General features: G+C 37.8%; 4 protein-coding genes and 1 pseudogene across 10 annotated transcripts in view; 1 reads left to right on the top strand and 4 right to left on the bottom strand.

Moving 5' to 3' along the window:
• Positions 1-24,632: 24,632 nt before the first annotated feature.
• On the bottom strand, positions 24,633-64,148 carry Ttc30 (tetratricopeptide repeat domain 30). Of its 4 annotated transcripts, none has more exons than XR_012966056.1 (16): positions 63,963-64,148; positions 47,813-47,878; positions 41,778-41,921; positions 41,045-41,236; positions 39,779-39,914; positions 38,542-38,706; positions 36,315-36,394; positions 31,404-31,592; positions 30,542-30,738; positions 29,717-29,777; positions 29,385-29,534; positions 29,060-29,235; positions 27,549-27,644; positions 26,731-26,843; positions 26,357-26,537; positions 24,633-25,955 (listed from the first exon to the last, which is right to left on the bottom strand). XR_012966056.1 is itself a non-coding variant. In XM_076180671.1 (15 exons), exons 1-15 carry the CDS (start codon positions 64,020-64,022, stop codon positions 26,407-26,409), a joined length of 1,956 nt encoding a protein of 651 aa, XP_076036786.1. In that variant the 5' UTR covers positions 64,023-64,148; the 3' UTR covers positions 26,356-26,406. The 4 variants fall into 4 exon arrangements, 1 of the variants encoding a protein (XP_076036786.1); XR_012966057.1 differs by lacking the exon at positions 63,963-64,148 and adding an exon at positions 53,615-53,868; XR_012966058.1 differs by lacking the exons at positions 47,813-47,878; positions 63,963-64,148 and adding an exon at positions 44,443-44,637.
• LOC143022147 (uncharacterized) lies at positions 48,969-51,018 on the bottom strand (annotated as a pseudogene).
• Positions 64,149-64,351: 203 nt separating the features above from the next.
• On the top strand, positions 64,352-93,564 carry LOC143022444 (methyltransferase-like protein 22). 4 transcript variants are annotated; one of them, XM_076180672.1, is made up of 8 exons: positions 64,352-64,566; positions 73,057-73,179; positions 79,686-79,850; positions 81,353-81,376; positions 83,514-83,699; positions 85,372-85,539; positions 87,611-87,710; positions 88,903-93,564. In XM_076180672.1, exons 1-8 carry the CDS (start codon positions 64,467-64,469, stop codon positions 89,123-89,125), a joined length of 1,089 nt encoding a protein of 362 aa, XP_076036787.1. In that variant the 5' UTR covers positions 64,352-64,466; the 3' UTR covers positions 89,126-93,564. The 4 variants fall into 4 exon arrangements, with proteins under 4 accessions (XP_076036787.1, XP_076036789.1, XP_076036788.1 ...); XM_076180674.1 differs by lacking the exon at positions 73,057-73,179; XM_076180673.1 differs by lacking the exon at positions 81,353-81,376.
• Positions 93,565-94,527: 963 nt separating this feature from the next.
• On the bottom strand, positions 94,528-108,645 carry LOC143022445 (C-signal-like). The gene is made up of 5 exons (XM_076180676.1): positions 108,277-108,645; positions 101,588-101,639; positions 99,681-99,889; positions 98,277-98,429; positions 94,528-96,589 (listed from the first exon to the last, which is right to left on the bottom strand). Exons 1-5 carry the CDS (start codon positions 108,406-108,408, stop codon positions 96,365-96,367), a joined length of 771 nt encoding a protein of 256 aa, XP_076036791.1. The 5' UTR covers positions 108,409-108,645; the 3' UTR covers positions 94,528-96,364.
• A 14,122-nt stretch (positions 108,646-122,767) lies between these two features.
• The window catches only part of LOC143022229 (C-signal-like), a 13,721-nt gene continuing 8,307 nt past the window's right edge, over positions 122,768-128,181 (bottom strand). Inside the window, exons 4-5 of the mRNA XM_076180346.1 lie at positions 126,857-127,009; positions 122,768-125,485 (exon numbers count right to left, since the gene is read on the bottom strand). Of these exons, the coding sequence (XP_076036461.1) occupies positions 125,261-125,485; positions 126,857-127,009 (378 nt within the window). The 3' untranslated portion in view covers positions 122,768-125,260. The remainder of the gene's footprint in view (positions 125,486-126,856; positions 127,010-128,181) is intronic.

Below are 128,181 nucleotides of genomic sequence, written 5' to 3'. Positions count from 1 at the left end.
CATCTCTTCCTCCTCCTTCCCCTTCCACTTCCTCTTCCTCCTCTTTCTTCTCCTTCCCCTCCTCCTTCTGCTCCTCCCCTTTCATCTCTTCCTCCTCCTTCCCCTTCCACTTCCTCTTCCTCCTCTTTCTTCTTCCCCTCCTCCTTCTGCTCCTCCCCTCCTCCCCTTCATCTCTTCCTCCTCCTTCCCTTTCCACTTCCTCTTCCTCCTCTTTCTTCTCCTTCCCCTCCTCCTTCTGCTCCTCTCCCTCCTCCCCTTTCATCTCTTCCTCCTCCCTCCCTTTCCACTTCTTCCTCCTCCTCCTTCTTCTCATCTCCCTCCTCCTCCTCTCCCTCCTCCTCCTCTTTCTTCTCCTCTCCCTCCTCCTCCTCTTTCTTCTCCTCTCCCTCCTCCTTCCCCTCCCCCTCCTCCCCTTCATCTCTTCCTCCTACTTCCCTTTACACTTCCTCCTCCTCCGCTTTCTTCTCCTCTCCCTCCTCCTTCCCTTTCCACTTCTTCCTCCTCCTTTCCCTTCCACTTCTTCCTCCTCCTCTTTCTTCTCCCCCCTCCTCCCCTTCATCTCTTCCTTCTCCTTTCCTTTCTACCTCCTCCTCCTCCTCCTCTTTCTTCTCCTCCCCTCCTCCCCCTTCATATTTTCCTCCTCCTCCTCTTTCTTCTCCTCCCCTCCTCCTCCTGCTCCTCCTCCTCCTTATTCTCCACCTCTTCCCCCACCCTCCTCCCTTCTTTCCATCCCCTCCTTTCCTTTCCTCACCACTTCCTCCTCCTCTTTCTTCTCCTCCTCCTCCTGCTCCTCCTCCTCCTTATTCTCCACCTTTTCTCCACCCCTCTCCCCTCTTTCCATCCCCTCCTACGCCCTAAAAATCCACAATTTTTTTCCTTCGGTCGACATCGCCTACTTTAATGAGCAGTTTGGGTTTCCAGTTGATTCACGATTCCTCACCAGGAGGAGTGCTAGGCGCCTCCTCCTCCTCTTCCTCCTCCTCCTCTTCCTCCTCCTCCTCTTGCTCCTCCTCCTCTTCCTCCTCCTCCTCCTCCTCCTCCTCTTCCTCCTCCTCGCCTAGTTGCCCTGTTTCCTTAACTGTAGTGTAGTTTAGTTAACACAAACAGCCTCGTTAGGGCCAGTAGGCCTGCTGTTGTTTGTTCTTCCTTTGTGTTCCTTTGTGTTCCTCCTCCTCCTCCTCCTCCTCCTCCTCCTCCTCCTCCTCCTCCTCCTCCTACTCCTCCTCCTCCTCTCTATCGCCTAGTTGCCCTGTTTCCTTAACTGTAGTGTAGTTTAGTTAACACAAACAGCCTCGTTAGGGCCAGTAGGCCTGCTGTTGTTTGTTCTTCCTTTGTGTTCCTCCTACTCCTCCTATTCCTACTCCTCCTCCTCCTACTCCTCCTCCTCCTCCTCCTCCTCCTCTCCCTCCTACTCCTTCTCCTCCTCTCCGGAGAAATTTGTTTCTTATGGGGATATCTCCTATATCCGTTCCGGGAACATTCTTCTGTTCCGGAAACTTTCCGGCAGCCGTTCTAGGAACCTCCATCGACCATTATCAGAACCACAGTCATCTGGACCTGCAATCTCTCATCCATTTCACGGAGCTACGCTACCATTTTATATTTCTTTAATTTCATTTTGTTTTATTTTTATTCTATGTTATTCTATTTTATTCTATTCTATTTTATTTTGTTTTATTTTTATTTCATTTTTTTCATCTTTATCTAATTGTATTTAAATTGTGTTTTATTGTGTTTTATTGTGTTTTATTGTGTTTTAGTGTTTTATTTCAATTTATTTCATTCTATTTCATCCTATTTCGTTTCATTTCTTTTTATTTCATCTTATTTTTATTTTATCTTATTTTTATTTTATTTTTTATTTTATCTTATTTTAATTTATTTTATTATAATTTTTTTTTTTTTTTTTTTTTTTTTATCTTATCTTATTTTAATTTTATTTTGTTTTATTCTATTTTCTTTCATTTTGCTTTATTTCTATTTGATTTTATTTATTTATTTTTTTATGTATTTATTTATTCTTTTATTTTATTTTATTTTATTTTATTCATTTATTTATTATTATTATTATTATTATTATTTTTTTTTTTTTTTTTTTTTTTTTACAAGAGTTTCAAGAACTTTGCTATCCTTTTCGAGAACCTTGAGTCACCCACTACGAGAGTCTTTTCGCTCCATGAGACCCTGTCTCCCTTTAATAAAGAAAAAAAAATGGCGCTTTTGAAAGCATGCAGGACTCGTACCTTTCTCCAAGTCACGGGTTCGAGTCCCGCACTCCACTTCGATTCCCAGCAATGACTTCGTTATCTGTCACCAACAGTCCTAGTACACAGGGCAAAGGTGGGAGCAATTACGCTTTTGATAATTAATATATTACTATCACAGATGCAATCGTTTGGTTTTAATTTCAATTCTGATAATTATTGGAAATTATAGATTCTAAAACCTTAAGGGTACTAAACCAACACGGCTAGATAGAATAATTTGTTATTAATAGGAATAGAATAACAAGGACCCATCGAAAGGAGGCGAGGTGTTTTATACTGGAAAAGATTGATCCATTCTGTCCCCAAAACAGTGAAAAATTGTCTCCAAGTAAGAGTTCAAAGGGTTTCATCGCTGTTATCATGGTAATCTTCACAGCCACTTCTATGTGATTCACCTAGGTCTATGGATCACGTGTTGTACTCGTGATCGACAGCTATATCCCTCCCGGAAGAGAGCCCAGAGCTCGTATGACCGATCTATGGGTAATGCTATGACCTTACACGCACACACACACCCAACTCCCCGCCCACGAGAGTTGGAGTAACGACTCGAAGCGCAGCGATACTGAAATAATTTCAGCCCTGGGCAGGATTCGAATCAGGTACCGCCGGCACCGCCGTACTGACAGTCTGGGACTCTACCAACCGCGCCACCGAGTGTCATCTTTGGTAATTGATATCGATCCACTTACGTCAACAAACTCCTCCCTCATAATTATGATGAATGCCACGGCCCCTTTCTGAAGTCGTATCACACTTCATACCATTTTCGTAATTAATTTCCTGAAGTGCAGCTCATGAAATATACAAAAAATATTAAGTAAATCATATACGAGATCGTTTTCTGTTTTCGATCTGTTTCCGCAAACGTATGTGCACTCTGTTCACAGACGCCATGTTGATTCGATGTCTGTGACTAAAACAAGTGCTAGTCGATAGTTTCTTGTTGAGGTATTTCATCTCGTTCAGTTTTAGACAAATTGCACTAATGATGTCCGTGATGACACTTGTGTCTATTAGGAAGCTGAAATATCATGTAAATTGCACCAAGTTTATACACCAATTCACTCCCAGGATCATTTCCAGTCACAATCCCCAGACACGCAGAATGTCCTTCCAGTTACAAAAACTGGAAACTGGAAACGTGACGGGAAATCCCAATTGTGTTCATTCCACAGCCACTGAATGAAAACTCTTGCCAAACGTGATTTAACGACCAAAGATCAAAACAGAATTTTGCTGAAAGAATGGACATGGTTTAATATACAGATAGGATTACAAATTATTTTTGATATATATTGAATCATGCGCTCCGCATATTATACAGGCCTGCTAAACGTGGTAAGTAATTCCAATTCGAATTAAATATTTTGGTATGACTTCCGCAAATTGGTTTTGCATTTAGGTTAAATCCTATTTGTGGTTTAAATGAAAATATGAGGTTTATAACATATATGACATCAACGATTTAAAAAAAATATGTATAATAATGTTCTCGGAAAAAAGATGACTTTTTGTTATATAAATGTTTATATCATGACAAAAGTCATGACTAAAGTCAATAGTTGTTTTTGTTTTTCAATATTCGTACGAATTCTGTTTATTCATTCATCTTTTTACGATAGTGTCATTCAATTTTAAACAACTACGACACCGTTTCATTTTTTATGACTTCACCCTACTCTCCGTGCTCCAGTCAGTGGATGACAGAATTGAACTGAAACCTTTTTAGTCACTGTAATGTTAATCTGGCAAAGAGCCGAGGGTTGCTGCATCTCTTCAACGACGACAACGTAGGTTACTTCCCTTGAGAGAGACAGAACTTCAGTTCGCTGCTTATAATAACTTAAATGGCACAATGTGCATTTTAAGATAATTGCTGCCGTGATGGGCGAGACGGGACGTGTCTTCATAAGCTCACGTTTTGAAGCCTGAGGCATGAAAGAAAGGTGGAACAAGGCATGCATTGCATAATTATTTATTTTTTCAGATTAAGTTCTAGCTAACAACAGAATATTTTGTCCAGCTCATCCAAACACCTCAGCCTTAACAGGTTAGACTATCTCATTTGAAATAGCAGGTGTAGTTCTGAATGTAATCGTAACCAAATTCTGACAACCACATAAACTCGTTTGCATTTATGTGTATTTATTCCACTGATCCAAGTATATATGTAGGAGGAAGAACATAGATGTACAAAAGCATCTATACTACTCAGGGTGAAAAAGACTGTCCAAAAGCTGCTAAACCGAATTAACAAGTGGTACAGAGAAATGAATGATTTAGTATTAATTTCCGTGCAAACAAGCACACACACGGACACATATACACACACGCATACACATACGCACATACATACATATATACATACACACACACACACACACGCACATACACACACACACACACACACACACTAACTTGTTTACTTGTTAGATCATAGATGCCCTCCGTATTCGACTAAGATGCTATTCCAATGAGAAAGGTCACATGAGAGTAAGACGCTCCCAGACATACTAAGGCCCGGTGAGTTCTGAGACGACTGCAGACTCCGGCTTATGACTTGCAGACTCTACTGCAGACACTACGGGCAAACTTCTTTCCTCTTGCAGACTCTACTGCAGACACTACGGGCAAACTTCTTTCCTCTTCCAGACTCTATTGCAGACACTACGAGCAAACTTCTTTCCTCTTGCAGACTCTACTGCAGACACTACGGGCAAAGTTCTTTCCTCTTGCAGACTCTACTGCAGACACTACGGGCAAACTTCTTTCCTCTTGCAGACTCTACTGCAGACACTACGGGCAAACTTCTTTCCTCTTGCAGACGACGATTTGTGCCGCTCGGCTCGTTGTCCTTCCACTCACGTTAATGATGTTGTGTCTGAGGTGGTCTTCGTGTCTTCGCGACAGGTGCTCCGCCAAAGTGTAGCGGGGGAGCTTCAAGGGTTTGAGGCTTTATTTTACATTTGGTATAGTCCTTGAATTGTTAGCTGTTCTCCTACTGTGAACCTATGGCCGACGAATGAAGAGTCTCTCTCTCTCTCTCTCTCTTCTTCTTCTTCTTCTTCTTCTTCTTCTTCTTCTTCTTCGCCTTCTTCTTCTTCTTCGCCTTCTTCTTCTTCGCCTTCTTCTTCTTCGCCTTCTTCTTCTTCTTCGCCTTCTTCTTCTTCTTCGCCTTCTTCTTCTTCTTCGCCTTCTTCTTCTTCTTCGCCTTCTTCTTCTTCTTCGCCTTCTTCTTCTTCTTCGCCTTCTTCTTCTTCTTCGCCTTCTTCTTCTTCTTCGCCTTCTTCTTCTTCTTCTCCTTCTTCTTCTTCTTCTTCTTCTCCTTCTCCTCCTTCTCCTCCTTCTCCTTCTCCTCCTCCTTCTCCTTCTTCTTCTTTGCTTCTTCTTTTTCTTCTTCTTCTTCCTCTTTATTCTTCTTCTTTTGTTTCTTCTTCTTTTGTTTCTTCTTCTTCTTCTTCCTCTTCTTCTTCATTCTTCTTCTTCTTCTTCCTCTTCTTTCTTCTTCTTATTTTGCTTCTTCTTCCTCTTCTTCATTCTTCTTCTTCTTCCTCTTCTTTCTTCTTCTTCTTTTGCTTCTGACCCTTTTTTTCTTTAATCCTCCATTCTGCCTTTCTCTCTCTCTCTCTCTCTCCTCCGCCTGGTCCCAGGTAATCCTCTCTCTCTCGTTCTCCAGCTGCATCCATTCCCTCGCTTCCTGTCCACCTCGCGACCCTTTCTCTAGCCTCCATGTTCCCTCTCCCAGTACTTCCTCTTCTTCCTCTTTTCATCTCCCTCCCCTCTACTCTCTTTCACATCCTCCCTCCTCTTCTCTCTTCCCCTCACTCGTTTTCTCTTTTTCTCTTTTTTCTTTCTCCCGGCTTACCTCTCCCTCTATCTCTTCCTCTAATTCCGTGTTTGGGATTTCAAATATTTAACCTAAATGATCGGTATCCGCTACGCTACCGATAGTGTGTCAGACAGAATAGTATCATTTGATGTATTCATGTACCCTTGTTGCACTTCTCTCTCTCTCTCTCTCTCTCTCTACACTTAATTCCCCGTCGCCTTTCAAGGGTAAGGGGTTATTACTGCGTCTGTTCATCTCTCTCTCTCTCTCTCTCTCTCTCTCTTTCTCTCTCTCTCTCTCTCTCTCTCTCTCTCTCTCTCTCTCTTTCTCTCTCTAGCGAGAAGGGGACCTGAGGATGTGATGATGTTACTAGACCAATCACAACCTGAATCATTTCGTATAATCACATATATGAGTCATGACTGGACCAAGGCAAGACACTTCGTCTTGGCTTCATTGAACGGAGGTCAGCCAGTATAAGAAGGAATCATAATGTGGGACATGAGGAGATGAGGAAGCCGGCGCATGAATTTGTCAGCACGCGGATATGTTATCCCAGAAGTAATCATCTTCAGCTATACATTCGGAGAGTGTAAGCTTGTGTACGGAAGGCGTTAGCTTACTGGCCTGCCTCATTTCCCTGGGAAAGTAGATTGAATCTTATAGTAATGTTTACTCGCAAGATGGCTCATGCGGAAAAAAAGAAAACTGAGAGAAATCCCTTCGGGCTGCGCCAAAATATCATTCACACATAACCACTCCCTAAGCCCCCATCCCCCACCCACTCCCTCCCATGCATCAGAGCATCATCCATACACAACTATTTTCCATTCACTCCTATCTTATGTCTTCTCCCTTCCCTCCTCGACAGATATTCCCCTCTTTATCAACGACCCTTTTACGTCATTCTCGGTCGTCCCCGCCTCTTCCCTCTATTCACCTCTGACTTCGACACTTTTTTTTACTAATTTTTTTTTTTTTACTCATTCTTCCCATGTGTCCAAAACCATCCCAATACTCTTTCATTAACCCTATCTTCCAACGCCCCTTCCATCCCTGTTCTCATCCTCACCTTGTTTCTCACTCTATCTAGCCTAGTAACCCTTACCATAATTCTCAGACATTTCATCTCAAACACGGTTAAACTCTTCCTCTCTTGAGTTCCATATAGTCCTGTCGGCATAATCAATCCTTCATATAATCTTCTCTTAACATTCATTCCCAAATGTCTATTTCTCATTACACTTTTTAATCCCCCAAGATATTTACTTGCTTCACTCAATCTACATTCTACTTCCACCTCCACTCCCTTTCCCGCCACATGCGCTACCAAGAATCTAAAGCTATCCACTTCCTCCAGTCTCTCTCCCTTAATATTCACTTCCAGTTTGCTGCCATCCCTTATACATCTCATCACCTTACTTTTACTCCCATTTATCTTCAACTTCCTTCTTCCGCACACCTTCCCAAACTCTGTCACGAACTTCCTTAATCCCTCCTCTGATCCTGCTACAAGCGCAATGTCGTCAGCAAACAAGAACTGGCTTATCTCCCACTTTCTCCATTTTCTTTAACCATACCCAATCCTCGACCTATTACCTTATCGTCTACCTCTCGCACCACCTCATTCATGTATAAATTGAATAGCCAGGGTGACATAACACATCCCTGGTGATGTTCCACCTTAAACTCAAACCACTCACTCTCTCCATTTCTAATTCTAACACAGGCTCTACTACTTTCGTAAATATATATATATATATATATATATATATATATACTATATATATATATATATATGTGTGTGTGTGTGTGTGTGTGTGTGTGTGTGTGTGTGTGTGTGTGTGTGTGTGTGTGTGTGTGTGTGTGTGGTTGTGTGTGTATACGATATATATATATATATATATATATATATATATATAATATATATAATTATATATATATATATTATATATATATCATATATATACATACATACAGTATATATACATACATACATACAGTATATATACATATATACATACAGTATATATACATACAAACATACAGTATATATCCATATATACATACAGTAAATATACATACATACATACAGTATATATACATACATGTATACATACAGTATATATATATATATATACATACAGTATATATATATACATATATACATACAGTATACATATACATATTTACATACAGTATACATATACATATATATATATACAGTATACATATAAATACAGTATACATATACATATATACATACAGTATACATATACATATATACATACAGTATACATATATACATACAGTATACATGTATACATACAGTATACATGTATACATACAGTATACATACAGTATACATGTATACATGTATACATACAGTATACATGTATACATACAGTATACATACAGTATGTATATGTATACATATACATACATACAGTATATATATATATATACATATATACATACAGTATATATATATATACATATATACATACAGTATATATATATATACATATATACATACAGTATATATATATATACATATATACATACAGTATATATATATATACATATATACATACAGTATATATATATACATATATACATACAGTATATATATATACATATATACATACAGTATATATTATATGTACATATATACATATATATACATACATATATACATACAGTATATATACACATACATATATACATACAGTATATATATACACATACATATATACATACAGTATATATATACGCATACATATATACATACAGTATATATATACGCATACATATATGCATACAGTATATATATACACATATACATACAGTGTATATATATACATATATACATACAGTATATGTATATACATATATACATACAGTATATGTATATACATATATACATACAGTATATGTATATACATATATATATATATATATATATATACATATATACTGTATATATATACATATATACATACAGTATACATATATACATACAGTATACATATATATACATATATACATACAGTATATATATATATACATATATACATACAGTATATATATATATACATATATACATACAGTATATATATATATACATATATACATACAGTGTATATATATACATATACATACAGTGTATATATATATACATATACATACAGTATATATATATACATATACATACAGTATATATATATAAATATACATACAGTATATATATATATACATATACATACAGTATATATATATATATACATATACATACAGTATATATATATATATACATATACATACAGTATATATATATATATACATATACATACAGTATATATATATATATATATATACATACAGTATATATATATATATATATATACATACAGTATATATATATATATACATATACATACAGTGTATATATATATACATATACATACAGTATATATATATACATATACATACAGTATATATATATACATATACATACAGTATATATATATATACATATACATACAGTATATATATATACATATATACATACAGTATATATATACATATATACATACAGTATATATATATACATATATACATACAGTATATATATATACATATACATACAGTATATATATATATATACATACATACTGTATATATATATACATATATACATACAGTATATATATATACATATATACATACAGTATATATATATACATATACATACAGTATATATATATACATATACATACAGTATATATATATATACATATACATACAGTATATATATATACATATATACATACAGTATATATACGCATACATATATACATACAGTATATATATACGCATACATATATGCATACAGTATATATATACACATACATATATGCATACATAGTATATATATATACACATACAGTATATATACACATATACATACATACTGTATATATATATATATATATATATATATATATATATTATATATATGGGTATACAGATAGAGATATAATTATAGATGTATAGATTTTTATATAGATACATATACAGATATAGATATAGTTATAGCTATAGATATAGATTCTTTGCCTGAAACGAGTAACAAACAAAACACAATCCTTCCACTTCATCCGGTTTTGGGACCGTCTGTGAGGAGAATGTCGCTAGACGTGAAGAGAGATCCTTTATGGCACTGATGTCGCCCTGGAAAGCGTCCATAGGGCGACCTCGAAGAGAGAGAGAGAGAGAGAGAGAGAGAGAGAGAGAGAGAGAGAGAGAGAGAGAGAGAGAGAGAGAGAGAGAGAGAGAGAGAGAGAGAGAGAGAGAGAGAGAGAGAGAGAGAGAGAGAGAGAGAGAGAGAGAGAGAAAGAGACGCAGTAGCAGCTCCATGCCTTTGGCAGGCGATGGGAAATTAAGTGTAGAGAGAGAGAGAGAGAGAAAGAGAGAGAGAGAGAGATATGAAGAGACATAGTAGCAACCCCTTACTCTTGGAAGGCGACGGGGAATTAAGTGTAGAGAGAAGAGAGAGAGAAGAGAGAGAGAGAAGAGAGAGAGAGAGAGAGAGAGAGAGAGAGAGAGAGAGAGAGAGAGAGAGAGAGAGGGGGGGGAGAGAGGGAGGGAGAGAGAGAGAGAGAGAGAGAGAGAGAGAGAGAGAGAGAGAGAGAGAGAGAGAGAGAGAGAGAGAGAGAGAGAGAGAGAGAGAGAGAGAGATGAACAGACGCAGTAATAACCCCTTACCCTTGAAAGGCGACGGGGAATTAAGTGTAGAGAGAAGAGAGAGAGAGAGAGATAGAGAGAGAGAGAGAGAGAGAGAGAGAGAGAGAGAGAGAGAGAGAGAGAGAGAGAGAGAGAGAGAGCGAGAGAGAGAGAGATGAACAGACGCAGTAGCAGACCCTTACCCTTGGGAATTAAGTGAAAAAATGCAAAAACGTAACGCCCTTAGGGATAAAGTCTTATAGAAACTCGCACATATTAATAAACACACACACGTGCACGCGCATTCTCACGCAAGGAGAAATAGATGGAATTGCTCAACTTATGAAGTGTCTGGGGGTGGGGGGGGAGAAAATACCTGAGGAATTTTTTCATTAAATTGTTATGACTGAAGAAGACAATTAGTTCTTCCAATGCAGGAGGGCCATTCTGGAAAGATCGATGGGAAGAGGTTACGAAGGAAGAAGAAGCTGGGTCAAATGGTTCTGACCGTTCTCCTACGCGAAGTCTTTCCGATGGACACCAACAATGAGATCGACAAACACGGGTAGCAATACAGTCCGTCCCATGCAGGCAACAAGACACAATCCCACAAGAAGACATAATCCCACAAGAAGACATAATCCCACAAGAAGACATAATCCCACAAGAAGACATAATCCCACAAGAAGACATAATCCCACAAGAAGACATAATCCCACAAGAAGACATAATCCCACAAGAAGACATAATCCCACAAGAAGACATAATCCCACAAGAAGACATAATCCCACAAGAAGACATAATCCCACAAGAAGACATAATCCCACAATGGGCAATAATCCCCCATGGCAACCAGGGAGACAGAATCCCCGGAGGAGTTGTATATCAGGCGAGATGTATATACGATTGTCGTTCTCTCTGAGGAAAGCATACAGCCGAAACGTATGGGAATAAAATACCCCCGCCGTCATTCTGAGTTTTCCTACGCCAAATTTACGAAATCTTTCCGCTACAACTTGAATGAATAAATTTGTCTAGCGTAATCTAATTTATTCACTATAATGAGTAAAAATAGGTTATTTGTATAGAATAGGTGTGAGTGTACTCATTACAAAGAATTACAAAGGCAGAGCATGCCGACAGGAGACCTTTTGGTCCATAACTAGGTCGGATGAGAATATATAATAATGATAGATAAATAAATAAACAAATAAATAAATGATATGATAGTATAAATAATAGTAAATAGAATGAATAAATAAATACATTGGTATAGTTAAATAATAAGCAAATAGGTAAATAGTAAATAATAATAAATTGACATAACTAATAATAAATGAGAATTAAGGAAATAACAATAAACAGACAAATGAAAACAAAAATAATATAAAATAAGTAAACAAATAATATAAAGGAAAATAAACAAATAATATAGAATAAAATCAACAAATAATATAAAAAATAAAATAAACAAATAATATCAAATAGAAACGTGTGTTGTAGTCTGAATGTGGTGGCACCGGTGGGATCCAAACTCGTGCCATTGAAGACACTGGTGTTTCATTCTACATAATTGTTGTAATCTCACATTCAAACTACGACACGTGTTAATATTGGGGTTGTTATAGGTGTTGGTGTTAGTATTAGTATGCTAACATTGGTGAATGTCTGTGCAAATATGTGTCTGTCTGTCTATTCTCTCTGTGAGTAATAGTCAGGAAGAACAAGGCGAATGAATCAACACAAGGAGAGGGTAAAGTTCGCAAATGTCGTAAATTTCGTTGCAAAAGTTAACTGATGTATTAGAGATAAATGGACATACACTTTGATAATCAAATTACAACTATTCATATATCTACACACACACACACACAGATACACACACAAACACACACACACACACGCACACATTCACGCACGCGCATACATGCACGCACAGACACACATACACACGATGACGCAGTTGGTAGAGTTCCCGGCGGTCCAGGTTCGAATCCCGCCCAGGGCTGAAATAATTTCAGTATCACTGCGCTGCGAGTCGTTATTCCAACTCTCGTGGGCAAGAATTTGGGAGTGTATATGAGTGTAAGGTCAGAGTATTACCCACATATCGGTCACATACGGTCTGAGTTCTCTTGCGGGAGGGAAAAAGCTGTGGATCACGAGTCCAACACGTGATCCAAGACCATGGGGAATCACACGACAGGACCCAATGAAGTGTAGCCCTTATTTTGTATATTAACCAAGTAGATAAAAATAAATAAACACACACACGCGCGCGCACACGCATGCACACACACACACAAACAAACAGTACCCCATAAGAGTAGCTCCTTTCCTGTATACTACGATCAAGTAAACACAATTAGATAGATAAACATAGTCATCTCTGCATTTCTTGCACGGGGCAATAATTCACATAATACACCGACTTCTACTTCAACACAAACTTCCACCTCGCCCTTCATAGTCGAGTTCGAACCGATTCCTCGAAGTAACTCAGTCCCACTTCGAGTTCGCACTTAGCTTCCTCCTCGTACAGCTTCCGAACTCAACTTTGTGAAGCAAACAAGGTCATCATATTAAAACAACAGGGCAGGACTCGCAGTAATGGATTTAAACTGGACAAATTTAGATTTAATAAGGAAATAGGCAAGAATTGGTTTACTAATAGGGTGGTCAACGAATGGAATAGACTTAGTAACCATGTAGTGAGCGCTGAAACTATCAGTTGTTTTAAGAAACGGTTAGATAACTTTATGGATGGGGATGACAGGTGGTGATGGATATGGAGCTGCCTTGTGTAGGCCTTATGGTCTCTTGCAGTCTCCTTCATTCTTATGTTCTTATGTTTCGCAATTAATCCATTATAAAGTCGCTCACCAGATCCACTGGAACGCGACCAAAGCCGCTCATTTCTGACTTGACCTGACCTCATGAATTGTTGACCCCGGGTCACAAGCCTCCCACGCGTGGAGTGGGAGGGTTTTTGGGAGTGTGTGGCTCCTTCACACTCCCTCAAATTCCCACATAGTCCTTCTTTCCCTCTGCGTTCGGGGGAGAATATGAAAGAGGGATAAAGGATCAGTTTGCATTCCAGAGTGAGTGTGTGTGTGTGTGTGTGTGTGTGTGTGTGTGTGTGTGTGTGAGTTAGTTATGTTTTATTCAACAATATAAAATACATTTTAGACTTTCATATATTCAAAATTTTTACATATTTAGTTGTTGAAAAGGGAAAGCGAGAAGCAAAGCTTATGGGGAGTTGCTCTCCCTTTAAGGAATTGTGTGTGTGTGTGTGTGTGTGTGTGTGTGTGTGTGTGTGTGTGTGTGCGTGTGTGTGTGTGTGTGTGTGCGCGAGTGCGCGCGCATGGGCATGTGTGTGCGTGCGTGCTTACGCGTGAAAGAACGCCCTTATAAAAAAGAAAAAACACTCGTCACATTAATTCCTCCCCAATCTATTCCCTAAACCAGTAGTCCTGCTCCCTCGTTCTTTCCTCTGTGGACTGAGGCCTTCCACCCTGGCTCCCCAGCGTTTCTGTTATCCTTCCTCAATGGGAATAGATGAGGAAGGACACCCGACCTATCCCACTCCATCGTCGCACGCAGCTAGATCTTCTCCCCCTTTGTCCAACGACTATGCTACTCGACACACACTCCAAGGAACATCGTCGCCTTTACTCATAGTTCCCGTTTTCCTTCCCCGTTTTCTTCTTAGTCGCCGTTTGGCCCAACCGTTGTGGGTGGGGGTGGGGTGATATCAGGATGTACTAGTGAACTAGTACCTCGTACCGCAAAGTCCTCTACCACTAGAACAGCGTTTTCCAACCTTTTTTCCGACCACAGCACCCCCTGTTGCCATGCCTAAGCAGTCCAGCACCCCTATCTTGTTAATAGAAGGATAAAAGAAAGTGAAGTGTACTGCTTGATGATTTATTTTCTTGATTCCTTAGAACTGAAACAAATTGATAATATTGTTTGTAGAAGAAATGAGAACACTAGAAAAATAAAATAGAAAGGAAAAATTCAAATATGCACAACTAGGTAATCAATGATACATAACATCAATGTGATTTTTGTGTGCATCACTTCCCAGCAACCCCTATAATTTATTTCAGCACCCCCAGGTTGGGAAACGCTGCACTAGAAGCATACTAGAATATACTAGTGCACCCTGAAGATATTTTGGCTCGTCTTACTTAGGGAGCAAAGGGCTTTATGAGAGATCCATGAAAAGTCCTTAGAAATCAAAATCGACACCATTGCCATTTCTGCTCAAACCTTCAGGGGATTAAGTAGAAGTCGTCGGATGCCGCATTTGAGGTTCGAAGATGGGTCCGCTTGGCTCAAAGAATCACGACCTTGAAACGTTCTGCAGAGAGCCTCTAGTTAGCCAAAACACCGAGTTCGATACAGCGAAGTACTACGAATTTTCAAAAAGCCTCGAGTTAGCCAAAACATCGAGTTCGATACAGCGAAGTGCTACGAATTTTCAGAAAGCCTCTAGTTAGCCAAAACATCGAGTTCGATACAGCGAAGTGCTACAAAGTTTCGGAAAGCCACTAGTTAGCCAAAACACTGAGTTCGATACAGCGAAGTGCTACAAATTTTCGGAAAGCCACTAGTTAGCCAAAACACTGAGTTGGATACAGCGAAGTACTGCGAATATTCAGAAAGCCATTAGTTAGCCAAAACGCTGAGTTCGATACTGCGAAGTACTGCGAATTTTCAGCAAGCCACTAGTTAGCCAAAATACCGAGTTCGATACAGCGAAGTACTACGAATTTTCAAATGCTTTAAAAGTGCAGCTCAAAGCGACCTTTTCTTTCTTGTAATTCGATCATATCAATGCAAACCAAGTAGGTGACTTGGGGAGACTTGGAAAAACTGATTATGCATTTAGCTAATTGTGTTTACTTAATCTGATATACAGGGAAGGAGCTACGCTCGTTCGTTGTCGTCGATCAAACTAAAATTAAATTTGTTTGTGGTTTTAGGCTGGACTATCCTTCCTTTCAGGCTATTCGATGATTCCACGCATATGTACGGAAAAATGTTTCATAATATCCTTTATATATCTTATGCATACACATACACTCATGCATTCTTACACGCACATACACACACATGTATATAATATATATATATATATATATATATATATATATATATATATATATATATATATATATATATATATATACACACATGTATATTAGTGCATGATGGTGGCCCAAAAGTTGACAGTTAAGGGTGATTTCCGCGTCTTCATGATAATCATTCCTTGTGAATTTATGCTGTATACATCTTTAAATACTTGTGTAGTGAAGAAACAAAGCAGTAGTAAAACACACACTCAACCATTCCATGGGGGAGGGGGGGGGGTAAACTTGCTTCACTGATGGATTTTAGAAAGACGAAGACACTTCAGACCCTCTGACCAAACCTCTTTTCCTAAACTTTGATATTCGGAGTCCCTCTTTGCGTTCGTTCTTGTCCTTACTCGCCTCCACTTCCCATTCTCCCTCCTGCCAACCAGTCAAGCTTCCGTTACGCGTCGCTTCCTTTGGCCACACGTGGATTCGTTTTATTGCAATTCTTCGTCCATGTCTTCGTCGGCGAGAGGAACTTGGACATTGGCTCCTGTACACCCTCCCTCCTCCTTCCACCCACCCCCTCCCCGTCTTTCAGCTCGCCTGCCAACACGGCCGCTTTTCCTCGAATTCTACGACAATCTCTTCCCTTCCTCCCCATCTGTGACCCAAGCCCCATCCCACCTCCTCTCCTTCTCCTCATCCTCCTCGTTAATCTCGTTGACTTGATCCTGATCAGCCGCTCTCCCTTACGCTAAAACTAGCCTCGCTCCGGCCCCCTTGTCTCCCTTCGAAGGCCTCATCCCGGAACAGATCTGCCAAGTCACTTTCCTATCACACGACCCTCGACAGTGAGATCTTGACTTCCTCATTCAAGCAATGGTCTTTATCAATAAAGGTTATCTCTCTGGTACCCTGAAGAGGACCACAGTCAGTGGTCGAAATATACAGATAATTAGTATTTCTGATTTCAATTCTCCGACAGTGGGTTAACAAGTTTCACATATATATATATGTATATATATATATATATATATATGTACATATATATATATGAATATATACATATATATATATATATATATAAATATATATATATATGTATATTATATATCATATATATATATGTATATTATATATCATATATATATATATAGATATATATATGTATATTATATATATATATAGATATATATATGTATATTATATATATATATATATATCTATATTATATATGTATATACATATATATATATATGTATATTATATATGTATATATATATATATATATATATATATATATATATATATATATATTATCAACCACAATGCACTTTAATTGTAAGCCATCAATATGGGGTGTCCCGTGGAGGCAACATGCAGAAATTGAAACGTGATACGACCAAGGACTCGAACCTGGTTAACGCGTAACAAATGCTGTAGTGACTTAATCCATTGCTCCATCAAGAGAGCAATGTATTGAGTCACTACAGCACTTGTTATGCGCTAACCAGGTTCGAGTCCTTGGTCGTACCACGTTTCAATTTCTGCATGTTGCCTCCACAGGACACCCGATGTTGATGGCTTAGAATTAAATTGCATTGTGGTTTATAAAAATGTGTCGCTATTCACTGGGTCCCATTCAGTGTTGTACACACACACACACACATATATATACATATATCATTCTATTCGTCAGAAAATAATGTCATTGAATATAAACACTTTTCTGGGATACCACTAACTTCATGAGAAAATTGCGTTATGCCAACGTCACACACTGTTACTATCCCCCAATTAATCATCGGAGCCTTAAGACGCCCTGAAAGTGACCTTAGAGCCTCGCCGTGTGCGGCCGTAGGACCACACGACAAAAGGTCCTAAAGAGGTGGGGGAGGAGCCATAAAACCCGAGCCAACAACCTCACCATATGGTCTTCCTCACTTGGCTCGTCCCCTCCAACCAGCCGACCCGTCTCGGTCTCTGACCTCTCCTGTCATCCACTCTTCACTTCTCTCTTCGTCTGTCTATCTGACTTCCTGCCTGTCACTCACTATTTGGCAACGTGTCTATCGTTGTCTTGTTTTCCTTACCCTTCTCGGACTCGTTGTGCCTGTCTCGTTCTTTCTGCCCGTTTCACCCCCTCCGTTTTTCACTCTCTACCCTGCAGTTAGAATGATGCGCTTCTGCCTTTTACAGATTACTTTCACACTCATTATCCTCATCTCCCGTCCTCTTCTCGGTTTGATACCTCTTCCACTAAATGACCAACACACTTGTGTGATTATTTGGCCCACTTTCTTTAAAGTCCTGAAATTTGATCTTAATTCTCAATACTCTTCCCTTCTTTCTGCCTTTTAAAGATTACTTTCACACTCATTACTATCATCTCCCGTCCTCTTCTCGGTTTGATACCTCTTCCACTAAATGACCAACACACACTCTTCAAAGTCCTGAAATTTACTTTTGCGTTTTCATACTCTTTCCTTCTTTCCCAACCGCCATCTGTCAACCATCTACATTCATCCCAGTTTCATTTAATCCTCGACCTAAACATTTCCCATAAGTGATAATGTCTCACACACTGTGATTCACCATGGTCACCTTGGTCGTTGGACCACGTGTTGGACTCGTGATCGACAGCTGTTTCCTTCCCGGAAGAGAGCTCGGAGCTCGTATGACCGATCTATGGATAATGCTGTAACCTTACACGCGCACACACCCCAACTCCCCGCCCACGAGAGTTGGAGTAACGACCCAAAGCGCAGCGATACTGAAATTATTTCAGTCCTGGGCAGGATTCGAACCCGGACCGCCGTAGTGATAGTCGGGGACTCTACCAACCGCACCACCGAATCGTGTATTTTTTCTGCTTAGTCTCACTCGTACATAGCCCCGTCTTACTCATTTGCGTATCCCCGTGAAACTGATAGACCACATTCCCCACACACAGATAAACCTCATAATCTAACCCCTCTCCCTTCCCCTCCCCCAACCTCTTCACCTTCTCTTGAACAGATCCCACCCAGATCCAACTTGGCTGATGGCAACTTGATTACCAACTCATCCCATGAATTCTAAGTGGTCGTCCCGAGTACTCTCCAGAACACAAACCGGGGATCAGCCAGGCTGGTTGATGGTGATGCTAGTGTTGGTGTTGGTGTTTTGGGTGTTGTTGGTGATGTTGTGGGTGGTGGTGTATGTAGGGGACTTGTTTTTTAGATCTCAAACAAGCACCTGGCTGCGCCAGCCACGGCTACGCCGTGGGTGCTTGGCCTGCGGCGCCCACGAGCAGAAAGGCCTTCCGAGATATTTTATTACTTGTCCCATTTATACAATTCCAATTATTTTGGTCATACATGTTTACACTGTGTGTAAAACATTTCACATGAATATCTATGTGGTATATATTCTTCTTACATTTTTTTATAAGTCTTCGCGGTATTCTAAAGCTTACTATAATTGTCCTATCATGATAAGCATAATGGATACACCAAAGAATAATTATGCCCTCATATATAAATATATAATCCTCAATGGATGAGGTACAATGTCAGTTTAGTGTTTACATTTCATTCAGTTTTTCAGGGCACAGTTACCTACGCGGTATAGCATTAGAAAATTAGATATTAAATTTCTAAATTATAATACACATCAATGTAATACATATTATTCTTGGCGGAATTCAATATCAGAAAAAGTTGTTAAAACCTATACAGAAACGAATGAAGTCGCTTCGACTCCTTTAGACGCCATCTTTGTTTTGATAAATTCGAAGGTCGGAGACGACGACGACAACGACCCTGATGACCTCTAGAATTACAATGCAGGTTAGGTTAGAATAGACGAATTTATCCTCTTTTTAATTTCTTCAGCCTTCGCCTCTATCAAAACAAAGGTAGCGTCTCAAGCAACCGAAACGGCTACGTTTATTTGTTTATATCTTTTAGCAACCTTTTCCATTATTAATTTCCGCCAAAAATAACGTATATTACATTGGTGTATTATAATTTACAAGATTAAAAAAATTGTTATATCGCGTAGGTGTGCAGTTCTAAAAATTTACCCTAGTATTTCTTTAGCAATAATCAACACTTCTTTTTCCTTGGGAACAATTCAGTACTGAAGAGGTAGTCATTGAGATGTGAAATACTTTGAAAAATTTTAATATCTATTTATAGCTAGATATTTTTTCAGCTCTACTTTGGAAAGTTTTTGAGGAGGGTCACCAAAAACGTGAACATTTCTTGGTTTTAATTAATCGTTGCCTTAAGTTTGGAAAGATGTCTGTGTTGTATTGCTGATGGACTTTGAATATCACCAACTCAGTGGTCAGAGGAGGGGAGTAGTGGCCAGTTATTAGCTCTCCATGTGTGAGAAAGTGTTTAGAAATAGAACTGAAGTTTATAGATCTTGAGCCTACGCCAGAGACCGAGTATCAATGCTTGTGTTGCATCCCTTGATCATCTGATGGAGGTGAGGTGGTTGGGTTTTGAAAATGGTGCAGCTTTGGGAAACTATAATGTTATAACACATTTGTAAATATACTCTTAAAACCCTACCAATCACCTCAAATGTACATTATGCAAACATTTATATCATTTCATGTGTGCAAATATACCCGTAAATACTGCCAAAAATAACCCCAATATTTTCAAAAACTGGTTCTGCCCAGACTGCTCTAAAACATTTCCCTATCATGACATCTCAAACACAGAAATTAATTTTTTGTTTTCCGCGCCAAATCTCGCATCAAAAAACCCAGATGTATATACCGCCATTAAGAAGTATAAAGAAATAGACAAAATATCAGAAAAGGAATTTTCGATATTTAATCACAATAATACCCAAATTGACCCCGAATTAAATTTCTACTCAAAACTAACAAAAGACAGCGATTACTATAGTGATACACAATTTGACACAGTATTTCGTGATATTGATGGTTTCACACTAATTCACATTAATGCAAGGAGCCTAAACGCTAATTATCAGAAAATTGACTTATCTCAAGTTACTTAATAAAAGCTTTGACGTTATAGTGATAAGCGAAACATGGATTGACCCAGGATGTCTAGTAAACTTCCTACAAGACTATACTCCCTACAGTGTTAATACAGATCCAAAAAGGCGGCGGAGTCTCTATCTTCATAAAAAAAATCAATTTCATGCAAACTAATAAATCAATCCACTAATTCGCACGAAAACCTATTTGATTGCGTAGCTGTTGAGATTTTCAGTATAACAAAAAAGTACCGTTATAACAAGTATTTACAGAAAGCCAGGCACAAACATCGAGTTCACAAATATGCTTGAAGAAATCATAACTCCATTTAGAAATAAAAATCTATATCTCTGTGGTGACTTTAACATAGATTTACTTAGGTATGAGACTCATGAAACAAACAAGACACTTTACAGATATGATTTTCTCTATAGGTATATATCCTTTGATAAATAAACCAACCCGAATAACAAATACAAGTGAAACATTGATAGATAACATTTTCACCAATATTGTAAACTCCGAGATTCATAGTGGTATCTTAAGTGATATAAGTGACCATCTACCGGTATTCACTATCAATCCAAAAGAAATGCACTGCATAACAAAACCCAGAATTGTACCAAAACGTAAAATAGATGAAAAAAGTATTGCAAAATTAAATCAATGCTTAAAAGAAGAAAATTGGGATCAGGTTTACGAGTCAGAAAATGCCAATCTATCATATAACGAATTTGTAAGCATTATCATGAGTAATGTAAACAAATGCTGCCCAGAGAGAGAAGTAGAAATAAAACCATGTAACGTAAACTCAAAACCATGGTTTACAAACGGTCTTAAGAATGCGTGTCGAAAGAAAAACAACTTTTACAAGAAATCTATTAAAAGCAAGTCCTTGACAGATGAAAACAAATACAAAGTGTACAAAAATTTTACGCAACTGTGAAAAAAAATACTATGACACACTGCTTGAAAATTATAAAGGTAATATAAAAAAGACATGGGAAGTAATAAACAACTTAACTAGGCCCAAAATTAATAACACCGATGAATTCATAGACATTATTAAAAAAGGAAAAACTAAAAAAGAAGTGGCAAACGAATTTAATTAATTTTTCTCACATGTAGGACCTAACCTCGCGCAACAAATAAAGACTACACATCAAACTTATGAGACGTTTTTGAAACACCGAATAAATAACACTGTTTTTAAAACCCGTCACGGAAAACGAACTTATGAACACAGTAAAATCAATGCAGAACAAGAAATCACTTGATTGCACAGGAATCAATATGAACCTCGTAAAACAAATTATGCCTTTCATCAAAAATCATTTTCTGACAATATGCAATAAATCATTTGAACAAGGAATATTTCCAGATGCAATGAAAATAGCAAAAGTAATACCGATATTGAAATCAGCCGACAAATCTAGTTATAATAATTATAGACCAATTTCACTATTACCACAGTTTTCCAAAATTCTTGAAAAGTTATTCACAATTCGCCTAGACTCATTTCTAAAAAAAATATGACGTCATTTACCATAGTCAATATGGATTTCAACGAAATCTTTCAACGTCAACAGCAGTAATGGAATTAATTGAAGAGATAAATAACAATTTAGAACAAAAGAAAAAGACAGCCGGCATATTTATTGATCTAAAAAAGGCATTTGACACAGTAAATCATGCAATCCTAATTCGAAAAGCCGAATACTATGGGCTAAGAGGTAAAGTTAATGACTGGTTAAAAAGTTATCTAAAAAACAGGAAACAATATGTAACCATTGAGGAAGAAAGATCACATATTCTACCAGTTACATGCGGAGTACCTTAAGGTTCAGTTCTAGGACCCAAACTATTCTTACTATACATTAATGACATTACAAATGTATCCAACCTTATGAAATTTATACTGTTCGCCGACGATACCACCATTCTATGCTCCGATATAAATTCCGACAAACTAATCAAGACAATTAATGAAGGATTATGTCAACTATCCAACTGGTTTTCAGCCAATAAACTATCCTTAAACGTATCAAAAACTAACTACCTGCTTTTCTACAAAAATAATGAAAGCACTAAGCTGATCAAAATAAACAACGAAATTATTGAAAAAGCATCCGTCAGTAAATTCCTAGGTGTGTATTTAGACGATCAACTTAATTGGAAACATCATTTAAATCACGTGATAAATAAGATATCCAAAACTTTAGGAATTATGCATAAAATGAGAAATATCCTCAATGAAAATACCCTACGTACCATTTACTGAAGTCTACTACTACCATACCTTAACTATTGTTCAGAAATTTGGGGTAATACTTATCAAACTAATCTTCAATGCATAATTACCTCTCAAAAAAAGGCACTGCGTATAATCTGTAATGTAGGTCGTTTAGAACATACAAATCATTTATTTAAAAAAAAATGATCTACTGAAATTCAAGAACTTAATAAAGTACACAACTGCCATTGTTATGCACCAAATCTACAATAAACAAATGAATCAAAACATATTAAAATTTTACTCAACTTACTCAACTCGCTATGCGACTAGGCATACAAACGACTTCTTTTAAAACTCAATACAGAACAACCAAAAAAGGCCAATGCTTATCTATTATAGGTGTTAACACAGGTAATTCCTTTTCCAGTTTATTCCATAAGACAAAATGTTTATCAACATTCAAACGATACTTAAAAAAAGTCTTTAATCTATAAGTATTAGTATATCGAACATTTCAGGTCCATTTCATGATTGTATTCATGGAGAAACTGTCATGTACCACCCAAGTCTGCCGCTCTTTTTTTTCTTGTTCCAGCAGGTCATGGTGACCCGGACCTGCGCATTAAGTAATTATCGTCCCGTCAAGAATCGACCTGACCTCTCACCTCTCACCTGACCCCCACAAGATGACCCCAATTCCTACGCGAGGTCGGAGTTAGCGGACGTCGTGTCGCATCTCATTGTGTGTTTGTAGATGTGTATGCATCATACTGACATGTAACAAAAATTAATCTTTTTTTTTTTTTTTTTTTTCAAAGGGAGAGCAACTCCCCATAAGCTTTGCTTCTCGCTCTCCCTTTTCAACAACTAATTTTGTAAATATTTTGTATATGTCTAAATTATATTTTATATTGTTGAATAAACCTCAACTAAATAATATCAAAAGCACAGGAGATCCATATATTTCGACTACTATCTGTAGTCATCAGCAGAAGAGGATTACAGATAATAGTCGAATTATACAGAGCTCCTGTACTTCTGATATTATTTCTCTGAGAGTGGGTTTTAAGTGTATATACTATAGGCAGCTTTGTTGTCCATCTTGCAGGGCCATCACACGCAATTACCCATCATTGGTCCCTTTCTTGGCTCAAACTTCCCCAAACACTGTCCAATTTACTTCAAACTAAGACCAAAATTAACTTTGCTCTATTGCTCAGCTATAACCCTATTCACAGTAGTGAAAAATGCAGTTTGACCTTCAACCTGATTTTAAAAGGTCAACCCCAAAGTCACAGATCTTTAGAGGGGTTTAGCACAAAATTTGTTGCAGCAAGAGATGTTTACTATCATATGCATATAGGAGGCCACATATGGTCTTTCACTTGATTTAAGGACCTTTGAACTTGAGAGACCTTGAAAGGTTGAACTCAAGGCAACAGATTCCTAGAGGGCTAGAACTCAAAAACGGTTGCAGGTAGATATTTATTATTATCGACATATAAGAAGTTACATATGGCACCGTATGACCTTTATCTTGGTAACAATTCATTATTTATTTCTCTACTTCATTCAAGTAGGTGTTGGTGTTCTTTGTTGATATTTTGTACTTACTGTGCTAGGTTATTATTGTCAGGTCATCTACATACAAGAGAACATTGATCTTTAGTTCTGGTTCTGGAGTTGGGAGAGATCTCAAGAGGAGATTGAACAGTTTTGCACCCCAAGAGACTCCATTGTATAGTCCTTTTGTTCCTGAAATTTGGTTGTTTTGGGTTACTCTGCACTGTCTTCCAGCTATGATATTGGTTAACCACTTTTTGTCATTGTTATGGACGTATGTACCATGATTATTTTATTTAGTGGGGCTTTTTTATTGAATCCTTGCGGCACTTGCGTGATAACAAATTCAAGTAAAGGTGAAAAGACATATGCTGGCACACAAGGGTCAATGAATCCACTGCCTCGGGTCACTCTTGCAGGAGAACTACATCTCCCATGGATCACACATAGATCATCTAATAAATCTTTAAATATAAATTTCTGTCTGGTATGTAAAGACACTGATTTACTGAAGGCTACTATGGTGACTTATCTGGACGGATTCAAGCAATGTTATCAATAGCACCTTTCATTATATCAGCCATCTCCCACAATCAGGAGATGATTCATGACAAGAAAAGTAGTCCACTAATAATAGTATTCTAACTGTGAGTGCTAAAGTTAAGTCTCTCAATCAGACATCCTTAATAGCTCTCTCCATTACTAGTTTACTATGTTATTTCCAATCACTAGTGAAAGTGAAAAGTTGGAATAAAGGCAATGATGATGTGTGACAAACATTATCTAAAAGACTTTGCATATCTTACAATATGTAATATTTAGCTTTCATAAATAATATTTTTGTATGATTTAAATTCTATTTTCTTTTAACACATTTGTTGAGTATGTTTTTCAATATAATGACATGTTGTCAAGCACACTTTCTATTGAGGTTCTAGAATATATTCATGTGCATCTTACATTACTTGTATTTATAATAATGAATTTTCTAATATATATTTTCATGTGCTTGGTTCATATGACATAGAAGAATGCTGGGCCACTTTTTAATTTCTGCTTTCTCTCATTAGTCTGTTTTTTTTTTTTATATCTCTCCTGTACCATTCCTAGAACATAAGCTCTTTTTATGTTCCTGTGGCATTGGGATAAGAATACTGCCACCATGTTCCCATATATGTCATAAGAGGCAACTAAATGGGGCAGTGACAGGAGTGAGTATCCCCTTTGTATTTTTCTCCTGAAAAGTTAAGGCAAGCTTTAATTTGGCTACCTCCTTATATTGAGGAAAAGAACATTGGTATATACACAAATATTAGGAAGGTATAAATGTAGTGGCATATTTGTAAAATGAGACTTATTAACCCACTGTCAGAGAATGAGATAAGATGGACAGAAAATCTATATATTTTGACCACTATCTGTGGTCCTCTTCAGCTGAAGAGGACCATAGATAGTGGTCGAAATATACATATTTTCTGTCCATCTTATCTCATTCTCTGACAGTGGGTTAATAAGTCTCATACACAAATATATGATCTGAAAAATAGGGAGAGATAGATATCATTAATTAATCTCATTTCTGTAGACATGTAAACATGGTAAGATACACAGAGATAAATATAATCACAAATTCTATACCTTTTTAAATTGTGATTACTCTCAAGTAAAGACATAATATTTCACTGCTTTTACATCATCTGAATTTGCAGCAGCAATGCTTTGAGAAGCCTTGATTCATAAGTAACGGTATTCTTCCCAGGATGAATGGCCATCTCTTCCAGGGGTTGTTCAATCATTGTCTTAACATTACGTCCATATACTGCATCACAGGAAAAAGAAAAAATATGTAGTCATTATATTAAGTATTATAGGTAAATACAATAGTAACTGGGTTGTCAGACCACATAGTTAATCTAAAATGTACAAGGTCATGAACAACATAAAAAATTATGCATATAAGACATTTATCATATCCAACTACTATTTAACAAGAATTTCTTCATGTACAGTACCTTCACAGTGTTCAAGAAATTGTATACATTCCTGGATCACTGAATCTTTCACAGTTATCATATGCTTGCATAAATTCTCGATCAGAGATAAGAAACATCTCTTAGCATAGTACCTGTAGATTTTGTACGAGTAAATGATTGAATAAACAAATTCAGACAAATATTGTGGAAGCAGGTTCAAAATCAATTCAAATTTTATGATGAAAAATAATGCATTATACACAGATAAGGTACAAGTTTGATAATAGCCAGTTGTCAGGTTAAATGAAGGCGTGATTGTGCCAACTGTACTGAATGGAGTGGAGACTTGAAAATGGAAGGAGGCAGAAAGGAAGAACATAAACATACATACATACATATATCAAGGCTTTTTCCCCCTTACAAGGGAGGTAGCCAAAAAGGGAAAGGCATAAAAGAACATAAACATGATTGGGATAAAGGCATAAAAGAACATAAACATGATTGGGATAAAGGCATAAAGAACATAAACATGATTGGGAAATATAGTAAGTGTTGTGAGGAAGGATAGACTCAGGAATGTATAGGTAAAGAATGAGTATAAAAAAAAAACTGTCTGAGCAGATACAGGAGTGCTGAAATAAACACCTTAGCACTATCAGTGTAATTCATTGAGATGGTTTGGGTATATGGAAAGAATGAGTGAAGATGTTGATGAGTTTTGAAGATGGGCAGAATTTTTCAATTCAACTGAAGGACAAGCTTATTGATTATTGATTAGCAAATTCAACACTTAATTAAATAATTAAAAAAAAAAAGTATATCTACACTACTCTGATACAAAATCCTGAGTTTCTTACCATGTATCTGTTCCCAGTTTTTTGTTGTATGGCTCTAAACTTTTGATGACTCGGGAAATGCCAAACTCATAGTTTCCTTTGGCACAGTACAAGGTCCTATGCAGAAACATAATAAATGCTAAATGTGTACACCAACAAACATAAACACACTGGATTATGCATTACAATGGTCTCCACACAGAGTAAAGGACATATTCAAGATTGAGAGAATACAAGGGGTAGCAACAAGACTGATTCCTAGCTTGGCAGATAAACCATATCAACAAAGACTAAATGCACTGGATTTGTCAACTTTGAAATATCAAAGAGAGAGAGGTGATACGATTACAGTATTCAGGTCACTGAAGGGGATAGACTACATTGACAGAAGAGATCTCTTGATTAAAGATACGAGGGCTTTAAATAAATACTTGGAATAGTTTAGGCAATATCGCCCATGTTAGAACAATAAATGAATTCAAATTGAAATAATATCACAGTCAGAAATCAAGAATAGAGACTAAGTTGGAACTGTAGGGTAATGTCTGACGAGTCATACTATTACTGAAAAATATTTTTTTAAATTAAGTTTTTGAGGTGAGATGTGGCACATCCAAAATTCACCTGTATGGGTTCCCCTCATATGCATGGCCCCCAGCAACAAACATTTCTTCCTTCACACTTCAAGGGGCCATTTTTGCTTGTTTGGCTCCTGTTTTCACTCAGAACCATGTAAAAATGGTTGTTCTCACTATTCAAATATACACCATGAATCACAACATACGATCATGGAACACTATATCAGTAACCCAAAAAATTACACTGGACCTTTGATAAAACAATAATCTTATTAGGTAATCATAACGAGAGAGCAGGCACCAAATCAAAATGTTGGTGTTGTGGGGCATCTTGATCTTCTTCCTCAGAGTGTGATCTCACCACACAGGTGATAGTTTTTTCTCAGGAGCAACTTTTCGTGTTGCCCCTATATACAACTTGCCCCCTCATCACCCAACATGAATTTGAGGCTAGATATGAAAAAATGGAGAACAGGAGATATGACCCAACAAGCATTATGCCTTTCCTGAATCCCACAATTAGGTAAATACACACACACACAAGTGCATATATGTATGTACATACATACATATATACATCTTTTCCATTACATTAATACACTTTAATTCCATGCCATCACAGTTGAGGCTGATGAGGAGCTCGAAGGAAGCATATATACAGAAATTGATACATGGCCAAGCTAAGGACTCAAACCCAGCTCAGATGTAACAAGTGACAGTGACTTAGCCCATTGTACATGCCAGGGCATGTATGTCTATGTGTATATGTTGAATCTTGATCGAAAAATATGCTTAAGATTTTGTTGTGTATAACATTGTTTTATTTAACTACAAGATGGTTCCCAAGTTGTGACTTTGCTAATCAAGGTCATGTACTCAATAGTAAAATAGCAACACATTCACACTATATAAATGATAATTAAAAGCTCTACACCAAAGTATAGAGGTACTCACCCTATCACAAGATTTACAATACAAAGATGATATATCTTCTTGTCAGGATCTTCATATGCAAGCTGTTCCTCTTCCTTTTCTATCTTTCTCATAAGCTCCTCAGCTTCTTCATTTTGGCTGGTCATGATATATGACACACACAGGTTGGCTAGTACTATTGCACTGACATTCAAAATCTGAATAAAACAACAGAAGAACAAACTCTTAAAGAATGTGTCTAATGTGCTATAACTACACAAGACAGTGTATAAAAACACATACCCTCAATATACAAATATATACACAATACACATCTTATGGCAGACAAAAATCAGGGAAGTCTTACATTGTCATAATTTTTCTTAACGATCGGTTCATAAAATCCAGTTGCTTCCTTAAATTTATTTTCTTGCATAAACAAAACATGAGCAACATTTAGCTTCCATACATCAGACTCATTGCAAAACTCAACTGATTTACGGAATATCTTCTCCACCTGAAATGTAAATACTGATCAAATTGCATATCATAAAGAATAATCAGTTGAATGTAAAAATGAAAAAGAAGGAAAACATGTAACATAATCAACTGGACATGTGTAAGGTCTTTTAGTTGTTTCTATAGAATACAAAATAATCTTGAAGTAACTCGTGCATATCTAAACACACCCACACCTACCTGTGCATAATTTTCTAAATCCCAGTATATCTTTGCTTGGCCCATCAGAACTGGAATATATCTAAAGTGAAGAAATGGGGATTATCAATACTTCAACCTTTCTGAATGTACAACATCCTTATAAGAATAGATTTTTTTAAATCAAAGATACAATCACCCTCACAAGGGAGTGATTGAGTCAGAGTACACACCTACACATAAGGACTCACTAACTCACCCCTCCCATCTTAGTACTTTGAGGATGAAGAATCATCCAGTCCTCCATTATACTATGTGGGTCACAGTGCAGCAAGGCATAGCTCACCCACCACAGACCCTGACAGCCAAGGCTGTTTTTACCCCACTGCTTCATCATCTTCCTCCAAATCCACTCCTCTATAAAGCAGATGCAGGGAACATGCCTTTGGGAAGCATCTTCCATTCATCCATTCACACACTCTTTCCATACATTCCTATCTCTTGCACTTTATCTTCCCTGATCTACTGGAATCACATTTGCATCCAGAGGCCTTTTCACCTTGATCTTATTCTTAGTTTTCATTTTATTCTGTTTTCCACACTCCTTTTGCTTGTCCTTCCTCATACATTCAGTTTGTCACAAAACTAAAATTATTCAGCCATGAGGACATTCTCAGATCACAAAAGTGTTAGTATTTATCAATTAGACATTTCCCAATCTGACATAATCACCTCCCAAAATGTACTTCACTATAAGAAAGGCATGAGGACATTTTCTTCTATTCATTTGTATGGCTCCACTGGAAACTCAAACAATGAATTCAATGACTACTTGCCAACTTGCACATACCCAATCTTTTCACTCACCTTTCCAGTACTTCTTCATATTCATTAACAGCTGATTTGACCTGTTCATCATCCTGGTTTTGCCTAGCTTCCTGCACCATCTTTGTCAACTTACGCAGTAACTCAATGTGGCGAGACCCAAGTTCATCAAATTTCCGATATGCCTCAGCCGCTGAGGTCTGCTGCGTTATCAGAGCATCCAGAAAGTCAAAGAGGTACTGTAGATAAAAAATAAAAGAATTCAAATACAATATGTAATTAAATCAATTAAACAGAAAAAAAAGATCTATAGCAAATGATTAAACTGAATACACGAACATTATCTAGTCACTACCCACCCTTTGAGATGGCTAGGCATAAATACCTTTTAAAGAACATATGCCGTTATTAATACATACATACATATACCAAGGCTTTTTCCCCCTTACAAGGGGGGTAGCCAAAAAGAAAAAGGCATAAAATCATTCCCACCCATTCCATCCCTGAATACACTCCACACCCCTCCACCCTCCCTCTTATCTTAGCACCTCCTGAATGACGGGTCATCCCCGCACCTTGTCCACTGCCCTGGGTCAGAAGCAGTGCCGCAAGAAACAGTACATCCACAGCAAGGCATTAACTTAATAATAATAATAATAAGTTTATTTGGCAATGAATCAATATACATGAAGTGCAGATAATGAAAAGAACACATAGTTCAAGATAACAATTACAATTGCCAAGGATAACACAAAAAAGCATGTACACTTATTTCCACTGTAGTCCTCTAACAGGATTCTAATTGTCATCCATCTACCTTCTCACTTACAGACAATGGTACTCTAGTCTTTTCAGCCATGCTCTCCAAAATGCAAAAGTGTAAAGATCTTTATTCAATACTCACAGAGGTCAGATATTTGTAGGTAAGATGTGCATTTTCTGCAAGAACATCAGCGGCAAGGTGGTAGTACTCGTACTTGCAGTATAAAAGAAGAAGATTTCCAAAAGTCTCAGGAGGAAATGGATTCTGACCCAGCAGAAACTGCAGCTTCTCAAAGCCTTCTGTAGGCTTGGCTTCCATGTTCATCAGTGCCTTGAATAAATAATATAAAGGTTAACAATAACAAGTAATGACCCTAAAATGGATCAAAAAGAAAAAAAAAAAAAAGATAACTGCAATAAATAAATAAGTAAAGTTTCTGAATGGCAAAATGGGGAAAAAAAAAAAATTCTACCTCAGGCAATCTTAGGGTCGGCACATGCCTTGGTTGGCTACTTCCCTTGTAAAGGAGAAGACTTTTTGTATATAAAAAGATATTTATATATTTCTTTTTACAATCTATTTCAACAAATATTTCAATATCTTGGGGGGGAATGAAAAATGCTATGAGATATCTGGGGATGAATGCAATGAGACAGTAGGTACCCACAGTACATACATACATATACCAAGGCTTCTTCCCCCTTACAAGGGAGGTAGCCAAAAAGGAAAAGGCATAAAATCATTCCCACCCATTCCATCCCTGAATACACCCCACACCCCTCCACCCTCCCTCTTATCTTAGCACCTCCTGGATGACGGGTCATCCCTGCACCTTGTCCACTGCCCTGGGTCAGAAGCAGTGTCGCAAGACACAGCACATCCACAGCAAGGCCACTTCATTAAATCGGCGACCCCCCCTCTCCGTCCCCCCCTGCATAAAAGGAGAAGACGGGGAGAAATCCCTTTGGGCTGCGTCAAATTTTGCTCACACATACTACCTCACCCCCCATCCCCCCACCCATTCCACCTCATGCATCACAACATCATCCATACACAACCATTCTCCATTCACCCCTGTCTTCTGTCCTCTCCCGTCCTTCCTCAACAGACATTCCCCTCTTCCCACAGTACCCACAGTACTGTATGGAATAGACTTAGAGTTTTGGGAATGTAGAGAGAAAAAGCATGAATATGTTTGAGACGTGTTTGAGAAGTATGGTTGGTATTACAGGGATAAAGTGAGAAATCAGGAGACGAGTCAAAGAATGATAGCTGAAAGATGGCTGAGGTGGTTTGGTCATATTGAAAGTGAAGAAAGACTTGCAAAAAAGAATGTTGGAAAGCATAAGTGAATGGAGGGAACTTAAAGAGGAAAACCAAGAATGAGGTGGATGGATTGGGTAAAGGGAACACGTGATGCATGAGGATTGTCTATCAAGCAAAGAAGAGAGAGTACAAGAGACAAGAGTGAATGGAGAGATGTTGTGAATGAATGGAGAAATGGCAAAGTCACAAGGAATGCATTTTTTAGTCTCTAATTTTTTTAACCACTTCAGTACAAGTCAAAGTCTCATCCGCAGCATTGGCTGCCAAATGAATATAAAGCCACTGCTGTATTACTTATTCTTTTTTACTCTGACTAATAATAAACAGAAAATGTGATCAAACCAGTTCACAGAATCCAGGGGGTAACTCATGTACAACTACAAAAAATATATATCAAGACGCTGACACTGGCATCCTTAAGGGGGTACACGACACCTAGGGGGGTGAATTTGGTCAAGATATGGCATTTTTCAAAACTGTGTTCAAAATGTTCGTATAGCACTTAGAAATAAATCCCGACAAATAATTTTCCAGCCGCGCGCAATTTAAAGGTCCTGGGTGAGGATTAATGGGACAGATTTAAAGGCGCAACCCACACTAGAAGGAGGCGTGCCACTTAGGACCTTCAGGCACAGCGAATAACGTTGAAATTTGATTGAATTTACACTCGCCCAGTGTATCAACGGCCAATACGATTGTGGAGGGGAAGGGAGGAAGGTGGAGGGAGAATATTTCGCCAACTTTGTGCGAAACTAAGTGTTAGTTACCGGCTAGCTCTGAAAAGGGAAGTACGCATGTCTCATGAGCTCTCATTGCAATCTATTACTTTAGCTAGTACATATTACTCTTTAGTACAGTCATCATGGGTAGCAAAAAGAACAAAAGAACATCACAATGACAAAAAACAGCAGTTAAAGATGGCAAGCAGTCAAAGACGACTAAAGATCTCACCACCTATCACTCCACCACCGCCCTCACCTGCACCTCTGTGACGGTGACAGAGGTAAAGGACAACATTAGACTAAACAATTCAAAGAGGAAGATTAAATCCAAAGAAGAAAGCAAGAGGAAAAAGATCAAGGCTATACAGGAAGAAGAAAGAAGAAGGGACATCATATGATGCTGGAGGGGGTGCCCTACCAACATAGATTGGCGAGGGGAATCTGATGAGGAAAGAGAAGGCGCCCACTACTGGAAAATAAACCTCTTTCAATGATTTAGATACCCTGAAGAACCCCAGCAGAGAGAAGAAACCGCCAAAGGTGCAAAAAAGCAAATTATATGATGTTGTCGTCTGTGCGTCGTCACTACTGTGACATACTTATACTTTAGTTTTTCAGTATTTAAAGTACTTATAATTAAAATATGTTGATAATTTTTACTGTACTTACTTATTATATAATAAGAATTAAGCCATGAAAAAATCAGTCAAATTGGTGAAACTATAAGCAAGTTACAGATATATTCATATTTCAAGTTGCCATATCTCCGTTCGATATTTTTCTACTTTTTTTTAATCATAAAAAATCTAATATACATTAGATTTAGATGAAACTTACAGGGAATATTACTTTCAGTAACTACTAGGGCCGGTCATTCGAATATTTTGAATAGGATGAAAGAGTTCGGAGTAATAATGGAAACGAGCAAAAAAATGGTATTTTTCACGATTTTTGCCAGCCATTAAAATTGAAATGCCTGTATGCAAAAGTATAAAGGAAATTGTTCAATTACTCAATGACCGGCCCTAGGTGTGCCTACTGACTAATCATAGCCAAAATATAAAACAAATTGGTCCACGTATTATGGTGCTGTGCACTTTTAAATGTCGCTACTGGTATACGTACATGTGTACATGTGTACATACATCATTCTGCTTCACCTAAAAAGTAGGCAATATGGATACCTATTTACCTGAGAAGTTTTAGCTCTTTACTCTAAATATTTTAGAAAATAACCTCCAGGTGTCGCGTACCCCCGCGACACCTGGGGGTCATTTTCTAAACTATTTAGAGTAAAGAGCTGAAACTTCTCAGGTAAATAGTTATCCATATTGAATACATTTTAAGTGATGCAGAATGATGTATGTACTGATGTACATATGTACACATGTTCAGATTTTCGTTTACCAGTATAGAAATTTAAAAGTGTTCAGCACCATAATACGTGGTCCAATTTGTTTTATATTTTGGCTATGATTAGTCAGTAGGCACACCTAGGGCCGGTCATTGAGTAATTGAACAATTTCCTTTATACTTTTGCATACAGGCATTTCAATTTTAATGGCTGGCAAAAATCGTGAAAAATACAATTTTTTTGCTCGTTTCCATTATTACTCCGAACTCTTTCATCCTATTCAAAATATTCGAACGATCGGCCCTAGCAGTTACTAAAAGTAATATTCCCTGTAAGTTTCATTTAAATCTAATGTATATTAGATTTTTTATGATTAAAAAAAAGTAGAAAAATATCGAACGGAGATATGGCAACTTGAAATATGAATATATTTGTAACTTGCTTATAGTTTCACCAATTTGACTGATTTTTTCATGGCTTAATTCTTATTATATAATAAGTACAGTAAAAATTATCAACATATTTTAATTATAAGTACTTTAAATACTGAAAAACTAAAGTATAAGTGTGTCACAGTAGTGACGACGCACAGACGACAACATCATATAATTTGCTTTTTTGCACCTTTGGCGGTTTCTTCATATGAAACCTCTCTGCTGGGGGTCTTCAGGGTATCTAAATCATTGGAAAGAGGTTTATTTTCCAGTAGTGGGCACCTTCTCTTTCCTCATCAGATTCCCCTCGCCAATCTATGTTGGTAGGGCACCCCCTCCAGCATCATATGATGTCCCTTCTTCTTTCTTCTTCCTGTATAGCCTTGATCTTTTTCCTCTTGCTTTCTTCTTTGGATTTAATCTTCCTCTTTGAATTGTTTAGTCTAATGTTGTCCTTTACCTCTGTCACCGTCACAGAGGTGCAGGTGAGGGCGGTGGTGGAGTGAGAGGTGGTGAGATCTTTAGTCGTCTTTGACTGCTTGCCATCTTTAACTGCTGTTTTTTGTCATTGTGATGTTCTTTTGTTCTTTTTGCTACCCATGATGACTGTACTAAAGAGTAATATGTACTAGCTAAAGTAATAGATTGCAATGAGAGCTCATGAGACATGCGTACTTCCCTTTTCAGAGTTAGCCGGTAACTAACGCTTAGTTTCGCACAAAGTTGGCGAAATATTCTCCCTCCACCTTCCTCCCTTCCCCTCCACAATCGTATTGGCCGTTGATACACTGGACGAGTGTAAATTCAATCAAATTTCAACGTTATTCACTGCGCCTGAAGGTCCCAAGTGGCACGCCTCCTTCTAGTGTGGGTTGCGCCTTTAAATCTGTCCCTTTAATCCTCACCCAGGACCTTTAAATTGCGCGCGGCTGGAAAATTATTTGTCGGGATTTATTTCTAAGTGGTATACGAACATTTTGAACACAGTTTTGAAAAATGACATATCTTGACCAAATTCACCCCCCCAGGTGTCGCGTACCCCCTTAAGTACCTACTCACGCCTTATGACGCCTATGTAGGTGGGAGACGGGCATTCCTTCATCCATGAGATACTGAGATGGGTTATGATGAGTGTATGCAATGACACAGCCTCCCTCTTTCAAGGAAGAAGAATGCCCTTTGGTATGTATAAAACACTTAATCTTGCAAGTCCTACCTGGTTGTGCAGTGTCACTGCATCCAGCTCCTCTTCAGATCTAGGAGGCATGTCAGTCAGAGCTTCTCTGGCTGCCTCATCTGAAAGCATTAATAGCAGAATCATAAGGACAATAGTATTCAAACTTTCAATTTGTAATTCTATTCCAGTTATGTATGACTATAAAGTCGGTGCAAGCCACAACTTTGAGAGCATATGCATACATATGTGAGTGCAAAAACTACACAAGAATTTTAGATCAAACTGGATGCTGAAAGATACAAAAGCGGGTCACCATGAGCATAGCTCTCCTCCTGCAAAATACAACCAGGTAAATACCAATGATTCTTTCCCCCTTGTAAGAGGGGTGGCCAAATCAAAGTACACACCCATTTGATACATATCAAAACCCATTTAATATCCTTCTCATCTCAGGACCTCATTGATGAGGGGTCATACCAGTTCCCTGCTACAGTCCTTGGGTCAAAGATAACACTGAGCTTTGCTGTATTACCTTGAACAAAAGCAATGTGCTGGGTTATAGGGCTGACCCTTCATCCAAGAGGTGCTGCAATACTAGGGGTCTCAAATAGGTTATATTATGTATGAAGTGGATGTGTGCTTTGACTTGCCCCCGCCCCCCTTGAAGGCTACTGAATTTTTGGTATATATAACTTGCTTCACATCTTACTCTACCTAATAACTAAATTGAAAAAATAAAAAAATAAAAAAATCCACATAGCACTTTATAATCATAATTTTTCATTTCAGTTTCACTGGAAACCTGCAGCTCCACAGTAGTCAGCAACAATCCTCAGGCTCTCCTACAGATCTCTCCATAGAGAAATAATGAATTGTTGTTTGTATTGTATTAGTGTGGGTCTGTCACTGGCCAACAGGTGGAGGAGGAGGAGAGAAGTCATCAGTTATCACCTCTGTTGCATAAACACGGCAAAGGAAACATGGACTGGAAGTGAAGCATTTATTCCTGACGTTTTGTCATACATACATACATATACCAAGGCTTTTTCCCCCTTCCAAGGGAGGTAGCCAAAAAGGGAAAGGCATAAAAACACTCCCACTCATTTCATCCCCAAATACACTCCACACCCCTCCCACCCTTCCTCTCATCTGAGCACCTCCTGGATGACGGGTCATCCCTGCACCCCGCCCACCGCCCTGGGTCAGAAGCAGTGTCGCAAGACACAGTACATCCACAGCAAGGCCGCTTCATTGACGTTTTGTCAATAGACGAAAAGTCAATGGACAAAACGTCAGGAATAAACACTTCACTTCCAGTCCATGTTTCCTTTGCCATGTTAATGCAACTTGTTCACATGGATTTCCAGTTATCAGCTCTCTTTATATGAAAAAAGAAGGAACGAAAGAGCTAATAAAGATCTTGAACTTAGTCCAAAGACCAAGATCCCACCAGAGAAAGGTGAGGGTGTTGATGGGATCTGAAGATGACAGGTGAAGAAAGGAATCTCTCCAACATCCTTTCTGCAGATCCACCACATCCTGGTTCCCATTATTGGTCCCAGCACCTTATAACAAAGCATGTAACCAAAGATAATGACGCACTTAGAGATTTTTTTTTTTTGTGGTCAATACAATACAATCTTCATTCCTTAAAGACAAGGCACTATCCTCAAATGATCACAACAATCTCATTCAATCTCTCAGCTATAATGAAGCATTCTACAAATTTTGTTCAGACTCGTGATGGGCAATTTTATTCAGGTGATGGTCAGACTCCATGGTAAATTAGTTAATGCCTTATGGTGCTCCCCTTCTATGTTAGAGACTTGCCCAGACAGTTCCCTTTCATAGTAATATATTTATGAAAAGGGTATATATAAGATGGGATCCAGCGAATTTACTGACAACAATTCATCGACATGCTCAATTTATCAATATACACAATTCATCGAAAAAGGTTAGGTTAGGGTTAGGTTTGGTTAGGTTAGGTTTGGTTAGGTTAGGTTGGTTAGGTTAGGTTAGGTTATTTGGTTTTGTTGGGTTAGGTTAGTTAAGTTAGGTTTTGGTTAGGTTAGGCTAAGTTTTAGGTTAGGTTGGTTTGGGTAAGTTAGGTTAGTTGTATATTTCAAATTAGATTTTTTCTCGATGAATTGTGTATATCAATAAATTGAGCATGTCGATGAATTGTTGTCAGTGAAATGTCGGTAAATTCATCTAGACCCATATAAGATCACATTTACAAAGGAGTTGTAAACCAAATACTTACAGTTCTTTAAGTTGTGCTCAATAGCAGCCTTGAGGTTGAATGCTTCAATGAGAGCAGTTTCGTGAAGGGTCAGGGTGTTACCAACACTTCGAACCTCTATGCCTTCCGTTGTCATGCCAACACTTAATTCAGGGTGTTCACGAATACCCTTTTCTATAATATCAGCTGCAAAGGTTTAAAGGATATAGTACAAAATGTATTCAAGATGCATATCTAGAAGAGAATATAATGAAATGAAATAGAGAAGCAAGTATGTAGGAAACATTTTCATATATGGAAATAAACTTTTCTTCATTATCAAGGGCATACTTCACAAATCATTTAAACCTGACTTTGAAATTAGTTTATTTCTTCAGATGTGATGATGAAAAAAAAATAGTAGTATCAAGGCTAAATATTCCTCTGACCATTTGACCTCGAGTTGTGCAACATTAAATAAAAATAATTATATCAACCAATCAATAAATAGACTGCTCCAGACCTCTTTTGAATAATTTTACAGCGGATTACAAAGTAGGAGCATGCCAACAGGAGACCTTTTGGTTCATAACTAGGTTGGATGCAAAAAAAATTATAATAATGTTAAGTAAACAAATAGATAAAAATTATTATAAATAATAATAAATGAAATTAATATATTAAGTTCAATAATAAACAAGTAAATAGTGAATAATAATAAACTGACATAATAATAAATGATAATCAATCAAATAATATTATACAGACAAATAATAAACAAATAATATAAAGCAAATGGCAGCCATTACAGCCTTGAGTAATCTGGTCACAGCCTCCAGGCTGGTTCATAGATCACTTAGAGAAGAGGTTTTGTGGAGTTGTCTGGGTTATAAGAAGGTAGAGCAGTGCAAGACATCATATCTTTGTGTCCTTTGTGTAATGGCCATATTTTGGATATGTGTTTGTTCCAAGGCTAAATCTGTACTGGTAAATTTATGGCTGGGTGATGACTTGAACATTTGCAATTCAGTGTTCTTGTGTATCTTGAGAGAGTTTTCTCTTCTGGATCAATGTTTGAGGATATATTTGTGTCTCATCACCAATAACCAGCATGTCTATCCAAACATTATTGCCCATCTAGCACCCATTTGTTGTCTCTTACATCTTATCTCCATGTGGATGAAAGATCATCCCCGTCTCCCATCAACTGTTTAGGTGAGAAGCAATGCAACACAACAAAACACGGGTTATCTTAAATCAAATAAATTAAATAGATTACCAATATGTTTCAGGGCAGGAGCAAACTGCTTGAGACGGTAATAACAGAGGGCAATGTTGTATGAGAGGTGTGGTTGGTATCCAGCCACTTGGAGGGCATTGCTGAACTTTGCACATGCTTCGTCATAACGTCCTTCCTGTAAACAAAGAAAGCCTCAAAACGTTAGCAAGTAAAAAGTTAAAGAAAACGATGATACAAGAAATAATCATGCCAGGAAATGGTGCAGTACATAGTCTATCTATATAATAAAAAGTTTCTTCACCCTAACAAGAAAGGTAGCCAGCCAAGGAATACATTCATCCTCCACTCATCACATTCCCATCTGACAGTTTTTTGTTTCCTTTTTAAAAAATCTCTTTGATCCTAGTATGAAAGGCCCCTGTCCCCCACCCACTACCTGGGTCAGAAGCAATACAGCATGACACAGTACCTCCACAGCAATACATAATATCTAAATACAAAAAGGCTTCTTCCCCAAGTCAGAGACATGCAATCACTCCCACTCATTCCACTCCCATTCACCACCCTTATTACACTCTCAATTTAGCTCCACATGGATGAAGGGTCATCCCTGTCTCCTTCCCACTCCCTAGGTCAGAAGCAATGCAGCAAGACACAGTATATCTACAGCAAGGCTGCTTCACTTAATTGGCAGCCCCACTCTCCGTCCCATCATGAAGAAAATAGGGAAGATGGAGAGAAATCCCTCCGGGCTGCATCATACACAACCATTCCCTACTCACCCCTATCCCCTGCCTTCTCCCTTCCTTGCTTAACAGACAACCCGTCTTGCTCAAAGCTCCTTTCACCCCATCCATCCATCTCATCCTCAGTCATCCCCTCAAGTTCATTCCATCCACCTCAGACTTCCATACCTCTTTTGTTAATCTTTCTTCACTTATTCTTCCATCTGTCCAAACCATCCCAGAAACATCACATTGCATAATAATTGTGCATACAATTACAGGTGTAAAAAATATACCAACTCTAATTTTACACAAGGGCTTTCATGACTCAAATAAGTTCATACACAACCTTCAACACAAAATTTTGTAAAAGAGCAAAACCCTTAAATGGAAGTTCCTAAAACATTAATTACTATTTTCCCTTATATGAAAAATATATACAAGTTTATCCATCACACTCCACATCTTAGTGTACCATACCTAAGAACTTCCCAAAGGATGTCAACCTAAAATAAAAATTTCCTTTCCACACTAAATCCCAATGACACAAGAACTATTATCTAAATAGATAGCATGTCACCTTATACAGAAGACATCCATGATTAACTTCAGTATCAGGGTCATCAGTAGGACACTGATCAACGAGACTCTTTGCTGCTGGTAAATCTTCCTCACCGTACTTGATGGCAGCTTGCAACTTTGTTACATGCCCTGAATATTCAGGATTTTCTATCTGACATGTAACTTTCATAGATTCCTCATACAAACAAGCCTGAAAGACATGCAAAATCAGTGAACAGATACAGAAACAAGGATTATATTCTACTGAGAACCCATGACACTTACCGAGAGGAAAATTAATGAAAATAATGCTAAATTCCTGTCAGACTGTTTCTTTATTGATATGTATCATAATCATTTATTCAAAAACCTATACATAAGTATAGCTCAGAGGACTAATCAAAAGTTGTTTCTATGTATATTTATGATATGTTACAAAGGAATTAAACTCTTCTGCTGGGATTCGAACCCTTGTCTGAGCGGCTTGTGTCTTTACAAGACGACGACCGTACCACTACGCCATCCTGACCCTACAAAACGAAACGACTTTTTAGGGTCAGGATGACGTAGTGGTACGGTCCTTGTCTTGTAAAGACGCAAGCCACTCAGGCAAGGGTTCGAATCCCAGCAGCAGAGTTTAATTCCAAATGTCAATTGACACAAATATGTTACAAAGCCATTACCTGGGCCCACGGACTTCAACATGGGATACAGTTCTTTTATTTATGAAAATTAAAATTAATCAAACTCACTTGGTACAAAGACTGAGCATAATACATCTGGTAGTCTTCATGATCCGGGAATATGATGGTCAAATGTTCATAGCAATTTGCTGCATTGACAAAGTCTTGCATGTAGAAGTAGCAATAGGCTAACAAGGACAAGGCAGCTCTTGACTGGCAATATAAGAACAATTGTAGAATGTTAGTTTTCATGGATGGCAATCGTTTACTGTTAAAAATGAGCTTTCAAGCTACCTTTGACCTAACTTAAGTTAAAGTACATGACAATCATGCTCATTCATGGCAAAGTGAAATGAAATTTTGTACAAATGCCTGGATACTAGCTAAATGCTGTAAACTACGCTATTTCCATGTCTTCAAACACACTTATTGTTTCTCCATTTAAAACCACTATGAATACACAGATTAGGTTAGTTATGTTTATTGAGTGATGTCACACACCAAAGAAAAGAGTTGTGAGTTGGAAGACAATTGTAAGGAAACAGACAATACTTTAAGAATATAAAGAAAGGATTGACATTTGATTTAAATATTCTAAACATCCCCTTCATAGGATGAAAACTTCAATTCTTAAACATAATTTTTATCGGATAACATCAACATTTGTTGATGTACATTTACCAGCAATATATTCAGACTAATGGTTCCACATAACCAGTTTGTCAATACTCTTCCACAACTATCAATAATATTGAATATATCACCCTCAGTGTACACCATCACCTAACTTAATGGTGACCTTATCATTATTGAAAAATATAATTTTTAAAAATTATATGCTATTCTGTAACATCATAATCCCCCAACACAAGGTCCCTGTAATTTGCAGGAAGTTAATGAGTGGTATCAATCTGACCCATAGATCTCTATCAGTCAATCAATCCATTACCCTAGATCTCTCTTGTAGACTGATGGCTCCCCAGTAACCAGTAACAGCCACCAGATTAACCCATAAGTCACTCGAGGAAGAAATATTGTGTTGCTGTCTGGGTATGACTAGGATGAAGTATTTGGTGTCTTCTGTGTAATGGTCAAATCTAAGGCAGTTGTTTCTATAGCCAGGCCTATTCTGTGTTGTCTATGTGCTGGTTGGTGCCCTGATTGTAGATCTGCTAGTGTGGTCCTTGCTTCTCTTGGAAGGAATTCTTCTGTGGAACTAATGTCTGAAGAGGTTTAATGGAGTTGGGTGTTTGGTGGTCAGCCTTATAGTGTTTGTTTTGTGATCTGAATGTGAACGTTTTGGTATGGATGTGCTATTGGTTGTGCTTGTGTGATGTAATGAGATGGGTTAGTAGTCAAAGGCTCTTGCATAGAATTGCCTATCATTTTCATCTGATGTTCTATGAGGAGCATTTTGATCTTTATATGCAAATGTTCTATTGAGGTGCATTTGGTCCATTTCATCACTATTCTCAATCTTATATTTTGTAGTGTTTGTAGAGAATTCATGTTTTCTTGATTGTTGGGAACCATTCTGTGAAAATGTAGTTAAGTGTGGTTCTCAGGAACCGTTTGTAGATTGTGATTAGATCTTCCTTCTACTGTCTAAAGCCCATTGTGCAACTCTTCTTGGTATCTCATTTGGCTGTTGATTTTCACCATCAGGTCTTTGAGGTGTGGGCTGAAGGTTATGTATCAAAAGAGAGGCCCAGAATTTCGGGGTTCTTTATCAATGGAAGAGTTTGACCATTCAGATTTACAATCAGATATTTCTTTGGTCCATAGCTGTCTAGAGTATTGTTACTGAAGACTTCTGAGGAGAGCCCTCTATTCTATTCTTTCTGATCCACTGTTCTAGTTTGCCAAAGTTAGCTTGGGTATTCTTAGCAGATATTCTATTGTTGTTATGTTGGATGACTATCATCAGGTGATCTACTGTATATATGTGATTGTTTGGAGGTCAATTGTGAAGATAAAGAACATATATGAGAATGATGTCAGTGCTAGATGTAAGAAGAGTAGTGGTGAATGTGTTCCAAACAGAAAGCATTCACAGGATGAACATGAATCACACTAGGCCAGGGGTGGGGAACCTTTTTGTGCATGAAGGCCACCTTACAATTCATCGTCCCACATAGAGGCCGCACTGAACAAATTATTATTATTATTTTCAATTATTTTAACCCTTTTTAGGAGACGGTGTAAGTTTTCCACCCCCCTCCCTAAAAATTCAGTTTAAAAATATTTTTTTATTTTAAAAATATACATATGTATAAAAATCGTTCCAATTTCTGGGAGTGACATCACTGAACACGGTAAACTTTGCTTTCGTCTATGTGTGTGGTGTATATTATAAGTTTCAGGTGTATAATGATTTCAGACTTAAAAAATATTCAAGGTCTTTTAAAAAAAATAATATGTATATCAAAGGCCGCAGAAGGCCGCACTTGATGGCCCGGAAGGCCGCAGGTTCCCCACCTCTGCACTAGGCCATAACCAAGTAGGCCACTACCCAGCACTGATACAGTATTAACAAAGCATCTTACTATCTTGGTAACACAATTATGTAAAAATACCAAAGTAAATAGTCATTCTTTTCCTGTTGACATTTCCCATTTTCATATATGAAAATCATGAAATTATACCATTACCACTGCAGGTATATAACCATTGCAAACATCATCATGTAGAACCATTTAGTCAACATTTATTTTGGGAGATGTATACTGCTTACAATTAGCACATTTCTATGAAAAATTAATACAGTAAGGCCAATTAGCAATTTTCCAAATGCCAAGGATCCTTTATTCACTTTAACGTGACTAGGGTTTACGAGTCATCATCCCTCCTCATGCATCTTCAGGCAGCTGGAGAGAAACGGTTGTTTTTTAGGGAGTTTTAATTCAATGTCTTCCTGGCTTGGTTAGGCTACACTGTAGCAGGTCTGAAGAAAATTAAAATCTTTAATGAAAGTGTGGTAGTTTGGGTACAAAAGGGGAGCTGGGTGGAGACTGGGCATGAAAGATATGATAAGATGTTGTTAGGGACATTGGATTAGGAAGAGACTTGGAGGGTTGTATAGCACGAGATAAAAAAAAAAGTCACACACAGAAATTAACATATGAATGAAATGTGGGTCAAAAATAAGAAAGAGAATAAGGTACATATATGATTTTAAGTCACACTCTGATATGTTCTCATATGCATGTGTGGTAAGATGGTCCAGTAATCTTGAGTACCTAAAAATTTTGCCTAACAAAAGTAACATTAATTATGCATTCAACTTGTCCGACATCCAGATGAGCTGTGCAAGGTACAGCTAGATAAAAGACAGCAAAGCATCATTTCTAATTAAAATTGAAATAGGTCAAAGGAACTACACTGATTTAAATACCAGAACAGGGTAGAGAGAACCGCTTTTACTAGTGACACCAAATGATCATGCTCATCACAACAAGTGATTTCCATACAGAATAATTATATCTCATAAGGTCACTCTTCCATCAATAAGCAAGATACTGAATTTACAAAAATTGAGTATCAAATTTATGAAAATTATATGAAACAGCAATTAAAGTAATTTTAGTATTCAATCATTTCTGTTTTCTTTATAACAAATGACCTTCAAAAGATATTTTCTATCAAGGAATCATATTCAGTGAACAGAAATGCCATGAAGTCTAGAAAGATTACAGAAAATGGGTGCAGCCTCTATCAACATGCAAAGTGAGCAGTGATAATAACAACTTATCTAACGAATCCGTTTGCATGATGCCATTACTTACATGGAGCTTTATCAAGGAAAAAAGTACACATTAGCATGACTTGTGGCCAACTAGTTTCATTTCCATCACACACTTTTACAAACAGCATCAGGAGGAATTAAACAAACCTCTCATACTCTTCCACACACAAAGTTCAGCTGTTATTTAACCCCTTCCATACGGTGCCGCACACGTAGGCGTCATGGACTTAGATCTCGGTGGCAGCAACCAATGCCAGCCGTACGACGTGTCGTAATAATACTCGCATCATAAAATATAGTCACCGCTTATATCGATCGTTCTCTCTTCACCCGTGAATTTTGATAACCATAGAAAATGCGATTACAAAAGAATTAGAAAGAATGTCATTATGGAGGGACGACTACAATAAATATAATCAAGACGCCGATATGGCAGCCTCGCGAATACACTCGCTCCCCATGACGCCTACGTGTGCGGCACCGTATGGAAGGGGTTAAGACCTACTAGAAGACCCAAATCTATCACTGCATCCCACATCAAAAAGGAAATATTACAAAGACATATATTGAGATGAACTCCAAATCTTAATGATTTGATACATTCAGAAAGACTTAGGGCTGGGATTTATAATACTTAAAGAAAAAAAGGGGAAGGAGACACCAAATCATATTACATAAAAATTTGGTATTAAGAAAAAAACATTATTGAGAAAAAACAACGAGTTAAATTTCTAGGGATGTGACGAGAGAATATACATGAAAAATGTAAATGAATACGAGTGGACAGAAAATTAACTACTATAGTTCATATTTAAATAAAAAACTATCCGGTATGTTTATTTGTTTTATTTTCATCTAAAAAGGATAGGTCAGTGGATTTTAGTGTTTTGCTGCACTGATTCTAACACAGGGCGATGGGCGAGATGCAGGAGATGACCCATTATCCAGGTCGAGACAAGAAGATAAAGAGGGAGGGGTGATGAATGGGAACAGAATGAGTGAGAATGAAATGGGCGGGAGTAGAATTATGCCTCTTGATTTTGGCTACCTCCCTGGTAAGAAGGAAAAAGCCCTTGGTATATGTATATGGATTTTAGCGAAAGGTGAAAATATTTTCACACAACTTTGGAAAGAGTTATTTACAAACTTTACAAAGCTCATCTCTAGAATGAACCCATCATATATATGGATACCCCACAGTTCTTTTGCATAACCTTAGTGCATACCATGAAAGCCCCATTCACACTAAGCAATTTGTCTGCAACTAATGATGACTTATATGACCAAGGGAAATTTGAATTATATTTTAATTTTAAAATAATCCAATTAAGGTCTTCATTATATACTGAAATATAAACCAATGAATAAATGAGTGTGACAGACACCATTTTGGAGACATTGTTAAGAAAAATGTGACAAAATAGAAACATTTTCTTCAAAATACCTATTATTCAAACTTCCAAAAGCTTGTTGCAAAAATATGCTTTGTGTGATATGGGCATTGGATAGGCAAATAACTAACAGTTAGGAAAGTAAAACATATATAAAATTATGACAGCCAGAATTTGTACACATTTCATAAAAAAGTCATTTCTAATAATAAGTGCAGTACAAAATAAAGCTAGATTCTATAATATACATTTTAGTTGAACTTGTTCAATCTCGTTACTGATTTACAAGAGACCAATAATTGATACATGCTTGTGGTAGTTCTGCAAGATGACAGAGAAAATCATCTCACTTTTGCACATTTTCAAAACCTGTCAACCCCTTCACCTTCCTTTGGAGTTGTATCCTCAAGAACCTGGCACTAATGGTGTTATTCTTAAAAAAATTCTTTCTTTATATAAATCTTATATAAATCCTTGGAAAGGAAAGATTTATACGAGGAAAGAATTTTTTTTTAAGAATCCCACCATAAGATTCTTACAGTGGTATTCTTAAAAAATTCTTTCCTTATATAAATCTTTCCCTTCCAAGGATTTATATAAGATTTATATAATTACAGATTTTTTTTAAGAATACCACCATAAGTCTCCAGACCAGGCCCAAGAATTCTATCAACTTAACTGTATTTCTTCCATCTTCTTCACATAAAGAGTATGACAAAGGGTGAATATTCCCCTCCTCTCCTACTACTTTTAGCCAGTGAAAGAGAAACAGTCCCACATTAATCCAACAGTCCAAAGTTTCTTCACAGAGGTATTTATGGGAAGGCCCAAGGATTTCTGCCTGCCATTGTGGGGCTACAGGTTTTTAGTCAGTGAAATCTGAGGCAATAATTACAGACTTTGAAGAAAGAAATAAAACAAGCAAATAACTGCTTACTGATAACATATAATAACTAGGCAATACTTACACTTGGATATGCCTCAAGAATGTGATTCAATATCTGCACAGCTTCACTGTATCTTTGCTCCTTAATCTGAAAGCAATAAAAATTACAATTCATTTTACACAGTTGTACATATACAAGAATTTAAGAATAAATTAGATGCTGAGAGATACAAAGACAGGTTACTACAAGCATAGCTCCCCCTTCCCGTACAATACAACTAGATAAATACACACACACTGTACAAGTGCAATTACAGTGAGACCTCTCATTAACGGACGTTAATTACTGAAGTACATGAGACTTACCATAGGTTAGTTGACATGTGCTTCTGGTTTTATGAAGCAAATCAATTCTGCTGAAGTGTAAGCATTCATATATAAAATTACAATTTACTTTACACAGTTGTATATATACAAGAATTTAAGAATAAACTAGATCCTGAGAGATAAAAAGACAGGTCACTACAAGCATAGCTCCCCCTTCCCGTACAATACAACTAGATAAATACACTCATACTGTATAAGTACAATTATATTTCTTTTATATTTCACCCGTTATTTCTTCTGCAAGGTGGCTAGGCACACAATGGCTAATGTAGATACACAGTAATCCATTTCGTATCAAATTACACCATATCCAATCTTGCCCATATCTGGAGATGAATCAAACTGATAAAAAAGGTCAAATTCATCTGCAGCATTTTTCTACTGCACTTTTACAATATGTCTATTGCATGTTCAAGTACTATACAACATATCTAATATTTTCTTTCATATTTTATACTTGATATTCTTACTCCCATATATTTCCAAGAACATAAGTTGAAAGGAGCAGAGGGACCAATGATGAGTAACTGAATGTGGTGGTCCTGTAAGATGAACAGTAAAGTCACCCATTTTGAATAAACCCACCAACCCTCTCATCTCTATCAGGAAGTGCAGCCCAAAGGGGCTGACACTTTGCATGGTCTGGACAGAATTGCAAATTGGATTCTAAAATAATGCAAAGAAGAATTAATGGACAAAATATATAACATAATAAGTTGCTCACTTTAAGAAGGAAAAATACCAAAAGACTGGAAAAATGCTAACATTGTACCAATATATAAAGAAGGAAACAAGGATGCACCAACTAACTATAGAAGACATGTGGGTGTCGTGCTTCAATAGATCTTAGGCAGGTGAAGTTGGGGCCGTTCCCCAATTCTTCCATTTCAAATTTAGTGTGCCCAAGCTAATCCAGTACTGCATCTTGGAATGGGTCTCCCTCCTGTACAATTTCCTTGTTGTAGTGTTTGGCAAAGGTCGATTCTCTTGACCATCCAGCTTTGGACATGATGTGGTGTATAGGTACGGACATGGATCTAGCTTGAGAGGCAGCAGCCGAGCGGACACTGCTCGTTGTGTATTTGGTAGAGTCAATTCCAGAGATAGTAAGTACATGCTTGATCCATCTTGCAATTGTGTCTCTTGATACCGGCTTGTGCGGTTTGATGAAGCTTATGAGGAGTCTTCCATCCTTCTTCCCTGTCTCGTCTTGGAGGTGTTTCGTTTTTTCCAGATATGTGCGCAAAGTCCTGCACACACACAAACTTTCATCCTTAGTGTAGGGAAAGAACTTCACAGACTGAATGTTAAATCCAGGGCGACATTGTTTAATGTTGTCACCTAACCAGACTGAAATAGCTTCTTCCTTTATGCTTATATTCTTGAGTACTAGTAAGTGTAGGGTCTGAACTCTGGCAGCTTGTGTAAGTGCCATCAGCATTACTAGTTTGAGTGTAAGTTCTTTCAGTGGGAGAGACTGTAAGGGTTCCAACTGTTTCAGTTTTGTTAATACAGGTTTGACTGTTAATACAGGTTTGACATCCCAGGTGTCCTAATATCTTGGCATTGAAGGCCTCAGGTTGAAAACTCCCCTCATTAACCTGATGAATAGGGGATGGGTGCCTGCCCTGCATCCATCCACAACTATCCCCAGCGAGGATAGGGCCCCCCTTGCCGTGTTAATACTGTTGTAACCCACACCTCTGTGGAAAGTTTCTGTTAAGAAGTTTATGATGTCAGTTACAATGGGAGTAGTGGGATTGATGTCCCGTCTATGACAAAATTGTGCCCACCTGTTGATATGTGATCTGTATTGTTTGCTAGTTCCGGGTTTCCATGATGCCAAGATAAGGTCCGTACCTTTTTCAGATATGCCTCGTTCTCGCAGGCTTTCCCGGAAAGTAGACAGGCCATCAATCTGGTATGGGACATGATGGGATGTTCTTCCATCGACAGGGGCCACACCAGCACTTTCTTTCTCCTCATTATGATTCTTGGATCTTCTACAAGCAGCCTGAGTAGTGCTCCCATCCAGGGCTGTGATGTCCAAAATGGAACGATCATCCAACCTCTGGCCCCTTCTGCTCTTAACTTCTGCAGGCATCTAGCAATCAGGGAGAAAGGGGGGAAAATGTAGATGAAACCTAATGTTGCCCAATTAAGGTTGAATGCATCACAATGATTTGATTCTGGGTCTGGCCTCCAGGAGCAAAACTGGGGCTCTTGTTTGTTCAACCTAGATGCAAATAGATCAATGTTGGGTGTGCCAAAAATGATGCTTAATTTCTTAAAAAATTTCTCATCCAACTTCCATTCATGTCTGTCATTGAAGTTCCTGGATGCTGTATCAGCTAAAGTATTATCACTCCCAGGGATGTAGGAACATGTGATCCAGGCATCATTGTTTAGACACCAGTTCCAAATATCAGAGGAGACATTGTTACATGCTACCGACTTAGTGCCTCCCATTTCACTGATGTAGTTAACTGCTGTAGTGTTGTCACAGAAAACTTTGATGTGCTTTCCTCTGACCTCATTTGCAAAAGATTTTAATGTAAGGAGCACAGCTATGAGTTCCCGGGTATTAATGTGAAGCTTCTTTTCCTCTGACGTCCATCTTCCATTGACTGACTGATGATTTATGCAGCCACCCCAACCTAAGTCTGAAGCATCTGAGTATAAGACAATTTCAGGAGTTGGGTGAATTATTCGCCTATGTTGGGTCTCAACATGTTTGATCCATCAAGTCAGGTCCGTTTTCATTTCGTCGGTGATCAACATTTTATCCTCAAAGTTCCCATAACTCCTTCGCAATGCTGTAATCTTTGCCGATTCAAGGTGACGATAGTGTAACTTTTCAAGTTCCACAGCTGGGAAGGCAGCAACTAGAAGCCCGATCACCCTGGCTACTTCTCTGATTTTGTCACTAGTCTAGCTATTAGTGTAGCTAGGTCAACATGAAAATGAAATTCCTGATATTTGAGCTGAAGTAGTTCTCATGGGATGGAAAAAGTCGCTATGAGTATAATGCAATTTGAATTATCCATCTAGCTGTCCTAGTTCTCGAGATATTGCATTTTGAATGGAATTAAATCGGGCCTATTTTTTCCCAGAAAATCGGGCCGAAACGTGCGGTCTGACTATCGCCAATCAAACGTAAACAATGACGGTTTTTACACTGACAGGCACAATTTTATATAAAAATTTAATATATGGTTGCATTATTTGACCTATTTTCTATAAGATGTGTGATTTCCATGTAATTTGATCATAGAATTACGTTTCTATCCTTTGCAAAATTACCCACCACAGCTACGAATACCGTCAAATTACATTAAAATCACACATTTTAAAGAAAATAGTTTGAATAATTCAACTATATGCAAGCTATTACACTAATAGCACAATAGTTACAAACTTAATACTGTAGTTTGATCCATACCACCGGTGATCATAGCGGGCAGGACGAATCGTAGCTGTGGTCCGTAATATTACGGAGGATAAAAACGTAACTTCTCTTTGATCAAATTACATGAAAATCACACATTTTAAAGAAAATAGCTCAAATAATTCAACTATAAGTCTATTACACTAATAACATAACAGTAAGAAACTTAATAGAGTGAAGTTTGATAAGATGGCGGGATGGATGTTGATGTTGTTATCCGATAATCCGACCCGATAGAATAAAAAACTAATTAGTACCACCGATTTCTCAGCTCTACCGTATCACGCTGCCTTTATTTTGGTATAAGAATAATTCGCGAGACTAGTAGTTTTCGTTATTTTTGGTTAGTTGCCCGCACTCTGAATTTATTTAGCTCATTTTTTACGCTGAAACATAAACCAATTTTCGATTTACTGCTGAATGCAAGCCGCCATGTTTATCTTATGTTTTTATGTACCGACATGTAACTGATGATGTAATTGTTTGGAATTTACTACGATCGTAGTAAATACACTCGTATAACATTTGTATGAATGAAATATCCGGCGGTATGTAAATTTGGCCGTTTGCTTGGCGTGCGCATAAAATGACGCGCTATTGGGCTCCTCATCGACGGTGGCGCCTCTGGTGGTGTTTGACCTACCTAATTAGTGGTTTACATCCAAGTAGAATTCTTTCTTTCCTACGTATTGGTAAGGTAACAATCTTTTTGTCCGAGTCAATGACATTGCCAAGGTATTCGATACTTTTAGTGGGTTCTTGTCTTCCCACTTCCAAACTTCCATGCGCCTGGCTTCCAGGATGGAAAGGGGGATTTGGCTGTGATTTTGCTTTTGAGTTTTTCCCCCTCTTTAATTTGTCTTGCGGATTGCAAGAGGTCATCCCCAAACAGAAAGTGTGACATGGGCACTTTGTCAGAGCATAGGTGTGAGTACTTCTGATTTATTTCCCGTTTGATTTTAAAACGGTGAACCAAGTTGTTACGGTAGTTGGCATGACCTAACAGTGCCAGAGCACCATCGATCATGCCCACCTCATGGGCCACCACAGCATTACCTTCATCCTGGGCCACTTTGTCAAGCACCGAAAGTGATTTGATGATGATGGAAGCTGTCTTAGTTATATCTTTATTGACTTCCTTCATGCGTAAGTCTGCTTTTTTAGTGCCCTGTTTTAGCGCCTCCAAATTTTGCATATTGCACTCAACTGGGGATAAAGCAGGGCAATTACCGGGCCTCTTGGTACTCTCGTCCTCCACAATTTCTTTATAGGTGTCCTCCCTCATGCCGTGGTCAAATATTTGATTGACCATGTCTGCTACATGTTTGGCAACATGTCCGGAGACTTCTTCAACTGGGCCGAAAGCCTTAGAGGACTGCATCAAAATACTGCCAATAGGGAAATCTTCATGCAACTCACCTTCTTCACTGCTGCTTCTGTCGGAGATAAAACCCGAAAAGTTACCTGGAGAGGGCGTAACAGGCCCTGCTTCCTTTTTGGTTGTCTAGCACAGCTTTCGCAACGTTAAAACAGAAGCCCATTTTCGTGAGTAATTCAGAAAGAGAAGCACTACTCATGAGAGCGTCATCAATAAAGCTGGTGATGGTGAAGCCTTTTTCTCTTAAAGTAGCAAAGACAGGTTTCAGGAGTTTGGTAGAAAGTCTGGGTCCTTCTGAGATTCCATTTGGGAGACAGGTGAACTGATAGACTTTGCCATACCATTGAAAGCAAAGGAATTTTTGCTGTTCTTCCGCTATTCTAATAGAGTAGTAGGCATGTTTAAGATCCACAGATGCCATATAGTCCCCTTCATTTATCAGTCTGATAGCTTGTTCAAAGTTCTCCATTTTGATATGGATATAGGGAATGTGGTTGGTTTAATTTTTTGTTCCGCCAGGCTAAAGTTATATTCCACATTCTCAAAACACAGGTAACCGATATCATTGACAAGTGACAATGTTTGACTATGTCTAGAATATATGTACCACTAGTGATTTTTTCCCACTCATGTACAAATCTGTGAAGGGAACCTGCCACAAAGTTGGTTGCCTGGTTTATTGTCGGGGAGTGCTGCGTCCCCTGCCTTTGGAGTTTTTTTAATCCAAGGCCTGCCGAGCGTAGTAAGGCCTCTGGTCTCCCCTATGTCCTAGCCTCCGCTGTCCATAGGGTTGAACGCTTTTAGTTGATCCATATCACTCCTCAGTTCAGCGATGGCTTGCAGTACTGTGTGCCAAGGGGCTGAGGAGTCGTCATGTACTTGGAAAGCAGTACGTGACGTGGAGCCGTCGGGGGGCGGGGGAGGGGGGGCTGCCATGTCTTCTAGACTTCGATGCGTAGCGCCAACGCGAGTATTTCTATCCCGATGGGAAGTACTGTTGCTTGACCTGCTTGATTTATGCTTGTATTTGCGAGTATGTTGGTTTGTTTCTCCTCCGTGAGAGGAGGCGCCCGACTTCCTGCTTGTATGGGTATGCGTTTCGTCGGAAGACGACATAGCGGTTGTGACCGACGGAGTCGTATGCACGTTGTCGTATTTACCTGATAATTTAGTGAGTTTCGTTAAAACTCAAAATGAGAGCGTCGTAAACGCTTATTAGATGATTAAATGAGCGTCGTAAACGCTTAATAATGATAAAATGAGCGTCGGAAACGCTTATTAGATGATGAAATGAGCGTCGTAAGCGCTTATATTATATTGCAAATTGAGCGTCGTTAACGCTTATAATAGATTGCAAATTGAGCGTCGTAAACGCTTATATTAAATTGCAAATTGAGCGTCGTAAACGCTTATATTATATTGCAAATTGAGCGTCGTAAATGCTTATATTATATGGCAAATTGAGCGTCGTAAACGCTTATATTATATTGCAAATGGAGCGTCGTAAACGCTTATATTATATTGCAAATTGAGCGTCGCAAACACTTATATTATATTGCAAATTGAGCGTCTTAAACACTCGAATGCCAGGTCAAGCACTAGTAAGCAGGGAACGGTTGAAATCTACGTGCGACAGAGTAAACAATCTTGAAGTCCGTTCGGAACGGCAGCGCGCAAGCAACTGTTAGACCGGCTAGGTCTAAGCGTATATCGTTTGCGAACCCTCAGCAGAATTGTGATTTGGTGATATAAAATTACAATTTACTTTACACAGTTGTACATATACAAGAATTTAAGAATAAACTAGATCCTGAGAGATACAAAGACGGGTCACTACAAGCATAGCTCCCCCTTCCCGTACAATACAACTAGATAAATACACTCATACTGTATAAGTACAATTATATTTCTTTTATATTTCACCCGTTATTTGTTCTGCAAGGTGGGCTAGGCACACAATGTCTAATATAGATGCACAGTAATCCATTTCGTATCAAATTACACCATATCCAATCTTGCCCATATCTGGAGATGAATCAAACTGATAAAAAAGGTCAAATTCATCTGCTGCATTTTTACAATATGTTTATTGCATGTTCAAGTACTATACAACATATTAAATATTTTCTTTCATATTTTATACTTGATATTTTTACTCCCATATATTTCCAAGAACATAAGTTGAAAGGAGCAGAGGGACCAATGACGAGTAACTGAATGTGGTGGTCCTGTAAGATGAACAATAAAGTTGCCCATTTTTAATAAACCCACCAACCCTCTCATCTCTATCAGGAGGTGTAGAATATATAAAGTGCTGGTACAGCAAAAGTTGTAGAGTTAAAAGACAAAAGAGATAAAGCTTGGACCAAATTGAAGAAATACAAAAGGCCTGAAAAATGGAAAATATATACTTGTTATAGAAATGAATATGTACAAGTGTGCAGAGAGGAAAAGAGAAAATATGAAAAAGATGTCATAGAAAAATGTAAAGATCAACCAAAACTATTTTAAAGATTTGTAAACAACAAACTGAAAAACAAACAAGACTTGGAGAAATTAAGACAAGGAGTTGAATACACTGAGGAAATAGAAATGGCGGAAATTATGAACAAGCATTTTAAATCAGTGTTTACAAGGGAGAACATACAACCTGAAGAGATCGAATGGAAAGAGAAAGTCCCCCTATGAAAGAAATAGAAGTAACAAAGAATGAAATAATGAAACACTTGAGTAATCTTGATGTCAGAAAATTGCATGGACCAGATGAAATAGCAAACTGGATTTTGAAAGAATGCAGGAATGAACTGGCAGACAAAATACATAGCATAATAAACAGTTCCTTGAAAGAAGGAAAAGTTCCAGAAGATTGGAAAAAAGCAAATATAGTACCTATATATAAAGGGGGAAATAAAGAAGACCCTACCAACTATAGACCAGTCTCTCTAACAAGTACAATAGCAAAAATTTGTGAAAGAATTGTCAAAAGTAGATGGGTAAAATATTTATAAAAAAAAAAACGTGCTAAATCCAAGGCAATTTGGATTCAGACAAGGACGATCATGCGTCACCAATTTAATATGTTTCTATTCAAGGCTAATAGATATAATACAAGAAAGAGATGGATGGGCTGATTGTGCATTTCTAGACCTAAAAAAAGCTTTTGACAAAGTACCACATAAGAAGTTGCTTAAGAAATTAGAAACCGAAGGAGGAATACAGGGCAAACTGCTTAAATGGATGGAAGACTTTTTGCAAGAAAGAAAAATGAGAGTAGTGATAAGAGACAAACACTCTAACTGGGATGAAGTAATAAGCGGTGTTCCCCAAGGAACAGTTTTGGCCCCAATAATGTTTGCTATATAAATTAATGATATGGATGAAGAAATTGAAAGTTATATGAGTTTCTTTGCAGATGATGCAAAACTGTTAAAAAAAAGTGAACACGGAAGAAGATTGTGAATTACTACAGAGTGATCTAAATAAAGTCTGGGAATGGAGTAAGAAGTGAGAGATGGAGTTCAATACTAAAAAGTGTAGTATAATGTAATTTGGAAAAAGCAAAAACAGAATAACAGGATCATATAAATTGGGAGAAGAAAGAATAAAAAAAGTTGAAAATGAGAAGGACCTGGGAGTCATTGTTATGAATAATATGTCACCTGAGAAACAAATAAATAAGATTTTTGGTGAAACTTATAATTTAATAAGAACAATCAAAATGGCATTTACATACCTGGATGAAGAAATGGTGAAGAAAATACTAATCACTCTGATAAGACCAAGATTGGAATATGCAGCAACGATGTGGTCACCAAGTACAAAAAAATGTATAAAAAAAACTTGAAAGAATACAAAGAGCAATTACAAAATTGGCACCAACACTCTCAAAACTATCATATGAAGAGAGACTAGCAAAACTTGAGCTACAGACACTAGAGCAAAGAAGAGAGAGAGGAGATTTGATAGCTATTTACAGAATCATGAAAGGCATAGAAATTATTGATAGAGAGGATCTAATAAAATGGGATGATAGAAATACAAGAGGATACGGAAAGAAAATCAAGAAAGACAGCTATACAAGAGATCTGAAAAAGAACAGCTTTCCTCACAGAGTAATAGACAGTTGGAACAAGTTAGATGAGAAAGTAGTGTGTGCAAAAACAATACATGAATTTAAAAATAGTTTAGATAAAATGAGATATGAAGACGGGACACCACGAGCATAGCTCCCCTTTCCGTAAAATACAACTAGGTAAATACACACATGCACACAAATACATACATATATACACATGCACATACATACACAGGGCTCAAATAATTTCAGTATCGCTGCGCTGTGGGTTGTTACTTCAACTCTTGTGGGTGGAGAGTTGGGGATGTGTGTGCATGTAGGGCCACAGCATTACCCATAGATCGGTCATATATGAGCTCTGAGCTCTCATCCGGGAGGTTAATAACTGTCAATCACGAGTCCAACATGTGGTCCAAGACCATGGTGAATCACACACTCGAAACTATGGAGGGACTCACTTAGACTGAATGAAATCGCTTGGCGCCAACCAAAAATACATAAAGATATATACTTGAATATACAAAAAATACATGAAAAATACATATAGATAATACATGAAAAAATTAATACACAAACACAGCCTCCATCATCTAAGGGTAAATGGAGAGGGCTTTGTTCTCAGAAACACCCGCGAGGTTCGACTCAAGCTGAATAAAATCGTCTGGCGACAGGAGGCAAAAAGAGAACGCAAGATGGACCTCTTCCGTCTTCGGGTGAGAGTCGATGCCTCATCTCGGGTGTCGTCCTCGGTGAGCCGAGGCATCGTTCGCGCCGCTCCGGCTCCTCGACGGCTGGGGGAAGCGTTCGTGACCAGAAAGGACTGGAGGCCGACCGGCGATGGCAAGGAGCCGAAACGACAAGACCCGCCGGTCGGCTTGGAAAGCTGGAATGGAACGAAGGACTGGAAATGAATAAGGAGGTCGGTCGGCCTGGAAAATCGAAGAAGAAAAGAGGCCGACCGACCTGGAAGATGGTAAGGATATAGCCGATTGGAATGGAAGCCGGCTGGCTAATAAAGCAATGGAAAGATAGCCAGCCGGCTGGGGAGGTCGAAAAGCTACGCTGAAAAGGACAGGAGGACGGTCGGCCAAGGAACGGTGATAAAGAAACGAGGCCGACCGTCCAGGAAAGCTGGAATGAAATGTTGATGGGAAACCTAAGGAGGTCGGCTGGCCTGGAAAGCGATAAAGAGTGAGGCCAGCCGACCGGGTCATGGAAAAGGTATAGCAGTTTGGAATGGAGGTCGGCCGACTGGCATGGAATGCGAAAATAGGAATGGAAGCCAGTCGGCCGACCGGGTAGCGCGGCTCTTCCCTCAGCTGAATAAAGTCTCCTGGTGCTGACCAGAATGAAATATATACAGAGCGTCAACTGGACGCAGAGGTGTTGTAATCCGTCGATTCAATATGTACGTGAAGAAATTCTGTTCCTCGGGTTCCATCGATCGATCAGGACAAAAAAAATTATAGAAATAAGAAATAAATAAATGAAATATAAATCTGCAGAGAGATTACGCCCAAAGCCGCCAAGCTCCATCCAAAACAACCTCTTCTTCTTTTCCACGTGGTTACAAAGCGAGTTGGAAGTTCACAGCAAAACAACGGCGAGCACGCGCGCACACATACACAACTATCTTAACTAGCAGGACCCGTGGAAATTCAACGATTATTCAACTTTGATGGCTTCTAAAGCAGTCTTTGAAGTCTCCCGAAGGAGTCCTCGAGGTCTCCCGGAGGAGCCTTTCGAGGTCTCCCGGAGGAGCCTTTCGAGGTCTCCCGGAGGAGCCTTTCGAAGTCTCCCGAAGAAGCCGTTCGAGGTCTCCCGAAGGAGCCTTTCGAAGTCTCCCGAAGGAGGCTTTCGAGGTCTCCCTAAGGAGGCTATCGAGGTCTCCCGAAGGAGCCTATCGAGGTCTCCCGAAGAAGCCTATCGAGGTCTCCCGAAGGAGCCTTTCGAAGTCTCCCGAAGGAGTCTTCGAAGTCTCCCGAAGAAGCCTTCGAAGTCTCCCGAAGGAGCCTTCGATGGCATGATTCCTTAGATGTTTATGCCAATGTGTTCATGACTTTGATGGAATGAATGTTAGACTTTGTGGCAAATTGCATAATTACTATTTCCAAACTTTCATGTGATTTATTACCAGTGACCTGATATATTTAACATAATGATGCGCATTCCCGTGTGGAATCAAGTTGAAATGGCTATTTCTGTCCTTGTTTGCAATATGGAGGTATTCTATTTTGTATACAAGTTTCTATGCCAACTTGAATAATCTTTTCCATTAATTATTTGTGCAGTGCAACTTTGTTCCAGTACAGCAATACTGTCTGGCGTAAATAACATACTGGGCATGAGATCACAATGTATAAGTACACACAGTACTGTTTATAGATGTAAGTATACAGTATGTAAAGTTGATGTACATCTGGATGCATCTAGATGTATGCACATAAATGCTTGTACATGAATTTATGAAAAAGTATATGAACTGCAGTGCAAATGGTGAATACAGAGAACTGTTACAGAAATTGCAATGCAAACTTAGTTCATAAGAAGCACACAAACACAAAACTGACACCAATTTATTGAAAAGCCAATTATATATTTCACTAAATGGGTCCCAAGTCCTGAACTATTCAAAGATTGCGTTGAAATTTGAAGGTTATGAATTATGGGTTAAGGTTACCTTAAATTAAATCATAGTTCACTATACCATTATAAAATCTAATGCATATTAAACTTTCCTCATTATTCTCATTATGGCCGATGGTATATTTGATTTTATGTAGATGATGTCCACTGAAGCCTATCATACACATTACAACAATGCAGGTCAAGCAGTTCAACCCACCTGTCCCTCTGCTATTTCCAACCTACTTTTACACACACACATTCACATACGTACTACTCCACACAGGCAGAATGTTGTTAATGTGTTTACAATCAAAAAGAATTCAAACTTATTCCATATGTAGTGGTAGAGGTTGCAGGAGGCTGTGTGCACTGGTTACACTTCGGGAGACCTCGAAGGCTCCTTCGGGAGACTTCGAAGGCTCCTTCGGGAGACCTCGAACGGCTCCTTCGGGAGACCTCGAACGGCTCCTTCGGGAGACCTCGAACGGCTCCTTCGGGAGACCTCGAACGGCTCCTTCGGGAGACCTCGAACGGCTCCTTCGGGAGACCTCGAACGGCTCCTTCGGGAGACCTCGAACGGCTCCTTCGGGAGACCTCGAAGGCTCCTTCGGGAGACCTCGAAGACTCCTTCGGGAGACCTCGAAGACTCCTTCGGGAGACCTCGAAGACTCCTTCGGGAGACCTCGAAGACTCCTTCGGGAGACCTCGAAGACTCCTTCGGGAGACCTCGAAGACTCCTTCGGGAGACCTCGAAGACTCCTTCGGGAGACCTCGGAAGCTCCTTCAGGAGACCTCGAAGGCTCCTTCGGGAGATTTCGAAGACTCCTTTAGAAGTCATCAAAGTTGAATAACCGTTGAATTTCTATGGGTCCTGCTAGTTAAGGTAGTTGTGTGTGTGTGCGGGCGCGCGTGCTCGCCGTTGTTTTGCTGTGAGCTTCCAACTCGCTTTGTAACCACGTGGAAAAAAAGAAGAAGATGTTGTTTTGGATGGAGCTCGGCGGCTTTTGGCGTAATCTCTCTGCAGATTTATATTTTATTTATTTATTTATTCATCTATTTATTTATTGTCCTGATCGATCGACGGAACCAGACGAACAGAAGTTCTTCACGCACATATTGAATCGACGGATTACAACACGACCCCGCGTCCAGTTGACGCTCTTTATGTATATCATTCTGGTCAGCACCAGAAGACTTTATTCAGCTGAGGGAAGAGCCGCACTACCCGGTCAGTCGACTGGCTTCCATTCACTTTTTCGCATTCCATGTCGTTCGGCCGACCTCCATTCCAAACTGCTATGTCTTTTCCTTGACCCGGTCGGCTGGCCTCACTCTTTATCGCTTTCCAAACCAGCCGACCTCCTTAGGTTTCCCATCAACATTTCATTCCAGCTTTCCTGGACGGTCGGCCTCGTTTCTTTATCACCGTTCCTTGGCCGACCGTCCTCCTGTCCTTTTCAGCGTAGCTTTTCGACCTCCCCAGCCGGCTGGCTATCTTTCCATTGCTTTATTAGCCAGCCGGCTTCCATTCCAATCGGCTATATCCTTACCATCTTCCAGGTCGGTCGGCCTCGTTTCTTCTTCGATTTTCCAGGCCGACCGACCTCCTTATTCATTTCCAGTCCTTCGTTCCATTCCAGCTTTCCAAGCCGACCGGCGGGTCTTAGTCGTTTCGGCTCCTTGCCATCGCCGGTCGGCCTCCAGTCCTTTCTGGTCACGAACGCTTCCCCCAGCCGTCGAGGAGCCGGAGCGGCGCGAACGATGCCTCGACTCACCGAGGACGACACCCGAGATGAGGCAACGACTCTCACCCGAAGACGGAAGAGGTCCATCTTGCGTACTCTTTTTGCTTCCTGTCGCCAGACGATTTTATTCAGCTTGAGTCGAACCTCGCGGGTGTTTCTGAGAACAAAGCCCTCTCCATTTACCCCTAGATGACGGAGGCTGTATTTATTTTTTATGTATTTATGTATTATCTATATGTATTTTTCATGTATTTTTTGTATATTCAAGTATATATTTTTATGTATTTTTGGTTGGCGCCAAGCGATTTCATTCAGTTTGAGTCCCTCCGTAGTTTCGAGTGTGTGTGCTTGTGTGCATGTGTATACTTGTGTGTACATATGTGTGCGTGTGTATGTGCATTTATGTGTGTATGTATTTGTGTGTTCATGTGTGTATTTACCTAGGTGTATTTTACGGGACGAGAGCTATGCTCGTAGAGACCCGTTTTCGTATCTCTCCACATCCAGTTTACTCTTAAAACCGTGTATAGTTTTGGCATTCACCGTTTCTCCATTTAGTTTGTTCCAGACATCAATCACTCTATGTGGGAAGGTATTTTTTTCAGGTCTCTTCTGTAGCTGTCTTTATTTAGTTTCTTTTCATGCCTTCTTGTTTCTCTTTTGTCCCACTTTGATAAGTCGTCTCTATCGAGAATTTCCAACCCTTTCATAATTCTGTAAATGGTCAACAAATCACCTCTTTCTCTTCTCTGTTCCAGTGTTGACAGATGTAATTTCTCCAATCTTTGTTCGTATGTCAAATTTGACAGTGTAAGTGCCATTTTTTGTCGCTGCTCTTTGGATTCTTTCTAATTTTCTTATGTTCTTCTTTGTGCTAGGTGCTCACAGTGTTGCAGCATACTCTAGTTTAGGTCTTATTAGTGTAACCACTATTTTCTTTACCATTTCTTCATCCATGTAGTCGAAGGCCACTTTCATTGATCTTAATAAGTTATAAGTTTCTCCAAATAATTTACTGGCATGTCTATCAGGTGTCAAGTCACTTGAGATGATTACTCGCAGGTCCCTTTCTGAATCAACTTTTTTGACTTCTCTGTTTCCAATTTTATATTGACTCAATACTCTGTTTTTGCTTTTTCCAAATTCCATTATGCTACATTTTTTAATGTTGAAGTTCATCTCACATCTCTGACTCCATTCCCATATTTTGTTTAGGTCTTCTTGCAGCAATCTGCAGTTTTCTTCTCTTTATACTTTCTTTAGTAATTTGGCATCATCAGAAAAGAAGTTCATGTAACAATTTACTCTCTCATCCATATCATTTATATATATGGCAAACATTAAAGGAGCCAATACAGAGCCTTGCGGGATGCCACTTTTCACATCTTCCCAGTTTGAATTTTTGTCCCAAGTACCACTCTCATTTTTCTCCCACTTAAGAAATCCTTTATCCATTCCAACAGCTTACCTTGTATTCCTCCTATTATTTCAATTTTTATGTAGTACTTTGTCGAATGCCTTCTGCAAATCCAAGAAGGCGCAGTCTGCCCAGCCATCTCTTTCTTGTGTTATCTCAATTAATCTCGAGTAAAAGCAGATTAGGTTTGTGGTGCACGATCTTCCACTTCTAAAGCCAAATTGTTTAGGGTTTACTATTTCATTTTCTTCCAAGTGTTTGGTCCATTTCTTTCTGATGACTTTTTCGCATATTTTTGCTACTGTGCTTGTAAGGGATACCAGTCTGAAGTTTGTAGGATCTTCCCTATTTCCTCCTTTATATATTGGTACTATGTTTGCATCTTTCCAATCTTGCAGTACCTTTCCTTCTTTGAGTGAGAAGTCTATTATCTTGTATAGTTTATCTGTCAGTTCGTCTATACACCCTTTCAGTATCCTGCCATTTACTAATTGAAATAACATAAATCTAAATTACCATAGAGTCACAAAATAATGAAACTATGTGCTTGGGGGCATGACACACTCAGAAGACATATAATATAGAAAATTGGCACCTTTCTAATCTAATGTTCAAACAAGTGTGAGCTTTTCACCCTCCATTCAAATACTTTCTGGGCATCTCTATTCTACTCTTAATATCAAATGTTACACATTTTGCCATGCACTGTGGTGATGTCATTGGTTTGTGTCTGTTATTGTTTTTGTTTTTATGATTTCCATAAAATCTAAACTCTAAAGAGCAGAAAAAGAAGGCACTAAAAATGTTCGGATGTGGAACTGTAAAACAATATTGTATGACTGTACCAGTATGTTCCCCATAAAAATAATAGTAAGTAAATGAATGAATAAATTATAAGAATAAGGTAAATACATAAAGATTAAGAAAATAAACAAATAAAAATAAATACATAAATATTTGATATTATAATATATGAACAAATAAATACAACGGTTGTTGAACTGTAAAGATGTGCTCCAAAATTCTATCAAACTTAATTTTCATTACAGATCACCCTGAAAACTTTAGTATTCACCTCAGTCTGTTAAAAGCACAATATCAGGTATATTGATTATATTTAACTAAATTAATATATAGGAATGTTTGAAACTTACCAAAGTGTATATTGTTTTAGTGTATTCTCCATCTCTTATTTGAATATTTTGAATCATCATGATGCAGTAAAGAATATATCTACACGTAACTTGTGAATAAATTGTAGTTTTCAATTAGGCTTCAAAAATGGTAATGCCATTCTAGCACTCTCGCATTAAAAGAAAACAATGTGCAAGATGTAAACATTGTTGTCATAGCAACTGTCAAGAATTCGAATCTAAATAAAAAGAGTATATAAATAAGTGTATATTTTCATGTCTTCGTGTAATGATTAGAAAAAATATTATTTGTTATGAAGAATCACTAATAGATTAATTCAAGGTCTGTAACCATGGAAAATTTTATGAACATTTGATATTATCACAAAAAAATAGATAAACTGATGACCTTGAAGGCAGGTGGCCGTGAAGGTATTTTTGTTTGATGGGAAGCGGCCAAAGCTCTAGACAGTTGTAGACTAGTAGGTAGTGTACAGCGGGTCGGGTTTGCAACAGGAGAGTGCAATGGACAACATGTGTGACGTTGAGGAGGAAATTCTTGACAAGGTATCCTCTGAGGTACACAGTTTCTCAAAAGAGGAGATCCTTGACGACTCACCAGGAGGTAGATTACATCGTTTTATGTTTGCGGTAAATTTAAATGACTCATGCTGTTAACGTTCGAAATCTGTGTTACATAATCTTATAATAGCTGTATCCAAGGTATAAATGGGGCTGTTTTGAGACGGGTGATCGGATAGGTTATCAGGTCGTGTCAGGTCATTAGACTTGTATTATTTTGATGGTTGTAATAATTATAATAATATGAATGCACGAACTCTGACAGGTGTGGGATGTATTGCTGATGATCATTATATTAAAACGAGATGATAATACAGGTGATGACAGAATTTATTGCATATATTACTCTATATTCAACAAAAGGAACAAGACCAGTTATTCAGCATATCATAATTATGATAATATTAACATATCAGAAATCAGGTCATTCCTCAAAATTTGGCCTCAGAGTCAATGTCTATCAAAATAGTGCTCAAAGTTATGATTCAGAGGTTTGTGGCCTAGTGGTAATAGTTCAAGCTTTGTATTTTACAGGACAAAGGTCAGATTAACATAGCCATGGGATAGCTTTTGCCAAATATACTAGGTAGAGATTTTAGCTGTAGTGGAAAATCCCTATTAGCAATATCAGCCGTAACTTACCATAAGTTTCTATGAAAGTAAACCAAAGCCCAAGGGTAGGAGCTGTTCTCCCATAGAACTCCTTACTGTAAGAGTATAGGAAGTGTACTTGTTAAAACATAAGCTCATACTTAGACTTGGGGTCACAAGAAGAATTGTCACCACAGAATGCCCACATGAAGAATCCTCACCCCATGAGATCCTACCTAAAGAAGTGTCACCTCAGTATGCTGAATATCAACAGTGGAATAAAGATTAGATTAGGTTAGGTTGAATGAAGGTTATTCTTATTGTCATCAACTTATACAACCCAAGAATCATAAACCCAGAATGGCCCATATGAAGAATTGTCACCCTAGGATAGCCCACATGAAGAATTGTCACCCTGTTGGAGTCTGGGGTGACTATTCTTCATGAGATCCAACTTATGTAACTTCTGCTATCAAATTTCTAACATGCAAGCAAGTGAGTGACTGACACCATAATCATTTCCCATGATACCCTTTCCTGTGTGGATGCCTATTGGGTCCACAGGATAGCATAAGCTCATTGTGTTTATATTTTATGCTGTGGAATGTTTTTGCCTTTGCAGCAGTTTCTGATCAGATTTTTTCACTATTTATATCAAGTAGTTAACATCATTACCCCATAGGTATCAGCTGTGTAAAAATCAGCACTTTGGGGACTTCTGGCAACTTAGTGGACCAGTCAGGCATCATTCTTTTATGAATAGAGACTTCTTTTGCAATCAGATTAATGCCAATCATTATTATCCTTTTTTTTTTTTTTTTTTGGTACCTTCCTTAAATTTCTTTTTTGCCAATCCTGAGTTTTGCATCTTTTCAATTCTCCTTGTCCCTCTGTGACAGGGAACAACAATACCACTCCTGTCTTCCTGTGCATGTTGTGAAAGGTGTCTAGATTGAGTGAAATGAGGAAACTAGGTACCCCATCTTGTGATTTTCTCCCATGTAGAGTCAGGACAAAAAAAAAATAATAATAATGATAATAACTTAGCCACCTCTATTATAAGGAGTATTAAGGCTTTTCTATTTACCTAATTGTAGTGCACAAGGGAAGTATGTTGAATGTAGTAAAAAAAAAATACATAAGACATACATGAGGGTCAGACGTGGGGAAAGGAGGTTTGTAATGAATGTGTGGCTGTATCAGGATCATATGATGTCACTATTGTTGTCCAATGTATATATGGATAGTGTAACAAGAGAGTTAGGCAGAGGTTTTGCTATGGTAGAAGGATGTGGAAGGTGAGCCAGTTGTGGTTTGCAGATAACATTGAAAATACGACTTATGAGAGATTGAAACAGTTGACTAATTTTAGAATGGTATGTGAGAAGAGAAAGTTATAAATAAGGGCAAATTTAATGTGACAAGATATAAAGGAATAATGTCACAGAAAACAACACAATATCGCTTCCTTGAGTGACATGTGGGCCAGTCCAGTGGTTGTTGCTGGTTCTCGAAAAGAGACTTGGGAGAGCAGATTTGTTGATGTTTTATGCTATCTTGGCTTAAACCTCTTGATTTTGGATGTTTTCGTGTTGGTATTGCAGTTTTGTAAATTTTTTATATAGATGGCTCCAACCAGTATTAGCGAGGAGGAGGAAGCTATTATATTAGCCTGGAAGGTTGAATTGTTTTTTGACAAATTATATAGCATGCAGGAACTAATGACAAATGCTTGCATAAAGTGGTCCTGCAAGAAGAATGTAAATCATCTCTTGGTGTCCATCTTCAGACCTTTGAATTTCCTCCACCTTAAAATGTAAGGAGAGCTGGCAATAAGCAACTGCTCCCATCATACAACTTTTAGCCAGTGACCAAAAAAATCCCACTTTAATACAATGGAAACATCAGTCCAAAGTTTTTTCCCAGAGAGATGTATGAAAGGACCTGAGGACCATTGCCAACTACTATGGGTTTCCAGTCAACAAAACTCAAGACAAAAATTTAATAGAAATAGCACAGTGAGAGTGTGGGTGGAGGAAGAACAAATAAAGGTGGGCTGGAACTCCTTTATTGCTCCCTCCTCCAGCCCATGTTCGCTTGTTCTTCCTCCACCCACACTCTTGTCTGTCAAATCCATTCATCAAATAGCACAGTGCACAGAATGCAGTGAAAGCACTACTCATCACTTTGTTGCTACTGTTTTACCACCAGAGAAACTTGCCCTTGATAGGCCAAGGAAGGTTTAGGCCACTGACAACCTCCTGAGCCATGAAATATCAAAGGATTTTAAGACTTCTATGTATCTATATATCAAGGGATTCCTCCCCTTGTATGGGAGGTAGCCAGTCAAGGTACACACCCACTTCCACCCATTCCACTCCCATCCACCAGTCTTGTTTTCCTCTCATCTTAGCTCTTTGTGGATGGAGGGTCATCCCTGTTCCATGCCTACTGCCCAGGTCAGGAGTAATGTAACAAGACGTAGTACATCTACAGCCAGTCCATTCCACTTACATGGCAACCCTTCCTCCTCCTCCTCCCCTCATGCAAAAATAGAGAAGACAGGAGAAGTCCCTTTGGGTTATATTGATCATCTATACATAACCATTCTCCACTCACCCTTATCCCCTGCCTTCTCCCTTCCCTGCTCAATAGACATTGCCTTTCTCTCAAAATCCCCTTCACCCCATCCATCAATCTTGTCTTTAGTCGTCCTTTCAAGTTCACTCCATCCACCTCTGCTCTCCATACTCTTTGCTTATCTTTATTCACTCATTCTTTACATGTGCCCAAACCATCCCAATAATCTTACATCAGCCTTATATGCCAGCTCCCTGTCCATCCCTGCTCTCCACTTCACCTCATTTCTCACTCTATCAAACCTTGTAACTCCTACCATACTTCTCAGATACTGTATCCAAACATGTTTAAACTTCTTTTCTGCCTCTCTTAGATTCTAAGTCTGCACCCCATACAGTGTTGTAGGCACAATTACCCCTTCATATGATCTTTTTTCTTCATTTTCCAAATACCTATTTCTCATGACACTTTTTAATCCCTCTAGACATTTACTTGCTTCTCTCAGTCTATAGTTTACCTCCACCCCTACTCCATACTAGGGTATAGGCTGCATGCTATTGGGCAGTATCAATTGCACAGTAGCATGCAGCCACTGATTTAAGGACTGTTTTGCGGGGTGCAAGTATCTACCGAAGCCACACATCATTTTGCCTGTGTCAAAGTAAAATCTCTACTCATAGAGGAGTGATACTACTTTTGTATCATGACTATCCCTCTGTTATGCAGTTCCCTTGAAACTTTTTCTTTTCCCATCTCCCCTATGGTAGGGGAAGGATAGAATCCTACCACTGTTTCCCATGGTAATTGTGAAAGGTAACAAAATGGGATAGAGTGATGAGACTAAGTATCCTGCTCTCTGTAAAGTTATCCTATGAGAAGTCGAGATTACTATAGGAGAATGATATATATATACATATATATATATATCCCAAGTTATTGCAGGGTATGTTGGGATGTCCCACATAGCATTAGCCATAGAAGAAACTGGTGAAATGTGGTAGCAACAAGGTGACAAATGGTGCTCTAGCGGCACTCTACAAAATGCTATTTCTTTTGTCAAAAAATGTTCATCCTTCCTAGCTAAAATACAGACCTTCTCAGTGCTAAGACTGGGTGGATCATTGAAATACAGAATTGACCCCCATATAGAGCACTAACTGTTTTATGCAGTGAGTATATTAGGTACTAAGTGACATATCTACCAACCAGAGTCACTGCATTCTTATATAACTAGAGACTAATCGCCACTTAAGGGGAAAAAATGCTGATCACTTTTATCTCTTATTCTTATGTACTGTTACCCTCCTTAAATTTCTCCTTAATCACCTTTATCCATTTCTTTGAAGTGATATTGTCCCCAAGGATAGAAGCAGTGGTTAGTTCTAACAAAAATCTAGTTCTGTCAGATTTACATAAGCGCAGCATCAGCAAAAAAGAACATCCAAAATTAGAAGGTGGTATCACGAAGGCATGTGACGTAAACCTACTTAATGTGGCAGCTCTGAGAGCAATAAGCAAGTAAAGGCATGTGAGTGTGGTAGATGAATGCCAGTGCTGCCAGATGTGTGATGTCTTTGTATACCACTTGACTGGGTCACCAGATCTTTTATTTATCGTTTTCAATAGGAAACATATTCTATATTTTTGTACACACTAGATATCAGAAAATACTGTGTAAGTGTGGATGTATACATGTGAATGAGATAATAGTAGTACAATATGTGTTACTTAAAGATTCACGGAATGAAAAACCTGTACCCCCACAGAGACTGTCAACAGTCCTTGGGCTCTACTGCATATCTCTAGGAAGAAACTTTTGGAATGTTATCTTTGTTGTATTAGTGTGGTACTGTTTCTGTCACTTGCTGAAAGTATAATAGTAGGAGCATGGGAGCAGTTACCAGTTGTCAGCTCTCTGTGTAAAGAAAGGTGTAAGAAATACAGTTGAAATTGATGGAGGGAGATCCTTGATCCTATCTGGAGACTATGTGTCATCTAGAGATGTGGGGGTTGATGGGTTTTGAAAATGGACAGCTCCTTTTGTCCATCTTCCAGGACTACCACAAGCAGGTAGTCCTACTTGTCATTGGTACCTGTAACTGAGGTGGTTTGGTATATGGTACAAGTATGTTGTGTAGATCATGTGTATGTGCAAGATTTCTTCTTCTTCCTTAATCTTCCGTCTTCTACCTTCCTTTTCCTTCTCCTTCCCTCCTCCTTCATCCTCTTCCTTCTTCTTTCTTCTTCCCTCTTCTTCCTTCTTCTTCCCTCTTCCTCCTCCTTCTTCCTTCATCTTCTCTTTATCTCATCCTTCTTCCTCCTCCTTCTTCTTTTTCTTCCTTCATCTTCTTTCATTTCCTTCTTCTTCTTCATTCTGCTATTCCAGATCAAGATGTCTTTTTCAGTTTCATCTATTCCTTTTAATGACCTGAACACAACTATCAAGTCACCTCTCTCTCAATAATGGCAAATACAGTACTTTTATTTGATTTACCTTTTTATTATATATATATATATATATGTATATATATATATATATATATATATATATATATATATATATATATATATATATATATATATATATAATATATTATTATTTTATTTTATTTATTTATATATCTATTTGTTTATTTTCATCCTTCACTTTATGCAAAGACCTTACCACAGCTATACATATCTAGGGCATATCAACCATTCTTTGATTTTTTTATCACGTTACCAGTGGTCAATTTTGCAATGAGCTTTTATGATGGTATATTTTAACATTCTCATTGTTTGAAGGCAGTTAGTGTGTTACAGTGCATATTTGTTTAGACAAGCAACCTTGGCATTGGGTGTCTTGGTCATTGGCAAAGACCTCAAGAGGCATTCTCTAAGCACAAGGCTATTCAGTGAGTACTTCTTTCATATTTAGAATGTCACTAGGTGGTTGAAATTTTATTTGTATACAGTACTTTTCCCCCAGGTTAGTATGTTGACAGTAGTTTTTGTTTTGAATCATTTTAACCCATGAATCAAAAACTTGAAGAATTTTTTTTATAAATAAAGCAGTGTAGAGGATGAAAATGATGTACACATGTAGGAGTAGGCCTACAGGTACCTAAATTAGTTTAGGGATGATATTGAGTAAACTTTTTACAGATAAGTTAAGTGAAGAAGGAAGGTGGTGGATCAGATATGTTGACCCACTTAGCAGTGTGTTGCACTTGCCTTGTTTGGGCTGTGTTCCAACTATCACCTGCCTCATTGGTGGAGATTGAGGAAGTTGATTCAGTTCAGTTCTTTTTTGTTTTTTTAGCTTGTATATTGGTATATATAACATAGATATATCTTCTTGTAGTTTGTTCCAAGTCTACATGATTTTATCTGAGATGCATCATCCACAGAATGTGTGTTTTTGGTGGAGATTGAGGAAGTTGATTCAGTTCAGTTCTTTGTTGTGTTTGTTTAGCTTGTATAGTAGTATATGTTACAAAGATACATCTTCTTGTATGTTCCAAGTCTCCCATGATTTTATCTTAGATGCATCATCCACAGAATATGTGTTTAGCTAATCATAATATACAGGATTAGAACTATGATTATAGGGTCCCAACAGTCTCCATTTATCAGCCTTTGCTTTGATTTCATTTATATTGTGTGCTTGGATTATTTTCCCTAATTTATTTCACAAATTAAAGTATGTGTGGATAACTATATACATCCTTCAAACACTTACATAGTTTTTCATTAAAACCTTTTGATATTATCTAATCCCATAATGACATTGTTCATCCTTTTCACATCTAAAAGTGCTATCAAATTGTTTCTTTCTCCTTTTCTGTATATTACAATTAGGTAGATGCAAGATAGTAGATACACAGCTCTCTAAACAAGTACTCCTTAACAGAATGCCAAATTCCATATTCACCAGTTCTCTCAAAAACCAAACCAGGAGAGAAATCACACTCAAGACCAACATAAGTAATACTCAGGGGCACTCGCATGAATTTTTGCAGGTGGAGCAAAATTAAAGATATATAGTTGGTGATATAGGGTTATAGCAAGGTACACACTTCATTTTGGCCACATAGGCATATATTTGCATTATCTACACAAGTTTTGACTTTAATCAAATTCACATTTTACTTGTACATCAGACTAATCATGGCAGACAAGAAAAAATTGTTTCACCTCTGAAATGGTGAGTTTAATGGCCATGTAATTCACTATGAAGTCTAGTATTAATATATATTCAAATTGCAGACTCGAAGTCAAAAATTAATCATACCCTGATATTCTATAACTTAGAAAAATTATAATTATACATGACAACTGGCAAAGTTTCAAACACACCACTGCCTTTGAGTAAAAGCATAAGATTTGAGACGCATGGTGACCCATTTCTGAATCCAAATTAGTTGTCTGCCAAAGCCTCGACTCCTAGACGTTTAATTCATTCGCCTAAAAATTTTTAAATAATGTAGTAATGCTCTTAAGAGACAATAGTTTGTAATTCAGGGGTTCTTCCATACTTCCTCTTTAATAGATTATTATCATATTAACCCTCTTCCAGGCCTGTGTAGTTATTACTTTGAATTTGGTACTTTTTTCTTATTGTATGAAAAGGAATGACCCTTTATTCAAAAGGTGGTAAGATAGGAGGGCCAATAAGGGGATTTGGGTGGTTGTAGGATGGATGTATGCTTTGACTTATCCACCACCCATATGAAAGGGAAAAGGCCTTTTGGTATATATGTATACATATACACTAAAAACCCACTGTTAATTGGATTAAGAAAAGGAAGGAAATAACTATTTCCGTATATTTCTATCACTGGCTGTGATCCTCTTCAGCAGAATACAGCCAGTGATCAAAATATATGAAAATCGTTATTTCTTTTCTTTTCTTAATCCAATCAATAGTGGGTCTTTAGTGGATTTATACAAATGTGTTACGACATTACTTGGCAGTGATGTATACATATATTTACCTGATTGTAGTATAGAGGAAAGGAGCAATGTTCAAAGGTTCCAGTCTCCTGCTATCTTATGTATTTATGAAACTGTCCATTTAGGAAATACCCAGGAATTCAACCCTATTTTTTCCCCCATTGAATTGGATACAGTATTCATTTTATACAAATTTACTCGACAACAGCTTTCCAGAATGCATTCCTCACATAAATGGAGGAACTGTTGTATAGTTATGAATTGAGGACATATGTGATGAACATGTATATTTTCAAATCTTTGTCAAAATTGCAGGCACACATCAAAGTCTTAATGTGTTTCAGATTCATTCTCAAATAAAAAAAAAAGTGAGCAAAAGTTATTGTTAGTATGTGAACTATAGCTCTTCCTGCATAAAATATTACAGATGACAAACAGACATGTGAGTCTGAGAGTGGAAAATGTAAGGAACCCGATGAGGAGGAACTAGAGTATGAGTGTCTTCTTGGCGCTAACGGTCAAGTGGTACTCTGGAGCCCAAACCATCGTGGTAGGAATTACCAAAGTGCACGTAAAAAGAGACCAGTCACCTTTCTGCTTTACTGTGTGCTTGTCATCATTACAGATTTGGCTGGCAATTTGTTACAATAAATGTGTAGTTCTTGTTATCTCCCTATTGCATTGCTGGAATGTTTAGTAGAAAAAATACATTATTGTTTTGAGCAAAACTTTAGTTGTGCCATGAAGAAATTATAGTAAGTGCATTAAATTCTTTATGTTTGACTGCCACCAGTCACATAGAAATTCATAAGTATTAGAGGGTCACAGTGCCATTTCCATTGAGTGAAATTAGAACATGATTTGTCAATGCTCATAATTCTGTCATGAATGGAAAAAGTTAAGATCCAGTCATGCTAACTCCTTGTACACAGCTGTATAGTTTATTGATTTTGTTCTGACATATAATTAACAGTTTTCCTGAGCTAAGGCATGACTGAACAAATTTGAGGTTAAACAAGATCCTCTTCAGTATCATATATCCTTCAGCAGAATAGAATATTATGACATTAAGCCAGAACAACGTCTGTGAGGTATGCATACTTGTAAAAGGTGTTATAGGTGTGGATAACATTTAAAAAATAAAAACAAAATTTCTTTTTTGAAGGACACAGGTTAAATTTAAAGGTATCCATGTTAAAATTGTCAGCAACCTCCTCAGTAGTATATTTTTGCATGATTGTACTGAAGAGGTAGTTATTTATGAATCGCTACCAATTGGAAAATAAAAGAAATTGTAATTTATCCGAAGACACCACCAAATAGAAGCCCTTAAAACAAGGATTAGTATATCTTTGTTCAATTGATATTGGAAATTAAAGCCAGATATGTGTTCTATACAGTCTTGAGACGTTTTCATGATTGTAGCAGGTTAGCCAGCTTCTGCACTGTCCACTGGTGTTCCTTAATGCTTACTGAATTTGATTAAGCACTCAGATTCACTTAGCTTGTTGATTTATTGCTAAAGGGTGCTTGCAAGCCTGGCAATGAAGTGCAGGTATTTGCTGATCTTTCCTTCTTCATATTACTATGTATATGAATTAAGTTCAATGATCAGCTTAAAGGTTAACCCTAGTTATCCAGAAATCTAATACAGTTACCTTTGGAAGGAATACAACCTTCTGGTTATTAGAATTAGCATACTGGATGCATATGTATTTATATTTCTTTTTATTTTATACATACATAAGTGCATATAGTAACCTTTTTATTTGAACCATTTAGCTCCTGTATTGATTGTAGCCATTGTATGTATATATTGGTAAACGTGTTTTTGTGATGATTATTAGCTTGACCTTATGTAGTGTTGATCAGTGTTTATTCCATGACTTTATCTTTACTGTCAGACCTCTTCAAACTGAGGATACAACCTTTTCACACCCGTTGCATACTGTATGAATTCTTGCAATGCCAAACATTTGACAGTTTTTTTTTTTTTTTTTTTTTTTTTTTTTTTATTTTTTTTTTTTTCAGTTCAAAGTTTGACCATACTTGGCAGACACAATAAGTCAAGAAACAGTTTACGCTTTTGTATGCCTATGAGTTAAACATAATTATTCAGGGTTTACCATAGCAAAGATGTATATAGTGTGCCACAGTGCCCCATATAAGGGATTGACTGTAAAAAATTTATGTCACCAATCTTTTAGGGATTTTAGTGACTTTCCTGTAGATCAGAGTAGTATAGCAGTACTTTATGATTAGAGACTAATACTTGGTAAAGAATGTTAGTCCCTTTTTAATTTTCATCACTTTCATCCCTTCTTTCTACTAACATCTTTAAATTTTTCCTTTACCGTTTCTATGACTCCACTGCTTCAGTACAGTTTTGTCTCCCAAGGATAGAGCCGCTTATTATCAGTGATTCAATGTACATTGTACCTTAGTACTGAAGGTCTTAAAAATTTTCATGTTAGTATGGTAAAGATGTCCATTGATGTCTATAAATAAGCTCAAGTAATTTTAGGTACAAAATAATAGTAACATGGCTATAAATTCAGTACATACACACAGCCACACACGCATGTGTACTAAACCACGAATGAAGATAAGGCTGAAACAATGAACATGAGAATTAAAATGAGATGCATAAAAGGATTTCATGGTAGTATACATCCCCCCCACCCCATAAAATGAAAGCCAAGGAAATTATAAAACTAAATGACAGAATAATCCAGGTTGGATTTTAACAAATAGTTGGATGGGGAGGAGTAACCAAGGGACAAAACTACTACTACTACTACTTCTTCATCTTCTTCATCTTCTTCTTCTTTTTCTTCTTCTTTTTCTTCTTCTTTTTCTTCTTTTTCTTCTTTTTCTTCTTCTTTTTCTTCTTCTTTTTCTTCTTTTTCTTTTTCTATTTCTTCTTCTTCTTCTGTGGATAACTCAATAAAAACAAAATAGGTAAAAGGTATGACATGAACAAGAAAAGACACTCCAGAAATCTTATGGTTTATGCTTGCTAAAGAACCAAAGGTTATTGACTCGTCAAAATGTATGTGCCCCATACGAAAAATGAATTTGTAGTGTTTGAATTTAAGTTAGTAGATGGAGATATAGATAAAAGATACAGTTTACATAAGATTTCACATGCTTGAGGAACTTTATTAAATTTCACTGAAAGGAATTCATGAATATAAAAGAAACTGAAGAAATGGAGAAATCTTTCTAAAATTCCACAATTTGGGTTTACACACATGTGGTAAAGGTTAGGGTTTGGGGGGGGAAGGACTGAATAGAAAATGGGTTTAATGAAAAATAACACATGGCTTAGAAATAGTCAGAGGTGTGATCCAGAGTAAATGGAGAAAGAAAAACCACTAGGACAAAACAAGAATACAAGAGAGGTAGAAATGATTACACGAGAATTGAAAAAGAAAAAGTTGACATTATTGGAACATTCGGGTCAATGAATAAAGTGAATAAAACTGAGATCTCTTGGTTTGGGACAGGAGTGTCATGAAGTCAGGGGAACGTACCAGAGGGGTTTGACGACACCGTCTTCTGTACAGATTGTGTTATTTCCTGAAATAGACTAAAAGAAATTAGCTAGATCTAAAACAATTGACAAAGCTAGGTACAAAGGTGCAGAAGAAGATGGCCCCACAAACATAGCTTATTCACAATATTACAACAAGGTAAACATGCTGTACAGTATATTGAAAACCTTGTTTATTATTGAAATGTTTTGAAAGTTTAACTTGTAATAGGTTTATAGTCTTGTAGTGTCTTGACGTGGAAAGGTCTGTGACTTCAGTTACATGGTTCATTAAGTACTTTTTTAGCTATTTCATACCTTTTATTGAACCAATATTATTTCCAGTTCTTCCTTCCACTAATCTTCAGCACATGCTTGTTCCCTTCCAAGTTGTAAATGTAAAGAAAAATTTCCCATTTCCTCAGTGGCATTCCTAAATTCATCCCAGTTTGTTTCTTCAAAGAATTTCTTCAAGCCTAAGAAGACTGAAATTCAGTTAATACATGGTCACTTGTAGGGCAGGTGTATATGTGATTTGTGTGTATGAATGTGTACAAGTATATATTTTCAAAATGCATAAGCCCTGCACCTCCATCAGGAGATGCAGCCCCCAGGGGCAAGCACTTGTCTTCACACTGGGCTCAAGTTCTCTACCAACTTCAGCAGTATTTCTTACACGTTATTACACGTGGAGAACTGACAACTGACAAAAGCTCTTCTCCCGACAACTTTCAGCCAGTGACGTAGAAGCAGTCCCACACCGGAAGCAACGCAAACAACAGTCCAAAGTTTCTTTCTAGAGAAATCTGTGGGATATTTCAAGGACAGTTGCCAGTTTCCACTGTGAAACTCAAGGCAACAATTTGTAACTGTCAGTTTAACCTGCACGTGTGTGGCCGGCCTAAGTTTTCGTAGTAATACTATATATATATATATATATATATATATATATATATATATATATATATATTTTTTTTTTTTTTTTTTTTTTTTTTTTTTTTTTGCCGGCCTAAGTTTTCATAGTAATACTATATATATATATATATATTTTTTTTTTTTTTTTTTTTTTTTTTTTCTGTAATGTCATGTTCTGTCTCTGAAGTTGTAGATATTGTTCCATAATTGCTGTAAATTTCAAAAGCAATGGGCATGGTAGATTTTTTTTTCAAAGCTTCCATTTTGTGAATTGTAAGTTCAGGTATACATTATTTCATATTTTAATAGAGAATGATGAACCAGATTTGGATTGAATATTTATTTGTTATATTCCATAAGAACTTCAGTCTTCTTTTGGCTTTCTCCTTGTTTTTTGACTGCTCACGTTTCCCCTGTGTTCTTGTATTTCACTTATAATATCCATTTCTGTATTGAATTCCCCATATGTGACATTCACATGAGAAACCCATATTGTGGTATTTCTTTTTCATAATGATAATTATTTGAGTTGCACTGACTAGAAACTTGTATCTGCACAATACAAGACAGCAGCCCTCAGGACCTCCCATAGATCTTTTAAGGAAGACATTTCGGACTGTTGTACGCGTTGCATTAGTGTGGGACAGTTTCTGTGCTGGCAGGTTGTCAACTGTCTTTATTTTTAAATGGGAAGGAAATACAGTTGGGAAGGAAATACAGTTGAAGTTGATTAGAGGCCAAGTGTCGGTCTCTTGAGACTACGCCTTCAGATAGAGCTCAAGATGTTTACAAGTTTTGAAGAGGGTTGGCAGGGAGATGGTCTTCTCTAACGTCCATCTTGAAAGTGGTCATCATTAGTCACTTCTTTTTAAGTCATAATACTCTTTGGCTTGTCATTATCTATATCCCTCCACATTTCTATCTCTCCTCTCTTTTCTTCTCTTCTCCTCTCTTTTCTTCTCTTCTCCCCTCTTTTCTTCTCTTCTCCTCTCTTTTCCTCTCTTTTCCTCTTTTCTCCTTTCCTCTCTTCTCCTTTCCTCTCTTCTCTCTTCTCCTCTCCCTGTCACTTTTTTCTGTCATACCTAGTTTTTAAATTGCTTATGAGTCTAACTTGGTTTAAATCATTCAGGCTGCGTGTGCTCATTTATTTATTCTTATTTATTTTATTGTATATATTTATTAGTTTTATTTTATTATTATTTTATTTTTTGTTTTTTCTTCTCCCCCTATCAAAACCTCTTATATCCTCTTATCCTTATCAATTAAGTGACCAGCTAAATTTTCTGTTTGTTTTTTCCACCTTAATTTTATCGAAAATGTTAATCTGCATTTGTTTATTAGTTTTATGTATTTATTTTTTTCCTCCCCTTATCAAAACCTCTTATATTCTCTTATCTTTATCAATTGGTATATTAAGTGACCAGCTAAATTTTCTGTTTGTTTTTTCCACTTCATTATTATTGAAAATGTTAATCTCCATCTTGTGGGATCCATGATGGAAGTTTGCATGAGGGGGCCCATGCAAGCAGAGATCAGAGAGAATTTTCTACTCGCAGCTTCTCTTCAGATCCCGTCAGTACCCTTACCACTGAAGAACTGACATCTGATCTCTGGAGGGGGCTTGAGAGACTCCTGTATCAACTTGTTTATATTTCACTCTTGCATGAGAAATGACAACCAATGACGACTCCCCTCCTCTTTTTCCTCCACCAGCCAATGACATGGATACTGATCCCTATTAATTACAACACTCACAACAGTCCAATGGTTCTTCCTGGAGAGGTGTTGGAGGACCCAAAGACTATTGCCGACCAGTGTGGGACTGTAGGTTTCCAGACACTGAAGCTCAAAGTAACACTAATATTATCCTTCTTCTTCTTCTTCTTTTTCTTCTTCTTCTTTTTCTTCTTTGCCTCTCTATTTCCCTACCTTGTTCCTCTCCTTCTCCTGACTTTGTTTCCACAGTCCTGTTCGGTTTTCTCATTTTGCCTTTTTTCTTTTCTTTTCTTTTCTTTGTTTTTGCTTCTTTCATTTTGTATTGTGTATTTTTTCAGCTGCTTCATTCCCTCTTACTGCTATGTCATGGAATTTTTTTTTATATAGATTTAGGTTCAAATAGCTTTCCATAACTACTCATGTGACAGAATCATAGAATATGTAAGGTTGGGCTCTTCTTTTCCTTCTATGCAAACAATCCCTTTCCTTTCAGCCAACACCAGTAACCCTTTATCACTTGACCATCTCCAACCTTCTTACTTTTATTTCACAACTAACCTACCTCTCCTTAAACCTATATTTGATATCTACCTTCATCACCACCCAGAAATCATCCTCTCTCCACCCACCTTTGTATTACAGTGTATGCCAAAGTGTTATGATCTGGGTATTGAAGTATGATTACATTTCTTTTGTGCCTCCATTAGTGATTTCTTTTCATTGATATAAATGGTTACCATAATAATGACAATTACCCGGTAATCTTGCCATCTTCATGTAATACCTTCCTTTCTTTAATCAAAAGTGTGTATGAAACAAAGTAGTTGACATTTTTTTTATGCTTCTGTTAGAAATTTATTGTCATTATTATAACTTGTTTCTTTTATCAGCTGTGTTGTCTCGTTTCGAGTTTGCCTTCCCTTCGTACATGGTTGAGGAGTTGTTGCCAAATGGCAACATCTCAGAGAACCTACAGGCAATCATTGATGAGGATGGAGACCTGGATGTTGTCCGCAGGGGACGGGTCGGAGCACATGAAGGAGCTGTGATTATTGGTAATTACTGAATCAGATTTGTCACTGGTTTTAAGTTTTAGTTTTAAGTTTTACAAGGAATGGTGACTTGCCTTGTACGGAAAATTTCCATTTCCATTATGTCACCATGTTACAGAAATATGATTCTTCAACTGTACCATTTATTTATTTTTATTTATTCATTTATTTATTTATATATATATATATATATATATATATATATATATATATATGTGTGTATATATATATACAGTATATATATGTGTGTATATTATATATATATATATATATATATATGTGTGTGTGTATAGTATATATATATATATATATATATATATATGTGTGTGTGTATATATATATATATATATATATATATATATATATAATTTTTTTTTTTTTCCCTCCCTCTAAGGTTTACACACTCAAGACTTTATATATATATATATATATATATATATATATATATATATATTTTTTTTGTTTTTTTTTTTTTTTTTTTTTTTTCCCTCTCTCTAAGGTTTACACACTCAAGACTTTTCTCAGTTGTAACAAACATTTGATATATTTAGAACCATGACACTTTCCCCTCTGTCATACGGGTATTCCTCTCGTCTGTTTCATAAACTGTTTTCACTGGATGAGGAAGGGAGGTGCTATATGTTGAAGCAACAGGATTCAACCACCGGTCAGGCCCTGCAGTGCAGTAAGCTGTGCCTCATTGCATTGCCTTTGACCCAAGGAATATGACGAGGGACAGGGCAATCCTTCCTTCCCTATGTCATTAAAATGGGAAGGGTGGTTGAACAGGTTTTCATTGTGTATGATGGGGATGTGATATGACTCTCCTATTGGTTACCCCCTCCTCCTTATAAGATGAAAAGGAAAGGGCCTTTAGTTTGTGTGTGTGTGGATATATATGTATAGATACACACATACTTACACACATGCACACTGAAGAAGTACAGTTTTTCATATAGATGTATGACTATGTGGAATAGCTTAGGTGATATAGCCCAGGCTCAAACAATACACAAGTTCAAATCTAAATATGATAATTGGAAATCAGAGATATAGATTAAGTTGGAACTGTATATGAAATTGAGTCTAGGTATGTTAGAAAATTAGAGAATAGGAGATGACCCAATGAGCGATGCTCCTTTATACTACAATTAGGTAAGCACACACATACACATTGGGCACTAAATGTTATGAACGTTCAACAGTTTTTACCTGTGCAATGTCCATTCTTGTATTTGTGGATCAAATTGTTCTTGATATTTTGAACATGTTTACTTGTCATTTTTTGTCTTGTTAATATTTGATGTGCATGAATAACTACACATTAATTTTTCACACACAACTTATAGAAAGTGGATATACTTAGCTATGTGTTCCAACTTAATGATAAACATTCCAATATAATGGAAATGCAGATTAGTCTATATTTGTATACATTCTATCCTTCCACCTGAACACAATCCCACGTGTTGGTCCCGTTGTGCATCTGTCTGTTGCCGACACAGAACACAAGATGTTTTGTTCCAGAGGTAATGGTGATTATGTTAACCTAAGTAGTTTTTGTTACTAACAATGTTTTGAGTAGTTTTGCAAATTAAGAATACTAAACAATGCTAATAGTGAGAGAATGGTACTATTATTTAGTGAAACCATGGTGATTAAAGTTTTGGTTATTAAGTTTGTTGTGTTTGTGTAATTACCTATATTTAGACCTGTTGGGTTTCAAACTTAAGTAGAAATTTGCTGTCATTGGGAAGACATTTCTAAAGGGAATCCTGTATATATGAAAGGGATACATACCTTTAAACAATTTTTCATATTGATAATTCATACATCGAATCAAAACTGGTAACTGGTATAGCAGTTGCTCATGTGGAAAACTTGATTCTGTACAATATTTTGATTATTTTTCATACTTCTTTCTGTACCATCAAAGCATGTGCCTTTTGTACATAGAAAATTGTCCTAGCCTTTTTTTTTTTTTTTTCCACTTTCGAATCTTCGTACATCAGAGTTTCATATATAGGAAATTACCTATAGGTACCTGTATATGAAACTCAAAAATGAAAATTCAAAGGTACAAAAAGGGATAGTTGAGGAAAAATTTCTATACATGAAAGGCACATGCTTCAGTGGTACAAAAAGAAGTATGAAAAAATTATGGAAATACTGTACAGAACCAAAATGAGTGATTGCAATTTCAGTCTCGCATATGGAATTAATGGACTGTAAAATACTCATTCCCAATCTCCACCATTGTCATGTGTTCATTCTTTGCTATTTTGTTACTTATGTACTTTTTCATACCTCCCAAATGCCCACTCAGATCATCAACATCTTCTGTGGATGTTTCATTATATATATATATATATATATATATATATATATATATATATATATATATATATATATATATATATTATTGAGTAAACACCAATTTGAAGTTCATTTATTTTTTATTGACATTACATCTGTAGATCTAAGAACTTTACTATCTGTGTGGTACTTACTTTAGGTTTACTGAGTGGGGAGGCTTTTGGAATATATCTCCACATTTTCTAAAAGTCCGTATGGCATAAATTACTCCAGTATACGAAAGTGTTTGAAAGGTACATATCCCTTCATGTATAGAGGATTTCCTGTGCTATATTATTTGAACTGTCATGGACAATTATATTCATAAGTCTGTTTGGCTCTCATTGTTTGAGAAATAAAGGTTTGGTTAAATTCTCAAGTAATACTTTCATATGTTGACATTTTAGACCAGTGTATGTGTATAAAACTGGATATCACATGGATTATTTTCTTCTTCCCTCTTCTCCTTCCTTCCTTTTCTTCCTTCCTCCCCATTCTTTTTCATCGTACCTTTTCCCCATTCCTCCTCCTGCCTCCTTCTCCTCCCTCCTCCCTCCTTCCCTCTCCCTTCTCTTTTCCCTTCTCCTTCCTTCTCCTTCCATCTTCTTACTTCTCTTTCTGTCCTTCCTTTTCCTCCATGCACCTCCCTCTTCTTCCCTTTTCCTCCCCATCTTCATCTCCTCCTCTCCTCTTTCCTTCTCCTCCTTCCATCTCTTTCCTTCTCCTACCCACTTCTGCTCCTTTCTCTTCCTTCCCTCTCCTTCCCTCCTCTCCACTTCTATCTCTTCCATCCTTCTCCTTCCTTCCCCTTTTTCTTCTTTCATTTCTTCCTTCTTAGATTCAGGGACCAGTGATGGGTACTTGCAAGTTGTTGACCTGCAGGATGGTAATATTTAGTAAATTGGTAAAATTAGAAATCATTTTGTGTAATTAGAATTTATGAAGAGTAAAATAACTTTTTTATTATCATTATTTCATCATTTTTGTGTGTGATAGTAATTGTCTAGATGTTTCACTTTTAATAGATATCACAATGTTTATATGAGGAAAGAGGAAAGAAAGACACAGATCTAGGGCCGAGTTCATTCCTGACCGGTTTTGCTTACAGCTTCTTCAGAGGAATGTAAGCAAAACCAGTCAGGAATAAACTCTGCCCTAGACCCATGTCTTTCTCTTCCTCCTTCCTCAAACCTGTCACAATGTCTCAACAACATATATATAAATGTGTGTGCAAGAGTTTTTCAAAGTATGATATAAGACGTGTTAAAGAGCTCCTCGTCAGTGATTTTTGACCATCGTGAATCCTTACAGAACACTGCAGTTCTACCACCCTTGACTTGGTTGGAGAGCAGGTGTGGAGAGGAGCTTTGTTCCTAGCTGACTTTCTCTTGCATCACCCTGAGGTGTGCAGAGGACAGGATATTCTAGAAGTAGCGTCGGGAGTGGGGTTAACTTCTATTGTTGCTGGTATGATTGGCAGGAAAGTTATCATCACAGGTAAGGAACAGTCTTGTTATTTTCTCACTTAGCTATTCATTTAACAAATTACTACACTTAATGATAAGCACACAGTGTATATACTACTTTGCATAAATGTATGGTAGATCACATCTAAAAATTGTATATATATTTCCTTCTTCAATTTGTCCCATTAATTAAAGATACTAAAATGTGTCTTATCTCTACTCTGCCCCAACATTCATTATACATGTGCATAGCCATGAACATGATGCAGTTGTGGCATCAGGGTTGGATTCAAGTACATGTACTTGTACTTCAGTACAGATTTTCATGAACTTGCACTTGGAGTTTAAAAATTCAATGGTAATTTTAGGCCTACTTGTAGTTGTACTAAGACCTAAAGTACTTGAAAGATACCAAGTATGTTCAAGTACAAATAAGTACATACATACATATACCAAGGCTTTTTCCCCCTTACTAGGGAGGTAGCCAAAAAGGAAAAGGCATAAAATCATTCCCACCCATTCCATCCCTGAAAACACTCCACACCCCTCCACCCTCCCTCCCATCTTAGCACCTCCTAGATGACGGGTCATCCCTGCACCCTGTCCACTGCCCTGGGTCAGAAGCAGTGTCGCAAGACACAGCACATCCACATCCCCTGTGGTGGGGGAAAAGAATACTCCCACCAAGTATTCCCACTTGGATTGTAAGAGGCGAGAAGAAAGGGACGGGGATTGGGACTAGGCATCCTTCTCCTTGTAGCACCACAGGGCACATTCCTAAAAGTAAAAGCAAATAAGTACCTTGTATTTAATAAAAAGTTACATACTGTATATATATTTTTAGCAAACTTTGATGATACTGTCGGGTTAATGTATTTGTCTGTTATTTTTAGTTATAAAACTACCAGATATGTTATTAATATAGAAAGAGGGATAAGATTTAATGCCCTGATACTTACATATACATTCTGCATCAATTTCAGTTTTGTTACAGTATGAAAAATATATGGATAGTCTTGCATTTGCAGCATAGAGAATAGTACTTATTCAAGTTATTCAAAAAGTATATATTCTTGTTTTGCAATTCTGTGATAAAACCAGTGATGTGCTAAAATAAAAGTAAATTTTCCGTTTACTTTGCTATATTGAATCCCTTTTTTTAACAGTATGTTCATCAATCCATATAAATGAAAACTACTAACTTTCGTGCTTTACAAATCTGTGACAGGATTTTTTTTTTCTTTTTTTTCTCCACACATCAAGAACTTGTACTTAATTACAATGGTAATTACAGTTAGTTAAATTTACAAACGGCAAAAGATTCGCAGAGCAATTCTTTACATCCTATATACTCTAAATGCACAAAACCATCAGTGGCTTTGTTTTTTAGATTCACAGTATTACATCATCAACGTGACAAACGCTATTCCTAAATTTTGTACCAGACAATTTGTTTAGGTGAAATAAAGATACCGATAAAAATGTAAGAAAACTAGGGTGACAGAAAGAAAAATTTAATCTATTTATTTAGATAAAATCTAAAGTCAATAAGGAAGATTTGGATTTGAAAATTGTGATGTGCTTATCCTTTAAATCTTTTATCTGTGAGTTTAATTATGATTTAGTTTTGTCACAGAACTTCCACACTACTTTGAATCAACTTTAATTTAGTCTGGCATTCACTTAAAATGATTTCCTTTCAGATGTGGATCGTGGAGATATTTTAGATCTAGTTCGGCGAAATGTCAAAAGGAATGGTGAGGTTTTGAAGGCCAACATGTTGATTAGAGAAATAGATTTCTTCAACCACGGCACTCTGGATGACATACGAAAGGAACTGAGCAATGTCTCAGTCATTCTTGCTGCTGATGGTAAGATTTCTTTGTATATGTTTGTATGAGGAAGTGGAAAACCTTTGAGGTTGCATGTAACTGTGAATACAAGAGTGGTTGTTGTTGTTCTTCTTCTTCTTTTCTTCTTCTTCTTCTTCTTCTTTCGAGACTGTCTGTCCAAGCAGTCACTTCCCCCCAAGGAATGCATACATACATACATATACCAAGGCTTTTTCCCCCTTACAAGGGGGGTAGCCAAAAACAAAAAGGCATAAAATCATTCCCACCCATTCCATCCCTGAATACACTCCACACCCCTCCACTCTCCCATGGCCAAAACAGGGTTTTCCCACAAATCCTTTATAGAGTGTATGTTGTGTTGTTTGCATTCATGATTGTGTATAATGCAGTCTTCTTGGGGTTGGGGGTGGTCCCACGACGAAGACGCTGCAGCACCAGGACCATATAAGAATGGTTGTGGAAGTGAGTTTTGGAGTAAAGAAAGCAGGTCAGTTTTTGGGTGGACTGAAAAATGTTACGAGAAATAGGTAATTAGGGATAAATACATGGAGGTGCCAAGGTAAGAGGGAAGGAAGAGGGTGGAAAGGAGCGGAGTGTGATGAGGATAGAAGTGGTGGAAGTGGTTTTTATGCCTCAGTTTTTTGGCTACCTCCCTTATAAGGGGGAAAAAGCCTTTGGTATATGTATGTACAAGAAGGTGTGAAAGACCAATTGTACCCTTGGTGTTATGTGGAGCAAAGACACAAAATATGCAAGGTGGAAAGGAATAGACTGACAGTTTTTGAGATGAGGAGCTTGACAGATATAAGGGTTTCAAAAATTAATTCAGTGAATTTGAATTGAAAGAAGGGGAGTGAGTTCAAGAGCGGTAGATAGGATATCGGGTGTGGAGAAGGGGAAGACGAAGGGAAGAAGTGACCATCGATGACGTTATGTTTGGATACGTGGTTAAATGGAAGGAAGTGTCATCAAGAATAATGATGTTTGTTGGGTTTTTATAGACTAAGAAGGAATATGATAGGATTGATAGAGGAAGTTATTAGGAGTGTATCCACAGTGCTGTATGGACCTTGCTTTGAATACGAGGGAGACAGAGAGGAAGAGATGAAATTTTTGGAGAAATATGATAGGTGTTACAAGAATAGACCAAGAAATATCAGGGTGAGACAGAGTGAGAGGTGAGAAGAGAGCTGTTGCATAGGATAGAACAGGGTTCTGAGGTGGTTTGGGCATATGTAAAGAATGAACAAGAAAATACTAAGGAGAGCGTGGAAAGCAAAAGATGAGCCTGAGAGAAAGACCAAGGATGGGACGTATGAAGCTTCGGAGATATGTTGAATGTGTTTAAAGGATCTGTTAATTCCTGGAACCATGCATGAATTTGAAACTATTTATGATAATTGGAGAATAAGAGAAAGGACCTCATAAGCATAGGTCCTTTCGTGTATACTACATGTAGGTAGATACAAGTACTTAGAAACACCCCATTCTTGACCTTTATGTAAGTCCTACTACTCTTAAAAACTCCTGACTGCACTCAGCAAGCTTCCTTTTATTCAGTATGTTTCTAATACTCCACAAAGCTTAGCTGTCATCCCTATCATATGCCTGCTCCCAGTTTATGAAAACCAATAAACCATTCTAACGTTTTGCTTAATATTTTTCACATAACTGTCTTGCCAAGGAAAGAGAGAGGGAGGGGTGGTGAATGGGAGTGGAGTATGTGGGGATGAAATGGGTGGGAGTGAACTTATGCCTGACTTTGGCTACCTCCCTTGTAAGGGGGAAAAAGGCATTGGTATATGGTATGATCTTACAAAAAAAAATTCATCACACCTTCTAAATCCATAGTTCTTTCCCTGTCATTAGACTTTTTGCTTCATGAAAATCCCCTTTCTATTTCACATTTCCATTTTATTTCCTTTGTTCCCCTACAAAGATATATCAGAATCAGACAGATTTTGAAAGAATATAATGAAGATAATTGATCACTTTTTATGTGGAGATTTACGTGGAATGCAATGTAAAAATAATTATTTGATAGAACAGTCTTTGTACAAATTCTAATGCACATATTTCACAATTTCAGTTGTATACCACAACCAACTGACAGATGCATTCTTCGAAACTGTCTACACTCTCATGAGCAAGCCACCCTGTAAAACTATGTACATTGCCTTAGAAAAGAGGTAAGATATTATTACCAGTATATATATATATATATATATTATATATATATTTTTTTTTTTCTTTTTTCTTTTTTTTGCACTGCTTCTGACCCAGGGCAATGGACAAGATGCAGGGATGACCCATCATTCAGGAGGTGCCAAGATAAGAGGGTGGAGGGGAGTGGAGTATGATTGGGATGGTATGGGTGGGAATGGTTTTTATGCCTTTGTTTTTTAGCTACTTCCCTTATAAGGGGGAAAAAGCCTTTGGTATATGTATGTAGTTATGGTTATACTAATGACCCTCTTTTGGAGAAGAATAGGTGTAAGTAAAAAGATCCATATATTTCTATCACTACCTGTGATCCTCTTCAGCAGATGAAGAGGATCATAGATAGTGATCGAAATATATATTTTTACTTTCGCCTATTCTTCTCCGAAAGTGGGTCATTAGTATAATTTTACCAATGTGCTACGACATTATTTTGTTGTGATGTAGTTATGGATACATGCTTGTGGTTCTGGAAGAAAGAATAGCCTCCCTGCTGACCATTTTTAAAAACTGTCAACCCTCTTGTCCCCCCAAGGGGCTGACACAGTTTTCGGACAAGTCTCAAAATCTCGTCAACTTAAAGTATATTTCTTTCACCTTTTCACTTATGGAGAGCTGATGTTCAGTGACTGCTTTCCTATCGTTTTCAGTTGATGACTTAGAAACAGCCCCACACTAATACAACACATAACGATTCAAAGGTTCTTCATGAAGAACTCTGTAAGAGGATCCAAGAACTGCTGCTAGCCACTGTTGGGTTGCAGGTTTTCAGTCAGCAAAACTAGAGGCAACAATTTTTATATAAAAAATCATTCTGGTAGTTACCCTGGAAACCAAACTGAGACCTAGCTTGATGCCAAGCCGTCACCTTACCAATTGCACCATAAGAATTATTATATTATTACAGCGATTGTTTATTTTATATGTTCTTTAACAATATTCTTACTACGAATGCAGGGATGACCCGTCATCCAGGAGGTGCCAAGATAAGAGGGAGGGAAGAGGGTGGAGAGGAGTGGAGTGTGATAGGGATGGAATGGGTGGGAGTGGTTTTTATGCCTTTGTTTTTTGGCTACCTCCCTTATAAGGGGGAAAAAAGCCTTTGGTATATGTATGTATGCTCTATGAATTTATTTATATCAGCTTATTTTGCCCTTACAGATATGTTTTCACAATTGAAGATATGGACACAGTTGCACCTTGCTATGAATACTTCAAGCAGTGTTTAGACCAGCTGACCAAGCGAAACTCAGAAAATGTGAGCTGGAGTGTGGAGGAAGTTGTTACAAAGACTCTCCCACAGTATTTCACCTATGAAAGAAATAAACATTTAGTTCTCTGGAAGATCAGAGCTGAAGTTAAAGATGACAATGAGTATCCATGATTTTTTTCCTTTCTTTCTTTCTTTCTTTTCTTTCTTTCTTTTTCTTCTACTTCACCAGTAGGCAGCAGATTTTTCCATGTAGAATCAAGGATAGTTTAAATCATTTATATTTATGTATTGTTTTTGTTTTTTCATATGCAGTTATGATCAAAGAACTTTGTTAATTTACAAAGTATTTTCATCGATGCAGCTCATCTGTTTGTTGGGGATGGAAACCATATAAATGTTGTTACATTTTGAAGGATTAGAGTAGCTGATCACTAGTCATTTCATTAGTTTTACAGTTAATGGTTTAGTTGACTTATAAAGAATAGAATTATAGAGTAGTCACGTTGAGAAGAAACATAGGCTGTATGTTCCATTCAGTTTGATGGTACAAGAATTTTCTTTGTTATTTTCTGCCTTTTATTCTTTTCTAATAATTTTTTATTTACAAAAAGCAGGTGTAAGGAACTGGACACCAGTGCTATGCAAGACAAGTCACAAATCAGGATAGTATTGGGTATTTTATTGGGGGCAGGTGGGTATTGGATATTACATTTCTCAGTCAGATATCTTTGAAGATATTGGACGTTTCTTTTTTATTAATTATGAACCTCCTTTTCATCAATTTATCATAGCATTTGATATGTGCGGTCACCAAAGCTTTGTTTTTCTGGTCATTTTTAGTTCCTAAGCTATTTTAGAGTAGCAATTTCATAGTGTATAAGTTGCATTGGAATACGTTTTCACACATCAAATTTATTATTCTTGATAAGATGTTTTTTGACATAAAAAGCACAAAGCATGGATGTCTGTAGATTCAAGATGTACGCAATATGGATATCTGTAAATTCAGTATGTAAATACTGGTGTTGTTTGTTAGCTCAGTGTCGTTAGATTATGGCACTTGAATTACACTATAGAGTGTGGATTGTGCAAGAGTAGGAAACTTAATATATACAGTTTGCAATGAAATTGTTAAATATTTGAGGTTGAGCATGTAGAAATGGTATTGTAGCTGTCATGGAGTATGTAGAACAAGTTTATAAACATGTTGGAGAGTAAGTTAACAACACAACAAAGAAGGAAAGAGGAACTGAAGAGTAGACTAAAGTGGAGTAATCGGTAAGAAATAACGGAGAGGACAACATCGGCTAAGGATGTTTAGACGGGACCAAAGAAGGCATGTACTTGATGGTGGTCCTGCAAGGCAGAAATTGGAGATAATAATCAGCTCATTACCTCGCTTCAAAACGTATCAACATCCATGTCTCCATCAAGAGGTGCTGGCCCAGGATCTCTCGACCTCAGCTCCTCTGCCCATTAGGGGAACAAGTAACATACAGCTCCTACTGTCCTTATCCTACTACTGGAAGACAGTGACACAGAAGCAGTCCTACACTAATACAACACAGTAGTCTAAAGTTTCTTACCAAGGAGATCTATAGGAAGACCCAAGGACTTTTGACAGCCACTGTAGAGCTGCAGGTTTCCAGTCATTGAAACTCAAGCAGATGCATAAATGATTTTTATGCATAAGAGGTGGGTGTTTGCTTTGACTCGCCATTGCCTTACAAGAGGAAAAGTCCTTTTGGTATAGTACAAGGTATCGTGCATTGAAAACAGGAAGCAGTCAAATCAAAGATTGCTCCAAATGATCTCCAAGGTCTAACTTGGTTTGTAGCACAAGCAAAATGCAATTCGAAATTATATGTATAGTTACATTTCAGTAATGAGCAACTTTGTAGAGCATCTACGAGTATAACCAGCTGCAATAATTGATTTACAAGTTGATGGTCCCATAAGCAAGAACAATTGGTAAATCGTAGAAAAAGTGAGTGGATAGGTAGACAAATCCATAAGAGTATGTGGTTGTTGTGGCAGGACATTGAACAAGTGAAAACGTGTGTGGTTGTCAGCAAGGAGCTAAGATAAAAGGGAGGCAAATAGAGGTAGGAAGGGGTGGGAGGCGGTCGTATGCCTCGGTTGGCTATTCCGTATAAGAGAGAAGAAACCTTTAGGTACACAGATAGTACAACTCAATTTCTTGTGTGCAGCATCGACTGCCAAAAATATAAAGTCACTGCTGTATTACTTGTTCTTTTACTCTGAGTAATAATAAGCACTTTCCTTTGCTTATTATTAAATATATACATTTACCAAAGGCTTTTTCCCCCTTTTCTTTTTGGCTACCTCCCTTGTAAGGGGGAAAAAGCCCTTGGTATATGTATGTATGTAATAATAAGCACAGAAAATGTTATCAAACCAGTTCACAGAATCTGGGGGTAACTAGTGTACAACTGTAAAAAAATATATGTAATCAAGATGCCGATGCCAGGATCCTGGTATACCTACTCGCACCTCATGACACCTACGTGACCGTCATCATACAGAAATGGTTACGAAAAAATTATAAACTAAGGCACCTGTTACCTAACAGAGTTACCAGGAACGAACTGGCACTATTTATGGTAAAGAAACGAATTGCGGTTTTTACATGTTTTAAGCAGAGGTGAAAGATGTAAGGAGGGAAACATGGTTGTTATTTTCATGTGTCCAGCCACCTCACTTAAGTTAGGCATGCAAGTATAAAAAAATAAATAAATAAATAAAAAATGAGGGGAGCCCATCTCTCTCAAACCAATGAAATTTATTCATATACTGTACTTCATAGTTATGATTTATTCCACCCATTGTACATATCATGGATGATTCCCCAAGGGACATAGTGTGACTTATGGATCCCATGGTCTAAGCGTGATAAGTAATCTCCGTTACAAAGTTATTCATATTGAAAAGTATTTTTGCGTGTGCAGATAACTTCAGAATCAGATGCTAAGATTCGATGAGAATGTTTATTGGTGCTGCAAGTGTAGCAGTAATAAGCTCCAACAGAATTTTCTAATATATTTGATAATTGCATACAGTCAGTCCCCAATTCTCCTTTTCGTAAATTACCCTACTTTTGGCTGAGAGCCGCTCTTGTTCGTGCCAACCAGTCCTGCTTGTTACTTCGTCCCACAAATGGCTATTGGTTCACCAATGGCATACAGGTCATGGAAGAAAATGTAAAGCAGTGGTCCCAAACCTTTTGTAGGCTGAGAGCTACATCTGTCATTATAAGCACAGCGAAGGGCGCCTTCCCCCAGAGAGAAGTGTATATATATATACTTGTATAGAAATCACTGTCCAGTAATATCGTAACACATTAATAAATACATTAAAAACCCACTGTTGATTGGATATATGAAAAGAAAGGAAATAACATGTTTATATAGAAATGTTAAAATGAAGGATGTTTCAAAGTTTTCTGGTTGACCCTTGTGGGCGCATAATAGGGTCCCAAGGCCGCCATGGTGCCCATGAGCTACAGGTTGGGGACTCACTAGTGTACAGTGAGTCCTCGTTATACGGTACATACGAGTTCCTGAAAACCTTACCGCAAATTGAAATTACCGTATAGCGAACCCAAGTTTCGACTTACGGCAGACGTACCTTCTCCCTGCTCTTTCCTCTTCAAAATATCTAATTCTACCTCCAAAACACAAGCAGATACCGTATCTGTGAATTTTTCTTACTGTAAATAGAATCAAGGGTAGTAATTACCAAATACCGTAACTGTGAATTTACCGGATAAAGAATTACCGTATAAGGAGGACTCATTGTAAAGGCTTTGATGCAATTTTGAGTTGGTTTAAAGATGTATATTATAAATATCTGAAGGAAGGGGTTAGGTTGGCATGAAACTCTGTGGAAGATTTGTGGATTGACTGTATTTTCTCAGGACCACTTTAATGTGACATTTGTGTTGATGGCATGGAGACACTTGTGTTGGTACCTTAGTAATGTGGTTTCTGTTGTCAGAATTATGCTTTCATAGTACTACATATACAACTCTATCTTTCTCTTTTTTTTTTCTCATCCTCTCACTTTTTCATCTTTCTCTTCTCTTTTGTCTCACTACATCACACTTTTCCCTCACTTTATTTCTCTCTACTTTCATTTGTCTGTCTTTGTCTTATCTTTCTCTCTCTTTTAAGTAATTATAGACTACCATTGCCAATACACCCATGCAACTTAAAACAGAATTTTAGTTGGAAAGCCTCATACTAGACTACCAAGTATAAATGTGCCTATTGTACAACTGGACCAAATTAAAATACACTGTAGGAAGTTGGACAACCACTACTCATATTAGCCATGTAGATCAATTTCAAATGGAAGTTTTGTTCAGTCAAGTCCCGATGTTTCAGTCTGGCCTCTCAGCCAAATTAGAGTATATAGAAAGGGCCAAAATAAATTTTGCTAGGGCATCATTTTCTCAAATGTATTAATTTGTGGACGGAATTGGAGTTTTCTTGTTAAAAGAAGGAACTGTTATTAACTAGTAAGGACCAGCAGAATGAAATATGGATGGCATCACTGGCTCAAATGAGATGTAGAGCAATGAAGTAAAATATTTTTGGTCCTATTGTGTGAGGCTGGGACCAGTGATGGGAGGATGCACATGATGCTGTAAGACAAAATTCAGAGAGCATCAACTTTATGCCACCTGTCTTCAACTCCCATCAATACTGTTACCCTAATGAGTTACAGCTCCCAAGGAGCTGATACTTAGTCTTTGGACCAGACCATAGATCTTGTCAACTTCAGCCATCCTATGTAATTTAAGGAGGGCAGACAATTGGCACCTGCTCCTCTGAACCTTTTACCTATCACCTGATGACACACACATGCATGCACACTATCAAATTTGACATATGAACATAGATTAGAGAAACTACAACTATCAACACTGGAACAGAGAAGAGAAAGAGGTGATTTGTTGACCATTTACAGAATTATGAAAGGGATGGAAATTCTTGATAGAGACGACTTATTAAAATGGGATAGAAGAGAAACAAGAGGACATGAAAAGAAGCTAAAGAAGGACAGTTACAGAAGAGATTTGAAAAAGAAGAGCTTCCCACATAGTGATTGATGTCTGGAACAAACTAAATGGAGAAACAGTGAGTGCCAAAATTATACAAGATTTTAAGAATAAACTGGATGTGGAGAGATATGAAAATGGGTCACCACAAGCATAACTCTTGTCCCGTAAAATAACACTAGATAAATACACACATGCACAAAATACACACACTTACACAAAATGTACACACACACAACACAGACAATTTAGTTTCTAGATTTAAGGGAGGGTCCAAAGATGATTACTGACAACTCTGGGACTGCAGGTTTCTGGTCAGCAAAACTTGAGGCAACAATTATTATGTAAATCATATTTTAGCTTAACACTCAGGTTTACCAAATAAACTGCCACAAGACACGACTCCAGGGTTGGCAAGTCCACAACTACAAGAGCTGTGAACCAATATGAATATATTATTGTTTGTGATTTTGGTAGACTTAATGCAGGAAGATGGCTATAGGTTAAACAACATTGTCATCCTTTCAATTGCCATTAACCACTTCAGTACGAGTCAAATTCTCACGTGCAGCATCGGCTGCCATACGTACAGTGCATCACACCACTTGCATTATAAAATATAAAGACATTGCTGTATTACTCACTCTTTTACGCTGAGTAATAATAATAAACAGAAAATGTGATCAAACCAGTTCACAGACTCAGGTTAACTTGTGTACAACTACGAAAAAATATATATAATCGAGATGCTGACGCTTGCATCCTCGTGTACCCACTCTCACCTCATGATGCCAATGTAGGAATCATCGTACCGAAGTGGTTAAGCAACTTGTGCCAAAGAACTTTGGAAAATTTGTTAAGTATGATAAACTTTCTCAAGGATGGAAGCTAGCCTTCCACTGCTCATGAATGAATCCTTGCTCTAAGTAAAAGGATGTTACATGTAATGATAACAGTGTAAATAAAAATTCACATATTTCACAAACATTTTATTCTTATGAAACCTTCCTTACAGTCATCATTAAAAGTTTATAGTATTGTGCAGTCGTGGGTGTTGCAATAAGTAAAGCGATAATATCGCTTTAACCGAAAATTTATCGTTTATCGCTTTCAAATTTCCCGCAATAAATCCAGCGATAAAGTAGAAGACGAAAAACCATTATGGCGGGAGGTTACAGGTTCATTGTTATGCGGCAAACAGATATGGTGTTTTAAGTGTAAAAAAGAGGTTTTTAAATGCATAAGTAGCAAAAATAGAGTATTTTTTATTTTATTGCTTATCGCTTTAAGGTATCTTGGAAATTTATCGCTTTATCGTTATAGGACTAATTTATCATTTTATCGCAAAATTTATCGCTGCCCACCACTGGTATTGTGTATCTTTCTTTGCTTCCATAAAGATGAATGAGACCTCTAGACATCATTGTAAGAAGCATACATAAACACAAATTCCAAAAGGCCTTTTCCTCCTTTTAAGGGATAGCGAAATCAAACCATTCATCTAACCCTCACACATCCAAAAACTCGTTCACTGTCATTCCATTTTAGCTCCTCATGGATAAAGGGTCATCCCTGCCCCTGGCACATTGCTTAGGTCAGAGTCAGTGCAGCAAGACATAGTACTTCCATCACAAGGCCACAGTCAAAGCCTATTTACCTCCATTGCTTCATTACATGGCATCACCTGCACTCAAAATCCAAAGTTTTCCCCATAGGATATCCTATGAAAATGTTAGGAACACTGCTCTATGCTAGAGCCCTAAGCCCTACTCCCCCATCCTATACATCACACAAGCACAACCAGCTGAACAACACCTGCAGCATAATACTCCACAAAAAACCCTCCTGACATCAGCCCCACAAATAATCCCTCTCAAGTGAAGCAAGAACCATACAAGCATGTTTGTCTTTAGTACACCATCCATCACCAAAACAGTAACACAGAATCAAACTACCCTAGATCCAATAATCACACAAGTACACTTAGCACCTCATCCTACACTATCCCTAGAAAACAACACTATTTCTTTCTTAAGTGACTATGGGCCTGTCTAGTGGCCATTGCCAATTACATGAGAAACTTGGGTCTTCTACAAGAGAGACTGGTGCAACAGACTGACTGATGCACATCCTCATTTCTTTGCCAAATTCATTGTAACCTTGTGCAACTAGAATTTTGTATAAAAATACCCATTTAGAAAAATTATACAAATACTCCTTTTTTGACAGAATTATAGTATACAAAATTACTCCTGTTCCTAAATCACATCATACTTTATATTAGCTACCTTATTACCATTGTTATTACTGTCATACCTGCTATCTTATTACCATTCCATTGTACTGCCATCATATGATACCAGTGTTCCTGAATGCTCCACTGTAAGAGTGGGAAGGGCAGTAAACATAAGATTAACAGACTCTGCAGGTGTGAAGTGGCCACCTTCAGAACCCATATCGGTTTGGACCCATCCAGGATGTAGAGCAACAAAGAGGATACCATCCTTCTTATAATCTTCTGCTAATGCCTTTGTCACCATATTAAGTGCTGCCTGAAAATAAAAATAATTTAATATAATTTTCTACCAAGATTCAAGTATTTTTTGTCATTACAAATACTAAGGAAGGGTTTGGAGTAAAAGAAGAATCATAACCAATGGAGATACATGGATAAATACATACATATACACATTGATAAGACCGAAATTAGAGTATGCTACATCAATGTGGGCACTTAGCACAAAGAAAAACACAAGAAAATTAGAAAAAATACAAAAAGCAGCGACAAAAATGGTACCCACACTATTAAACTTGACATATGATCAAAGATTGGAGAAATTACAGTTGTCAACATTGGAGCAGAGAAGGGAAAGAGGTGATTTGTTGACCATTTTCAGAATTATGAAAGGGATGGAAGTTCTCGATAGAGATGACCTATTAAAATGGGACGAGAACACAAAAAGAAACTAAAGAAAGACAGTTACAGAAGAGACCTGAAAAAGAATAGTTTCCCACACAGAGTGATCGATGTCTGGAACAAATTGAACAGTGAATGCCAGAACTATACACAATTTCAAGAAAAAACTGGACATGGAGAGATACGAAAACGGGTCACAACTAGCATAGTTTCCGTCCCGTAAAATACAACTAGGTAGGTAAATACATACTTGGTTAAGGGAGGTGAGTTGTGTGGTAGCAGGAAGAATTGCAACTAAACTACATACTTCCCCTAACCATCATAGATTCAAAGAGGACCACTCCACTATCACATTGCTCACAAACACCTCCATACAAGAGCTGGAAGGTTTCAACAAGCAGATCTCACCAGAAAGAACACTTATGGTAGCTAGTGACATAAAGAAAGTATTTGACATACTTCCCAGACACATTGTCCAAAAAGATCAGACTGATATTTACAACAATGATAGAAATAGCAAACTTTTTAACAGGGAGGCAGTGCAGAATAACCCTAAATAATAAAATCTCTGAGAGTATGTAATGGGGTCTCCTAAGCTGCAATACTCAACCATTTCATGAGCGATCTTCCAACCCCTGATCCAGAAGTTAACACCAGAGTACTTACATAAGCACACAATCTAACAATTATGACCCAGCATAAGAATTACAAAATAGCAGCCAGAAACACTCAAGCTTACTTAGACAAGCTAGAGCAGTGGCTCAGAGATATAATGGAACCATCACCATAGAAATTAATAGCAATATTGCTCACTTCAAACAACCATGAGTTAGAAAAACAAAAAACAAAAAAAACAATGGCCAAACCCTCCCATTGGAAAAGGACCCTAAAATTCTGGGCCTCACTTGTAAGTCATACAACCTTCAACCAATATATCAAAGGTCTGACAATAAGAATCAACAAGGGAGTAAACTTGCTTAAATCCATTGCAAATACTGGCATCAGACAACAGAAAGAAATTCTAACCACAGTCTTAAAATAGGTCATAAGAACCACCTAAGACTATGCTTCCAAAGCACAGTTCCAAGCAGTCAGCATAACCAACATAAATACTCTGCAAACTTTACAAAACAAAGCAATGAGAGTTTTAACAGGCTGCACCAAAACCACCCCATAGAAGAGAGGAGGATCCAACTCCTATCGCTTCATTACATGCATTCATATGTCGACTGATTTCTGATGTACACTCAAATGCAGTAAGATTCTTAAATCATATTTAGGCTTAAATTGTGACAATATTCTTTTCTAGCTTGAATCCCTACCTTGCTTGCTCTGTAACCATATATGTCTGGATTGCCTGTGAATCCTCCCATTGTACCATATATGGAGCTCACGTTGACTACACCAGCTCTTGAGATACCAACTGGCTTTGACTTGTTATATTCTGCTGCTTTCTTCAGAAGTGGCAGGAAGGCCTGTAAGAAATATATCCAATACTGTGAACTGGGAAGCTCCCTAAGAACTGCACTTATACAAATGTCTCTGACCAGAATAATAGCTTAATTGTGTAAGAGAATTTAAAAGACAGATACATACATTGCATACATATACCAAAGGCTTTTTTCCCCCTCACAATGGAGGTAGCCAAAAAGAAAAAGGCACAAAAACCATTCCCACCCATTCCATCCCTAATACACTCCACTCCCCTCCACCCTCTACTCTCCCTCTTATATTGGCACCTCCTGGATGATGGGTCATCCCTACATTTTGTCCACTGCCCTGGGTCAGAGGCAGTGTCGCAAGACACAGCACATCCACATCTTTACCCAACTTCCATTTGATGGTACAGCCTTTAGTCTTCAGACTTGGCTCATCATCTTTCTTTGTCAACTTCTGTATTTCCTCTACTTTCAAACACAAGGAGAGGTTACAACCAGCAAAGGTTCCCCTCCAACAACTTTCATTTAGTAACAGAGTCTCACAATAATACAATGTTGACCAAGGTTTCTTCCTGGAGAGATCAATGGGTAGGGCCAGGGACCAATGCTAGGTGCTGTAGGCCTGTGAGTTTCCAGTCAGTGAAACTCGAGGTAACTAGTAGTCTACAGTCTCCAAGTAAACAGTGGCCTACCAGATAGATTACTTCAACTTTGCATATAAGACCCAGGGTATATTTTTTGAGCCAAGTCCCCTGCCCAGGTAAAATTGTGGAGGACAAGCATGACTTCATCCTCAAGGTGCAGAGATGACAGGAGTGTTAAATGGGTTTTAGTGAATATGTAGTGATCTTGTGCTCTGACCCGGCAAAGTCCCTTATAAGTGAGAAAGGACTTTGGTATGCATGTATGGTATGTATTTACCCAACTATAATATACAGGAATGGAATTATACTCATGAGATCCTGTCTCTTATTCTCTAACGACCATACCTTGCTTTGAAATATTTTGTACCATGAGATCTCTGTCAGTTTTATCTGTTCCTTTTAATACCCTGAATACTACTATCAAGACATCTCTCATTTTCCTATCTTCCAATGATAGGCCCAACATATTGTCTCTCTTCATTTGTTTTATCTGTAAGACAAGTCTGTTCACTGCTCTTTGTATGTGTGTATATATATATATATATATATATATATATATTTCAAGGAAAAAAGATGGTCTTATACCTACAATTAGGTAAATGCAATTACATCTGCATATCTATGCATCTTTGGAATTTCTTACCTTAACTAGGTAAAGAGGTCCTGTAGTATTGACATCCAAAACGTCCCTGAAGACTTCAACATCAAGCTCCTCCAAAGGTATACCAAAGAGCCGCCCAGGTTTTTTCTCCATTATACCTCCATTATTGATAAGCAGGTTGAGGCCTTCTGAACCTGTGTAACTCTTGACCGTCTCAACAAGTTTTGGATAGTCTGAGAAGTTTCTTAATTCTGTAGAAAAGAAACACATTTGCAATCAGTCAATCAATCTGTTGGCCCTGGTCCCTCTTGCAGAAGACCTGCAGCCTTCATATATGGTGATGGTGCAGATTTTTGTTGCATTCTGTTGGTGGTGATTATGAGGTGTAGCGTGATGGGTGTGTGGTGTTGAGGGTTTTTATTTCCCCTCACAGTGAGGTCTTTTATGTGGGGTGGAGGTCATGTATGTATTAAATGTGCAGCCAAGTATTCTAGGATTTTTGGCCAATGGGATGATGACACTGTGCTTGTGGCAGGGTCAGAGGGGGAATTAAGGAAGTTAGTGCTAGAGTTTGGGAAAGTATGTGATAGGAGAAAGCTGAAGGTAAATGTGACTAACAGCAGGGTGATGAGATTTACAGGGGAGAGGATAACAGTGAGTTGGAAATAAATCTTAAAGGAGAGAGGCTGGAGAAAGTGGATTGCTTTAGGTATTTGGGGTCGCATTTGGCAGGAAAGGGAGGAGTAGAGGTAGAGCTAAACGGTAGACTGAAGGAAGCAAGTATGCCTTGGGGGATTAAAAAATACCATAAATAGCCATCTGGGAATGGATGCAAAGAGGGGATTGTATGAAAGAGTGATTGTGCTGATAGCTTTGTATGGGGCATAGACATGGAATCTAAGAGAAAGAAAGGAAAAGTTTGAATGTGTTCGAGATGAAATGTCTGAGAAGTATGGTAGGGGCTACTAGGTTGGATAAATTGAGAAATGAGGTGAGGAGAGTAGGAGTGGAAAAGAAGATGACAGATAGGGCTGATGAAAGAGTACTGGGATGGTTTGGACACATGGAAAGAATGAGTGAAGAAAGACCATTAAAAGAGGTTGTGGAAGGGAGAGATGGACAGAGTGAACTTAAGGGGATGACTGTAAATGAGATGGATGGATGGGGTGACAGGGGTGTTGAGAAAGAGGGGAATGTCTATTGACCAAGGGAGTAGGCAGGAGATAGGGATGAGTGGAGAGTTGCTGTGTATAGATGATACTGTTATGCAAGGAAGGGAAGGGCAGGGGATGGATAGGGGGTGAATGATGTTTTGGCACAATCCAAATGGATTTCTCCCCATCTTCTCCTTTTCTGCATGAGGGGACAGAAGAAGGGTGGGACACAGGGATAACCCATAATCCATAAGGAGCTAAGATGAGATGGAGGAGGGGTGATGGAGGGGAGTGGAATGGATGGCAGTAGTTATGTGCCTTTGATTTGGTTACCTCCATTGTTAGCTTTGGTATATTGATAGATGGATAGAGATGGATTGACCATTTAATCTGACACTTGGGTATTTTTTGAATTCGTGGTAGTCAGATGTAAGCAACATCACTGAGGACATCTGAAGGGATGCAGACCTTTAGTTTTGCATCAGCCATAGATGTAGCTCACTAAGGTATGTCTGAATGTTTTGGCTGTTGCTCTGTGACTATGGTGTTGGGCTATTATTATTAGGTCACCTGCATATATCAGTGTTTTAATGTTGGGCTCTGGGTTTGGCATGGGGAAGTTATATGTGAATAGGTTAAATAGCATTAGTGACAGTGTTTGGGAAACTTGTTGTACAACCTTTTGGTTTCCAATATATATTGTATACATATATGCATACACTGACATATGTACATGACACATAAACCAATTACATATATACTAATATTATCAAAACATGTGGTGTAATTACATACCTAATTTTACTATTTTGAGATTCTTATGTGATTCAGCAAGCTTCTGTAAATCCTGTCAGAGATCAAGGGTGAAATCAGTCAAATTCTGTGCCACAATATGAAAAATATTGTCATGTCACTGTCTTAAAAAAGGACCATTGATAAGTGGAGCCATCTTCACTGTAACAAGTTTGCAACTATCAAACTTATATGGGGAAATTATCTACCATTCGTTACACTTACATTTTCATTATTTTGCTCCAACAATAAGAAAATCTTAAGATTGCTGGTTGGTGGCTCTCCTTATGTGAAAAAAGTGGAAGAGACAATTAGTCAAACAAATAGATCTTAGGCCTTGTCCAGAAATTAAAAACCACTCCCTGTAAGCTACATCTCCAGATGGTGGTTGATGAAATTTGATGATGGGCAGCTGAAAGATACAGATTTTTTTTCAACTTAAATATGCATTATTACCATAGTCTCACCTTGCGCTGTATTGTTTTCTGTTGTATTGTGTTTTCCATTTTCTTCCATTATGCCTGCACATAACATAGCCAGAGAGAAAACCAAAGTATTTCAAAAGTGAGCATATATCTACATATATTTTATATGTTTAAGATTGTTACATTCTAATTAGTGTATGAATATTCAAGGAAGTATTTGCTTTAACATCTTGTGATGTATGAATGATTTATGATTTATGTTTACGACCTATGTATGTCGACAGATCCATTGTTGGAACTTGTTTACTTTGAAACAACAATTTCAAGAGTTGATTACGTCCTCTTTTCCTATTACATTCAAACAAATAACATATGTTGTGTTAGCTTAAATGGGGATTCACATACACATCGAAGGGCATAATTTAATTCGTGATTCACAGCATGGTTTCTCCAAGGGTAAGTCATGTGTGACTAATCCTCTATCCTTTTACACTAAAGTATATAAGGCGTCAGATAACAATGAAAATTACGATGTTATTTACCTTGACTTTAGCAAAGCGTTTGACAAGGTGCCTCACCAGAGACTAAATAAAATTAAAGCCCATGGCATAGGAGGAAAAGTGTTGGAATGGATTAGAGCTTGGATTAGTAACAGAAAACAGCGGGTCACCATAAATGGAATAAAATCTAGGGGCAATGTTACTAGCGGGGTCCCCCAGGGCTCGGTTTTGGGTCCCTTGTTCATTATGTACATAAATGACTTAGACAATGGGATGAATAGTGATGTTAGTAAGTTTGTGGACGACACTAAAATAGGACAACTTATTGGGTCAGGAGACGACGCAGAGATTCTGCAGGATGATCTTAATAAGCTGTTCACATGGTTGGAGAAATGGCAAATGAACTTCAATATCTCTAAGTGTAGCATGTTAAACGTAGGGCATCACAACCCCAAAAATAGATACAGCTTAGAAAACAAGTTTTTAGACAAATCTGAGTGCGAGAAGGACTTGGGAGTTCTGGTGAGTCCGGACCTTAAAACCAGGAAGCAATGCATTAGCGCCAGAAATAAAGCTAACGGAGCATTAAGCTTCATTGCTAGGACGGTAACGAATAGAAGTGCAGAGGTAATTATTAATCTCTATCTAGTGATAGTTAGACCCATCCTTGACTATGTGGTACAGTTTTGGTCTCCGTCCTACAGAATGGACATAAATTCACTAGAATCAGTACAGAGAAGAATGACGAAAATGATACATGGACTCTGAAATTTGCCTTACGAAGAGAGGCTTAGGCACCTAAACTTACACTCTCTGGAAAGACACAGAGTGCGGGGTGATATAATAGGAGTGTTCAAGTGGATCAAAGGCTATAACAAGGGAGATGCAAACAAGGTCATCATAATAAAACAACAGGGCAGGACTCGCAGTAATGGGTATAAACTGGACAAATTTAGATTTAAAAAGGAAATAGGCAAGAATTTGTTTACTAATAGGGTGGTTGACGAATGGAATAAACTTAGTAACCATGTAGTAAGGGCTGAAACTATCAGTTGTTTTAAAAAACGATTAGACAACTTTATGGATGGGGATGACAGGTGGTGATGGATAGGGCGCTGCCTAGTGTAGGCCTTATGGTCTTTTGCAGTCTCCTTTATTCTTATGTTCTTATAAATTAGCATGTTTTGTTATTAAGAATAAATGGGGGGATGTTTTAAAGAGGAAAAGAGCATTTCCAAAAGGTATGTAAGCTTGGAAATTGTATTGAAAGATCATTATTATCTTGATAAATTTAGAGATTAATTAGATATTCCATGATTCTTTTAATATATCATGTATATGCATGTCATGCCATTGCAGTCACATGGTGGCAAACTCTTACACTGAGATTAATACAAGGTCTATTACATTAATTGAGTTTATTTGCCAATGTTATTCATTGTGTTGAATTTGATTCATATGAGTAATAATGTAGAAATCAGAATCTCAGTATAAATCTATTGGATGCAAGTAATGATGACTAAGATTTCATCCTACCTCACATGTGTAAGAATATGTATGAGAATTATTTTGCATGTAATGAAGATATGATCAATATAACTTTTAGTTCAATATATGAAAATAATTATATCTTTGTCTAACCTCAATAGTGATGATATATGTTAAAGATAACCGATGATAATAAATTCTATTGTTCACCCACCTTTAAGGGATGAGGCAATATATATATATATATATATATATATATATATATATATATATATATATATATATATATACAAGCCGCGGGCTTCGCCGGGGGCTTGGCTGCGCAAACAGCGGCCTACGGCCGCAGCTTTCCGCGCTCTAATCCCTCGTTTTCACCTTCGGCCTCGGGGCGGAACCCCAACACGGGATCCCAGCACGAAAAAGAACACGAAGTAGAATGCGAAGAAGAACGCGAGGAAGAAGAAGAACGCGAAGAAGAAGAAGAAGAACGCGAAGAAGAAGAAGAAGAAGAACGCGAAGAAGAAGAAGAACGCGAAGAAGAAGAAGAACGCGAAGAAGAAGAAGAGGAACACGAAGAAGAAGAAGAACGCGAAGAAGAAGAATACCACCTGACCCCGACTTACCCAAGCGTTTTTTCAAGAATATTTTTAGGACAAAGTGTCACCGTAATACCACCTGTCCCCGACTTCCACAGCGTTTTTTAGAAGAATATTTTTATTTAGACTTAGATATATATATATATTCATATATATATATATATATATAATAATAATAATAATAATAATAATAAAACTTAAACCCACTCTCGGAGAAAAATAATCTGGGATGCAGAGTGAACCGTATATTTTGTAGGATGAGTAAAGCCGATCGTAAAAAAAAAAAAAGGCTCCTCAGTCGCACAGGTGGCAGCAGAAATGTGCTGTTACCTCAGTCCTAGTGCAGAGCAACACTTTTCGTTGACTTTGTGTGGTTTGTAACTAGAGGCTTCCAGAAGTCACCGTCCCCTACCCCCATCATCATTTGCCGTCACAATAGAACGGAAAGTAAGGATGGTATTTTGTAGAAATGCACACCAACGCGATATGGCAATATGAACTTAAATGTTGATTTTGTAAATTTCAATACATCAACGTAATATACGTTTAACTTGGCGGGAATCGATAAGAAAAATGTTAAAAGCAATCCTACTATCGAACGGAGCTGCGACGATAGGTTCAAGGCGCCAATCTCGAGTATGTCTAGCCCTGTCAATGTCAGTTTGACGATGGCGTTGACGTTGTGTGCCGGGCGTTCTCCCACTCCAAAGTGACGTCACCACGCTACATATTTTTAAAGCAGTGCTACGGAGCTGATCTTCATGGTTTTCTTCAAGCTATGAAACTCCTCTACATCCCGCAGTCCGATCGGATGCCAAAGCCTACCATCACTTGTACGAGGGTAGTGGGGGGGGGGTGTCTTGCTATGCATATAAGGCTCGGTACTCAGACTTCAACCCAGTATATGATAAAAAAGAATGCACAACAGCCGCTCGGTAAGATGAACATACGCAAAAGTTCGTCTCTTGCTATCATAGTGATGTAACAGATTCTCGCTCTAAATAAGGATTGTTGTAATTTTAAACTTTTTTTAGTCTCTAATCATAATAAATCGTACGCCTTGACATAAATTATCTACAATAAATATTTCATTAATTTGTACAAATTATGCAAATAATGTTCCATATAGTTACTTTTTACAATATAAGGGCTATCCTTGTGTATGACAACGATATTTACAATATACAGTATAATTTTAATTGTAATTGACACATATAATGATTTGACCAAGATTAAGAATTTAATTTAAAACGATGCTACATGCGTTAAAGGGAAACTGCATTAGTGACGTGTTGCCACACCCCAGCAAAAGCACAAATGTCAAAATGACTGAGGACTAATCTCTGTATCGCCTTGGTCTTTTCTAGATCTTTATCTTTTCCGTATCTTCAATGTAGTCGAGTTACAATAGTCCCTTTCACATAAATGTTCTCGAGAACCTTTACCGTATATTTGTACCCTGTTTGCACAAAGAATTTAGTATTTCCATTTGTTCTACCAACTAGAAAGATTTTTCGTAATCTACAAGTGAAACTCAGAGGTTTGTTGCATTTTATTGTTTCTTTGGTTAGGTCATATCTGTAAATGGTATATATAGTCAAGTATCCGCTTCTAAAGTTTGGCTCTTCTCTCAGCTGATTTCCACTTAAAAATTTGCCTAGGTTATTTATAAAGAAAATATTGTTTCCGACGTTTCGGAACTTTCTGGTTCCATCTTCTGGGTGATCTGATGTTAGATGGTTATTTTGTATGTATATGGCTACTGTTCCTGGAAGCCATATACATACAAAATAACCATCCTAACATCAACATCTAAGTCGAAGATCTGCGAGTCTTACCATCCATGAAGAAACTGAACACAGACAGAACCACTACAAGCACTGGGAAAGGTCTCCCAGACCTCCACTTACCCGGATCCCCTATTGGCCCAAGGCAACCAATCAGAGGAGACCCTTTCCTGCAGAAAACCCCTATGATCCCAACTCCAAGTATAGATAAGACATCCACAGACCCTGCACATCAGATCGCCCGGTGGCAATAGCCCTCTTTTATACACTACTATCTTTTCATTTTCCTACAGACATTCTTCCCCTCCCACAAAACCCGATCCCGCGCAAGCGAGGTGGTCTTTCCTTGGAATCCAGAATCCAGATCACCCAGAAGATGGAACCAGGAAGTTCCGAAACGTCGGCAACAATGGGAAAAAATATTAAGATACGTCCAATCTGAAGATAAAAAGATTGTGCGTTGTATCGAAGCTACACGCAATAAAATATTATAAAGTCAATCCTCTTTAGCCTTCAACCTCGTATATCTACAAGAGAATATATGTAATATATATATATATATATAGAGAGAGAGAGAGAGAGAGAGAGAGAGAAAGAGAGAGATTCACCACGGTCTGAGATCACGTGTTGGATTCTTGATCAATAGCTATTACCCTCCCCGATGAAAGCTCAGAGCTCTCTCTCTCTCTCTCACACACACACACACACGCACGGTTGGTAGAGTTCCCGACTGTCACTACGACGGTCCGGGTTCGAACCCTGCCCAGGGCTGAAATAATTTCAGTATCGCTGTGCTTCGAGTCGTTACTCCAACTCTCGTGGATGGGGAGTTGGGTGTGTGTGTGCGTGTTAGGTCACAAGATTACCCAAAGATCGGTCATACGAGCTCTGAGCTCTCTTTCGGGAGGGAAATAGCTGTCGATCACGAGTCCAACCCGTCATGCAAAGACCAAGGTGAATCACACACACACTATTCCTTGCCTTGCCATGGTGTGTGTGTGATTCACTATTGTCTTGAATCACGTGTTGGACTCGTAATTGACAGCTATTTCCCTTCCGGAAGAGAGCTCAAAGATCATATATGACCGATCTATGGGTAATGCTGTGACCTTACACGCAAGAACACCCCAAACTCCCCACCCATGAGAGTTGGAGTAACGACCCGCAGCGCAGCAATACTGAAGTTATTTCAGCCCTAGGCGGGATTCGAACCCAGACCGCCGTTGTGGCGAACGCTACCACTGCGCCACCGCGTCGTGTGTGTGTGTGTGTGCGCGCGCGTTTACCTAGTTGTATTTTACGGGAAGAGAGCTATGCTCGTAGTGACCCGTCTTTGTATCTTTCAGCATCAAGTTTGTTCTTAAATTCTTGTATATTTTTTGTACTCACTGTGTGTGTGTGTGTGTGTGTGTGTGATTCACCTTGGTTCACCTTTGTCTTTGGATCACGTGTTGGACTCGTGATCGACAGCTATTTCCCTCCCGTAAGAAAGCTCAGAGCTCGTATGACCGATCTATGGGTAATGCTATGACCTTACACACACACACACACACACACACACACACACACACACACACAACTCCCCGCCCACGAGAGTTGGAGTAACGACTCGAATCGCAGCGATACTGAAATTAATTCAGCCCTGGGCAGGATTCAAACCCAGTACCCCCGGTACCGCCGTACTGACAGTCTGGGACTCTACTAACCGCGCCACCGAGTCGTGTGTGTGTGCGTGTGTGTATGTGTGTTCTATTTAACTAATTACGAAAAGAAATGGTTAGTTTTAAATTACAGGTAACGCCAAACATATCGACCAGAATTACTCATTCTATCACCTTGTCTGGTCCCCTCTAACAGATGCTGGGCGTATGCAGACTCTATGATGCTCATACTCACATCTGCTTTGGCAGGGTTTCTACACGTCGCTACAAGTGTCGCTGGTGGTGTGGGGCATTCCAGCAGATGACGAACCATGGCCAATCCTATGCCACGATTGGCTCCAGTGATGAGAACATTCTTCACATTCATTTTCCTGGATTATGTTATCTACTGACGCTGTTTACAACGCTGTCGAGATGCCGTGGAGATGCTGGCCTGTCCTTGTAGCCTTTCTGCACTCCCGTCGGCTGCGGCTGTTGTTGGAAGACTGACAACGACTTCAGGTTCGGCTTGCCGAAGTCGATTTGCTCTTCGGTGTCGATGGGGGCGGATGTACGATCATAGATGTTTGCTGTAGTTCATGTTGCTGTTATTGTTTCTGGAAAAACACAACGAAGTCTACAAACAAAAGTCAGAATGTGGTTGTAAATACAGTAACGAAACGAAGAGCGGATAGATAGTGATCCTCACACTTCATCTACTATAATGAAGTAGTAGCTTCTCTCTGTCTGTCTGTTTGTTCACGAACTCCTCCTAGGGTTTTGGAGATAGACCCCTATAACCATATGTATTATGATACCCTATCACTCTAGGTATTTGGATAGCTATATTTCATTTCTAAAAAAAAATATTATTTTGGCTAGAGTTAAGGGTGGGGTATGGTTTGATAACACGCCACTACTGTAGTGATGTTAGTAAGTTTGAGGACGACACTAAAATAGGACGCCTAATTAGGTCAGGAGATGACGCAGAGATTCCGCAGGATGATCTTAATTGTTAACATGGTCGGTGAAATGGCAAATGAACTTCAATATCTCTAAGTGTAGCGTGTTAAACGTAGGGCTACACAACCCCGAAAATAGATACAACTTAGATAACACGTTTTTAGAAAAATTTGAGTGCGAGAGGGACTTAGAAGTTCTGGTGAGTCCGGACCTTAAAACCAGGAAGCAGTGCATTAGCGCCAGAAATAAAGATAACAGGGCATTAGGCTTCATTGCTAGGACGGTAACGAATAGAAGTGCAGAGGTAATTATTAAACTCTAGCGATAGTTAGACCCATACCTGACTATGCGGTATAGTTTTGGTCTCCGTCCTACAGAATGGACATAAATTCACTAGAATCACTACAGAGAAGAATGACCAAAATGATACATGGACTCAGAAATTTGCCTTACGAAGAGAGGCTTAGGCACCTAAACTTACACTCTCTGGAAAGACGCAGAGTGCGGGGTGATCTAATAGAAGTGTTCAAGTGGATCAAAGGCTAACAAAGGTGATGCAAACAAGGTCATCATAATAAACAATAGGGCAGGACTCGCAGTAATGGGTATAAACTGGACAAATTTAGATTTAAGAAGGATATAGGCAAGAATTGGTTTACTAACAGGGTGGTCGATGAATGGAATAAACTTAGTAACCATGTAGTAAGCGCTGAAACTATCAGTTGTTTTAAAAACGATTAGACAACTTTATGGATGGGGATGACAGGTGGTGATGGATACGGAACTGCCTAGTGTAGGCATTATGGTCTTTTGCAGTCTCCTTTATTCTTATGTTCTTATGTAGTGTCCCCCTAACACGATTGGCATTTTGTGACAAAAATTACTATGATTAAATCAAACATTGTATGTGTTTATAAATATTATTTGTATTTGTGAAATATGTCACAAACTATGATAGCCTTTGTAAGGAGAAAGCATGTAAATGTAAAATGATTGTATAGTTTTAAAAAATGTTTAGATATTGGTTATTTTTATTTTACTTATTCGCGGGGGGTAATTCACATCAATTCAAAGATAAAAATTTAAATCAATTCTTCTCTTACAGCCGAATATAGTTTATTTCCAAAGGGCATCTCCCTCCTCGGATTGATTATTAATATTACTTTCTTAACACTTTACTTGTCCCCATTGAGTTACATTGATACGTGTAACTTTTCTCCACAAATTCTATCAAAATTAAAATGATCAACATTTGCCCGTAGCAACGCGAGGGTAATTTGGCTAGTAAAAATTAGAGACAAACAATAATACGACGTCACGTGTTATTGGGCGGGAAGATTTCGTACGAACAAATGCCTCGCTACACTACTAATTTTCTTGTGAAAAATATCCACATTTATCGGCTGTATTGAATTATCCGATTTTTCAAAATGCCACCAACTAGATACAGTTGCTATGGATTATGTCATGGTGACTCACGTTATGAAGATAGACATATAATGGGTGTTATTTGAAAATGTCAGCGATGGGTTCGAGTGCGTGGAAACAAGAACGTGAAAAAGCCATGAATATACAGCAAACAATTCGTAAGTAAATGTGGACCTACTGATACCCACATCCAATCCTGACCTCTCAAGCCCAGAGCAGTTTAGTCCACCAAACACTGAAACAGTACCATGTTGTCCAATTCAAATGTATTTCATAGTCAGCTACAGCCTCAGCCGGTTCCATTACGTGCCTCATGCAGATTTGCATGTAGTGTTGAAACCTGATCTCAATGTCCTCATTGATGTCGACAGCGAGTGGGCATGAGATAAGAATGCCAGTCTCATAGATGCAATTCTTATCTATATCATTGGATAGCAACTACTATTCTGAGTATTTTGAACCCCGGAAATACGTACAGCAAATCAAAAGTAATGTCAGTAGTGATTCTGAAATATTCATTTGTCTATTCATTTTATTCGATTTATTTAATTTAATTTATTTGTTTGTTTATTTATCTTACTTATTTTTATTGATTTGTATATTATTTATTTATTCATTTTTGACTGGGACGATAGAGAATAACACAATCGCACCTATAACTCTTGCATTTTTTTTTTTTTTTAATAATAATGGAAGCAAGGAAAGCATTAAAATCTGTTGTCTGTAGGTGCCTACAATTTTTCGTACTGTCCTATTTTCATTATGGCATAATCGGTAGATATAAAGTTGTTCACCAATATCACAGATGCAATTCTTATATACATCATTGAGTAGCTCCTTTCATTCTGAGCATTTTGAACTCCATAAATACGTGCCGGAAATGAAGTAACGTCAGTAGCGATTTTTATTTTTATTTATTTATTTATTATTTTATGGGGGTTGTAGTGCCACAGACTCGCCTAAACTAATTCTTATTGTCATGGTTCAAATTAGCTCTTTCCTCACATCGTCAAGGCTCGCACGTATGTCCCTTACTTTTGATGTTCCATAAGCAAGGATTCTATTTCAATAACTATTAAATATTGGGTGTAGCTTCTCGTTCAATCAATAGGGCTAACAGAAGTGGCTATGCGATGTTTCGGCCTTGTTTCCACTTTTTAGTCCTCGACTTAAGGCGTCAGTTGACGGTTGGAATAACTGTCAATACGTTGAATGTCTGTCTTGGCCCCAGGGATATCGTCCTCTAACAATATAACCTTTGGGAAAAGGTCACATGTCGACACTGTTTACTAACTGCAGATAAAGAATGTGGTAAAATTATGTAAACATTGCGGCTTGCTATTGAGACAGACCATGGGATGATTTAAGTCAGGTAATGGATCAAGAAAAAGTACACGTTGGTAATGGGAGATGAGACGTCCACTGGGAAGTTTGGAGTAGGTGAAAGAAATGACAGAGGCGAGATGTTAGTCAATTTTGCAGAAAACTACAGCATGAGGATAATGAACACTTCCAAAAGCGTGTAGGTCGTAAATGGACGTGGAGAAGTCTAAATGGATCAACAAAGAACGAAATAGACTTCATATTAGGAAATGATAAGAAAAGCGTTAGCAGTGTTTCGGTGATAAAGTCAACATAGGTAGTGACCATAGAATGGTAGGTTGCACAGCTAAATTCAGTTTCAGAGCCGAGAGAAATAAACTACTTTTAAGTAAGAAAATAATCCTTGCAAAGGTTAAGGATAATAATAAGAATTTTCAGTTAGAAATTAAAAATAGATTCGAAGCTCTAAGAACTAACGAGGACACTGTGGAATATGTTAATTTGAAATTGGTGAATATCATTAGGGAATCGGCAGAGAAAGTAGGAAGTACAAAATATTAAAGAAAACAAATACTCTAAAGTTACAAATGACCTAGTTAAGAGAAGAAGGACCATGCAGATTAAAAACAGGAGAGACGAAATAGAAAAAAGTAAAACTAAAAAAGCTTATCAACAAAAGGCAGAGATTAGATAAAAGAATGAGAAACATGGATGAAATAGAGGAATTTATTCGGAAAGGTAAAAGTATTAAAGGGAACGAGCGCAGACATACTTTAGGAAGACAGCAAATGATATGTTTGAAAGATGGATATGGAGAAATCATTAAATGCAGAGACAGAATAGTAAAAAGAGTAGAAGAATTTTACCAAGAGCTTTACTCGTCGAAGACCGTAGTTGAGTCAGTAAATTCATGTGTAGACGTTAGTAGTGTACCAGAGATTACAAAGAAAGAAGTAGAATTTGTTCTAAAAACTATGGAACGGGGAAAAGCGCTTGGAGAAGATGGTATATCGATAGATCTGTTGAAAGGCGTAGGGAAATTAGTTCATATTGAATTAGCTTAGCTGTACACCTAGTTCTTGCCTCAAGAAAGCGTTCCTGAATCGTGGGGCAATGCTATAGTGATTTTGTTTCATAAAACAGGAGACCAGAAGGACCTTAGTAACTATCGACCGATTAGCTTGCTATCAAATGATTATAAAGTATTCTCCAAGATCCTTACAAATAGACTAAGTCAAGTTTTAGATGGAAACCAACCGAGAGAACAGGCAGGCTTTAGGAAAGGATATTCGACTCTAGACCATTTGCAGGTGATAAACTAACTAATCGAGAAAACGACAGAATACAATATACCTCTCTGTTTAGCTTTTGTAGATTACGAGAAGGCCTTTGACTCGGTGGAACAAATAGCAGTACTAAACTCGCTACGCAAGCAGGGTACAAACGAACAGATCGTAAGAGTTTTAGAAAAGATTTATGCGAAAGGTACCGTTATAATTCGACTACATAAAGATACAGAAAAGATCAAGATCGAGAAAGGAGTACGGCAAGGCGATACAATTTCACCCAAACTATTTACAGCTTGCTTGGAAGATATTTTCAGAAGATTGAGTTGGGAAAAGAAAGGTTTGAAGATTAATGGCGAATATTTGAACCACCTAAGATTTGCGGATGACATTATTCTTATTACAGAAAGAGCAGAAGACTTGCAAGATATGCTGAGTAATCTAAACAAGGAAAATTTCAAAGTAGGTTTAAAATGAAGAGGAGTAAAGCCAAAGTAATGTTCAACACGAAAGTTCAAAGTAAAGAGATTGTAATTGATGGTGAGAGTCTTGAGGAAGTTGAAGAGTATAATTATTTAGGCCAGATGGTGAAAGTGACGAAAGATCATGATAATGAAATAAAGAGACGCATTGCAATTGGTTGGAAAGTGTTTGGTAAGTATAATAAAATCTTGAGAGGCTCTCTACCTTTAAGTTTGAAACTTAATCTACGGGTGTGAGACTTGGAGACTGACAAAGGCAATGGAAACAAAACTAAGGACTGCACAGAGGAAAATGGAGAGATCAATGATGGGAATAACGCTGAGACACCGAAAGAGAGCAGACTGGAGTGAAAGATATTGTGGAGGGTGCAAGAGAGAGGAAGCGGAATTGGGCAGGTAAGTTAGTGCGAAGGACTAATGAGCGATGGAGCAAGTGTGTTACCGAGTGGACGCCGCGAGATAGGAAGCATGGAAGATGGACACCAGACGCAAGGTGGGGAAACGAGATCGAGAAGTTTGCAGGAGTGACGTGGCAGAGGGTGGCGTGGTCATGTGAATCATGGAATGCTATGAAGGAGGCCTTTGTTCAGCAGTAGACTCAGGATGGCTGATTTGATTGATTGATTGAGACTAGAATGTCGTTTGCTGTCGCCAAATGCACATTCGCCAATGCAAAAATCACTACAGTTAATGCAATATCGTTTATTTACACGCCTCTATTGTATTCATCGTCACGAAATCTGATTGTTAAATCTACTGAAATAATAGCTTGTCGTCTATATCTTCGCCTTTGAAGACGTGCATCTCCTATTAAGAATTTAAATTCTATATAGTCGCTATCCTTAAAAAAAAATTGCCATTCATATGATGCATTTTGTAGTTTCACCATATTGACGTGAATGGCGGTGAGGTTTAATTTTTTTTTCTTTGCAAGATTTCAGAACGTTGGCTTTAAATTCTAATTCTTGAAAGAAAGTCATCCTTCGTTGCAAAAAAAAAAATCTAGTTGTCATTTTTTCACAGGCCTTACAGTTTAACGAGCCCACGTGACTCGCGCCTGCCAACCTTGTATTGAGTTTTAGTGCAAAGGATCAGTTATCAGCTTAAGATTGGTTTATGGTTGACACCTACTGTGCCTGTACTCTCACGTTCTTCAAGCCTGGTCAAAACAAAACAAACTCAAAACCAGAAGAACAGTGGCTAACAGACCATAAGTCAAGCAAGCCATTTCTTGCTAACATCAATCATTATCGCTTAAAAAGTTCCCATGATGCATTCACATGTTCCATGAAAGGGTGTGGCAAATCTTACAAGACGAGGAAGTCACCGTAGATACGCTGGGAATTTGCAGACACGGAAGCAAAGGAAAATGTGACGTTGTGTGTACCGCCCCGGGTCAAAGTTCTCAAAGACATCCCCAGAGCTTGGCGCGTTCCTCGATTTTGGGTAGTGCGTTAGCATCCCTGCGTTCCTCTGGCCTCGGTTAGTGCGTTCCTGAAATAGCGGTCCTTATTTGTTTCGATCGGTGCGTTCCTGCGGTCCTTGCGCAGAATAGTGTTTTTGAGGAACGCAGTGTTGTTTTTTCGTTTTGTTTTGTTTTTTTCTTTTTTTTTCGTTTTTTTTTTACACTTTTTTTTTATGGACGCTTTAATAGTTTGGGGGCGCTAACGAAGGAACGCACCGAGTGAAAAAAAATTGAGGAACGCTTTTCCCAAAATCGAGGAACACGCCCAGCTCTGGACGTCCCCCACCCCCCACCCGCCACCCACAACCCCGTCACCAAATCAAATGAACATGGGTAAACAAATGTAAAATAAATGTAGATATTTTGGGTCAAACTTGATATTTTTTTTCATGTAGACATACTAGCTACTGGCTCGCGAAATTATTAGATAAATTTTAGATTTTATATTGAATGTCTCTTCCAGAAAGGATAAGGGAAATATTTCATATTTGCCGATTGCGGTAAAATATTCAGGGCTTCTTTGACCTCGTTTTTTTTTACTATTACTTTGTCAGCCTTGTGGGTGGCATGTCTAGACTAGAATTGCCCTCCTCCCCATGTGAGGGACCTGTGTATGTAGCAGATAAATGTTAGTAGAAGAATACGAACATGCAGACATTCCTAGTGGTTTTATTTTTCTTGGTACTTTTTCGTAGCAAGAATAGTAGAAACCCAATTCTATTGCTGATCTGCAGTCGTTGTATTATGTAATGAATGCAACATTGTTATATTTCTGTTGCGGAAACATTATCCGGAACACATTTTGTCCGCAACAGGTTTTCATCATTACCAATGCCCGCGATTCCGCATCGCAATCTTGGTTCGCAACAACGCGGTTCTCCTGCGCACTCCATCCAAGCGACGCTGTCGCACAGCATTGTGAAACACAGCGTAAAGACTCTGAACTAAATTAGATTAATTGATCCAACTGATGCAGAATGTAACTAAACTGATTCCTCGTTCCCAGAGTGGAGACAAAGAGGATTCTTCCTTGTTTCCTCCCAAGATTTTTATTTATCTTCATTTTTATCTATTTAGCTATTAATTTTATTTTATTATTTATTTATTTGTTTATGTATATTAACTTCAAGTGGTGATCGCATTTCTATTGGTCGTGATTTGTAGTAAATGGGGATGGTGACGACTCGAGGTAGACGTCGCTTTCATACAACCGACGACAAAGAATGTCGTCACTGATTTGAATGATAACGGAACCGGCAGTCATGATTTGTAGCTATGATGAAGGTAGTATGAGCTGATGGTTGATCTGGCAATTTTAAAAATATATAGAGAATGGCCATACTAACGGAGAACAATTGTGACATTCGCGAAAAGGACATAATTTTACACATTATAGTTAAAGTTAAAAAAAATCACGCGACAGATTTAATCGTTTCAGTAACCTTAGGTACTTTCTGCAGACACTTTCTGCAGAGACGTCCACGATACTATAAAGATAACCGAGAATGTGGGTCTGCCTCACATCTATCATATCTCTAACTTCCTTCCATTAATTTCTTTCCTTCCACTAAACCCCCTAATCCCCCCCTCCCCCCTCGAGATCTCCCCCATCTTATCTATCCTGCCGTAGTTTCTGCAGACACCCAAACCCGCTGTTGTACCAATTAATTTTCTTTACAAAAGTGAATTATAACGGAACTATTATAAGATATATTTGATACTCTTCCATGAAAGATATATTTGCAGAGTTCCGAAACACCACGGGTCAGGATGCAGGTACAACTGAATTACGCGAGGTGGAACTGTACCTTTTCAAGCCACATAATTTGTAGAAATTGTAGAATTGGTCTGATCAGCGACCGGTGGAACCGGTATTGCCATCACTTGCACGTCACACACCCTGGCGTAGGCTCCGACAGGATTCATCGACAGACACATACTGGCCCTCGATGCCTTGTAGGTTTTGGTATACAATAGTGCGAGCCTCTGCACGAAGATTCAGGAACGTGCCAAGACTCTGAAAGTCGCTGAAGTCTCCTGTAGTCCCGAGTTCTTTTCCAATAAACACCTACCAGGGGCCAGAGAAACATTTAAATGATAATACAGTGCGAGTATAGGCCTACACATATACATACATATGATGTGAGTGTTTTCAAAGATTTGGGTGATGGATAGCATAAACATGGTACCTGGTAAGAACTTTTTTTAAAGCTATAAAGTGGTATCGTGGGATAGTCTAGCCCAGACCACCCGCACTCACTGGATAGGTGTATGTTGGAGGGGAAGATCGGTCTCCACGACAGGAAAAATCTAGTTGCATGGAAAAACAGTTATGAAGAAGGTTGGGAGTGAGCTGATACTGATCTATGTACCAACTTAGTGGGGAAGGAAGGCGATGTACGAATAGTAGTAGAGATAGGCAAAAAGAAAAGAAATGGCAAAAGGTAAACAGAAATGCGAAGGTGTAGAGGAAAGTCAGAAAAGAAATTAATTTTAATAATGACAACACACACACACATTTCGTCGGATGGACGGCGAAGATTGGAGTTCTGAAGAAAAAGTGAAATTTTCGTGGATCTCAGAGCAAAGGAAGTACCTTATTGTATTTACAGGGAAGGGGAAAGCTCGAGGTGTAGTGGGAAAGTAAGGAAAAAGGAAAAGGGGAGGGATTACTAAGGGAAATGGAAGGAAATGAGGAAGGAGAGGACTTGGTCCAGGCAGGCACAAGCCATATAAACAAACGTCAATATAGTGACGATGAAGGGACTAACAAAAATGTAAAGATTAGAAATATAGATAAGAGCAGCACAATGGAAGGTGAAGATAAAAATTTCCAGGGATTTAATGAGGGGGGGGGATACCAACCTCCCCCGATTAGCAAGACTAGAGAAAAAAAAAATGAAAAAATGACCAAACATTGGAAGAGTAGGTTCGGTAACATAGCAAAGATTGCGCAGAGAGTTGAAAAATTGGAAGAACTAGAGCAGGCGAACAAAAACTTAACTAGAGAAATAGAAGAATTAAAAAGACAGTTAAAAGAAGTAAAAGATGAGAATGAGGAATTAAATAGGAATAATAAAGACAATAAAGAAGCCATAGCAAAAGAAGCATAGGGTTGGAAAAAATCCAAGAAAACAGTAAAGTTGCATTTACTGACATAATAAAACAGCAAATGAAAGAACAAACTGAAGACTCAGTTATTAAAGTGATGAGACAGAAGGAGAATATAGTAAGAGACCTAGCAGATAAAAAGAAATGTATAATTACATTAGGAATGGAAGAGAAGTATAACCTAAATAGAACCACAAGAATCAAAGAGGTAAAAAAAGTAAGCGGTTTACTAGAATTAGTTCAGGAAGATGAACCTGAAATCATGAAACAAATTGAAGAGATGTATAGACTCGGAAAGTATAGTACAGATAAGACCAGACCAATCTAGATTAAATTCAGGTCACAAACGACAGCAGAAAATATCTTAGCAAAAACAGGGAAACTAGCAAACAGTGAACAATATAAAAAGGTATGGATAAAAAGAGAAATTAATAGAGAAGAGAGGAAGAAAAAATAAAAAGACAAGAAGTGAAGAAAAAAAAACGAGAACAGAACAGAGACAGAAAAAGCTAAATTCTATTGGAGAGTAGTGAATATGAAAGTGAGATGGGCCATACCGGAGAAAAACAAAGGGGAAACAGAGAATACAATGGAAGTAGCAGAAAATTAAGAGTGTCTTACACAAATGTAGATGGATTAATAACAGGATTGATTGAACTGAATGATTATCTGAAGGAGAAAGAACCAGACATAATGGGAATTGTAGAGACAAAATTAAAAGGTCCACTACCACCCAACAGTGTAGGACATGATGCATATAATTATTGGATTAGAAACAGAGAGACAAAACAAGGGGGTGGAGTTACGTTCCTGACTAAGAAGGATATAAACATGAGGTGTGTCACATATGGAAAGAATATAGTAGAGATGATTATGATCGAAGTGGAAGACAGAGATAAGAAGAGCAGAAAGTTTGTGACAAATTATGTGCCTCCACAAACAGCCTCGTGGGAAAAGAGTGAACATAAAAGTATGTTAGAAGACACAAGGACAACATTAAATAAGATAATGGAAGATGGAGGAAGAATAGTTATAATGGGCGACTTTAATTGCAAAGAAATCTGCTGGGAAGAGATGACAGTAAAGGGTGGAGACGACTCATGGGGAAATGTTCTACTCGAGATGATTATTGACCTTACAATGACACAATGGATTCAAGAGAACACTAGGTATAGAAATGAAGAACCATCGAGACTAGACCTAATAATCACATCAGAACCTGGAATAGTGGAAAAGATTGAATATAAGACACCAATAAGTAAAAGTGACCACATATTGATTGAACTGGAGCTGAGGAAAAATACATGAAAAGAAATGAACAATATAGACAAGGAAGATTGATGTATGAAAAAACAAATTTTGATAAAATAAGAGAATTCTTTCAAAAAGAAAACTGGGAAAGAATATACAAAGAGGAAACAACAGTGGAAGAGAAATGGAATATTTTGACAAAAATTTATAAAAAAAAAAAAAAAAAAAAAGTGGAAAAGTATGTCCCAAGACAAAAGCAAGAAAAAGAATATGTAAAGTGCTGGTACAACAAAAGTTGTAGGGAGTTAAAAGACAAAAGAGATAAAGCTTGGACAAAATGGAAGAAAGACAAAAGACCTGAAAAATGGAAAATATATACTAGTTATAGAAATGAATATGTACAAGTGCGCAGAGAGAAAAAGAGAAAATATGAAAAAGATGTCATAGAAAAATGTAAAGATCAACCAAAACTATTTTACAGATTTGTAAACAACAAACTGAAAAACAAACAAGAATTAGAAAAATTACAAGAAGTTGAATACACAGAGGAAATAGAAATGGCAGAAATTATGAACAAGCATTTTAAATCGGTGTTTACAAGGGAGAACATACTACCTGGAGAAATCGAATGGGAAGAGAAAGTCCCTCCTATGAAAGAAATACAACAAAGAATGAAATAATGAAACACTTGAGCAACCTTGATGTCAGAAAATCGCATGAACCAGATGAAATAGCAAACTGGATTTTGAAAGAATGCAGGAATGAACTGGCAGACAAAATACATAGCATAATAAACAGTTCCTTGAAAGAAGGAAAAGTTCCAAAAGACTGGAAAAGAGCAAATATAGTACCTATATATAAAGGGGGAAATAAAGAAGACCCTACCAACTATAGACCAGTCTCTCTAACAAGTACAATAGCAAACATTTGTGAAAGAATTATAAAAAATAGATGGGTACAGTATTTAGAAAAAAAGTGCTAAATCCAAGGCTTTTACTGAACTAAAATACCCTATTTTATTCTAAAAGCCAAGAAGAAAGCTGGAATTATTCATAAAAGAGTAGGAAAAATAAAAGAAGAATATACAAAGACGATCATATTACCTAATACCTCAGTTGCAGACAATATTTCCCCATTATTAAACAAGGCTGGTGTTAAGGTTGTTAAAACCAGCTCAGTAACAGTTGGTAATCTCATTAAAAGCCGAAATAAGAGCAGGGAAAATATTCGTCAAGCAGGTATTTTTTTTGTGCCTTGTCTAGGTTGTGAAAAGGTTTACATTGGTGAAAGTTTCCGTGGTATTGATAAGAGAATATTAGCACATAAATATGATATAAAAACATACAATATGAATAATGCCATTGTTAAACATAGATACGATACCGGACACAATGCTGATTGGAATAATTCCAAGATTATAAAATATGAAAACCATACAATGAAATGTAGATGTTTATATCCCCCATAGAAAATATAAATCAGAATAGTGGATTTTTACAATAAACAAACCATTGGCAATTTTGATTACAAGTAACAGGCAATTTGCGCAAATTGTGTGTACACCATTTTAATGTTTGTTTCTCCCCGCAAGGCTCGGGCTATATAAGGAGTAAAATGTTTTTCATCGATGTTATTTCTGAAGAAGCCCTGCTGAGCGAAACGTAAAATATATTGGACTCCCATACTCTGCGTTTGGCCTCTCCCCTACATATTGGAAGAGGAAGGAATAAAAAAAGTAGAAAATGAGAATGACCTGGGAGTCATTATTATGAATAATATGTCCCCTGAGAAACATATAAACAAAATTTTTTGAGAAATTTATAATTCAATAAGAACAATCAAAGTGGCATTTACATACCTAGACGAAGAAATGGTGAAGAAAATACTAGTCACTTTGATAAAACCAAGATTGGAGTATGCAGCAACGACATGGTCACCAAGTACAAAAAAATGTATAACAAAACTTGAAAGAATACAAAGAGCAATTACAAAATTGGCACCAACACTCTCAGAACTATCATATGAGGAGAGACAAGCAAAACTTGAGCTACAGACATAAAGCAAAGAAGAGTGAGAGGAGACTTGATAACTATTTATAGAATCATGAAAGGCACAGAAACTATTGATAGAGAGTATAGTAGAGATACAAGAGGACATGGGAAGAAAATCAAGAAAGACAGTTATAGAAGAGACCTGAAAAAGAACAGCTTTCCCCACAGGGTAATAGATGTTTGGAACAAGTTAGATGAGAATGTGGTGTGTGCAAAAACGATACACGAATTTAAAAACAGTCTAGATAAAACAAGATATGAAGACGGGACACCACGAGCATAGCTCCCCTTCCCGTAAAATACAACTAGGTAAATATATGTATATATATATATATATATATATACATATATATATATATATATATATATAATATATATATTATGAACGTATTTGCACTTGTGGGCATGATAAACATTTTATGTGTGTGTGTGTTTCACCGAGTCCTATACAGTTGCGAGACAGTGCAGGATCGGAGGCCAGACAGAGCAATGACAAGTAAACCACCAGAATGACCCATAGATCGCCCAAGAAAGAGATATTGTGTTGTCTGGGTAAGACTAAAGTAATGGTTCTTAACCTGGGATAGCTCCACCCACAGAATGTATGAAACTGGAAACCTGGAGGTATGCATAGGCAATTTAATGCTACATTTACAAAGAGACTGACAAACGTGTTTTTTTTCATAATTTCTCTTTATCTACAATCATTATTTTCATTTTGTAATTAAACAAATCTAGTTTGTTAGTTTAATTTTTTATCACTGGTTTATATTTCTTCAACAGTAATGATTTTGTAGGAGTTATGAGAAATTTTGTGAGATCTCGAAAGGTGTGGGCACTAAATTTTTTTTAAGTACTACTGGGTTAGAGTGAGGTAATGTAGGGTGAGATGTTCAGTGTCTTCTGTGTGGTGATTACCTCTGGAGCAGTTTGCTTCTCTCACCAGACCTACTTTGTGTTGATATTGTTTAAAGGCTGGGTGGTAATTTGAACATAGCAGTACCGGTGAAGTTTTTGCTTGTCATGGGAAGGGCTTCTTCGTAAGGCTGAAGTCTGAAACAGTCTAATGGAGTATGGAGTTTCATACAGTGATGCCACTGTGATCTATGCCAGTTTCCACAAATGAGGTTTTTTCCAAAAAATTCCCACAAGGAAATCTGGATTTCCACATTTTTCCCCCACAAAAAGAGGGAATTATTATATACACAAATAAGTTCATTGCAACATATAATTCTCCCACAAAACATCCCATGTGAGCAAATTTCTCCCACAAATTTGTGGAAAATTTCCACAAAATGGCAACAGTGGTTTCATGGTTGTGTTTGGAATGCTTTAAGTAAAAAGATGTTACATGTAATGATAACAGTGTAAATAAAAATTCACATCACATATTTCACAAACATTTTTATTCTCATGAACCCTTACAGTCTTCATTGAAAGTATAAAGTACAGTGTACCTTTCTTTGCTTCCCTAAAAACAAATACGAGACCTCTAGACATCATTGTAACAAACATATATAAACAAATACCAAAAGGCCTTTTCCTCCTTGTAAGGGATGGTGAAATCGAAGCATTCACCTACCCCTCACCCATCCAAAAACTCGTTCACAGTCATCCCATCTTAGCTCCTCATGGATGAAGGGTCATCCCTACCTCTGGCGCACTTCTTAGGTCAGAGGTACATGGCATTACCCCCGTCTCTATCACCACATTCAACAACTTGAAACGGCTCAACTACTGTTACAAGTCTTGTACGCTTACAACTGCCCATCTGCTCCTTCCACACTCACTTCTTTGCATCTTGCTTCCTTCTGACATTTTTATTCCTTGAAAAAAAAAAAAAAAAATGTATACATATCAACCTTACTTCATGTTTGCTCTTCTCTTGGACTTTCTCACCATACACTTCCACCCTCTTCATTCTAACATATTTATTCACAGAAATACTTGATAGAGGGGACTTGTTAAATTGGGACAGGAAAAGCAAAAGAGGACATAAAAAAAAATAAAAAAACATAGCTACAGAAGATATCTGAAGAAAAACAGTTTTCCACATAGAGTGGTAGACACTTGGAACAAACTGGACGAGGAAATAGTGTGCGCAAAAACCATTCATGAGTTTAAAAGCAAACTAGACACTGAAAGATACAAAGGCGGGACACCATGAGCATAGCTCCCCTTCCCACAAAATACAACTAGGTAAGGTAAATACAAGCATTCTACCAATACAAGATCCAGAACATAACACAAAATCACTCATTCACAGATGACCTAACAACAATAACCCAGCATACCAACAACAAAATAGTAACTAAGAACGCCCAAGCTTACTGAAACACACTAGAATAATGGCTCAGAAGTAACAGAATGGAGGCCTTGCCATGGAAATTATCAGTAATACTGCTCACTCCTGACAACCATGGAAAAAAAAGTGAAATTAAATGGTCAAACCTGAGGACAGCAGTCCTTAGCAGCCAACTAACCAAACTTCCACTGGTAAACCCTAAATTCTAGGCCTCGCTTTTGATAATCCAATGACCTTCAGCACATACAAAGATGTAATGGTAAAATTCAACAAGAAAATAAAGCTACTAAAATCAATTGGAAGTATGGGCTTTGGACAACAAAAAAACTTTAATTAAGTCGGTGAGGAGCTCACGCCAGGAGGAGCTTGGCTATTGCTGAAGCAGTCACATTTGTCCTATGCATTTGGACTGTTGGGGCAGGTGCCAGTGACTGCTGGAAATCAGAGGAGTGCAGGATTCAAACCCACAACCAAGTTAATGCAAGACCAGCACACTTCCAATTACACAACTCTTGGCACAGTTGGTAGAGTTTCCAGCCACCACTACAGCGGTCTGGGTCCGAATCCCACCCAGGGCTGAAATAATTTCAGAACCGCTGCACTGTGGGTTGTTACTCTAACTCTCATGGTCAGGGAGTTGGGGGTGTGTGTGCATGTAAGGTCACAGTATTACCCATAAATCAATCATATACGAGCTATGAGCTTTCTTCCCAGAAAAAAATTGCTGTCAATTACAAGTCCAAAACATGATCCAAAGACCATGGTGAACCACCAGTCTACAAATAATTCATCAGAAATGTACTCAACTGCACTTCCCAATAATCAGCAAAAAATAGACAATTTACAAACTATATAAAATAAAGCCTAGAGAATAACAAGATGTTCAAAACACCACCCCAACAGAACACCTGCCCTCAAAAACCAAAATTTTCCCCATAGGCTATCCTATGAAAATATTAGGAACACCTATGCTAGAGCCCTAAGCCCTACTCCCCCATCCTATTACATCACACAAGCACAACCAGCTGAAAAACACCTGCAGCATAATACTCCACCAAAAACCCTCCTGACATCAGCCCCACAAATAATCCCTCTCGAGAGAGGCAAGAACCATACTAGCATGTTTGTGTTCAGGACACCATCCATCACCAAAACAGTAGCACAGAATAGTCCTGGCCACAGAATCAAACTACCCTAGATCCAATCATCATACAAGTACACTTAGCACCTCATCCTACACTCCCCCACACTATCCCTAGAAAACAACACCATATTTCTTTCTTTAGTGACCTATGGGCCTGTCTAGTGGCCATTGCCAATAACATGGGAAACTTGGGTCTTCTGCAAGAGAGACCTGTGCAACAGACTGACTGATACACATCCTCATTTCTTTGCCAAAATTTCAATGTAAGCCTGCACAACTAAAATTTTGTATAAAAATACCCATTTAGAAAAATTATACAAATACTCCTTGTTTGACAGAACTATAGCATACAAAATGACTCCTGTTCTTAAGTCACATCATACTTAGTCAGCGACCTTATTACCATCTTTATTAGTGTCGTACTTATCTTATTACCATTCCATTGCACTGCCATCATATGATACCAGTGTTCCTGAATGCTCCACTGTAAGAGTGGGAAGGGTAGCAAACATATGATTAACAGACTCTGCAGATGTGAGGTAGCCAGCTTCTGAACCCAAATCAGTTTGGACCCATCCAGGATGTATAGCAACAAAGAAGATATCATCCTTCTTATAATCTTCTGCTAATGCCTTTGTCACCATATTAAGAGCTGCCTGAAAGTAAAAATCATTTAATGTAATTTTCTACCAAGAGTATTTTTTCTTTGTCATTACAAATAAAGGATTTGGATTAAAAGAAAAATCATAACCAATGCAGATACATAGATACATACATACATAGTGTGTGCAAACACAATACAAGAATTTAAGAACAAATTTGATCTTGCGAGATACAAAAATGGGTCACCACAAGCATAGCTCCCCTTCCCATATAATACAACTAGGTAAATATATATACATACATACTTGTTGGTTAAGGGAGGCGAGTTGTGGTAGCAGAAAGAATTGCAACCAAACTACCTACTTCCCCTAACCATCATAGATTCAAAGAGGACCACTCCACTATCACATTGCTCACAAACACCTCCCAACAAGTGCTGGAAGGTTTCAACAAGCAGGTCTCACCAGAAAGAACACTTATGGTAGCTAGTGCCATAAACAAAGAATTTGACATACTTCCCAGACACATTTTGTCCAAAAAGATCAGAGACTGATATTTGCAACAATGATAGAAATAGCTAACTTTTTAACAGGGTGCCAGTGCAGAATAACCCTAAATAACCAAATCTCTGACACAAAAAGACTATATAATGGGGTCTCCTGAGTTAAATACTCACCAGTGTTATTCAACCATTTCATAAGCGATCTTCCAACCCCTGATCCAGAAGTTAACACCAGAGTACTTAGATAAGCACACAACCTAACAATTATAACCCAGCATAAGAATTATAAAATAGCAGTTAAAAACAACCAAGCCTACTTAGACAAACTAAAGCAATGGCTCAGAGATGTAGTGGAACCATCACCCTGGAAATAATCAGCAAGTCTTAAAGTAGGGCATAAGAACCTCCTTAGACTATCCTTCCATAACATAGTTCCAAACAGTCAGCATAACCAACATAAATACTCTGCAAACTTTACAAAACAAAGCATTGAGAGTTTTAACTGGATGCACCAAAACCACCCCAATAAGACACCTACACACACAAACAAAAATCCTCCCCATAGAAGAGGGGAGGATCCAACTCCTTTCACTTCATTACATGAAACTCATATGTCCACTGATTTCTGATTTACACTTTCAAATGCAGTACACATATACACACACATACCAAAGGCTTTTTCCCACTTATAAGGGAGGTAGCCAAAAAACAAAGGCATAAAAACCACTCCCACCCATTCCATCCCCATCGCACTCCATTCTCCTCCACCCTCTTCCCTCCCTCTTATCTTAGCACCTCCTGGATGATGGGTCATCCCTGCATCTTGTCCACTGCACCTGGGTCAGAAGCAAATGCAGTAAGATTCTTAAATCATATTTAGGCTTAAATTGAGACAATATTCTTTTCTAGCTTGAATCCCTACCTTGCTTGCTCTGTAACCATAAATATCTGGGTTGCCTGTGAATCCCCCCATTGTACCAAGTATGGAGCTCACGTTGACTACACCAGCTCTTGAGATACCAACTGGCTTTGACTTGTTATTTTCTGCTGCTTTCTTCAGAAGTGGCAGGAAGGCCTGTAAGAAATACATCATATCAATACTGTGAACTGGGAAGCTCCTTAAGAACTACACTTATATAAGTGTCTCTGACCAGAATGATAGCTAAACTGTGCAAGAGAATTGTAAAAGACAGATGGATTAAATATCTAGAGATTGACATTTCAGTAGACAACCAATCTCTTTATGTTGTTCCACAAGTTCATGCTATGGAAAACTCATTCATTATGTTCTTCAGGCATGCTGACTTTTTTCATTTTTTCCAATGACTTGTGACATTACCATCCCGAAAACATTGATAATCATAATTTCAAGTATTTTTAAACAGTTAAAAGAAGTTTCTATGAGGAACTGGTAGAATATAAATGGCATATATGACACAGTATCATGCATATGAGTTCAAAAACTTTACATTTTAAAATTGGGTGCAAAACAAAGATATTCATCTCAAAACAGTCTAAGTTTTCTGGTAATTCCTTTTCTAATGAAAGTACTGTACGAATAACAGTAATAGAAATAATGAAATTAATAATGTTGATGTTTGAGCAAATATTACAATGTTATGGAATTAGGCTAGGTACAAGAACTAGTCCTGCATGGACAATGTCAGAGAGTCATCTCTGCCACCTATCTTCAAACCTTGTCATCTTTACCCTACTTACATTTGATGGTGCAGCCATCAGACTGGGCTCAACATCTTTCTTTGTCAACTGTATTTACCCACCTTCAAACACAAGAGAGGTTACAACCAGCAAAGGTTCCCCTCCAACAACTTTCATTCAGTGACGAAGTCCCACAATAATACAATGTAGATCAAGGTTTCTTCCTGGAGAGATCAATGGGTGAAGCCAAGGACCAATGCCAGGTGCTGTGGGCCCGTGAGTTTCCAGTGAAATTCAAGGTAACTAGTAGTCTACAGTCTCGAAGTAAACACTGTCCTATCAGATAGAGTACTTCAATTTTGCATGTAAAAACCAGGGTATATTTTCTGGGCCTTGTCCCCTGCCCAAGCAAAACTGTGGAGGACAAGCATGACTTCATCCTCAAGGTGCAGAGATGACAGGGGTGTTAAATGGGTTTTAAATATATATAGTGATCTTGTGATCTGACTTGGCTATGTCCCTTATAAGTGAGAAAGGGCTTTGGTATGCAGGAATGGAATTATACTCATAGGATCCTGTCTCTTATTT

The sequence above is a fragment of the Oratosquilla oratoria genome, chromosome 44 (genome assembly GCF_046742065.1).
Source record: "Oratosquilla oratoria isolate Oo_2021 chromosome 44, ASM4674206v1, whole genome shotgun sequence".
Taxonomy (NCBI): Eukaryota; Metazoa; Arthropoda; class Malacostraca; order Stomatopoda; family Squillidae; genus Oratosquilla; species Oratosquilla oratoria.
Note: the sequence above shows the minus strand (reverse complement) of the source record. Positions and strands in the feature narration are given on the sequence as shown.

What these genes read in the sequence shown, in the direction of transcription:
- Ttc30 (XM_076180671.1), bottom strand. Translation starts at nt 64,022, where the DNA reads ATGATGATTCAAAATATTCAAATAAGAGATGGAGAATACACTAAAACA. An exon ending in ATGCTCAGTCTTTGTACCAA is followed by an intron (nt 41,237 to 41,777) that starts GTGAGTTTGATT and finishes CATGTCTTTCAG; the next exon opens with GCTTGTTTGTATGAGGAATC. An exon ending in TATGAAGAAGTACTGGAAAG is followed by an intron (nt 29,778 to 30,541) that starts GTGAGTGAAAAG and finishes TCTTCACTTTAG; the next exon opens with ATATATTCCAGTTCTGATGG.
- LOC143022444 (XM_076180672.1), top strand. Translation starts at nt 64,467, where the DNA reads ATGGACAACATGTGTGACGTTGAGGAGGAAATTCTTGACAAGGTATCC. An exon ending in CAAGATGTTTTGTTCCAGAG is followed by an intron (nt 81,377 to 83,513) that starts GTAATGGTGATT and finishes GAATCCTTACAG; the next exon opens with AACACTGCAGTTCTACCACC. An exon ending in AGTCATTCTTGCTGCTGATG is followed by an intron (nt 85,540 to 87,610) that starts GTAAGATTTCTT and finishes TCACAATTTCAG; the next exon opens with TTGTATACCACAACCAACTG.
- LOC143022445 (XM_076180676.1), bottom strand. Translation starts at nt 108,408, where the DNA reads ATGAATGTGAAGAATGTTCTCATCACTGGAGCCAATCGTGGCATAGGA. An exon ending in GAAACCCTGCCAAAGCAGAT is followed by an intron (nt 101,640 to 108,276) that starts GTGAGTATGAGC and finishes GATCTCTGACAG; the next exon opens with GATTTACAGAAGCTTGCTGA. An exon ending in ATGGTTACAGAGCAAGCAAG is followed by an intron (nt 96,590 to 98,276) that starts GTAGGGATTCAA and finishes TTTTATTTTCAG; the next exon opens with GCAGCACTTAATATGGTGAC.